This window comes from Oncorhynchus mykiss, chromosome 17, assembly GCF_013265735.2.
Source record: "Oncorhynchus mykiss isolate Arlee chromosome 17, USDA_OmykA_1.1, whole genome shotgun sequence".
Classification (NCBI taxonomy): Eukaryota; Metazoa; Chordata; class Actinopteri; order Salmoniformes; family Salmonidae; genus Oncorhynchus; species Oncorhynchus mykiss.
In genome coordinates, this window is record NC_048581.1 from 62469465 (window position 1) to 62575120 (window position 105656).

The window sequence follows — 105656 nt, forward strand, 5'->3', positions numbered from 1 at the left end:
CCGTACAAATCAGCTGGGCTTTGTCATGCCCAGACCTTAGAGAGACGTTTTATTTCTCTATTTGGTTAGGTCAGGGTGTGATTAGGGTGGGCATTCTACAAATCAGCTGGGCTTTGTCACGCCCAGACCTTAGAGAGACGTTTTATTTCTCTATTTGGTTAGGTCAGGGTGTGATTAGGGTGGGCATTCTATGTTTCCTATTTCTTTATTTTGGGCTGAGTGTGGTTCCCAATCAGAGGTAGCTGTCTATCGTTGTCTCTGATTGGGAATCATACTTAAGTAGCCTTTTCCCACCTGTGTTTTGTGGGTAGTTATTTTCTGTTTAGTCTCTGTTGCCTGACATAATTGTACGCTTTTGTTTTGTTACTTTGTTCGAGTGTTTTTTGATAAATAAAAACATTTTGAACACTTTTCACGTTGCGCTTTGGTCCACTCCTTCCGACGACAGGCTAGACAATCTGGACCCTCTCTTTCTAAAAATTATCCGCCGCCATTGTTGCAACCCCTATTACTAATCTGTTCAACCTCTCTTTCGTATCGTCCGAGATCCCTAAAGATTGGAAAGCTGCCGCGGTCATCCCCCTCTTCAAAGGAGGTGACACTCTAGACCCAACCTGTTATAGACCTATATCCGCCCTGCCTTTCTTAAGTCTTCGAAAGCCAAGTTAATTAACAGATCACTGACCATTTCGAATCCCACCGTACCTTCTCCGCTGTGCAATCCGGTTTCCGAGCTGGTCACGGGTGCACCTCAGCCACACTCAAGGTACTAAACGATATCATAACCGCCATCGATAAAAGATTGTACTGTGCAGCCATCTTTATCGACCTGGCCAAGGCTTTCGACTCTGTCAATCACCGTATTCTTATCGGCAGACTCATCAGCCTTGGTTTCTCAAATGACTGCATCGCCTGGTTCACCAACTACATTTCAGGCAGAGTTCAGTGTATCAAATTGGAGGGCCTGTTGACCGGACCTCTCGCAGTGTCTATGGGGGTACCACAGGCTTCAATTCTCAGGCCGAATCTTTTCTCTGTACATATCAACGAAGTCGCTCTTGCTGCGGGTGAATCCCTGATCCACCTCTACGCAGACGACACCATTCTGTATACATCTGGCCCTTCTTTGGACACTGTTAACAACACTCTCAACACTCTTTCCGTGGCCTCCAACTGCTCTTAAACGCTAGTAAAACCAAATGATGTATCAAATACTTATGTCATGCAATAAAATGCAAATTAATTACTTAAAAATCATACAATGTGATTTTCTGGATTTTTGTTTTTAGATTCCGTCTCTCACAGTTGAAGTGTACCTATAATAAAAATTACAGACCTCTACATGCTTTGTAAGCAGGAAAACCTGCAAAATCGGCAGTGTATCAAATATTTGTTCTCCCCACTGTATTACCCACCACTGCGACCTGTATGCTCTAGTCGGCTGGCCCTTGCTACATATTCGTCGCCAGACCCACTGGCTCCAGGTCATCTATAAAAGTCTTTGCTAGGTAAAGCTCCGCCTTATCTCAGCTCACTGGTCACAATAACAACACCAGCAGGTATATCTCAATGGTCATCACAAAGACAACACCTATTAGGTCGCCTTTCCTTCCAGTTCTCTGCTGCCAATGACTGGAACAAATTGCATAAATCGCTGAAGCTGGAGACTTATATTCCCTCACTAACTTTAAACATCAGCCATCTGAGCAGCTAACCGATCGCTGCAGCTGTACATAGCTCATCTGTAAATAGCCCATCCAATCTACCTACCTCATCCCCATATTGTTTTTATTTACTTTTCTGCTCTTTTGCAAACCAGTATTTCTACTTGCACATCATCATCTGCACATCTATCACTCCAGTGTTAATTTGCTAAATGGTAATTACTTCACTACTATGGCCTATTTATTGCCTTACCTCCTCACGCCGTTTTTTACACACTGCTTTGCTTTATCTTGGCCAGGTCACAGTTGTAAATGAGAACTTGTTCTCAACTAGCCTACCTGGTTAAATAAAGGTGAAAATAATAAAAATTAAGTAGGCCTAAATGGACAGTTCAGTTCTGTAACATGCAGGGAACACAATATATGCTATATACTTGGTATGTAACTTTTTCACTTATGGCTGGCACAAATTTGCGATATGGGGGAGGGGAATGGGCAGGGTACATGCAAATAAAATACTGTAGTTTTTACTCTAGTTAAAAAAGTGTTGTGTTTTTGCGGACATTACTGTAGTATTTACTACAGTGTTTTTTTTTGCAGATAATACTTTATAATTTACTATAGGATTCTACAGTATAATACACCATTATAGTAAGTACTACACATGATAGAGGGATACTACAGTGTGTAGTATAGTATTCTATAGCATTCTATTGTAAGTACTGTAGGCCTCTATAGTAAACTGCAGTATTTTTTCATGTGGGTATACGATATACAGTCATTGGTAGCAGATCATTTTTGGACACCGCACCGCGACAACTGCACGCCCATTGTGGCGCAGAGGGACAATCTGTTCACAAGAGCAGAGAGGCAGCGACACGACTCATTTGCATGAGGCAGCCTAGGAACGAGGACAAGCTGCGCTGCGGTTCTGGTCTGATGAGGCAGCAACAAGGACCAGAAAACATGTACATTTGAGCCACATAAAGGGCGAACAATCCGCGATATGGTTGTCGGAGCATGGAAGCTCCAGAAGACGTGTCGGTCCGGGAACAGCTTTTCCACGACCGAGTCAGAGAGACCATAGTAAGTACAGTCTGTTCTCGTCGACTGCGGTGAAATTGAGAGCTTGCCTGTTGATTGGAGTGCTCTCGCTGCACTGCCGTGATCATCAGCCAGCTGCAAATGCAATTGTATCTCATAACATTTACAATTTGCTGAATATGTCTGGCTGTAGGCTATTCCAGGAACTTGCTGTTAGAATTTGTGTATCTGTATCATATTTCTCAATTACCCTTTTGCCCTACCATTACTACTGTATACCTTCAGCGTCCCTCCTGTGTTTTTGATAAAGAGAAATGTGAGATCATGTTGCTGCTATTCAACCCCAAAATATGCCCCTACTCTAGACTACTTAAGAATATTGTGCAGCAGCATGCACTTTAATCTTACACCTGTCTACAATGTAACAACAAACCTCAGACAATAATTAGATAGTTCACCAAGTAGGCCTGATGCAGGATAGTTATTGCATTCTTGATTATATAAATTACATTTACTATAATTATTAACACCATTGTCTGTGTACTGGTAGATCCAGATGTTGAAGCATCAACATCTCAGCATCAATGAAGTGTACAATGTAGCCTAACTTTAATTGAACCTAATATTCAGCTCTAAAAACCGAGTCACAATGAGTACCTGGGTATTTGTGGTAAAGATTGGTTATTGCTGCACAAGTATGTGCTCAAATCACATTATGTTATGGGATGTCAAACCTGTTGCCATTTTTATGTAGTGTAAAATGTTGTTGGACCAGTATTTGTTACATTTGAAACGCATTAAATGTTGTGCTGTATGTGCTCATGTAATCCTGGCAGGATGGCTCTATCACCACAGCAGCACAGGGAAGTGACCTATGACCCTGCTTAGCACAGTAGATCTCTGTCTCTCTTCTGCCTGTCTGACTCACTGATACAGAGGACATTAAGTCATTCCAGACTCTCTCTCTATTTTCTAACGCCCATTCCTGTGAGTGCATTATAGGCTGCTAATAGCGTTTATCTTTGTGTTTATGTGGGCAATTGTGTTTCTATCCACATGCACGTGTGTCCTACGTGCCTTAGGCTGGAGAGAGTGTGCAGCCTTTTAATCAAGTAGTGGTAGTGCTAGTTAAATTTTTCATGACCTACATCTGCCCTTCGAAAGGCTGTTCAGTCTTAACAGGTACCGTGGCATGCATAGTTATCAATAATACCATTCCTCCACTTCTATTTTCCAGTAGGGCTGAATGGAAACAACATGGTCTCAATGACAGAGCCATGCATTAGTAGCACAACCTTTCATCACAGAGGTGTGCCTTTTCTCACAGAAATATTCAGCAAATACTTGTTGTGTAAAGCACTAACAAGCAAAATATTTGTATGATATGATGTTTTACCTTTACATCCAAACTTTTAACAACATGCCTGAGACCGTTATCTTTTGTTCTGTCTTTACGACACCAGTGTCCAGCTCACTGACTAATAGGAAATACTGGATAAATCCTTCAGCACACAGGACTTGAGTTTGTCTAGTGGGCTGGCAGCTTAGCCTAACCTGAAAGTGTTTACACAACTGCAGAGAGGAGGATAGAGACCGACTGAGAGAGGGAGGAAATATTCTGATGTGAAAGTCAGAAATAAAGAGAAATACCAGACAGAATGACAGACAGACAGGTGGGGACAGACAGACAGATAGGAGGTGTGCGTCAGAGCTAAGACAGGGAACACTGTTGTCCTCTGGACTAGAGCAGGTGAAGGTGCCCTCAGTGGGGCTCTGTCTATCTGTCCCTTCAGGAGGATAAAAAATATAACAGGCCTGTGGTGTTTTGTCCTTCACAAAGGACAGTCTTGCTGTGACCGAACATGATGGCTGTGTTTGTTGGGATTGGAGGCTCAACTTAATGTGCATCTATATACAGTATATGCTGCATGTATATGCTGTGAACCCTCAATGGTGCTCCGTATTCTCTGTCTGTCATTTATTGGCAGTTTGCTCTGATACAGTGGGGCTTTTGTTTGGGGCATTAGCAAGCTGGGCATTAGCTGTTGGGGCTGTTGGGTATAAGCTGGTTAGCCCATGTCACAATGCTATGTTTGCCCTCTCTCCCACATCTCTCTATCAAAAGGTGGATTTACATCAGTAAAATGTGTGTAGTAAGATCTAGCTCTCTTCAACATCAGATGTGCAACTTTTCTGTTTACACCTTACTTTAGTCTTGGATGTGGTGTGGCCAAAGCCACATTCCAGCTTAATGTGTGAGTGCAGCTATTATGTTTTCAAATGTATTTTATTTAACTAGGCAAGTAAGTTAAGAACAAATTCGTATTTGCAATGACGGCCTAAGGATAGCAAATCAAACTCTACAGGAGCTTCTCATCTAAACTATATTCTACATAATGTTGCACATTTGATTAATGAAACGATTCACAAATGTGTGGATCATTTATAATCCTTTTCATTTTCAATTTAGCTAACAGAGCAAGAATGCTGTCTACTGATATTAAGGTAATTCTTGCAGGGACAGGTGTTGTGGGAAAGCCATTGTCTTTACACTATAATACCCAGAGGTAGTGTGGGAGACATCTCTAAAAGGCAGATTTGAATCTAGATCTGTCTTTTTACACTACAATATAATCTTTCCTGGAACTAGTATCCATCGTCAAAGTATTGTAGTGTAAAGAGGCCCAAAGTTCAGCTTTGTGGTCTGTGGATTTAAAACCCCTGTCTCCCAAAATCCTCAAACTGCCCAGCATGGGCTCCATTCTCTTTGAGCTGTCTGAATGCCCAGGTTGTTTCAGTCCAGCCCAGTTTATTATTCTTCAGCCTGTATCTTAGTACTGGCCAAGGACTGGTTTTAGATGGCTTGCTTGATTACAGAGCAAGTCACACATAATGTACTTTAAGCATCTGAATGTCTCAGTTGGCTATTTGGAGCACCGTGTCACTCTGTAGCATTGTCTTTCAGTTTGGGAATGGGAAATTAATAGTTGTTATTAAGCATTTTCTGCAGTTGCATATTTATATTGTAGTACATTGCTCTAACAAAGCTTTTACTTGTATACAGCTTAGCCTGCAACTCAACTCTCCAAAAAAGACTGGCAAGGACATGAAGTCAATCCACACTTAATAAAGAGACAAACATTAGGTGAGAATAGTTTAGAAACTAAGAGTATATTGGATGTGTGAGGTATGGTAGTTCTTAATGCTAAACATGATCTGTCACAACTACTGAGCTCTGCCCTAGTTCATTGGATGTTGGTGTCACTGGGTAGGCTATGAGGTGGGGTATCCAATTCTGCCTTGTCGTTCATCCACTCACTAGGTAAGTCTGTGGTGGCTGCCATGTGTGGGTCAAGCTTATCAAATGTACATGATTATACAAGTCAGCAGGCACATCATGTCCAAGTATACATTAGGGGCATCATCACAGACACAGATTATCTCCCTGTAACAAGGATCACATTCAGATAGGAGTGCTCACATTGCTAACATTTACAGTTATAGGATGTAGCTCTGTTTTTATTTACCTTCACAACATGTTATATTGGAGTATTTTATTAGACCACCGGAATATTCTGGAACAGAACATTTACTTAGCTACCTCTGATCCCGCAGATATCTCCTTATGTCATATTTATGATATTATGTTTTTCTCTCTCTTGCGTCATCTTTATTCAGACCAGGGTGGGGATATGTTGCTTTGATTCTGGCACAGAACTGCTGCCATTCCTAGTTCCCTAAATTGGAAGTGTAGTGTCCTCCATTTTAGAAAATGTCTGGTCATTTCTGTTTTATAGGGGATGTGAGTATGTGAGTATTTAGTTTATGTTGTTGGCTTTTTTTGTAATCCCAGCCGGTCTCCTCTCCACTCTCTCGTTGCTTAATCTGGTAATCCTGATCATCTGACCCCCTCATCTATCTACTACATAACTAACCCCAATGACCCTGTTTATAAAACCAGGTGCTCAATCACAGTCACAGATTGCCAAAACCTTCATTTGGTAACTAGAAATCCACTCCAATTATGTAATTCAGCATCTGTAATACAGTTAGGCTACCTACAGACAATACAGTATCACTAACCTGGGGATCTTCCATTTTCCGATAATAAACGAGAACTTAATTTTGTTGTAAAGGGAGAGAATGCAGAGTTCAACTTGATTCTACTGATCAGTGATTGATTCACATACATTAGGATGTGCCTCCTGAAATGCAGGCTTGAGGGTAAACTATTGTTTTGAAGGTAGAACCACAAGTGATGATCTGCATTCATCTCGCCAAACATGCAACAATAAATCACTCTATTCTGAGTTATGTGGCTAAACGGGTTCATAGCATGCGTCTATTGGCTTTTGTTCAGAAGTCTTCAAACAAACAGCAAGATATACAGTTTGACGTGGATGAGAAAATTGACTTTCCACTCCCTAGAATGTGCATGTTCAGTCTTATCCTTGTTTTCTCTTTGAAAGTTTAAAGACGCCTAGCTTTGACAGAGGGCATGCATGGTGTTAATCGGGCAACCATAGCAGAAATAAACACAGTGCAGGTAACCGAGAGGGAGATGATTGACTCTCCTGTGTGTTTCTGGGCTCCGTCATCTCTAAGATCATTGGGGTGATGTCTTGATGAACCAGCTGGAGGTTGAAAAGCCTGCCTGTAAATGATCTGCATTAGTGTGACCGAGAGGACTTGAAGACTTTGTCTGGTGTTTGTTTGCCCTGTGCGAACCTGCTCACCTCTGTTATACAGCAACACTCGGGGTCGACAGCAGCGTTGTGTGGATTTTCTCCATACAGTGAATTCTTGCTTTATAAATGCAAATAGAGACGAGAAAAGAAACAACTAGCAACGCGCATGTTACGACCGCGGATATATTTGTAATGACCTGTCAAACACAACCCAGTATTGGCCTAAATGGACTCAATGGAATACATTGTCTTTCCATTGCATCTATAAGAACACAAAAGTTTTGTTGGGGATTTGACACATCATCTCGACACTTGCATCATAAGAGAGGAAAGATAACTTTATTTTGATTGGTGTACATTTTCTTTTGTGGAATTGAAAAAATTTAATAATTTGATACAGTTGAAATGTTAACCAATTAGATGCGCTGAAATGAAAGCATCTCCTGAAAATGAACAGTTGGATTCTAGTGATATTATGTCTGATTTCGCAAACAATGTAAAGCATGTATAGATAGGTGTAATCTAAAGCCAAGGATGTTGATTTCTAATCTGAGCGTATCCTGCTATTGACACTCTTGTTGAATTATTCAACAGAACTTGACAACATGAATTAATGAGTGCAGGGAGGCCTAGACTAGGGATGGCCAACTTGGATGGGGTTGGGGGCCACAACAAAATCTGAACTCATATGGGGGGGCGCAGTTGCTTGCGGGTCTGCGTACCCACATCCATACCCCCTCCCCCACATTGCGAGCAAAACATTTTTAGCGGGCCTCCCTCTTGACAGCAGAGAAAACCATCATTTCGTGCAATTCTACACATTTTTACCATTTTGCATTTATTAGAATTGTTTTTAAAACTTGAATCAATTTTGATGACCCGTTGCTACAATAACCGAATAATAAAAGATTGTTGACTTATTCCCACAATTAGCATGGATTAATCATAGGAAGTCTGATCCTAAATGTTGATCTCAGTGTTTTTATCTCCACAGATCTGTGTCCTGCTTTTCATATGTCTCTACATTGTCTCCTATCTGGTCATCACCCACTACAAGAGGAATGCTGAGTTTACCATAGGTATGTGTGAATCTGAGAGGTCAAAGGTCAGTGGAGTGGAGGCCAGGTCACAGTGGACTGCAAGGTCTGCTGGGTTTCTGCAGCTCAACACTACTGATTTAAGTCTAGAAGTAATTGATTGGACTCTTGATAGTTCTGTATGCCTCCCAATGTCCTCATTTGGTCCTGTACAAGTAGGTGTTGTATTACAGCCAGGACGGCCGTATATATGTATACAGTGCCTTCGGAAAGTATTCAGACCCCTTGACTTTTTTCACATTTTGTTACTTTACATCCTTATTCTTAAATGGATTACATAGTTTTTTCCCACTTCAATCTAGACACAATACCCCATAATGACACAGCAGAAACAGGTTTTTAGACATTTTTGCTAATTTATGAAAAATACAACACAAATATTATATTTATATAATTATTCAGACCCTTTACTCAATATTTTTTTGAAGCACCTTTGCCAGTGAGTCTTAATGAGTATGACGCTACAAGCTTGGTACACTTGTATTTGGGGAGTTTCTCCCATTCTTCTCTGCAGATCCTCTCAAGCTCTGTCAGGTTGTATAGGGAGCTTTGCTGCACAGTTATTTTCAGGTCTCTCCAGAAATGTTTGTTCTGGTTAAAGTCCGGGCTCTAGCTCGGCCACTCAAGGACATTGAGAGACTTGTCTCGAAGCCACTTCTGCGTTGTCTTGGCTGTGTGCTTAGGGTCGTTGTCCTGTTGGAAGGGGAACCGTTGCCCCAGTCTGAGGTCCTGAGCGCTCTGGAGTAGTTTTTCATCAAGGATCTCTCTTTACTTTGCTCTGTTCATCTTTCCCTCAATCCTGACTAGTCTTCCAGTCCCTGTCGCGGAAAAACAACCTCACAGCAGCATGATGCTGCCACCACCATGCTTCACCATAGGGATGGTGCCAGGTTTCCTCCAGACGTGATGCTTGGTATTTAGGCCAAAAAGTTCAATCTTGGTTTTATCAGACCAGAGAATCTTGTTTCTCATGGTCTGAGAGTCTTTAGGTAACGTTTGGCAAACTCCAAGCTGGCTGTCATGTGCCTTTTACTGAGGAGTGGCTTCCGTCTGGCCACTCTAAGATAAAGGCCTGATTGGTGGAGCGCTGCAGAGAGGGTTGTCCTTCTGGTTGTCCTTACCATCTCCACAGAGAAACTCTAGAACTCAGAGTGACCATCGGGTTCTCGGTCACCACCCTGACCAAGGCCATTCTCCCCCGATTGCTCAGTTTGACTAGGCGGCCAGCTTTAAGAAGAGTCTTGGTGGTTCCAAACTTCATCCATTTCAGATTGATGGAGGCCACTGTGTTCTTGGGGACCTTCAACGCTGCAGAAATATTTTCGTCCCCTTCCCCAGATCTGTGTCTGTCCTGTCTCAGCGCTCTACGGACACTTCCTTCAACCTCATGGCTTGGTTTTTGCTCCGACATGCACTGTCAACTGTGGGACCTTATATAGACAGGTGTGTGCCTTTCCAAATTATGTCCAATCTATTGAGTTTACCACTGGTGGACTCAAGGATGATCAATGGAAACAGGATACACCTGAGCTCAACTTCGAGTCTCAAAGCAAAGGGTCTGAATACCTACAGTGGGGCAAAAAAGTATTTAGTCAGCCACCAATTGTGCAAGTTCTCCCACTTTAAAAGATGAGAGAGGCCTGTAATTTTCATCATAGGTACACTTCAACTATGACAGACAAAATGAGAAGAAAAAAACAGAAAATCACATTGTAGGATTTTTTATGAATTTATCTGCAAATTATGGTGGAAAATAAGTATTTGGTCAATAACAAAAGTTTCTCAATACTTTGTTATATACCCTTTGTTGGCAATGACAGAGGTCAAATGTTTTCTGTAAGTCTTCACAAGGTTTTCACACACTGTTGCTGGTATTTTGGCCCATTCCTCCATGCAGATCTCCTCTAGAGCAGTGATGTTTTGGGGCTGTTGCTGGGCAACACGGACTTTCAACTCCCTCCAAAGATTTTCTATGGGGTTGAGATCTGGAGACTGTCTAGGCCACTCCAGGACCTTGAAATGCTTCTTACTTCTTCGTTGCCCGGGCGGTGTGTTTGGGATCATTGTCATGCTGAAAGACCCAGCCACGTTTCATCTTCAATGCCCTTGCTGATGGAAGGAGGTTTTCACTCAAAATCTCACGATACATGGCCCCATTCATTCTTTCCTTTACACGGATCAGTCGTCCTGGTCCCTTTGCAGAAAAACAGCCCCAAAGCATGATGTTTCCACCCCCATGCTTCACAGTAGGTATGGTGTTCTTTGGATGCAACTCAGCATTCTTTGTCCTCCAAACACGACGAGTTGAGTTTTTACCAAAAAGTTATATTTTGGTTTCATCTGACCATATGAAATTCTCCCAATCTTCTTCTGGATCATCCAAATGCTCTCTAGCAAACTTCAGATTGGGCCTGGACATGTACTGGCTTAAGCAGGGGGACACGTCTAGCACTGCAGGATTTGAATCCCTGGCGGCGTAGTGTGTTACTGATGGTAGGCTTTGTTACTTTGGTCCCAGCTCTCTGCAGGTCATTCACTAGGTCCCCCGTGTGGTTCTTGATTTTTGCTCACCGTTCTTGTGATCATTTTGACCCCACGGGGTGAGATCTTGCGTGGAGCCCCAGATCGAGGGAGATTATCAGTGGTCTTGTATGTCTCCCATTTTCTAATAATTGCTCCCACAGTCTTCCCAGTCTGGTGCAGGTCTACAATTTTGTTTCTGGTGTCCTTTGACAGCTCTTTGGTCTTGGCCATAGTGGAGTGTGACTGTTTGAGGTTGTGGACAGGTGTCTTTTATACTGATAACAAGTTCAAACAGGTGCCATTAATACATGTAATGAGTGTAGGACAGAGGAGCCTCTTAAAGAAGAAGTTACAGGTCTGTGAGAGCCAGAAATCTTGCTTGTTTGTAGGTGACCAAATACTTATTTTCCACCATAATTTGCAAATAAATTCATTAAAAATCCTACAATGTGATTTTCTGGATTTTTTTCTCATTTTGTCTGTCATAGTTGAAGTGTACCTATGATGAAAATTACAGGCCTCTCTCATCTTTTTAAGTGAGAGAACTTGCACAATTGGTGGCTGACTAAATACTTTTTTTGCCCCACTGTATGTAAATAAGCTCTTTCTGTTTTTTATATTTAATACATTTGCAAAAATGTCTAACTTGTTTTTGTTTTGCCATTATGGGGTATTGTGTGTAGATTGCAGAGGATTTTTAAATGTATTTAATCCATTTTAGAATAAGGCTGTAATGTAACAAAATACTTCACACTGCTGTGTATAGATTTTGTATGTCTATATAAACAAGTTGTTGTTTACTATGAAGGAGCCATAACTAATTTATGTGTGCAGGCATGAGCTAGGGTGTTTTTCACTGCAGCCGCCCCCACCTCACTTGTGAGTGCATGTTTCCATCAGGAATTTACACCAAGCGTTGGTATGGTGGACAGGATGCTTTCCAAAATACACTCTGGTACAAATTACAGCCAGAGCCTGTTATGCAACCTCCCTTGGTCTCCCGGATCCTCTGTCCTGTTAGACTGGGCGAGGGGCGCAAGGAATGTTCCCCTGGGATAATAATACGCTCCGTAGGGCATACACAGTGCACAACAACCCCCACACAACACACTTGGACACACACACACACACACACACACACACACACAGAACCAGCGCCTACCTAGTCAGGAATATACGGTTTGCGGCACACCTTGGACCGCCAATATGGGTGTGTGGACTGGGGGTTTTCACAAACCAGATGTTTCTGGCTATGGTTCCATTCTAGTAATGTCTCTTGTGTAGTGTGTAAACCATGTAGGACGCCAGAGAGAGAGAGAGAGAGAAGTAAGGGAGAAACGGAGAACCAACAAAGGACTCTGTACTTAGGTTGTCTATCCAGTCTTAATTTGCTGGTACAAAACAATCGGGTACGGAATAAGCCTCAACTTCGAAGCCTGTGCCAAATATGATAATTCCGTTTTCATGACAAAATTCTTAATCAAAAGGGGTCGGGTTAGCAAATTGTTCAATACCACCCCCACCCCTTTACCAACACTTGCACATGCGTACTAATTTGTGCACTGATTTGTTCAGTTGTTGGAAATAGCTGGCCAATCTGATCAATTCCATGATCAGTCACAGATCAGGGCCATACACATATGGGGCCCAGAGATCTTCAAACAATGTATTACTGTACTTTGATAAAGATTAGCGTTTTGCTTTTGGGCAATTTAATTTCCTGCTTTCAGAAAGAACTTATTATTACCGGTTCCTGGTTTGTAGCCTGCAGCATAAACACACACACAGCCATACACACACACACACACAGCCATACACACACACACAGCCATACACACACACAGCCATACACACAGACACACACTGTACGTAGGCCTACACAATAATTTGTTTTGCTTGATCACACACACTCTTCCACACATGTGCAAACATGTTTGTCGTTTATAATTGTTACTCCAAGAACAGTTTTAGCCTGCAGGTGTTTGTTAGAATCAGTGGTGTAGTGGTGCCTGGAGAAGTGGGTATTTTGCCAACATTTTTCCAAACGGCCTGAAGGAAACACACCGTGTGAAAACTTCTATGAGAAACAGTGACATACTCTTTGAAATGATGAATCCCACAGTCAGACCAACCCAAGCTGTACTGTGCAGTAGGCTAATAGTAGGCCTACTATTGAAACGGATCAACCGAGTCAGTAATTCACTGGTTTCAGATCTCCCCCCCCACCCCCCCCCCCCCCCCTAAAAAAAAGAATCAGGTATTCGTTCTCAAAGTCACACAATTTTGTTGATTTTCTATATAAAAAAGTATGTTCTAAGTCTAACAATGCTTACTTAAACCACTTGAGGTCTGGGAAAAATCTAAGAAATTTCGTTTTTTTAGAGTAGTTGACCTTTAATTCAAGTGTGCTGGCACCTAGCACTATTGTTTTATAAGCAGTGTTTCTGTAGCACATGAGATGGAGTTTGCATAAGAAATGGCACTAGATTGCTTGATTAAAATAATCATCATGATATCATTCTGACAGGTAGGCATGTGCTACTTTGTAGCTAGTTAACATTTAATAGAGCAGGTTTTTGGGAAAGGCTTTCCATCTACTAGAAGACAGTTATGCCTGTCTTTCGCATCACTATATTTTCCTGTTCCTTAATTTGTTTGAAACCTGGACATTCTGCTTCATATTATGAGGCGTGTCTTACCTTGCTTCAAAATAGCCTATGGCCAAAATCCCACCATATACATGTGGAGGCAATTATTCTTATGAAGACTTTTCCTGTTCTATTGGTTTTCTTTCAAAGTTCTTTCATTGTCTAGCAGCCAAAGGCATTATCCTAATCTTATTAGCAACCCATGATAGTTGTTGCATCTTTAAAGCCCCCCTCTTTCTAACAAATCTTTACATCTCTGTCCATGAAACCGCCTGCAAGTGCGGTGAGCATTTTGGATCAGTCACGCGTAGGCCTACTGCCCTGTGTCCATTGCTGGGCCTAAAAAGGTATACCTGCGTATACCCTCCACTACACCACTGGTGAGAATTGAGCAATGTGTGCTTGTCGCCCTTCAAGAATTTAGGGGAAGGAGGTCTTGTCTTTGATCAGGTTCTCAGCTTCTTGCCCAGCCTGTCTATCCCCTCAACCCCACACACGTTTTCCTCTGCTGTAAGCCATACTAACAATTGCATTGTGTTCTTTATATTGTAGATAACAGTGAAGATGCAACAGTCAACAAAATTGCGTGAGTAACTTTGAACAATAGAGGCTTTATTACCACCAATCATATCTATTCTGCCACAGAATGTCAGAAAACCAATATACTGAACCTACCTAAATATTTGATATTTCTATGTATCATATGGGACTGCTGCTTCTTTGGTAAAAAATCTATTTTTCTCTCTGTCTTTCTCTAGGCTGTGGCTCTGTACGTTCACTCTCTCTGTCTCTGTGGGCGCTGTTCTACTCCTACCACTCTCCATCTTGTCCAACGAGGTCCTGCTCTCCTTCCCACAGAGCTACTACATGCAGTGGCTTAACGGATCCCTTATACACGGTAAACACACACACAAGCAGCTACATTAACACACACACACACCTGACACACCTAATGCATACAGACATTTTGTTTGTGCGAAGGATGAATGACAGTTTAAAGTCATGTGCTAATGAAAGATCTTCTCAGCAGGTAGTTGGTTCAGTGCATATGCTTCACATATTTGCTTTCCCATTTCATTTGTTCAGAGATTTTGCAGTCCACCACAGGTTGCTACGGGTGTAGCTATTACCTTTACTCAGTGGTGATAAGACTACAGATACGAGCTCCTCAGAGCCTTGAACTTTTAAAACAAACGTTTATGAAACTCCACTAGAGACCTCACTCTTAGAACAATAGGTTCCATAAGGGTTCTTTGGCTGTCCCCATAGGAGAACCCTTTTTGGTTCCAGGTAGAACCCTTTTGGGTTCCATGTAGGACCCTATGTGGAAAGGGCTCTAGTTGGAACAAAAACAGTTTCTTCAAAGGGTTCTCCTATGGGGACAGCCTTTTAGGTTCTAGATAGAAGAAAAAAAAAGGCTCTAAGAGTGTATAGCATGTAGAGAGTGACCTCTCACTGTCTGTAACACTGTCTGTAACACTGTCTGTAACACTGTCTGTAACACTGTCTGTCTCCATCTCTCAATGCAGGACTGTGGAATATAGTCTTCCTCTTCTCCAACCTATCCCTGGTCTTCCTCCTGCCCTTTGCCTACTTCTTCACTGAGTCTGAGGGCTTCGCTGGATCCAAAAAGGTACCTGCTTCAGTGACAGAGTAGACTGGTAGCTGATGTGCTCGAGCCAAATCCACTGAGTGTTGTGATGACATGATGAGTTGGCTGAAGCACAAACAGACTTGGACCAGGCTAATGAAAGAGCATCATGTATATGTACACTGTGCTCTTTCCATGACACAGACTGACCAGGTGAATCCAGGTGAAAGCTAAAATCCCTTATTGATATTGTTAAATCCAGTTCAATCAGTGTAGATGAAGGGGAGGAGACAGATTCAAGAAGGATTTTTAAACCTCGAGTCAATTGACACATGGATAGGCAGTAGGTGCCAGTTGCACCGGTTTCAGTGTGTCAAGAACTGCAACGCTGCTGGGTTTTTCACACTCAACAGTTTGCTGTGTGTATGAAGAATGGTCCACCACTCAAAGGACATTCAGCCAACTTAACACAACTGTGGGGAAACATTGGAATCAACATGGGCCAGGATCCCTGTGGAACGCTTTCGACACCTTGTAGAGTCCATGCCCCGACGAATTGAGGCTGTTTTTAGGGAAAAGGGGGTCCAACTCAATATTAGGTGTTCCTAGTGTTTTTGTACACTCAGTGTATACAGCATGTGGTATAACGTTTGTATACCCTCTGTACACAGGGTGTGATGGCCCGTCTGTATGAGACAGCAGTAGTCCTATTCCTCCTGACCCTGCTCGTGTTGGGGATGGTGTGGGTGGCATCAGCCATCCTTGATGACAACATGGCCAGACAAAGTCTTTATGGTAAAACAACCCCTCTTCTTGTCCTCCCCTCTCTCTCTCTCTCGATCTCTCCCCCTTTTCTCTCACTTTCACATCCTTAAAACTGTTTTATGTGCTTTTTATCTTTTACCTGCCACCTCTTCTCATATTTAATCTGTTGCCGTTGTTAACTGCAAATGTGAAATGTAAGTTTAATTCCTAAATGTATCTGTAATGTGTTAAATCATTTGTCTCTCAGATCTGTGGGAGTATTACCTGCCTTATCTGTACTCCTGCATATCCTTGTTCGGAGTCCTGCTGCTGTTGTGTAAGTACAGTACATGTTTACCCAGCGCCGGGCCGGGGGCATTTCATAAATATGAGGATGACAGTGTATTTCTATATTATATGATTGCATCCCCTGTGTCTCCCACAGTATGCACTCCTCTAGGACTATCACGCATGTTCAGCGTCACAGGAAGGCTACTGGTCAAACCCAGGGTGAGTGTGTTTTTGTCCTTTAGTTTATGTGCTGTCTGTACAGCTCTGGAAAAGATTAAGAGACCACTGCAAAATGATCACTTCCTCTGGTTTTACTATTTATAGGTATGTGTTTGGGTAAAATGATTTTGTTTTGTTTTCTTCTATAAACTACTTACAACATTTCTCCCTAATTCCAAATAAAAATATTGTAATTTAGAGCATTTATTTGCAGAAAATGACAACTGGTCAAAATAACAAAAACGATGCAGTGTTGTCAGACCTCGAATAACACAAAGAAAACAAGTTCATATTCATTTTTAAACAACACGATACTAATGTTTTAACTTAGGAAGAGTTCAGAAATGAATATTTGATGGAATAACCCTGATTTTCAATCACAGATTTCATGCGTCTTGGCATGCTCTCCACCAGTCTTAATCATATTCCAGAGGTTTTCAACGGGGTTCAGGTCTGGGGATTGGGCTGGTCATGACAGGGTCTTGATCTGGTGGTCCTACATCCACACCTTGATTTACCTGGCTGTGTGGCATGGAGCATTGTCCTGCTGGAAAAACCAATCCTCTGAGTTGGGGAACATTGTCAGAGTAGAAGGAAGCAAGTTTTGGTAAAAGAAACTGCTAATTTTGCAGTTCAATTCTTTCCAGAGCTGTATATAGCTTTGTGTATAGGTGTACCCCATTGTATGTGTGTGGTGTTGGTATGTACTGTATGTGTGTGCTGGTCTGAGTCAATGTCTTCCATCATCAGTTGCTGGAGGACCTTGATGAGACAATGAGTTGTGCTGAGTTTGAAGAGGCCTCTCTATCCAGGAACCTCACTAGTAAGTCTCATGACATAACGTACTGTATATCCATGATATAACATATGCCAATTTTATGCCATCATTTGTCCCTTTCATGCATAATTAAAGTGATGCTATTTCTCTTTAAAGGGAATGAATGGAAGCTTATCACAAAATTACAACTCTTTCTTTCCTATGTAGGTGGGACCTCGTTATGGATTAATGTGAATGCAGAGGTTCTGAGGAACCGGTTCCTCAACATTCAGGCCCGGCGGATTGCTCTGGGTAAGAACTAGAGGTCGACTGACTATGATTTTTCAATTCCGATACCGGTTATTGGAGGACCAAAAAAAGCAGATACCCATTAATCGGACGTTTTTTAAATATTTGTTTTATATATATTTGTAATAATGACAATTACAACAATACTGAATACTGAAACACTTTTATTTTAACTTAATATAATACATAAATAAAATCTATTTAGTCGCAAATAAATAATGAAACATGTTCAATTTGGTTTAAATAATGCAAAAACCCAGTGTTGGAGAAGAAAGTAAAAGTGCAATATGAGCTATGTAAGAAAGCTAACGTTTAAGTTCCTTGCTCCTAACATATGAAAGCTCGTGGTTCCCTTTAACATGAGTCTTCAATATTCCCAGTTAAGAAGTTTTAGGTTGTAGTTATTATGGGACAATTTCTCTCTATAACATTTGTATTTCACAGACCTTTGACTATTGGATGTTCTTATAGGCGCCGTAGTATTGCCAGCCTAATCGCGGGTGTTGATGGGCTTGAAGTCATAAACAGCGCTGTGCTTCAAGCATAGCGAAAAGTTGCTGGCAAACGGAGGAAAGTTCGGTTTGAATAAATGCTTACGAGCCTGTTGCTGCCTACCACCGCTCAGTCAGACTGCTCTATCAAATCATAGACTTAATATAATAACACAGAGAAATATGAGCCTTAGGTCATTAATATGGTCATATCCGGAAACTATAATTTTGAAAACAAAACGTTTATTCTTTCAGTGAAATACGGAACCGTTCCGTATTTTATTGAACAGGTGGCAACCCTAAGTCTAAATATTGCTGCTACATTGCACAACCTTCAATGTTATGTCATAATTATGTAAAATTCTGGCAAATGAATTATGGTCTTTGTTAGGAAGAAATGGTCTTCACACAGTTCGCAACGAGTCAGGCAACCCAAACTGCTGCAAAAACCCTGATTCTGCTTACACTGAATGCAAGAGAAGTGACACAATTTCAGGCACCGCATTGATTATATTAGCAGGACAAGCTAGTTAAACTAGTAATATCATCAACCATGTGTAGTTAACTAGTGATTATGTTAAAATGTACCGATTGTTATGAAAACTTGAAATCGGCCCTAATTAATCGGCCATTCCGATTAATCGGTCGACCTCTAGTAAGAAGTCATTGACTTTCCTAGAAACACAGAACATGTCCTACGCTACGTGACCTGGCCAGGAAAACTGGCTATAATTAGGGCCTGGAGTTTGTCACCTGGTCAGGAAAAACTCCAAACGATAAAAAGACTGGGATTCTCAGACACTAACTCTGGATTTCTGTTTTTGCCTTCAGAGATACGGAAGAGAGCGTCACCATGGCAGCGCAACCTAGGATACCCATTGGCCATGCTGTTGCTGCTGGCTGTAACGGTGAGGAGAGGCAGACTCACCACTCATCTCGCCTCCTCATTCAAAATGTTGTGTGTATTTTCATGTGAGTGTTTGTTCTCTTTCCCAGGTGGTGTGTGTGCTCATTGTGTGTTACCATGTGGTGGAGTTGCTGTTTGACGATACAGCTATGCCTCGAGGGATGGAGGTGAGGGGATGCTTTCCTTTACAAGCAATAACTAATAATTCAGCAAATATCTAATTTAATTCAAACAAAGATATGTTGTTGCTACTAGTTCTTGCCTTGTAACTTTTTAAGGGACACTATAGCATAGTAGTCCTGTATACACTATGAAACAGAGTTTATATAATTAAACAGAGTTTATATAATGTGTGTACTATTGACATTTTAATTGTATTATCACAGGATGTAAATAGTATTACATTTCTTTCTCTCTCCTCTTGAAGGACCCTCTCCTGGGCGCTGCCTCATTCTCCATGTTTGGTTCGTTAGGGGCTGCAGTGCAGGTGATCCTCATCCTGTATCTCATGATCTCCTCAGTAGTGGGTTTCTACAGCTCCCCACTGTTCACTGGACTACGCCCCCGCGCACAGGACACCACACTGACACAGGTACACACATACACACTGGCACACACACACTGCTCACTCTCTCTTCTGTGGGGCATTCTCATAATAACCCAACTTTCTTCCTCTCTTTTCTCAGATTATTGGGAACTGTGTTTCTCTATTGGTTCTCAGCTCAGCTCTGCCTGTATTTTCTAGGACTTTGGGTAAGTCTGCAGAGGAGGATTTGGTGTCAGGTGCTCTTGTATGACAGACTGACATACATATAAAATACCAACAAATATATGCTTTTTCTAAACATTAATCATTGAATGGTTTGGTCCTTTGGCCTTGATGATTCAGGGATCACCCGGTTTGATCTGCTGGGAGACTTTGGTCGGTTTAACTGGCTGGGAAACTTCCACATCGTCTTCCTGTATAACATACTGTTTGCCGGGCTGACCTCTGCCTGTCTGATCAACACTCTCACATGGACTGTACAGAGGGAACTCATCAGAGCATTCGGTATGTTGGGGTCACACACAGATACACAACCCTGCATGCATGTACACATGCTCACACACGTTGTGATTGGCTGATTCCCTAATCTGGTCCTCTATCTCGTCACAGGGCTGCATAAACTGCCGTCGACTGTGTCCCGCTCCACCATCCCACTCAGGCTCCTATTGGCTAATGGACTCTCAAAGATTCAGTGACACTTGAACAAGCCAATGACCTTGGCTAACCAAAGTGAGTTTACCAAAAATCAGTGTCCCCAAATATTGAGCTGATGTAAACTCTCATTGAAAGAGAGAGATTGACCTGTTTGCTGATGGACGACTGGTGATCCTGTCACCACTGATATGAGAGGAGGAGGAAACCTGGTTAGATGAAACATATCGTCTGATCAGGAATGGACTTGGACCTCAGACATGATCATACATACAGAGAATAGGTACAGGTACTGCGCCAAAGGGGACCAATGCAATTTGTCTCCTTTTCTGTCAGGTCTATAACGGAGTAAGTGAGAAATAAAATAAAAAAGAAGAGGGAGACAATGGTGAAGAAAACAAAATGAATAGAAAGGGAGCAAGAATTTAGGTTTCTATGCGTAGAGTATGGAGATGGTCATCTTCGAGTCCCAAGGTCATTCCCAATATATGAACACTTCATAGACATCCAAAGTGACTTCTGCTGAAATGTCTGCCAATCTCAAAGCATCTGGATCCCTGACTCTTTGACTGGAAGGAACTCCACAAGAACTTCAGCGCTATGTACTTCTTTAGATCTGGCTTTTCCTCTCTAGCACTTATGACCTTATTTATTATTCAAATTATTTATTCTGCTGTGTCATCTTGTGAACATCATATCACTTCTTTCTGTTGTCCTTTAATGGAATGTTTTGGAAAGAAGAAGATGTCTGCATGGTGTCAAAGAATAACAGTAAATCGGTTAACAGTAATGAAAGTAAGTGACGGGTACTGTAACTCTACTTCTATGCATATGGACAATTCTACTATACTCATTTTTAGTATATCATTCTCATTTACACATTTGTATCACAACCTTGTGTAATAGGGACAGTTTATTGTTGGACTGAAAAGTTGGACAGCTGCCTTTTGTGACGAGAACAGCAACATACAATGCTTAGCACCATGGCGCTAAAGGAAATTTAAGGTAGAGACCGGAAACAATGGCCTGGAAGTTAAGACCAAGTTAAACTGTGATGTGTTTACAGTGTGTGTGTGTGTGTTTATGTGCCCGTGTTTGAGTAAAAGAGTGCCTGTGTTTGTGTCCGTCAGTGTACATTCATTTTTTTGTGCAATGTTGCATTAATGCATGGAGATTTTTCTCCAATATCTCAAGTTCCTTTCATTTTTTTTAAATCACGTTTTTGTTTTTTAATTATGAGTTTGTGTCAATAGATTTATTTTGACATCAAGTGAATGTTCATGTGTTTGTCTCACAGGGGTAAAAACATCTCCTGAATCGTCCAAATGTATTGTCATTAAAATGCCAGAACAGTAGGCTACTACATGTTAAATTGTCTATGTCTTGTAAAACTGTATGCTTTACTATGATGTATGATTGTTAGCTAGCTATACATTTGAACTCTGGTTAAAAGTATATGAAAATAGTTTTTGTAAGGACTCTTTACTGAAATAAATATTTTCAGTCTATTTCTTATACCATCGTTGCTATTTTTTGCATAGCATACTAAGAAAATGTATTGATTTGGAATCCCAGTTTCACTCCAATCTGGAAGATTGCCTGATGTTTTTAGAGCCTCAAATTGGCTAATCTTTATGTCGAGACAAATCCATGTCCCACACCATCTGTTATGTGTCTTAGTACCACATGGTATGGTAAAGATAAGTCTCATCATTTTTACCTTCTTCAATTTCGTCATTGCTGGATCTACACAAAGATGGCGTAAGTGCACTCAACCTAACATAAACATTTCATAGCTGCCTAAAGTGGTCTAACAGACATTTTGAAGTGATCACTTTCCAAATCATAACAGGGTCCACCATTCACATAGGCCTATATAAAACAGATTTTTAAAAAGCATGTTTCTATAAAGGTATGTATATGATAATCTTGTATTGTCATTGAGCATTTAATAATAAAAACAGATTAATGTGTTTTGCAATATGTGTTAAGGCCTAGCTTGTGTCTATCTGTCTCTCACATTTGTAGATAACTAATTCAGGTTCAGAGTGACATCTGCTGTACAAAATGGGGCACCCTCCTTATACCTCAATACCACTGTCGTCCCTAGCTACCACAGCCACAAAGTCATAAACCCCGCCCATTTCTACAATTTTTCTTCTTAAAATATGACTTTAAACCTAACCCTACGCTTAACCACACTGCTAAGTATATGCCTTCCCTAACCTTAAATTAAGACCAAAAGGCAAATTTTTGTTTTCATGAATGACGATATATTTACTTTGTGGCTGTTGTAACGAGTGGAAACCCAATGGCACCCTCATGTCAAGCTCTGACGTGTGTCTTTTTACGACGGTGTGCTTGTCCGGTTTCCGACAGTGTGACTCGCAAAGCGTAACCGCTGTGAATAAGCTGTTTTAGTTTCCTGTTTTACATTCTAAAAACTAATCTTTAGATAATTTCAAACTAATTATCAACAAACATAACTGTACCGATAACCGATATATTGCAATTATCAGTCGAAATACGTGTTCAACCAGCTTCAGTTCTGAAGTTGCAACTCGAGGCCCCTGCGGAGTGTTAGCTCTAGCGGCACTGTAAAGTTTGTTGTTATCACGTGACGTGATACGAATGTGGCGATAAAGTTTTTGTTTCGTTATTAAAACTGCCATACATTTCAACATTGGCTATCTATTGAAGTAACCATTTTAACACAATGCCTCAACCAAAATACAGGAAGATTGCTGTGATTGGGTACAGATCTGTAGGTGAGTCAAATAAGAAGCTAGCTAACTAACGCGTTAGCCAGCTTTTGTTTTTGTTTGCATAGCTACGCTATTGCTAGCTAAGCTAGCAAATGTTAGCTAGTTAATACCAAAACACAATACCATAGTTGTGTAACTTAATTGTGTACATGTTTGTATAGAAGTTGTCGACAAATACGAAACGTTGTCGTTGATATCATTATTTCTATTCACCATGCCAAAGTTGTGTGCTAACTTTGCCACAATGGCAGCCAAGTAACTAGTTCCTCGATGTGGCACTGTCTCGCGTCTGTCTACCTCACACTCTACTTACAGTTAGATATTTGCATTGTGAAATATCTCCTGTCACCGCAAACGTTAGGCAATTACAATTTATAACAGTTGTTCAGAGTCCGATAACTTTCAGTTTTTTACTTAACAAATGGTAATTTTCTATGATTTTGGAAATTGTTGCTCATCGGCCACCACAACAATACATTATTTCTTTACTTCTACAGGAAAGTCTTCTCTCACAATACAGTTCGTGGAAGGACAGTTCGTAGATTCATATGACCCTACCATTGAAAACAGTAAGTATTTTTTATTTATTTTATATAAATGTGTTGGATCAGTTTTGTTTATCTAATTGCACCCATTGTAAGGTGCCGTTGTGGATCAAATAATATGCATAGATGAAAATAAGTTATAGGTGGTTGTATCCAGAATGTATTCTCATTTCATGACCATGTTATATCCAGCAATTACCGTTTTCTCCTGTATGTTGCCTGTGATGTAGGACTATTCCGTTGCTAAACATTTAGCAACTGAAACCTTTTATTGTTTACCCTAGGGACCTACCACAATTTGCCCAATAGAAACTTGTTTTCGTTGCGGAACGTTGTACGTTTAGGATAAACGGCTTCTGTTACAAAACATTTTGCAACGGAATCTGACTAATGAATACACCACTGGCTTGGGCTTGACCACTGTCTCTTCATCTGTTTCCAGCCTTCAACAAAATGGTGTCTGTCAACGGTCAAGACTTCAATCTTCAATTGGTCGATACTGCGGGTCAGGTATGTATGCTTTACATTGTACTACATTACTCATTTATTTACCTCAGTTTCTGAAATAAAAACACTATATACATACTAAAATGTAACCACCTGCTGGGTTCCGGTGATCAGTGGCAGTTTGCGCCGATGAAATGTAGAATTGTTGGGGTATTGACAAAAAACAATGGTCAATATTTATTTCAGAAGCACTTGTCTGTTGTTTTTGTTTTCAATCTAACCGATTGCTCCCCTTATCGCTACAGGACGAGTACTCTATTTTCCCTCAGTCTCATTCAATGGACATCCATGGTTATGTCTTGGTCTACGCAGTGACTTCCATGAAAAGGTGAGTAGTCACAGGTACATTTCATTCTGGGTTTATCCATCAGAGATCGTGTTCAATAGTCACTTGTATAGGGTTGCAGGTGTGATTGCAGGGTACAGTGAAAATCTTATGGTCCAAGCTCCGACATGCAGGATGAAGTGAAAAAAATAATGAAAATGGTCGTAAAAAAATAACAATAGAAATAGCACAATATACATCATAACGGTAGTAGGGGGGAACATCTTTGCCCTTGTGACTACTGTGTGTATAGATGGTTGCATGTGCACACATGGACCCTAGTAACCTGTCTCTTTTTGTCTTTCACTTTTTGCAGTTTTGAAGTTGTTCAGGTTCTTCATGACAAGCTTCTAGATATGGTTGGGAAAATACAGTAAGTTAAGCAAAATTATGAAAGGTTTAATGCTGCTTTTGATGATTTTGTGTCTTAAAACTTTTGTTTTTCATGTAAGAAATATCAATGGATGTTTTCTTTTAGGGTGCCAACTGTTCTTGTTGGGAACAAAAAAGATCTCCACATGGAAAGGTAAACTTACTTGAGCTGAATAAAGGTGGAGAGCAATGTTGCTCCCACTCACATGCATGGCTGGTACAGTATGTGTAGAACCATGACACTATCTGATATATGGTTTCACCTTGGTTATCCAACCAAGGCCTTGGACCTTGTGACTATAGAGGTACATAAGTGCCCCCTGAAGATACTGTATGTGATTTCATTACATCATGCTCAGTGTGTCCTTTTTCCCCTCAGGGTGATCAAGCCAGAAGAAGGGAAGAAGCTGGCCGACTCATGGGGAGCAGCGTTCATGGAGTCTTCTGCCAAGGAGAACGAGGTAGACAAATATATATTTTCTGTAGACAGAGCTACTCACCAAAATTGTGTGTTTATTCAAAATAATTAAGGTATTTATTGATTTGTTTTCATCTCTGCATTGCAGACCGCTGTAGAGTTATTCAAGCGGATCATTCTGGAGATGGAAAGGGCGGATGGGAACGTTGCCTCAGAAGATAAGAAGTGTGCTGTGATGTAAGAGGGTCTAACCAGGACAGCAGTAAGCTCATTGGCCGAAACCAGGAGACACATCACCACCAGCCTGCCAATCATGACCTCCCCAGCACCAAGGAGCTGCAGTCGCAATGTGGCCATTTATAATTCAATAGTGTTTTGCAAAGGCAGCCAATCACACTCAAGACTGACAAAGGAGAACTCTGAGAGGTGTCACACAAGGGTTTCACTGTCAGTTTTACTGAATTCTGTCAAGTTTGGTTGGCTTAAACCAAACCCCATGAAAAACAAAACATATGAAAATGCCAAATGTAATGTATGAGCCACAAACTCAAACTTTACACACAAAAAACGTCTCCCTGATAATCTGATAATTGCAATCAACTAGCTAGCCATGCATCAACAGATGGAGCAGTGACTGGCCAGTGTCCCTGACTCTCACTGGCTAGCTTCACCTTGTACACCTCGACTCCTTTTCTCAGGTCATCTGTATACTTCAATGAATACACCGGCCATGGCAGAGAGCCACAGTTCACATTGCTGTTGTAGCAACATTGGAAAGTTGCTATGATTTACAACTGATTAATGTCTTAGTTACAGTATCTTGGAATGAGTTTTCTTTCACACAATACGTGTGTTGCGGAAATACATTTCCTCTTGCATTGGTCTTGGCTAACATTGTTTCACTGTAAAACTTTCAGCAAGTCAACTTCAGGTTACACTTCATCCTTGAACTGTAAATCATGTCATTTAGAAAACAACCATTTTTATTTTCTAGAATACATTTTGATGTTCTTCAGCACTTCTGGTTGGCAGATTGGTCCTCGCTCCCTTCCTCTCTGTGATTTATCTGTCATCTGACCTTAATAATTGAGCTGTAATTATCCAGTAGATGAGGCACCCTTGAATGAAGTTTCAGATTAGAAGAGTGGAAGGGATCAGTTATATTTAAAAGTTGTGGCCTTTTGATCCCAGAGAACTAGAATCCTTAACACAGGTTCGATAGTGTTGTTGGTTATATCCTGAGATAATACAAGTTTGTTTATTCAGCAGCATATTTAATAAAATGTCTGCATATAATTATACAATAATTAAGAATATTATGGACTTGCAGTTTTTGCATTCACTGATAATTCCTTACCACTGTGGACTGCAAACCAGTTCATGGGGACCACAGGATCTGCTGGTTTAGTTTTTGGGTTTTGATTCCAGAAGTGATGTTGGCTTGCTCAAGCTCAATAAGGACGCTGTATGACCCATTAAGACTTATACATTTAGTATTGAGTCAGGGAATAGCAGCGGTCACACAGTGCTCACCATAACCTGATTTGCGTGTCCACTTTAGCCTTACAAACAGAAGATAAATTAGAAGCCAATGGTTTTTACTGACATTACTTTCATTTATCCACCCTCTAGTATCTATTATTTGTTATTTTGATGTTTTTTGGGGATAGAGTGCTTCTCTTTGAGTAAGTAGTAGGTTGATTGATTGATAGGTGATTGATGGTCAAAGAGAAGCTGGTGATGCTGTGTCTTGTGCCTTACCTTACCCTTCAATACCCCCTTTATTCAACCCACCTGCTTCCCTACCTGACTCAAGGTGCTCTAGTTTTTTTTCCTGTTGCCTTGATCCAATGGGCAAAAACCAGGTGGTGTTGTGCAACCAATATCCCCACGGTCAATGTTAACTCAGAAATCTTGCTGTAAACAGTTTTGTATATATAAATAAATCCTTTACTCCATTAAAAGTCTATTTTATGATTGATTAGTTGTGCTGTAGATGCTCAATAACTATCTGTGGCTAAGAATAAGAATTCCACAAGTCTCTCAGGAAATTAGTAATTATTTGTTTGACAAAACCGAGCAAAGACTAATTATGATGCTAACAATTATGTAATTGTCCCTGTACTAAACCTAAACTATCATAAAGCGCAATAGTAATGGCGTCTTTTTGTAGGCACTAACTGTTACGGTGCGTGAATGAGGACCCAAAAGCGAATTAACTTAAACAGAGCTTCTTTAATTACCAAACATAGGTAGGCTCAGACGGACCGGCAGATTCCGACAGGACAAGACAAGGTTACAGCAAACATGACGACAGTCCGGTTCAGGCATGAAACACAACAAACAAGAATCCGACAAGGACAGGAACAAAAACAGAGAGAGATATAGGGGACTAATCAGAGGGAAAAGGGGAACAGGTGGGAGAAGGGGTGACGAGGTAGTCAAGAGGAGACAAGGAACAGCTGGGGGAAAGCGGGGGAGAAAAGGTAACCTAACAACGACCAGCAGAGGGAGACAGGGTGAAGGGAAAGGACAGAGACAAGACACAACATGACAGTACATGACAGTACCCCCCCACTCACCGAGCGCCTCCTGGCGCACTCGAGGAGGAAACCTGGCGGCAACGGAGGAAATCCTCGATCAGCGCACGGTCCAGCACGTCCCGAGAGGGAACCCAACTCCTCTCCTCAGGACCGTACCCCTCCCAATCTACGAGGTACTGGTGACCACGGCCCCGAGGACGCATGTCCAAAATTCTACGGACCCTGTAGATGGGTGCGCCCTCGACAAGGATGGGGGGGGGGGGGGGGGAAGACGAGCGGGGGCGCGAAGGACGGGCTTGATGCAGGAGACATGGAAGACCGGGTGGACGCGACGAAGGTATCGCGGAAGAAGAAGTCGAACTGCGACAGGATTAATGACCCGAGAAATACGGAACGGACCAATGAACCGCGGGGTCAACTTGCGAGAAGCCGTCTTAAGGGGAAGGTTCTGAGTGGAGAGCCAAACTCTCTGACCGCGACAATATCTAGGACTCTTAGTTCTACGCTTATTAGCAGCCCTCACAGTCTGCGTCCTATAACGGCAAAGTGCAGACCTGACCCTCTTCCAGGTGCGCTCGCAACGTTGGACAAAAGCCTGAGCGGAGGGGACGCTGGACTCGGCGAACTGAGATGAGAACAGCGGAGGCTGGTACCCGAGGCTACTCTGAAAAGGAGATAGCCCGGTCGCAGACGAAGGAAGCGAGTTGTGGGCGTATTCTGCCCAGGGGAGCTGTTCTGACCAAGACGCAGGGTTGCGAAAAGAAAGACTGCGTAAGATGCGACCAATAGTCTGATTGGCCCGTTCTGCTTGACCGTTAGACTGGGGGTGAAAGCCGGAAGAGAGACTGACGGAAGCCCCAATCAAACGGCAAAACTCCCTCCAAAATTGAGACGTGAATTGCGGACCTCTGTCCGAAACGACGTCTGATGGAAGGCCATGAATTCTGAAAACATTCTCGATGATGATTTGTGCCGTCTCTTTAGCAGAAGGAAGCTTAGCAAGGGGAATGAAATGAGCCGCCTTAGAGAACCTATCGACAACCGTAAGAATAACAGTCTTCCCCGCTGACGAAGGCAGTCCGGTGACAAAATCTAAGGCGATGTGAGACCACGGTCGAGAGGGAATAGGAAGCGGCCTGAGACGGCCGGCAGGAGGAGAGTTACCGGACTTAGTCTGCGCGCAGACCGAACAAGCAGCCACGAAACGACGCGTGTCATGCTCCCGGGTGGGCCACCAAAAAACGCTGGCGAATGGAAGCAAGCGTACCCCGAACGCCAGGGTGGCCGGCTAACTTGGCAGAGTGAGCCCACTGAAGAACGGCCAGACGAGTAGGAACGGGAACGAAAAGAAGGTTCCTAGGACAAGCGCGCGGCGACGGAGTGTGAGTGAGCGCTTGTTTTACCTGCCTCTCAATTCCCCAGACAGTCAACCCGACAACACGCCCCTCAGGGAGAATCCCCTCGGGGTCAGTGGAGGCTACTGAAGAACTGAAGAGACGAGACAAAGCATCAGGCTTGGTGTTCTTAGAGCCCGGACGATAAGAAATCACGAACTCGAAACGAGCGAAAAACAGCGCCCAACGCGCCTGACGCGCATTAAGTCGTTTGGCAGAACGGATGTACTCAAGGTTCCTATGGTCAGTCCAAACGACAAAAGGAACGGTCGCCCCCTCCAACCACTGTCGCCATTCGCCTAGGGCTAACCGGATGGCGAGCAGTTCGCGGTTACCCACATCATAGTTACGTTCCGACGGCGACAGGCGATGAGAAAAATACGCGCATGGGTGGACCTTGTCGTCAGAGAGGGAGCGCTGAGAAAGAATGGCTCCCACGCCCACCTCTGACGCGTCAACCTCGACAACGAACTGTCTAGAGACGTCAGGTGTAACAAGGATAGGAGCGGATGTAAAACGATTCTTGAGGAGATCAAAAGCTCCCTGGGCGGAAACGGACCACTTAAAGCACGTCTTGACAGAAGTAAGGGCTGTGAGAGGAGCTGCCACCTGACCGAAATTACGGATGAAACGACGATAGAAGTTTGCGAAGCCGAGAAAGCGCTGCAGCTCGACGCGTGACTTAGGGACGGGCCAATCAATGACAGCTTGGACCTTAGCGGGATCCATCGTAATGCCTTCAGCGGAAATAACAGAACCGAGAAATGTGACGGAGGAGGCATGAAAAGTGCACTTCTCAGCCTTCACAAAAAGACAATTCTCTAAAAGGCGCTGGAGGACACGTCGAACGTGCTGAACATGAATCTGGAGTGACGGTGAAAAAAATCAGGATATCGTCAAGGTAAACGAAAACAAAGATGTTCAGCATGTCTCTCAGGACATCATTGACTAATGCCTGAAAGACAGCTGGAGCGTTAGCGAGGCCGAAAGGAAGGACCCAGTATTCAAAGTGCCCTAACGGAGTGTTAAACGCCGTCTTCCACTCGTCCCCCTCCCTGATGCGCACGAGATGGTAAGCGTTACGAAGGTCCAACTTAGTGAAAAACCTGGCTCCCTGCAGGATCTCGAAGGCTGAAGACATAAGAGGAAGCGGATAACGATTCTTCACTGTTATGTCATTCAGCCCTCGATAATCTATGCAGGGGCGCAGAGACCCGTCCTTCTTCTTGACAAAAAAAACCCCCGCTCCGGCGGGAGAGGAGGAGGGGACTATGGTACCGGCGTCAAGAGCTACAGACAAATAATCTTCGAGAGCCTGACGTTCGGGAGCCGACAGAGAGTATAGTCTACCCCGGGGGGGGGTGGTTCCCGGAAGGAGATCAATACTACAATCATACGACCGGTGTGGAGGAAGAGAGGTGGCCCTGGACCGACTGAACACCGTGCGCAGATCGTGATATTCCTCCGGCACCCCTGTCAAATCACCAGGCTCCTCCTGTGAAGAAGAGACAGAGGAAACAGGAGGGATAGCAGACATTAAACATTTCACATGACAAGAGACGTTCCAGGAGAGGATAGAATTACTAGACCAATTAATGGAAGGATTATGACAAACTAGCCAGGGATGGCCCAAAACAACAGGTGTAAAAGGTGAACGAAAAATTAAAAAAGAAATGGTTTCACTATGATTACCAGAAACAGTGAGGGTTAAAGGTAGCGTCTCACGCTGAATCCTGGGGAGAGGACTACCATCCAGGGCGAACAAGGCTGTGGGCTCCTTTAACTGTCTGAGAGGAATGTCATGTTCCCGAGCCCAGGTCTCGTCCATAAAACAGCCCTCCGCCCCAGAGTCTATTAAGGCACTGCAGGAAGCTGACGAACCGGTCCAGCGTAGATGGACCGACAAGGTAGTGCAGGATCTTGAAGGAGAGACAGGAGTAGTAGCGCTCACCAGTAGCCCTCCGCTTACTGACGAGCTCTGGCCTTTTACTGGACATGAAGTGACAAAATGACCAGCGGAACTGCAATAGAGACAGAGGCGGTTGGTGATTCTCCGTTCCCTCTCCTTAGTCGAGATGCGGATACCTCCCAGCTGCATGGGCTCAGCACCCGAGCCGGCAGAGGAAGATGGTAGTGATGCGGAGAGGGGAGCGACGGAGAGCGCGAGCTCCTTTCCACGAGCTCGGTGACGAAGATCAACCCGTCGCTCAATGCGAATAGCGAGTTCAATCAAGGAATCCACGCTGGAAGGAACCTCCCGGGAGAGAATCTCATCCTTTACCTCTGCGCGGAGACCCTCCAGAAGACGAGCGAGCAAGGCCGGCTCGTTCCAGCCACTGGAGACAGCAAGAGTGCGAAACTCAATAGAGTAGTCTGTTATGGATCGATTGCCTTGACATAGGGAAGACAGGGCCCTGGAAGCCTCCTCCCCAAAAACAGATCGATCAAAAACCCGTATCATCTCCTCCTTAAAGTCCTGATACTGGTTAGTACACTCAGCCCTTGCCTCCCAGATTGCCGTGCCCCACTCACGAGCCCGTCCAATAAGGAGAGATATGACGTAGGCGACACGAGCAGTGCTCCTGGAGTAAGTGTTGGGCTGGAGAGAAAACACAATATCACACTGGGTGAGGAACGAGCGGCATTCAGTGGGCTCCCCAGAGTAACACGGCGGGTTATTGATTCTGGGCTCCGGAGATTCGAAAGCCCTGGAAGTGGCCGGTGGATCGAGGCGGAGATGGTGAACCTGTTCTGTGAGGTTGGAGACTTGGGTGGCCAGGGTCTCAACGGCATGTCGAGCAGCAGACACTTCCTGCTCGTGTCTGCCTAGCATCGCTCCCTGGATCCCGACGGCTGAGTGGAGAGGATCCGAAGTCGCTGGGTCCATTCTTGGTCGGATTCTTCTGTTACGGTGCGTGAATGAGGACCCAAAAGCGAATTAACTTAAACAGAGCTTCTTTAATTACCAAACATAGGTAGGCTCAGACGGACCGGCAGATTCCGACAGGACAAGACAAGGTTACAGCAAACATGACGACAGTCCGGTTCAGGCATGAAACACAACAAACAAGAATCCGACAAGGACAGGAACAAAAACAGAGAGAGATATAGGGGACTAATCAGAGGGAAAAGGGGAACAGGTGGGAGAAGGGGTGACGAGGTAGTCAAGAGGAGACAAGGAACAGCTGGGGGAAAGCGGGGGAGAAAAGGTAACCTAACAACGACCAGCAGAGGGAGACAGGGTGAAGGGAAAGGACAGAGACAAGACACAACATGACAGTACATGACACTAACTCCACCATGGCTTGTTGGCCAAAGCTTATGGCGAAATTAATGGAGATTTTGTTTTTTGGATCAACACTGAAAATAAGGTCTCTGCTAAACAGGCTTAGGAGATCTTATATGTTTTGTTCTATGAGATCATCTTCATCAGCAAATGTCACTTTTTGGAATTTTGAAGCATTTATATCAAAAAAGCACTTAAAGGCTTCATAATTCATAAAGGTCATGTTAACTGACATCATCTCAGAACAAAATGTAAAAGATCGCCTAAGCCTGTGTTAACCTCAGACCATATTTTTGGCTTTTATACCAAAACCCAATTCTTTCCCTATAAGAATGATGGCTGAAGGAACCAGAGGTAAATCACTTCCAGTTTTAGGACTACAAGTTGGCGCGCACCTTGATGGTCTTTATGGAGGATTGTCAACTATGGCACAAGGGGACGACGAGTGGATAAGAGGCAATCCGTAATTTTGATTAAGACATTCATGAGTGAGCTAGGACTGACGTAGTCAATATAACTCTATAGCACTTTTGAAATGTACAGGGACAGACTTCAGAACATTCTAGTAAAAATTCCCTGTCTTAGGTCAGTTAGGATCACCATTTTATTTTAAGAATGTGAAATGTCAGAGTTATTTATTTCAGCTTTTATTTCTTTCATCACATTCTCAGTGGCTCAGAAGTATTTGGTATTTGGTAGCATTGTCTTTAAATTGTTTAACTTGGGTCAAATGTTTCAGGTAGCCTTCCACAAGCTTCCCACAATAAGTTGGGTGAATTTTGGCCCATTCCTCCTGACGGAGCTGGTGTAACTGAATCAGGTTTGTAGGCCCCCTTGCTCGCACATATTTTTTCAGTTCTGCCCATACATTTTCTATAGGATTGAGGTCAGGGCTTTGTGGTGGCCACTCCAATACCTTGACTTGATTGTCCTTAAGCCATTTTCCCACAACTTTGGAAGTATGCTTGGGGTCATTGTCCTTTTGGAAGATCCATTTGCAACCAAACTTTAACTTCCTGACTGATGTCTTGAGATGTTGCTTCAATATATCCACATAATTTTCCATCCATATAAATGTTTCTACCTCATGATGCCATCCATTTTGTGATGTGTACCAGTCCCTCCTGCAGCAAGCACCCCCAGAACATGATGCTGCCACCCCCGTGCTTCACGGTTGGGATGGTGTTCTTCGGCTTGCAAGCTTCCCGCTTTTTCCACCAAACATAACGATGGCCATTATGGCCAAACAGTTCTATTTTTGTTTCATCAGACCAGAGGACATTTCTCAAAATAGCACAGTCTTTGTCCCAATGTGCAGTTGCAAACCATAGTTTGGCTTTAATATGCCGGTTTTGGAGTAGTGACTTCATCCTTGCTGAGCGGCCTTTCAGGTTATGTCAATATAGGAATTGTTTTACTGTGGATATAGATACTTTTGTACCTGTTTCCTCCAGCATCGTCACAAGGTCCTTTGCTGTTGTTATGGGATTGATTTGTACTTTTCGCACCAACGTACGTTCATCTCTAGGAGACAGAACATGTCTCCTTCCTGAACGGTATGACGGCTGCGTGCCAAGGTGTTTATTCTTGGGTACTATTGTTTGTACAGATGAACGTGGTACCTTCAGGCATTTGGAAATTGCTCCCAATGATGAACCAGACTTGTGGAGGTCGACAATTGAGGTTTTGGCTGATTTATTTTGATTTTCCCATGATGTCAAGCAAAGAGGCACTGAGTTTGAAGGTAGGCCTTGAAATATATCCACAGGTCCACCTCCAATTGACTCAAATGATGTCAATTAGCCTATCAGAAGCTTCTAAAGCTATGACATCTTTTTCTGGAATTTTCCAAGCTGTTTAAAGGCACAGTCAACTTAGTGTATGTAAATTTCTGACCCACTGGAATTGTGATACAGTGAATTTTAAGTGAAATAATCTGTCTGTAAACAATTGTTGGAAAAATTACTTGTGTAATGCACAAAGTAGATGTCCTAACCGACTTGCCAAAATTCTAGTTTGTTATTAACAAGAAATTTGTGGAGTGGTGAAAAACAAGTTTTAAGGACTCCACCTAACTGTATGTAAACTTCTGACTTCAACTGTAAGCAGACAACGAAAGCTCTTACAATATTCGATGATGACATTTCTCTAAAACAGGCTATAGGCTACATGTGCACCACCAAGTCAGAACAGGAGGCTAAATTATTAGAGTGAGGCACATGGGCTACTAACAGCTTACTACACAACATACACTTAGTATTACTTTCTTAGCTACAGTATACATATCTCCCTGGCATATTACATAATTTATGCAGCAGCATACAATACATTTGTGGACTCACATTGCTGTGCTGTGCTCACTTGAACAGGAAGTTAGCGCGGCGGTCCTTGGGCAAATTTTGTCATCAAACTTTGTCATCAAAGTTGGGCTTTCTCTGGATTTATGGTGCTTTCAAGACAACTGCGAGCTCCAAGAAAAAACAAGGTCAAATCATGATGATGTCAGTGATCTTCAGGTCGGAGCTCTAGAAAGAGGCCCGAGTTCCCGACTTGCAATTCTGAGATGGATGACCGTTCAAAATGTATTTTCCCAGTCGGAGCTCGTTCCTAACTCACTGAAGTCAGAGATTTCCCAGTTCCGAGTTTCCAGTTGTTTTGAGCGTGGCTGAAGTCATGCTGGATTGACAGCATGGCCAATGTTGAATGTTTATCCTTTTAAGCTTGGAAAAGAGACCCTTAATGCCAGAATTCGACCACACACCCACTACACTGAATAGCAGGCATTGTAATGCTTGCAGTTAGCCACTGATTCCTTCCAAACAACTTATTGTTGAATTTGCAATTTCCAACTTGTTGTGTCCAATGGCCGATGAGCACCGGTACGTTTTATCTATAATTTCTCTTCATCATTTCCCTTCATTTGAAAAGGATTTCCCAGTAGATTGTCAACTTGATTCATGATGATGACTGCTAGCTTGCTAGCTAAGATTTTGAAAGTATGATGTTGACATGATCAGTCCAATCAAAGCTACGGTAGATATAATGTGATTTGACGTCATTTTATCTATGGCCAATGATCTTGAGCCTTCACGGATGGGCACTTCTAATGTAACTATGGCAGCACCCAAGGGGCTTGAATTTTCTAGCTCTACCCGTAGATTTTGCGGTGACGTAGTGTCCCCGTGAGTGACAGAGCACAGAGCAAATCACAACGCAACTAGAGATCATTACCAACCCCTACACGCTGTATTTTCCGTTGGCTGCCCCACCACCACAGAAAGCACTGAGCTAGTCTGAAACACCTGCCTTTTGCAGCTGCCTTACTCAAAAAAGCAAAAATCAGACCATGTTTGTATGCCACTTCATTAACCCAATCATTTATTTTTGTTTTTACATTGTTTGCAAACTGATATGTGACATGTATAAATACCAAAATAACATTGCAAAACAGGTGGGGCTCAAAATGACGGGTCGCCATTCGCCACAGTTCCCTGCACATACGCCCAATCCCGCTCCTTACCCTAAACTCCCAACCTTACCATCTCCATACACTGATACGTCACACTCTTTCCCTTCTTTGAGCCCACCCCTCTCTTTACTCACGTTTTGTTTAGTTTGATGTTGTGTTTTGACTGCTGCTTTGTTGTTTTTCTTTTTCATTTCTATAATTGTAAAGCGACTTTGGGTCCTTGAAAAGCTCTATATAAATCCCATGTATTATTATTATTATATGCTGCTGATCAACATGACTTGACTTGACTACATTTTTACAACTCATTTCCATTATATTTATCCCTCCTCTCTTATTAGGAGATGGAGTCCAGACAGACTTTGTGAATGGACATAAGAGAGAATTAGCAAACTCACACACACCCTAAAACAGGAGTGGGCAAACTTTTTGGCTCGAGGGCCACATCGGGATTTTGGAATTCAATCGAGGGCCGCATTTGTTGGGGGACTAATTGTTTGTTAAAATCTATTTGCGGTAGCCTCCTGAGTGGCACAGTGGTCTAAGGCACTGCATCGTAGTGTTTGAGGCGTCACTACAGACCCGGGTTCGATCCCAGGCTGACTGTGACTGGGAGACACATGAGGCACACAATTGGCCCAGCATTGTCCCGGGTTAGGAGAGGGTTTGGCAGGCTTGTCTCATCGCGCTCTAGTGACTCCTGTGGCGGGCCAGGCGCATGCATGCTGACCTGGTCGCCAGGTGTACACATTGGTGCGGCTGGCTTCTGGATTAAGCATTGCGTTCGTGTTTCGGAGGACGCATAGCTTTTGACCTACGTCTCTCCCGAGTCCGTACAGGAGTTGGCCGAAAAGGTCCCATCAATCAAAGCACACCTCAGACACAGCAAATCATATTTCTCCTTTCCTAAAACCATAGGCTTATTAAAAACCTAGGCTGCAGTCTGGGGATTCCCTGCTTTGCGATCTGTTGCCCATTTCAACAGCCAGGGTTTCATTAAAGAGGCTTAGTCAGGATACTTTTTTTATCGCATATTTAATTATAGTGCATTGCATTGAACTATAACTTATAGTTACGCACTATAACTATAACAATGAACTTAAATTCATTGTCACAAAACGTGCGTCAGACAAAAAAATATGTATTTTGTTTCTGGCTGGCATATGTGGTGGTCGCCTAAAGTCACTGTATTAGGCAAGGCCTCATATATATATAGGATAGCAAACGAATGCTGGAATAATAGCCCAGCCTATGAATTAACCTTGCGCTTGCTTACAGCAAACTGGCGGGGATGTTTGAATGGGTGAGAGCTTTGGCTGGTGGTAAAAATGCAATAAATGTAAATCCCCTGTTCTCCCCACGCCCAATATGTTACAATGAAATGTATTCCATTAGAATGCCCAATGTTAGAATGTTTCAGATCAAATGTATGAATTCATTTAGAACGTTTTCTTATCAGTCTAATTTCCATAAACATTGTGATTGGATGAAAGCAGGGAGGGTTATCGAAACAGGATCAAATCCACTGCTCTCCTCGAGCTCATTAATTATATAATGTTCATATTTGAAGATTGCCAAAAGGCCAGTCTCATTGGCAATGACAAGGAGTGTCAAGGAATGGAATGTTAGCTAAATAGAATGGTACCCAGGCTACCCCTTTTACCCCGTATCACCCTTTCTTCACGGTCATGCGCAATCAGAAGGAAGTACTGTTAGAGGGGGCAATCGCAATCTCTCGCGTTTCCGGGGGAGTTCCAGTCATTCCAAGGCATCTTTCTCCTCGTTCATTTCACGCTATCAGTCCAGCTAAGTTTAATAAACAGATACCTTGGGAAAAAGTCCGGCGTGAGAAGAACATTTGGTTGTTTACTTCGCTACCATACAGGACCAAGCAAGGACGAGACAGTGAATGGAAAATGGAGTGTGTAAGTAGTTTACACCTCGAGCAACGTTCAAGCGGACACATATTAGTTAGCTACAGCTAGCAAGTTCAACTTCGTTATCTGTGGTAGTGTTTCGTAACTGGTCAGCGTACCAAGCTCATTAGTAGTGGCTAGCTAACGTTAATTTGTTGCATCCTTGTCGTTGTCACATTTCAGTCAGTAACGTTCACTTCTTAGCGCTAACTAGTTTACATCATGGATACTTTTAACATACCAAATTGGTGGCCATCGTTGGCTATTGACATTGTCAAGCCCTACTAGTTATGTCAGCGTCCAGAAGTTTTAATGTTACTCTACTTCGCTAGGTGAACTAACGTTGGGTAGCTATTGTGTTAACTGACGCTACATTGACAGCAGGAACTGAACTGTCTAGTAACGTTATCCTAGCTAGTGTTTATTTTATTTTATTTCACCTTTATTTAACCAGGTAGGCTAGTTGAGAACAAGTTCTCATTTAGTGTGATCCAGCTAAGCCTGTTGTTTGCTAACGCGTTACCTTTCTGTCCAAAGGTTCTTATATCTAAATGAGACAAGGACAGTTAGGCAATGACTCCCACGTGTTTGTTACATATTGGGTTAGGAATAGCAAACCAACATGATTGAACCACTTTCAGACAGCAGTATGTTCGCTAGTTCATATTCCTGATATAAAGAAGGCGATGATTAGCCACGACTAACACATTGGTGGTAATATAAAAAGCACTGGGTTCCTGTAGAGGAAACATAAGTGATTTCATTTCCTTGGCATTTCGCAGCAATTACAAGGAACAAAAATATAAACGCAACCTGCAACAATTGCAAAGATTTTACGGAGCTATAGTTCAAATAAGGAAATCAGTCAATTGAAGTAAATTCATTAGCCCCTGATCTATGGATTAAACATGACTGGGAATACAGATATGCATCTGTTGTTCAGAGATGCCCACAAAAAGGTAGGGGCCTGGATCAGAAAACAAGTCAGTATCTGGTGTGACCATCATTTGCCTCAGGCTGTTGATTGTAGCTTGTGTAATGTTGTCCCAGTTATCTTCAATGGCTGTGCTAAGTTCCTGGATATTGGCTTGAAATGGAACACGCTGTCGTACATGTCAATCCATAGCATCCCAAACATGCTCAATGGGTGACATGTCTGGTGAGTATGCAGACCATGGAAGAACTGGGCCGTTTTCAGCTTCCTGAAATTGTGATGATGGTGGCGGATGAGTGGCACGACAATGGGCCTCAGGATCTCATGACGGTATATCTATGTATTCAAATTGCCATCGATAAAATGCTATTGTATTCATTGTCCATAGCTTATGCATGCGCATACCATAACCCCACTGCCACCATGGGGGACTCTGTTCACAACATTGACATCAGCAAACCGCTGTCTGGGTGGCTGGTCTCAGATGGTCCTGCAGGTGAAGAAGCCGAATGTGGAGGTCCTGAGCTGGTGTGGTTAAACATGGTCTACGGTTGTGAGGCTGTTTGGACGTACTGCCAAATTCTCTAAAACAACGTTGGAGGCAGCCAATGGTAGAGAAATTAACATTAAATTCTCTGGCATCTGCACTGGTAGACATTCCTGCAGTCAAATGCCAATTGCACACTCCCTCAACATGAGACATCTGTGGCATTGCGTTGTGACAAAACAACATTTTAGAGTGGCCTTTTATTGTCCCCAACACAAGGTACACCTGTGTAATAATGCTGTTTAATCAGCTTCTTGATGGATGGATGGATTATTTCGGCTCACTAACAGTTGTAAATAAATTTGTGCACAAAATGAGAGAAATAAGCTTTTTGTGCATTTTTCTGGGATCTTTTATTTCAGCGTATGAAACATGGGACTGGCACTTTACATCTTGCATTTATAAATGTGTTAAGTGTAGTTAAAATTAATCAATTAACCTATACTCTGACCCTCTTTCAGATGCCACTTTCTGTTGATGATGTGGATTGTAAAAAGGAGCCACTTCTAGAAGGTAAAGAACCATATTTTACTTTTAATGCATAGCCTAGCTATTTATCCTTTCATTGCTGTCTGTAGCTATCATTTAGGATAAATAGCTAGGGTATGCATGCTGGTGCAATCTTAATCCTATGCATGGTGAGAAATTGTTAAATGGATAAATCACCCTAGAAATTAAATGTGACGTGCTATGTCATAAGGTTCCCGTCAATGGAGATTGTTTGTTATCCCCTATCACATTTCATAACGCTTTTTAAACAACTACCTGCACTCCAGATTGCCAAATCGGTTAAAAGATGGTATGGGCATATCTATCCGCCGATCAGCATTACAAAGTATATATTTGCTGACAACTAAACAGTGGAGCAAATTATTCAGCTCATTTATTCCTTCAAGTACCATCGTGCAATGTGTTTTTCCTCCTCCCAGCTCGTCCTCTAGTCTTGAAAACCCAACCCTAGGCAACACAGTGGCTATGGTCTGGTTTCAATGATGGACTCTTTTGGCATAGAGGAACTATGTCTATGGTCATGTTTTCAAGACTACTTGTCCTCTAGCCTGGTTACCTTTTCTGTTCAGCTATTACATTCCACTCTTGTCATTTGCCAAAGTTAATCTTGATGAGGTCAGAGGATTTGATCCGGATTTCAAAACCCCTCACTGCTATCATTTATCAATGTTTATGCAAATTAGTCTCATAGGAAAACGTTCTAACTTAATACATTTGATTGGAAACATTCTAACTAGTGATGCACCGATATAACATTTTTGTCAGATACCGATATCCAATATTTTCCTTGCCTAAAAAAACAGTACCGATAACCGATGTAAAAGTTCTGCTGCCTTTTTAAGCATTCTATTACAGTTAAATAGTTAACACACACCCATGGATGCCGCGGTCTAAGGCACTGCATCTCAGTGCTAGAGGCGTCACTACAGTCCCTGGTTTGATTCCAGGCTGTATCACACCCGGCCGTCATTGGGAGTTCTATGGCCCAGCGTTGTCCGGGGTAGGCCGTCATTGTAAATAAGAATTTGTTCATAACTGATTTGTCTAGTTAAAGGTTACACACACACACACCACACTGACCAAAAAGTTACTTTGTTGGCGTTTACATATGTCCCCATTACCAGTAAAACATAATCAAAACCTATTTATTTAACTTACTTGCTGTGCTGTTTTTTTTCATTTGTTCAGTCGTTTCATTCTCAACCAGGATTTCTATGGAACGCCTTTGCGTTTTTATCTAGTTATTACACATTGATTACACTCACTTGTATTTCATATGTCGCAACGATTCATCGATACGTATGACATGACGCTGGTAAAGTTGTCATTAAAAAAAGAGCTGGCGCCACCTCCCGGGTGGCGCAGTGGTTAAGGACGCTGTACTGCAGCGCCAGCTGTGCCATCAGAGTCCTGGGTTCGCGCCCAGGCTCTGTCGTAACCGGCCGCGACCGGGAGGTCCGTGGGGCGACGCACAATTGGCCTAGCGTCGCCCGGGTTAGGGAGGGCTTGGTCGGTAGGGGTGTCCTTGTCTCATCGCGCACCAGCGACTCCTGTGGCAGGCTGGGCGCAGTGTACGCTAGCCAAGGTGGCCAGGTGCACGGTGTTTCCTCCGGCGCATTGGTGCGGCTGGCTTCCGGGTTGGATGTGCACTGTGTTAAAGAAGCAGCGGCTTGGTTGGTTGTGTATCGGAGGACGCATGACTTTCAACCTTCGTCTCTCCCGAGCCCGTACGGGAGTTGTAGCGATGAGACAAGATAGTAGCTACTACAACAATTGGATACTACGAAATTGGGGAGAAAAAGGGGTAAAAATAAAAAATAAAAAAAAAAAAGAGCTGGCTAGATCATGGATGCAGGCAATGTTCTTCCCCAAAAACATAGCAAAACAACAATCTGTTTCAGTAGCTATAGTTAGCTAGCTTACTGTAGCTAGGTCTCATCATCTAAAATAACCCTAATTTATAAGACTGTTTGTTCTTATTTCATTAATGGTGGTCGGACCCATCTATGTGAAGCTAGCCACAATAACGATTAGCCACAATAGTGGACTTTGCGGTTAACATTCAAACATTCATTTATTCACTGTCAATGACATGCTTTTATTTAAGGCAAACTGCAAATTCCACTGTTGTGCCTAATCCCTATTGTGGCTAGCTTCACAACACATAACCCGGTCTGGTTGAGATGATGCAAGCTAGCTTTGGGCAACAGTGTTAAGTAGCTGGCTGGCTATTTATTTTCATGACATGAAGTTCAATTTCAATAGGTGAACAACACGTGGCAACCTAGCTAGTACTTACTCACAAAGATTCCTAAATCATTGCTAAGAATAATGAAAATGACTGCAGTTTCTACTGGTCATTGTTTTCAGGCTGGTTGTATTGGTGCTAGCTAGGTGCCAAAGCTAGCTACCCCAGAAGTTGCGGTCGAACAAATTATGCTTTATTACCAACGCGGTATTGTAAATACATCGTTCGTGACCAGTGTTTGCTTATTTGCAGACTTTTTTTGTACAGCTTTGACAGTCCCAAACGGTGTTCCATAGTATGTATGTTGTGAAGCTAATAGTAGTGACGCTATTACTGTGTAACTCCAGTAGGGCAACATCTGAAAAATAGCGCACTTGGTAGTAGAGGTCGACCGATTATGATTTTTCAACACCGATACCGATTATTGGAGACCAAAAAAAGCCGATACCGATTAATCGGACGATTTTATTTATTTATTTGTAATAATGACAATTACAACAATACTGAATAAACACTTATTTTAACTTCATATAATACATCAATAAAATCAATTTAGCCTTAAATAAATGAAACGTGTTCAATTTGGTTTAAATAATGCAAAAACAAAGTGTTGAAGAAAAAAGTAAAAGTGCAATATGTGCCATGTAAGAAAGCTAACGTTTAAGTTCCTTGCTCAGAACATGAGAACATACGAAAGCTGGTGGTTCCTTTTAACACGAGTCTTGAATATTCCCAGGTAAGATGTTTTAGGTTGTAGTTATTATAGGAATTATAGGACTATTTCTCTCCATACCATTTTGTATTTCATTAACCTTTGACTATTGGATGTTCTTATAGGCACTTTAGTATTGCCAGTGTAACAGTATAGCTTCCATCCCTCTCCTCACTCCTACCTGGGCTCGAACCAGGAACACATCGACAACAGCCACCCTCGAAGCAGCGTTACCCATGCAAAGCAAGGGGAACAACCACTCCAAGTCTCAGAGCGAGTGAAGTTTGAAACGCTATTAGCGCGCACCCCGCTATCTAGCTAGCCATTTCACATCGGTTACACCAGCCTAATCTCGGGAGTTGATAGGCTTGAAGTCATAAACAGCGCAAACCTTGAAGCACAGCGACGAGCTGCTGGCAAAACGCCCGAAAGTGCTGTTTGAATGAATGCTTACGAGCCTGCTGGTGCCTACCACCGCTCAGTCAGACTGCTCTATCAAATCATAAACTTAATTATAACATAACACACAGAAATACGAGCCTTCGGGCGTTAATATGGTCGAATCCGGAAACTATCATCTCGAAAACAAGACGTTTATTCTTTCAGTGAAATACGGAACCGTTCTGTATTTTATCTAACAGGTGGCATCCATAAGTCTAAATATTCCTGTTACATTGCACAACCTTCAATGTAATGTCATAATTACTTAAAATTCTGGCAAGTTAGGCAGCCCAAACTGTTGCATATACACTGACTCTGCGTGCAATGAACGCAAGAGAAGTGACGCAATTTCATCTGGTTAATATTGCCTGCTAACCTGGTTTTCTTTTAGCTAAATATGCAGGTTAAAAAAAATATATACTTCTGTGTATTGATTTTAAGAAAGGCATGGATGTTTATGGTTAGGTACACATTGGAGCAACGACAGTCCTTTTTCACGAATACGCACCGCATCGATTATATGCAACGCAGGACACGCTAGATAAACTAGTAATATCATTAACCATGTGTAGTTAACTAGTGATAATGATTGATTGATTGTTTTTATAATATAAGTTTAATGCTAGCTAGCAACTTACCTTGGCTTACAATGTAAAGCAATGTAATCAGGTGGTTAGTGTTGGACTAGTTAACTGTAAGGTTGCAAGATTGAATCCCCGAGCTGACAAGGTAAAAATCTGTCGTTCCCCTTGAACAAGGCAGTTAACCCACCGTTCCTAGGCCGTCATTGAAAATAAGAATGTGTTCTTACCTGACTTGCCTAGTTAAATAAACAGATTTCCGATTGTTATGAAAACTTGAAATCGCCCCTAATTAATCGGCAATTCCGATTAATCGGTCGACCTCTACTTGGTAGTGTGTACCAGAGCTCGACCAGTCGGTGAAAGCCAACATCACCCACGACAGAGAACTGTTGATTGTTAAGGACAATGAATTCCATTATTTTGGCATTATTAATGGATTTCGCCTTTTGAGTTGTCTCGCTGAAATGTTCTCACACTTTCAAATGACTGCTCGACTTGTTGACTGCTCGTTCCACACAGCAGACATTGGGCTAGGTTTGGAATGCTGTTTTGCACAACATTTTACATGGCATCATTACGTCATGTACCTACGCTGTGAACTTTCATGTGCCTTAATAACAAACTTAATAAGAAACTTGTATGCCACCTGTAAATACAAATACAATTGTTAAATTACGAGCCTAGAAGTGTGCCATATATCTATCTACTTCTGTCTATTTGAGCTGGTCAGTATTTGTAGGTAATCCCGTCTAACGCAGCTTTTAAATTTGTTTTATTGTGTAGTAAAGCTGCATAAGTGTTGCTCTCCACTTTCTGGAGGACCCAGTTTTGAAATCAGTGGAATTTGAGTATGATAGCTAAGGGGATGGAGAAAACACCTGTCTCCGGATTACAGCTTCAAACTAAGGGAAACCATGGCATCCGACAGGAGAAGCGTCCATCCGTGAATGATGTATATTGGTAAAATAGTCTAGCTAGCTACATTTTCAGATATTACATAGTTCTAGCTAATGTTACGTTTATGATCTTATTATCCGTATCTCAGACCCGTTTGCTTAGCTAGCTATAGCCTAATGTTAGCTATCTAACATTGAACCTGGTTGTTTAGCTGCCTGCAGGGTAGTAACGTCATGAGTTGGGATTATAGTTCATTGGCATCCGACAGGAGATGAGTCCATCCATGAATGACAGTCTTGCTAGCTACATTTTCAGATATTACATGTTTCTAATTTTGACAAAGCGTAATTACACTGTTGCCAGCAGCAGTTAGTCACCAACACTGGATAACATGAAAACAGACTAAAATTGTCAGTGGGGTGTTCTCTCATTTGTCTGGAAGTAGCTAGGAAACTAGCCAATGTTAGCCAGTTATCTTGGTCGCTTGACTGCCGTTCTGACTGCTCGGATCAACCCTACTCCTCGGCCAGAGCGTCCAGTGTGCGCTCTGAATGCTCCAGAGAGCGAAACGCTCTGAATTTACAAACGGACAATCTGATAGCACAGTTGCAGTCACCAACGTCTGGATAACATAACAGCCTAACCAGCTCGGCTAGGGCGAGTAATGTTCAGTGAGCTGTTCTCTGATTTGTATCTGGAAGTAGCTAGAAAGTTAGCTTGGGTGCTTGACTGCTGCTGTTTAGTACAGAATGCTTGGATCAACCCTTAAAGAGATTCTTCTTCGGTGGGCTTTATCGGCGGTTGGCATCCAACGTTATGGTGCATTACCGCCAGCTGGAGAGACGGGAAGAGATTATATAGACTATATCTAATGATCTTATACTCAATATACTATTTCTAATCTCATTTCCTTTATCCCCTTCTCCCTCATACTATATCTCAGCCTCTCTCTTTCCCTCTGATACTGCCCACACTGTAGCAATTCATGCTCCATGGTCTCTGTTTCCTGGCAATAATCACACTTTCCTGTTGGATGCTTTCCTATCAGATTTAAGGATTTATTCAACTGGCAGTGTCCCACCATTAATCTTGTAAAAATAGCTTCTTCTGTCCCTTCCTGCTGTCCTTTCCTTTGTACTTGAAATAAATGCCTGCCCTTAGTATCTCTATTCCCCCTTAAAGAGATGGGTGGGGCTAAACCTTAAGGGGGTGTGAACGTTGCCGAATGGGTGTAGGACAAAGAACGTCTCTCCAATAGTAGTACCAAAATATTAAAAGGCAATTTTTTCAAAAGTGAGTTTACAAGTTTATCAACTTTAAAATCAGAATTACTTTCCCATTGTCCCTCAACTGTAGTGAATGCTGTACCATTTTGTAGCAGAGTCTCTACTGTTATCCAACGTAAAGAACACAATTTCAAATTTTCCTACATAAGACCGATTTGAGCCAGTCTGTCACATTTTGGCTCCATTCATTGTTCCTTCTATCCTTACCAGTCTCCCAGTCCCTGCCTCTGGAAAGCATCCCCATAGCATTATGCTTCCACCACCATGCTTCACGATAGGGATGGTGTTAGATGGGTGATGAGCTGTGACTGTTTTTTTTCCAGACATAGTGCGTTGCATTCAGACTATACAGTTACATTTGTCATCAGACCACAGAATATTTTGCCTTATGCTCAGTCATCCATGTTCCTTTTTGCATACTCCAGGCGTGCTGTCGTGCCTTTTTTTCAGGAGTGGCTTCTGTCTGGCGACTTTCCCATAAAGCCCAGATTGGTGAAGTGCTGTAGAGACTGTTGAGGGTCTGTAGTGACGCCTCTAGCACTGAGATGCAGTACCTTAGACCGCTGCGCCATTCGGGAGCCCCTGTATATTGACATGCATTGTCAAAAATCAAATTTATTTATTTAGCCCTTCGTACATGAGCTGATATCTCAAAGTGCTGTACAGAAACCCAGCCTAAAACCCCAAACAGCAAGCAATGCAGTGTTGAAGCACGTTGGCTAGGAAAAACTCCCTAGAAAGGCCGAAACCTAGAGAGGAACCAGGCTATGAGGAGTGGCCAGTCCTCTTCTGGCTGCGCCGGGTGGAGATTATAACAGAACATGGCCAAGTGTTCATAAATGACCAGCATGGTCAAATAATAGGTCTGGGACAGGTAGCACGTCCGGTGAACAGGTCAGGATTCCATAGCCGCAGGCAGAACAGTTGAAACTGGAGCAGCAGCACGGCCAGGTGGACGGGGACAGCAAGGAGTCATCATGCCAGGTAGTCCTGAGACATGGTCCTAGGGCTCAGGTCCTCCGAGAGAGAGAAAGAGAGAATTAGAGAGAGCATACTTAAATTCACACAGGACACCGGATAAGACAGGAGAAGTACTCCAGATATAACAAACTGACCCTAGCCCCCCGACACAAACTACTGCAGCATAAATACTGGAGGCTGAGACTGGAGGGGTCAGGAGACACTGTGGCCCCATCCGATGATACCCCCGGACATGGCCAAACAGGAAGGATATAACCCCACCCACTTTTCCAAAGCACAGCCCCCACACCACTAGAGGGATATCTTCAACCACCAACTTACCATCCTGAGACAAGGCCGAGTATAGCCCACAAAGATCTCCGCCACGGCACAACCCACAGGGGGGGCGCCAACCCAGACAGGAAGATCACATCAGTGACTCAACCCACTCAAGTGACGCACCCCTCCTAGGGACGGCATGAAAGAGCACCAGTAAGCCAGTGACTCAGCCCCTGTAATAGGGTTAGAGGCAGAGAATCCCAGTGGAAAGAGGGGAACCGGCCAGGCAGAGACAGCAAGGGCGGTTCGTTGCTCCAGAGCCTTTCCGTTCACCTTCACACTCATGGGCCAGACTACACTCAATCATATGACTCACTGAAGAGATGAGTTTTCAGTAAAGGCTTAAAGGTTGCCTACATGGGTAAGCAGACCGTTCCATAAAAAATTGAGCTCTATAGGAGAAAGCCCTGCCTCCAGCTGTTTGCTTGGAAATTCTAGGGACAATTAGGAGGCCTGCATCTTGTGACCGTAGCGTACGTGTAGGTATGTGGGTATCAACTGTGGGACCTTAAATAGACAGTTTATTTATTTTTTTCTTAATGTAAATGACATATTTCTGTGTTTCATTTTTAATAAAATTTTAAAAATGTCATGTTTTCACTTTGTCATTATGGGGTATTGTGTGTAGATTGGGGTGAGAAGTATTTAGTCAGCATTTTTTTATTTCAGTCTAACACAACAATGTGCATAAGTCAAGGGTTATGAATTCTTGCTGAAGGCACTATATATTAGACCTAGCCTACTCCAGTGCATTTAGGCGACCGCTATAGTCCATGAGCCAGCCCCCCAAATTTGGGCCGTCGGGTTCACTTGGGCCAACGATGTCTGTTGTTTTTCAAGGTCTATGTCCCTAGAGTTGGAAAATGTCAGAGCAGTGCAGCAATGGTAGCTTTCTGTGTTATCACTGTTTTGTTCCTCCCGCCCATTTTTATTTGTAACAATTTTTTATCATAGTGTAAAGTCCCAATGTCAGTATACAACATGTTCTTGCTCACGTATAGTTGCAGCAAAGTAGTCAATGGAATGTTTCATTGACCAAATTGGTGCATATTCAAAAAAGTGGATATTCGCAAAATCCATCATGATTTATGTATTGTAACAGGCTCACAATGTGGTTACTTAAGTCCGATTTGGCTATTTTCACTGCTGAACATGTAGAAGTTGTCCCCTTTCAGGTTTAGAAGTAACTGCTAAATGCTAACTCCCGTTCGTATAAGCTGGTTAGCATAGCTAGCATACAGAAATCGGTGGTGCTAGTCAGTTTTTAAATTTAATGCAGTTGATTGGTAACAATGACATGAACATGTGTTAGGGTTGCAAAGGGTCGTAAACTTTCTGTTAAATTTCTGGAAATTTTCCATGGAAAGCTAAGAACGGGATGTTAACTTCTTGACGCTACCCATCCCTGTCGCCGGATCATTTTCATCAGCAACCGCTGAATAGCATAGCACCACAGTCAAATAATATTACTAAAAAAATATTCATATTCATGAAATCACAAGTGCAATATTGCAAAACACAGTTTAGCCTTTTGTTAATCCACCTGTTGTCTCAGATTTTGAAATTATGCTAAACAGCGAAAGAATGCAAGCCTTTGTGTAAGTTTATCGATAGCCTAGCATAGCATTATGTACACTTAGCATCAGGAAGCTTGGTCACAAATCAGAAAAGCAATCAAATTAACCGTTTACCTTTGATCTTTGGATGTTTTCACTCACGAGACTCCCAGTTACACAACAAATGTTCCTTTTGTTCCATAAAGATTATTTTTTATACCCAAAATACCTCTGTTTGTTTGTCGCGTTATGTTCAGAAATCCACAGGAAAGAGCGGTCACGACAACGCAGACGGAAATTCCAAATAGTCTCCATAATGTCCACAGAAACATGTAAAATGTTTTTTATAATCATTCCTCAAGTTGTTTTTTAAAATATATATTCGATAATATATCAACCGAGTGTGAGGGTTTTCCATAACACCGGGTGGAACAATGGCCGCTGTACTCTGTAGGGCAAAACTCATTCTGAGAGCCCCCACCGATCCACTTACGCAATGTGATCTTTCACGCTAATTTTTCAAAATAAAAGCCTGAAACTATGTCTAATGACTGTTGACACCTTAGGGAAGCCATAGAAAAAGGAATCTGGTTGATATCCCTTTAAATGGAGGATAGGCATGCATAGGAACAGAAGGGTTTCAAAATAAGAGGCACTTCCTGATTGGATTTTCCTCAGGTTTTCACCTGCAATATCAGTTCTGTTATACTCACAGACAATATTTTTACAGTTTTGGAAACTTTAGAGTGTTTTCTATCATAATCTGACAATTATATGCATATTCTAGTTTCTGGGGCTGAGAATTTTTTTTTTGTTGCCAAAAACGAAAATATTGCCCCCTACACGCAAAAGGTTAAGCACGGGAATTTTGCTTAAATTCATCAAAAAAGTTAGCATAACAGTGAACCTTTTTTTGTGGGATACACAAGGCAATTCTAGGTCTTGTGGCATATTTTAGTTTAGTTCAATAGAATCAACCCTCTGCATGCACTTCCATCACGTACAGCTGATTCTCAAGATCTTGCACACTAATGAGATGCTATTGAGCCCACACTACTACACTGTCTGAGCCTAGGACTACATGCTTTCAGGTACATTTTGATTACAATACTGGATGGGGTGAATATATTTAATGACATAAATTATTATTTTGTTAACTTGTAAATAGCCTACAGCAAAGTGTGTTTAAATAATTTCTAACTTGTTAACAATTTCTGCTAGTTAGTTTTTGCTACCATTTGGGTTTTTAGCTTGCTTGAGCCTGCTGAGTGTTAATTCACGTTTCTGTACATTTCATTTTAAAACATGTATCTTACAAATGAGTTGTTTAATCTAACTGCTTAACTATTTATCTGTACATGGAATTTTATTTCTTTTTTTAACTAATTTAAAAAAAATCTTTACAAGAAGATGTCACAGGCACTATTTGATGTGTGAAGACATTTCACTGCAGCTAATGTAGAAGGAAAAGCTGTGTACATTTGCAAATACAGTGCCAAATCGTATGTCAAAAAATCAACAAAGATGCAGAATCATCTGGCCAAGTGCATAAAGTTCCCTCACCGCTCACAACATGCAACCTCTGACAAAAGTCCCTTTACGTCTATTTGAGGTGGAAATGATGAATCAGACACCTTATCGATAGCAACAGCACATGGTCCTCCTGGAATCAGACATAGTCAGAGAAATGCTGATGAACGACTTGCTCGAGCTGTGTATGCAACTGGTTCACCTCTGATGCTCACAGGCAATGTATATTGGAAGAGATTTCTGAATGTTCTCCGCCCAGCATACACCCCTCCAATCACACATGCTTTATCTACTCATTTGCTGGATGCAGAGTTCAAGTGAAGGTCAAGCAAGACTGTATTGCAATCATCACTGATGGGTGGTCGAATGTTCGTGGCCAAGGAATAGTTAACTACATCTCCACCCCTCAACCAGTATTCTACAAGCGCACAGACACAAGGGACAACAGACACACCTGTCTCTACATTGCAGATGAGCTGAAGGCGGTCATCAATAACCTTGGACCACAGAAGGCCTATGGTGTCGTCACTACCGTGTCTCTTGGTAGTCTGGCCAAGTACACTTCCAAGCAAGGGCTTTGGGATGGAGATGCAATATGGCAGTCGTGCCAACATATCTCATCAGCCACCTGGTGGAAGGGACTTTGTGGATCTGAGGCTCTTTCCCTTGTTGCCTCATCATCCTCCAAATTCCACCAACATGAGCCACCTAAGAGCGCAACTGGTCCTTATTTGGGAACACACACACACACCAAAGCACGCAACAGGCTGACCAATACAAGGATTGAAAAATTGGTGACCATCCGGGCAAATATGAGGCTTTTTGAGCCTGACAACAAGCCATCCTTAACTAGATTAGAAAGTGACCGTGAAGATGAAGCCTCAGTCTGATGTTCAAGAGGTGGATATTGAGGAGGTCCAGGGAGAAGACATGGAAGACAACCAAAACTTTAGTTTCTAGACTATCATTTTACAGCTGTAAACTGAGCAAAAACACTGACATTCCTGTATTGCAGGAAATCACGCACAGAACGAGCAGTATGGCTGGTGGCATTATCATGCTGGAGGGTCATGTCAGGATGAGCCTGCAGGAAGGTTACCACATGAGGGAGGAGGATGTCTTCCCTGAAGCGCACAGCGTTGAGATTGCCTGCAATGACAACAAGCTGAGTCCGATGATGCTGTGACACACCGCCCCAGACCATGATGGGCCCTCCACCTCCAAATCGATCCCGCTCCAGAGTACAGGCCTGTAATTACTTCAACGATAAACTCGAATCCGACCGCCACCCCTGGTGAGACAACCGTGACTCGTCAGTGAAGATCACTTTTTGCCAGTCCTGTTTGGTCCAGCGACGGTGGGTTTGTGCCCATAGGCGACTTTGTTGCCAGTGATGTCTTGGGAGAATGTGCCTTACAACAGTCCGACAAGCTCTGTCCAGCCTCTCTCAGCCTTTTGCGGACAGTCTGAACACTGATGGAGGGATTGTGTGTTCCTGGTGTAACTCGGGCAGTTGTTGTTGCCGTCTTGTACCTGTCCCGCAGGTGTTGTTACATGTGGTCTGCCACTGCGAGGACAATCAGCTGTACGTCCTGTCTCCCTGTAGCGCTGTCTTAAGCGTCTCACAGTACAGACATTGCAATTTATTGCCCTGGCTACATCTGCAGTCCTCATGCCTCCTTGTGGCATGCCTAAGGCATGTTCACGCAGATGAGCAGGGACGCTGGGCGTCTTTCTTTTGATGTTTTTCAGAGTCTGTAGAAAGCCCTCTTTAGTGTCCTAAGCTTCCATAACTGTGACCTTAATTGCCTTCCGTCTGTAAGCTGTTAGTGTCTTAATGACTGTTCCACAGGTGCATGTTCATTAATTGTTTATGGTTCATTGAACAAGCATGGGAAACAGGGTTTAAACCCTTTACAATAAAGATCTGTGAAGTTATTTGGATTTTTACGAATTATATTTAAGACAGGGTCCTGAAAAAGGGACTTCTTTTTTTGTTGAGTTTATGTTGAAAATGCGATGGATCGTTGGGATCATTCCATATTCCCTTTTGTTGTTCCATGCAATCATCACATGTGAATAGTCAACTCATTTCATTAAAGTTCAATTCGTAACTAAATTGTTTTATTTCTATTGGAAGGATTTAATTATTTGCAATTGTCTATTCATCATAAGGTTAAAGGTTTGTTTCTGTCTCCATATGATATGGTAAATATATCCAATGCAAAAAAACATCTACATTTTAAATGGTATTAATTTGCATATTTCCGTTAATTCCCTTATATTCCCACGCAAAGTTTCCACCTCTGAATAATCCCCAAAATGTGCAACCCTATTTGTGCTTGACATCCATACAAGTATTTTACTCCGATTTCTAGCCTTAAGGTAGGCACATTTTTCTTTGAGGCAATGAAGAGACTCGGGGTCATTCCCCCACGTGCTGACTTCTTTACCGCATCTATACTCTTTTAATAATATATCAATGGAAAACTTAGATTCACATCTGTCCATCAGACACATTTTTGGAATGTTCAGGTCAACATAACCTTGATATTTGATCTCTAGGGTACAAATCAAAATTTTTGACAAGTGGTTCTGAAAGGTCATGAAATTACTTTAAAAAAAAGTATAATTTAACTAACTTTTTGAAAGCACCTGCTACAACTATTGTTTAAACACAGCCCATATTGTGCCATTGACATTAGAATGTGGAAGCTTAGCTTACACCTCAATCACACCTACAGCGCCATTGCTCAAAATGGTACACAGCATCATCTGGATGTGTTACAGAAGTTCATCATTCACCATATGCCACCATTTCTGTCAAGCCGTGTACACATACCATTTGAATAGGTTCGATAAATCCAGCGTATGCGCCACACAGAACACTGCAACTGCCTCTGCAATGCAATGCTGCAAGGCAAACGCATGGTTCCATTGGAAATTAATGTATTTCTGGTGTACCAAAACGCAATGACCCTGTAGGTGTTAGTGAGGCTATAGAATTCTATTTAGTGGTTCAGCTATGTTTTTGGATTGTGACTTTGTTGATAGAGGCACCACATTGCACACACAGCTAGAACAGGGTTTTAAAATGGTTTGTAGATAAAGGGCCATCACAGGATTCACAAATTAACCCCACAGAATACTTTTTCCAATATGGCCTTCAAACAACTCAATGGGGAATTGAAAATTAGATCAATTTTGGCATAACCATAGCTGAATGAAATACAATTGTAGTTTGCCCAATAATATCTTAAAATGTTCATAGTGATGTTGAATATTCAACTAAATGTGCCAGATATAAAGATGTTACATTATCCACAAAATTGTGGTAAGAATATGCCCAAGAGGTTGTCTGAATCGCTGATTTTCTAAAGATGTCCTGATCAATAGGTGCAATATTTCAACTTCAAACATGTAGAATGGATATGGTCATGGGATGTCAGCTGGAAGGAACAGCGTCCATTTTACGGGCTCCTGACCAATTGTGCTGTTTTTGTGTATTTTTAGCGATGATCTTAGTTTTTTTGTACCTAATGTTTCCGCCACCGAAAAGAGCTTCTTAACATCAGAACAGCCATCATTACTTCAATTTCTAATTCACTGAGTCGGGAGGCAAAAGGCATTCAGGCCCAAACAGTACCGATGAACCAACAGGACCCTGAACAGCCCCCTCCCCAGCCTTAAACTGCTAAATAGTTAGTACTGTAATCACAGCCAAAGGTGCTTCAACAAAGTACTGAGTAAAGGGTCTGATTACTTATGTAAAGTTTTTTTTTTTTTTTTAAATAACCAAAATATCATCTAAAATTTCTAAACCTGTTTTCGCTTCGTCATTATGGGGTATTGTGTGTATTGATGGGGGTGGGGGGGAAACGTTATCAAATTTAGAATAAGGCTATAACGTAACAGTGTGGAAAAAGTCGAGGGGGAGGGTTCTTAAATACTTTATGAAGGCACTGTATGTAGGCAATTTTGTGACCTTTCAGAAGAACCACGTGTCAAACAAAGATTAAAATGTATCAGGGTTTTCTTTTTAAAATAATCTATACAGGCAATTCTGATATGTACCCTAGAGGTCAAAGGTCAGGGTTCTGTTGACCTGAATATCCTAAAAAGGTGACTGACCTCTGTCCAAAGATATATGATTTAAAGGATTTAATTCTACCCTATGACATTATTTGTCATAGGGTAGAATCTCATATGGGGAAATCATTTCTGGGATGGAGGGATGAGAGTAATACACACAGTTACCATTGCTGCACTGCATTTTCCAACTCTCCAACTACCAATCAGCAACTGCGCCGGACATCCGGCTGCATATTGAACGTTGAAATTGCTTAAAGGCAGTCTCTCTGGCAAATGACAGGAGTGGAATGTTAGCTAAAAAAGACTGGTACCCAGACTAGTCCTCCTTGTACTATGTGTTTGTGAGTGTCGTTGCCAAGGCAACACCCACTCACGAGGGAAACGTGGTCTAAACCAGGGGCTCCAAAAACATTTTCATGTGTGTAGCTGTTAGCTTTCCAGCTTGACCAGAGAGAGAGCACTGCATTGTGTGTTTAGTAGTAGATTTAGCTGCAATAGATATCCACAACGATTCTCAAGTTGCCCTCAATTGTATTATAACGACAAAATAAAACCTATGTTCACCAAAAATGTTGTTCTCATATATTAGTTATTCAGGAATGTAAATGATAGCAATTATTGGTTTTGAGTGGATTGCTCTTTTTTTATGATTTAAAAAAAATATATATTTACTTGAGTTTGTAAAAAGTATTATGTTGCCTGTGTAGGAAGGAAGCCTCAAAGTGTAATATTGTGACAAATGTTGGAATCTATTGAGGCAGCTCTAAAAAAAAATATGACAATTGAAATGTATATAATGAATGCACAGTAAATTGAACCCGTTTCCCTCTTGTCCTCATTCTCCTCAGACTCGGATTATAATGTCTACACCCGGTTTATGAAGTCTCATCGGTGCTATGACTTGGTCCCTACCAGCTCCAAGTTGGTGGTGTTCGATACTTCACTGCAGGCAAGACCACATCCTGATTTGAACTCTTTCCTGTCAAATTAATCTAGACCCAAGACGCTGCTTTGTGTTTGTGTATAACTTGGTTCATCTCTCCGTAGGTAAAGAAGGCATTTTTCGCTCTGGTGTCCAATGGGGTGAGAGCAGCACCACTCTGGGACTGTAAGAAGCAGTGTTTTGTAGGTGAGAAAGACAGTCCATTGTTGCCTGGGTGTTTTTTATTTTTTGTATTTTATTTTTAATAATGCACAACGAGTGGAGTTGACTCTGTTCTCCTGCTGATCTCTCACTGCAGGCATGCTGACCATCACAGACTTCATCAACATCCTCCATCGCTACTACAAGTCTCCTTTGGTAAGGCCTAGCTTTCAGGCTGCCCTCGTCTTCCACTGTTTCTATGTTTTAATGTTTATAGCGTTCCCTATCTCAATTTCACATTTGAATCATATCAGTGGTGGTGGAGGTTGGAAAGGTGCGACAAGTGATTTGCAGCACTTACATCATATCTAATGAACAGTTGACCTTCATGCCTCTCACTACCCTTGCTCTGTTAGTCAGCATTTTCACCTGTTTTAATGTTTCAGGTACAGATATATGAGCTGGAGGAGCACAAGATAGAGACGTGGAGAGGTAAGGGCATTTAGTAACTGTAATAATTAATGACTGATCATCTACTGGCATAAGGCTAACTAGTGCCTATTCTGTTCTCCTTCATCATAGAAGTCTACCTTCAAGACTCCTTCAAGCCCCTAGTCAGCATATCCCCCAATGAAAGGTAGGTCTACTGCCATGGTGAGGGTTGTCACTGGACAGTTGGTCCAAGTAGCCAGAGCTCAATTCAGTTACTGACTGGCACTGTTTGTCTGAAAGGGCCCTGATATGGTCACAAAGGTATTTTAATTTCCCCTTTCTCCTTCCCTGTTTCAGTCTGTATGACGCCGTGTCGTCTCTGCTGAAGAATAAGATCCACAGACTGCCTGTGATCGACCCTCTGACAGGGAACACCCTCTACATCCTCACTCACAAGAGGATCCTCAAGTTCCTCAAGCTCTTTGTGAGTCTCTTTTGTGATCCTCTTTCTCACGCTCTCCCCGTTCATCTCTCTCACCACGTTTTATCACCCGCTGTTCTTTGACATCTCAAGGTTGCTTTCTCGGCAGGAGAGAAGTTAAGACGAGCAGTTCTAGGTCTGTAGGCCTTGTTAATGAAATCCACACCCCAATGTTTATTGATTGTGGTGAGGTAATATACTGTGTTTTAATTTGTGTGATTTTTTTTCAAGCCACTTACATTAGTGTAACCTTGTGTTATTCCCAGATATCGGAGATGCCGAAACCTGCTTTCTTAGGCCAGACTCTAGAGGAACTGGGCATCGGAACATTCCATAAGATTGCAGTGGTGCGTTCTGACACACCTCTTTACACAGCACTGGGCATCTTCGTGGAGCAGAGAGTGTCTGCCCTGCCTGTCGTCGATGACAATGGTAAGTAAGGGGGGGACAGTTTGTTGAATGAAGGGTTAAATATGACTTCTGACCCTGATATGGTATGTAGTACTCATGTGCTCATGTCTTTCTCTCTCAACACACAGGACGAGTGGTGGACATTTACTCCAAATTTGATGTCATTGTAAGTACTGGACAGCTGTATTTAAACAGTATAGTCACTGATCAGCATAAAATATAGTTTTAGCTCATTGTGGGTGTTTGAGAGACAGGCAAAGAGTACTGAAAACAAGCAGCATATAGAAGTAATAATGTCCCCCACACAGAACCTAGCTGCAGAGAAGACGTACAACAACCTGGATGTGACTGTGACCAAAGCCCTGCAGCACCGCTCTCAGTATTTTGAGGGAGTGCTCACCTGCAACACACACGACACACTGGAGTCCATCATAAACAGACTGGTAGAGGCAGAGGTGAGAGAGACAGAGACGCCTGTGTATACACATTCTATTACTGTTTGGGTCCACAATTTAAACAGTTTCTTGGGAGTTTGTCAAGGTCAATACAAGTAGTACACACAATCATAATGTAATATATACACCGGTGCCGAGATCTAACCTTGCCATTGCTAAGTCAACATCACCTTACTTGAAGGTGGAACAACTGCTAAAGCCTTTAGTTTGTGTAACCTATGATTTGTCTCCGCTCTCTCAGGTGCACAGGCTGGTGGTGGTTGATGAGCAGGAGGTGGTGAAGGGTATTGTCTCTCTCTCAGACATCCTCCAGGCACTGGTGCTCACTAATGGAGACGGAGACAAGGGTAAACACAAACCTGCGCTATGCACTGACCTTGATGAATCAAATGAAAACGATGTGAATGTCATTAAGTTTCAACTCAGTCCCTGGGAAGCAATGTTTTAAAATTGTTTTGTGGTTTTAAAGGAATGAAATAGTTTAAGGTGAAATAAAGTGATTTATCTGGTGTTTGTATTTCAGGAACTGCTTGAAGGAGTGATGAAGGGAAGCCTCCTCCAAAAAGATGAGGATAAATAGAGAGGAGGATGATCCTGAAGGAGAGGAAGAAATAGGAGTGCCGTGGGAGAGGGAAAGATAGGAATCTGTCAACAACCCCTCCTGTACAAATGTACGTCTTGAACATGAGGATCTCTCTCTCTGCACAAAAATGTGAATCCCATTGACTTTCTCAATTCAGCAATATAGACACATAGGGACACTTTAAACCAAGCCAAAAACAAACAAGAAGCGGCCAATGGAGTGGAGCTGTATGTCCATTGTCCACTCTGAGCGGCCCAACACAACCTAGTGTCCCTCCTCTATTGGCGCAGGTGATGGACCGATACAGTGAAGGAATGATGTCTAGTTATGTGAAGGGGATCAATTATCCATTTCTCAGACAGATCCATTCCCTACCCGTTCTCTCCCATTTGGTCTGTAGACACTGGAGAGAGGAGTCAGAAACTTTCCACCCTGTCCCTTAACTGAGCAGCATTCCTTTTCCCCCATCATCCTTTTGGGCTGGAGTCTATAAAGCACAACAAGCCAATCATGGATCAAAAGATCATGCATGTCACAGTGGAACAATATATATTAGTACTGGAAGCTACCACAGCAACTCGGCTGTTTTGGTTACAGTAGGTGAAGTCTGGAATGTCCGAGTTGGCACTGCTGTAGCTGTAATTAATTTTATTTCTAATATCGATGCACAACCACTGACTTATGTAGTAAACGAGTTGTTTCTGATTTGCTATTTGGCATAGCGTACATTTCACAATTTTTTTCTTATTCTCTCTTCAGTTTGTAAAGTGTCATGTGAATTGGAGTGTTATGATTTTGCTCAGTGTGTCCTTGTTTGATTTGACACACACATTGTCAAACCCAGAAGACTGGAGACATTTTTATGGCAGTACAACGAGTCTGTTTTTAGGGTTTGTTTAGCGGTGTTCCTCAATCCTTCTAGCGCTAGATGAAATTATTTTTTGAAAGTTTTCAACAACATGCAGTGAGTGTGTGGATTGATCATGGACTCAGTCACTTGTGAACAATTGCCTGTCTTCTGATTGGATGTATCCGAGTGCTCCTGAGATATTCATCCTGATTGTGTTAGGGGTAATTCGGTGAAGCAGTTGACATTTTGGACAGTCCCTTTTTTGCCGTGACTTTATTCCATTACCTTATAGGATTCCATTTTAGTCTTTCATTACTACCTGTACTTTCCTTTTCACGTTCCCAGAGGGCAAACCATGTATGAAAGGGACTTTCTTGGGCCATTGAATCAGTACATTTCCAACTTTTCAAAATTGACTTTTGCTCACAGGTTTTAAGGTATGAATAAGATGTGTACATGTATGTAAATGATTTTTTTCTTCCTAATGTGAATTGTAATTTAATGCATGAGCAATAAATATTGTTTTTCTGCAGTTTCCTGTAATTAGTTTTATATATGTACTTTTTAATGTGATTTGGTGGAGCAGTAGGGTTGTAGGTCAGCTGGAGGTTGTGGGAAGAGCAGGATGTGATAACACTAACTTAGGGCAATGGGATGACCATGGATCAGGGGATAGACCTTTGTTTTGATTTGAATGAGGGGTAGAAAGGTTGCATTGGAAGACTCATTAAAAGGCACTAATGGAAATAGTTTTTGCATTAGATGTACACACTGGTATGTGTGAGTAAAATAAACACAAAACTTAGGAAAACGGTTGTATTATTACTCTAGGCTATATGCATGATTGGAAACCAGTCCTGAAAAGGCTCATGGTTTTAGTCCAGATGTCTGGATAGAGACCTGGGTGTTCATAATTCAGTGCTTCATTAAACACAATACAACATGTCATACCACCCCTTAACAGTGTGTGCTCAAAACAAGGCCATAGACACATCCCAACCATGGCCTATGACATTTGCATAGGATCACTCCCTGACCAAAGACAGGCGGATGTGTGGTGAGATTGTCTAACAGTATGCAGACAAACACCCAGGTCCTGCCTCCCACTCACAGCCATAAACAACCACATTTTCAGGAAGAACATGTACACATGTTCTTGGACATCTCCCAAGAACTATATAAAAATACAGTACAGGTGAGCATGACATGGTCATTAACTAACACAAATAAATACATACAGGGCATACATACAGTATTTCCTGTGGAACAGCAGTCATAAGTATCAGTAGTATTTCATTTTTCAAAGGTTCAACCCCTGCCTGTATGTGCTATAGCCATACTGAATAAGCACCCTTTACAGAGGGTCTGATGAATCCTCACTCTTACTTAGCTTTCTGAAATCTGGGAGAGGTATTTACCTATCACTGAGGAACTGTGATTAAAATGCTTACTGAACATATTAAACACCCTCTGCTTTCACTGGTATAATCTGCATTAAAACCGTGATGGGTGTTGAACTTGAACGGTTTGGTTGCGATGCTGTGGAGTTAGTGCACACATGGGCCCTGCAGAGCATTTTCTAGGAACTCACAGCAAACTGGCAGGATTAAGAACACAAGGAAAGATGCTTTAAGTCCGCAGTACCTTTTGAGTAAGTGGTCAACAAAAAGCAAACATTAACAGTACATCATTTTCCTGAAAATAACATTTGGTAATATGATTTGACATGAGGTAAATCATTATACAAACTATTTACAATTTGCATATCAAGGATGTAAAATAGGTTGAGTAGAATTGAAGAATATGGAGTATTGACTCAAAATCAAATACTGTTCTATAGTAATGTGAGACATCAAATTGGAGGGACTCAGTATGCGCTTTCAATGACAGTGTACAGTAGTGTTGCTTTGGAGATATTCCATTGGTTCATCAGTGGATGATTGACAACACAAATAAGCCCCTCCCATTGTCTCCCATCCAAGAACAGTTACCAGTGTTAAACTGTTGTCAAGTCAAAAAGGGTAATATATACAGAACCACACTAACCATTTAAGGTGAGACTGTGGTTAAGCTTGGCCCGGGAGAATATAACCTGAGGGGAAACGTACATGGAGGTATTGTGAGGAAATAAAATCGAATTCATAACAGCAACCCGCCATTAGAGCGCCTGTGTGTGCGCGTGCACACACACGAAATGGCTATACAGTCCGTCGTCATGAAATACCATAGAGCCAGGTGTTTGTATGGACCATTCCTGCCTCTAAGTAGGCAATAGGAGTTACAAAACAACATTGGTTGCTGTAAACCTATGTTCTGGTAACCTGATCTCTGTGACTCACAGACCACTGCTGCCATAAATGATACATAACATGCCCACATAAATGAGGAAGACTTGGTCTTCATGGATTTTAAAATCAATTTCTCAGTGTGTATGTACATACAACGGAGAGATCAGTATACAGTATTCAAAGACGGACCTCATCTTCCCCCTATATACACACACTCCCTGACAAAAGAAAACAATTGAAAAACAGACCTCTGCCATCAGTGATTCAACATAGCATCAATTCAATATAAAGGCAAACAAATACAAATGTATAGGTACTTGTGAATCGAATAAAAAATATTGTATAAAATTAAATTACACACATCCTCTAACTACAGTTTTATACAGTGTACACTGAGTGTACAAAACATTGTCTTTCCATGACAGACTGACCAGCTGAATCCAGGTGAAAGATATGATCCCTTATTGATGTCACTTAAAGAAGGATTTTTAAGCCTTGAGCCATGGATTGTGTATGTGTGCCATTCAACGGGTGAATGGGCAAGACAAAGGATTTAAGTGCCTTTGAATGGGGTATGATAGTAGGTGCTAGGTGCACCGGTTTGAGTGTGTCAAGAACTGCAACGCTGCTGGGTTTATCCCGTGTGTATCAATACTGGTCAACCACCCAAAGGACATCCAGCCAACTTGACACAGCTGTGGGAAGCATTGGAGTCAACATGAATTGAGGCTGTTCTTAGGGAAAGGGGTGGGGGGGTTCCACCCCAATATTAGGAAGGTGTTCTTAATGGTTTTGTACACTCAGTGTTTATCCTGCCATTGAGATTAACATGGGCATTATCGGGAGTAGTAGTAATATCAGTAATTGCAGTCATTTTAGTAGGAACAGAACAGAGAAGGGGGCTGCAGGAACAGGTTTGTGGGTCAGAATGGTGGGATAGGTTGGGGGCAAGGGATGGACAGGGGTTGCCAGTAGTTTTGGCTGAATAGACGAGGTAGGGTTTGTCACAACTCAGGCGGTGGTGGCTTTAAAAACAAAAACTGGCAGGAGAGTCATGTAATGTTTTTTTGTTTGTTTACATTTGTGCGTTCTTTGAAAAGACACTGTCCCTCTATCTCTCTCAGTATTTTTTAGTGCAGGACAGAGTCCCCAGTGCTCTCCTCAGATCTTTGGGATAGGGCCCTCTCAGACTTTGATGTCCTCCTGGACACTCAGCTGGGACAGGGTCTTCTTGATGCGCAGGGCGGTGAGGCGGGCAGCTCCGTTGGCGTACCAACACTCCCTCATGATCTTCCCCATCACACGCAGGGTCTTGGGGGACGGGGAGGGAGAGAGAAAAGAGGAAGATAGATAAAGTACAGTGTTATATAAAGCTCAGGAAAATTGGACCAACAGTTGAGCGAACATGAGGAAAATGAGGTTAGAGGAAGTCATATGCACAAGGATAAAAATAAGCTTATCGTAATACTGATAAGAAACCAGTGACACTTTCATATTAGTGAGTGACTGCTGTGTTTTCATAATAGGATTGTTTGATTGACCTCAAATGAACATGCATATCCATGTGTCCCTACCTCGTAGCTCTGCCACCAGTTGGGCACGTTGGGCCGTAGCTTCTGGTCACACACCAGCTTCCTCATCTCCTCTATGGAGGGGTCAGAGGGCACCAGGTCAAAGTACGGTAGCTGGTACTCCTCATGGATACCTCGGGGCAGAGGTCAAAGGTCAGGTTTCTAATCAATTGTGAATTCAACTTTTAACTATAGTGAGATAGAGAGATGCATCCCAAATGACACCATTCTCCTTATATAGTGCACTACCACTTGGAGACCTATGGGCCCTCGTCAAAAATAGTGCACTATACAGGGAGCCCTATGGGCCCTGGTCAAAAGTAGTTGACTATATAGGGAATAGGGTGCCATTTGGGACCAGCCAGAGTGTGCTGAGGGGGAGCCTGTCTGACCTCCAGCGCTGCAGCGGCGTGTGATCTCCCAGTAAACCAGGCCCAGAGCGTAGATGTCTGCACACTTAAACGAATCAAAATGCCTCATGTTGATGCTCTCATCCAGAACCTCAGGGGCCATGTACCTGACACAGAGAATGTGTGTTTTATTAAGCTGGGGTGGCATGAGGGTTGTAAGTTGAGAAACAAAGTATTTCTTACGGTTGAGGACATGTGTGTGTTTGCACCTCTTTGTGCCCACTCTCTGGTTGGGGGCGATGTCTATGGTGTCGGTGGTGGACTCATGGCGCACGGCCAGCCCCAGGTCAGCAATGGCACAGGTACTGTTTTTCTTCACCAGGATGTTCTTAGACTTGAGGTCCCGGTGGGCAATACCAGGCTTACCTAGAGGAGGGCCGAGACAGTGAGCCTACCTGACAATTACTACATTCCTGGCAATCAATGGAAGTCATGTAACTGAGCATTAACATGTTCGTGTGAAACGTGTGTTTTATGTTGTCCAATTCATTTGAATCAAACAATCATAGATATCTGCAATATACCATTGTATACTACAGTAGACAAAAATGTAAATGTTCTTCCAGAATGACATCAATAATTGACCTATCAAGGAACATCTCTGTTGGTCCGAGTCAGTGCACTCAGAGATGCTTAAGTTTAGAGGGGCTGCTGTATAAGTCATACAGATCCATAACCCAGACTCTGACCAGGCTGAATGGGAGAGCTGGCGTTTCCTACCAGCTATGAAGCATGGCCTATATTTACAGAGGCACACCCTCACCCTGTGTGCCCAGGATCTCCATGTGCAGGTGTGCCAGGCCGCTGGCAGCAGACAGTGCCAGTTTGATCATTCCCTCGATGGTGATGGAGTAACGGTTCAGGTAGTCAAACAGAGAGCCGTATTCGTGGTAGTCTGACACCAGCCACAGCTGGGTCCATGTGCCATTATCTATGACAGAAAGATTGTTGGACAATACGTTCAGAGACCAATGTTCAGACCCTACACCTAATATAACAAAACTGACCTGAACACCAGAAATCTACAAGCAGTGCTCTTCGAAGGGGAATATTTGTTGTGATGTCATAGAACGACGGCCAGTATTTTGTTACCTTTGTTGTCGGCGGCGATGAATCCCAGGATGTTTTCGTGGCGCAGCATAATGGTCTGGTAGATCTCAGCCTCGCGGAACCAGGAGCGTTCCTCTCTGGACGAAAAGATCTTCACCGCCACGTCTCCTCCTCTCCAGCGGCCGCGCCACACTTCCCCGAAACGCCCTTTCCCTATAATCTCCTGCAGCACGATGGTCCTGGCCACTGTTCGCTGGACAAACAGAGGGAGGCCTGCACAGAGACACATGATCAAATCAAATCAAATTTATTTATATAGCCCTTCGTACATCAGCTGATATCTCAAAGTGCTGTACATAAACCCAGCCTAAAACCCCAAACAGCAAGCAATGCAGGTGTAGAAGCACGGTGGAGCATAATGGAGAGGACCAAGGCATATGGGACACAGAGACAAGGCAAAAAGAAAGAGGACTATACAGTTAGACAATCACATTGTGACACATGTCTAATATCAACCACATTTCCCCCTATGCATTTTGTTTTCTTCTATGGAAGACATTATTAAAGCTACAGTCACTAATCTCTTTTTTTCCTGTTTTGTGACTGCTTGAATTGATCAGAGCCCTAGTGTGGCTGTACTGACCGGAGCCTGATCCAGAGGTGGACATGTCGTAAATGAGGTCCTGCAGGGTCTTGTCCTTGGCCATGTAGAGATGGTCACAGGAGGGGTCCTCCACCTCCAGCCTCTGCCTGTGGCTGTAGGCTTGCTGGTGGTACTGGAACAGGAACACACCCATGATTAGCAGCACACACAGCAGGCAGACGGGCCCTGCGACCACTGCTACCAGCTCCACTGGACCCCATTTAGCATCAGGGCCAAAAACACCCCCCAGGCCTGGCCGAGACGTCACTGAGAGAGGGAAGAGAAAGAATCAGACTAAATACATATTTCACATTTCATGAGTGAACATAACACAATTCCCTGAACTGTGTTTTGAGACCCTTGTCCTCTATTGTAGCAGACATCCTAGCCCTGTGGTTCGTAACGTGAGGGTGTGCAACCTGGGACATGTGCTTGTGTGTGGCGGTATACAGCTTATATTCCATGGTCGAGGTCGAGACACTCACCAGAGGTTACTTTGAGGTCGAGGCTGTTGCAGTAGTTAGTGTAGCAGCAGTGTGTGTAGAGGAGGCCCTCAGCGCTCAGGCAGTAGAAGGGCTGGCCCGGAGGTACCAGCTTGTCCCGGGTGATGCAGATACGGATGTGCTGCTCCAGCCCATTGATGAAAGACGTGGAGGCCATGCAGGCCCCGTCTGTCTCACACTGGGAGCCAGTCTTCTCACACTGGGCTGTGGTGCAGTTACACCACAAAGCTGTACAGAGAGAGAGAGAGATTATTTCAATATTTTAGAATAATGGTTTGGATAAACTCAAAACATGCTCAAAGCTGTAATGTCATAAGAAGTTGTGCTGGCACTGCCACATAAAAAACATTTCATGTCAACTTCACTCCACTGTATGAGATGCAAGTTTATATACAGCAGAGGGCGCTCATCGACAGCAGCAGTACCACACAGGGGCCCTTTGACAATTACATTTCCCTGGCACCAACTTAGTCCAGCGTGATCAAACGCACATCCTTTAGCGGGGTGCAGGGCCAAAGAAAGTTGGTATAAAATGAACAGAGGCAGTACAATCAGCAGCTCCAGCAGGTATCTTTGTTCACAAAACAACGTTTCGATCCTGCAAGGATGACCTGATGAAGATCCTTGCTGGATCAAAATGTTGTTTGTGGTGGAGCTTCTGAGTGTGCTGGCTCTATTTATTTTATACTGACACCAACTTTCCCTATAATCATGTCAGATAAAGATTGGACTACAGGACTACAGAAATTGGACTTCCTCCAACTGAACAACACCATTTCCCAGAGAATAACCAAACTATTTCAGCTTTTCTCTTGGAGAAAAATCAGACAGACGTCAACACTACTTTTTGTAAGGACACGTTGAAATAATAGCCAGTGAGTTTATTCGAAAATAGCCCGAGATTTTAAAGAGAAATATATCTCCTTTTGATAAAGCTGGTAGCATGCTCCATCAGGATAGAGAAGGCTCCAGAGAGCGATACATCTTCAGTATTTTAGGTCGCAGGGACTAGGACTAAGTTGACATTGTACAAATCTCTAGTCGTTGAAGAGGTAAACAACCCTTTAGTTTGATGATCCTTTAACAATCTTTTGAACTATACCTCTCAGAAATGTTTCAATTATTTACCATGCCCCAAATGGCATAATTTCACAAAACTAAGCAGAAGCGGAAAAGTGTGTTGTTTGAAACCATTCCAGATGGGGACAAACATGTTTTTAACCCAAACGGTCACAAAATTGACCCTATTAGCTAATGGTGTTTTTAACATCACAAGAGTACAACGAGACAGCACAACACCCCTACCCTACAGAGGTGGTTCATCCTGGAAATAGAGTATCAAAGGTAAATCAAACTGCGTGCCAAAGCTGTCCGTTTCAAAAAGACTCGTTCAGCGGCAGGCCGGGAAACAATTATAGCCATTCCAGAGATGGATTGAGATCTCTACTTGGAAATAACTCCATTTTGCATGGACATTGGCAGTGTGGTGAAAGGGCAACAACCTCTCCCTCAATGTGACCAAGACAAAGGAGCTGATCGTGGACTACAGGAAAAGGAGGGCCAAACAGGCCCCCATTCACATCAATGGGGCTGTAGTGGAGCGAGTCGAGAGTCTAAGTTCCTTGCTGTCCACATCACCAAATAACTATCATGGTCCAAACACACCAAGACAGTCCTGAAGAAGGCACAACTTCCCCCTCAGGAGACTGAAAAGATTTGGCATGGGTCCCCAGATCCTCAAAACGTTCTACATTGGCACCTGATGCCGAGCGGTATGGCAACTGCTCGGCATTTGACCGTAAGGCGCTACAGAGGGTAGTGCGTACGACCCAGTGGGCCAAGCTTCCTGTAATCCAGGACCTATATAATAGCCGGTGTCAGAGGAAAGCCCATAGAAATGTCAGAGAGTCAGACTGTTTTCTCTGCTACCGCATGGCAAGTGGTAACGGAGCGCCAAGTCTAGGTCCAAAAGGCTCCTTAACAGCTTCTACTCCCAAGCCATAAGACTGTTGAACAATTAATCAGATAGCCACCGGACTATTAGCTTGACCTCCCCCCCCTCCATTTGTTTTGTACACTGCTGCTCCTCGCTGTTTATCTATGCATAGTCACTTCACCCCTACCTACATGTACAAATTACCTAAACTAACCTGACTCGGTACCGGTACCCCCTGTATATAGCCTCCACATTGACTCGGTACTGGTACCCCCTGTATATAGCATCCACATTGACTCGGTACCGGTACCCCCTGTATATAGCCTCGTTATTGTGTTAGTTTATTATTTTATTGTATTTTTTACTTTAGTTTATTTGGTAAATATTTTCATAACTCTTCTTGAAATGCACTGTTGGTTAAGGGCTTGTAAATAAGCATTTCACAGTAAGGCCTACACTTGTTGTATTCGGCACATGTGACAAATAAAGTTTGATTTGATTTCACATTGAGGGCTTCCACTATTTTAAAGTAGTAAACTAGGTGGGGATTCCAAACTTGTGAGTGATCAGCCAATGATAAGAGAATTGTATTTTTCTTTAAAATTGGTTTGCCTAGTTTGTAAATGGCTTTAAGCTATATCACCGCCAACTGGTGACACACAAGATTTGGTTTAAGACTCCAGTATTGCAAGTAGCGGTAAATCACAAATATTAGCTTTACAATTTTTTCTTTAAAAATGGAGATAGCTCTAATGGCGTTGCCCATGATATTACAGATGCCATAATGGCACAGATACAAAGTTGAGTACCTCTTTCCCTCTCTAAGATTCTAATCTCTCACAAGAATACAGTTCTGTTTTAAAAGGCAAGCTTGCTACCAATTTTCATGATTCCTCTCCTCCTAATTCGCCTATTGTCCACAAGTTCCATAACTAGCTAGCTAGAGCAAGTAACGTTAGCTAGTTCAAGCCAATGTTCTAAATAGGACAGAGCCTTCATTTAATTTAGCTAGCTAAGGAGAAAATATAAAGATTTGAGTGATGAGCAGTAAAAATGTAGGTTAGTTACCATTTTCTAGCTTACTTTTGTGACTGACTTTCCTTTACTGCCATAAACTGTTGTTAATAACCTGCACCTCACGTAACTATTTCACCTTGAACGCCTAGCCTGAAACAGGTTTTTGGATAAAAATCACACAATATCAACCCAGTTCAGTAGACTTTGTATGGGGAGTATGAGAGATTTTCACAGGTCTGTCAGACAGCAAGGTCAGCACAGCAGGCAGTGAGGTCTCTTTGGGTGAACCAGATCACAGAAATGGCACACACATACACAGAATGAGAAGCAATTTTTCAAGTTATTGCACATTGCAGACATCACAAGAAAGCTCAAAGACATCTGGGTAATTTGATACTCTCAACATACAGGCTCTATAATGGTAGACCTACATGATGGAAGAGAGGTTCAAAGACAAAAGGTCTCTGTTTAGTGCAGACAGCTTGCTTTTAAATAGTGGTGTTCTACTGACAGTGTTACTATAATCAGAAGTGGACTTTGCCCATACAATTTCATAATCCTTAATCAACATCACATTGGCCCTTTGTGTGGCGATTACAGGGAATTTGACCAACCCAGACTGAGCTGAGATCAGTGGGGGTATCGGAGTGAACCCAGAATGTAGTTGTTGGGATAAGCCATCCTCCGGGTCAGCTTCCCGTGTACAGGGAGGGGTGATAAGACGAAAGGGGGAAACCCTAAAGTTTTTTGGAGTTTGTGGTCTGTACTGGAGGTTTGGGATTAGTCCCAGGCAGCCTAGTCCTGAAAACGAGAACAGGGGAAGTAAAATAAAAAATAAAGGCAGGGAAGGGGCGTTCAATGTGTTTTAAACCCCTGCGGCGAGGGCTTTTTTTTGTGGTAGTGGTTTGTACAGAGGAGGGGGTTGACTTGTTTGAGCAGCTGCAGCTGTCATTAACCCAGTCTAGACAGTGACTGCCTCGGTGAAATTTTGGATAATTGAATTTCATTTGGGCACAGAGGCTGACATGGTGTGAAATTCCGATATATTTTTTTTCTTCCATCATAGTCTGTAAATGACTTCAATGTTAACACCAGACATTCTGTTGCATTTCCCACACAACACACATTCCCAGGAATGAAGGAAACATGAGCTTTTTGGTTTCCAGAAGGTTCATCCTTTTGTAAATAGATTGATTAATAGGCTTAATGTTGATAGGAGCCTAATTAAAAGTGCAACCAGAACCCGGTGAAGATAAGAGTTCAAAAACATGGATAGCTACAGTAAAGTCGTGAGAAATGATAGGTGATTATTACTTGCTGACATGCTGTAAACTGGGGTTGAGGTTGGAGGTGTCACTCGAGATGAGGGTGGAGGAAAGAGCTCTGCACGAAGCAGGCAGCACTCAGACAGGGAATAACTGATTAAGATACCCAGACGCCACCAGGCAGAAGAAGAAAAAGAAAACAAACACACTGCTGTACTCACCCCATCCCCTACCTCCCCGACTATCCCACTCCGATCGATACACAGGAAGTGTGTGTGTGTGTGTGCGCGCTTCTGTTATTGTATCTGGGCTCCCAGTCTTCTGATTATATAGCAAAAGCTAGTTGGCTTTCTAGACACAGGTTCAGTGATCTTAAGCAGGCAGTGTGTTTCTCAAACAGTACTTAATCAGTGAGAATGCTTGGGAGGCATGTTTACGTTCACATGTTGGATTGACCATTGAGGCAAGACTACAATCTGGAGAAACTCTAGTATTAGAAAACATGCTAAATCAGACCGGTGAGAACATGTAGTGCTATGCTGGAACAAAATATGTTTCCATGTCGATCAATTCAAGGCCATAGCGAGGTCTGTTTTTAAACAGACAGTAAAACCTGATAGTTAATAGCTAGGAGGCCCAAACTTGTATCTGGTTATAATAATAAATTATGATAATTATTCTGATAATTATTATTATTAGGTGAGTGTTTATATTTGTCCTATTTCAAGGGCACATTGGTGGATTTTTCACCTTGTCAGCTCGGGGATTCTAACTAATTATAGTGCCTAATGGAGTCTGGCCTCAGATACTCCAAGGACTCCCTAACACAGGTGTCCTTGGAATTCAGACAGGATGCATAGTCTCAATTTGAGGAGGGGAAAAAAACATTGAAAAATCAATGAGTGACTACAGAAGATTCGATAATACAGTTATAGATAATACTAATAGAAATGAGATAAGGAAAAACAGACCTCTTTCAATGACTGAATGACTCATGTAGTAGAAGATAATGCTGCAAGCATTTTACGAATACACGCCTCTCAATGTAATTACATGGCTGTTTCCCAAATCCCATGACTTACATTTTCTTATCTCACTACCTCGCCCAGCTCCCTTGTTGTCCAGCTCCTCCCTTCCCATCCTCTATCTAAATCCCTCTCCCTTTCCAAATATCACAAACCCAGGGAACATGAGTTGGTCACTCACTGTAACCTCTCTTCATCAAACATCTCAATCATACTGTTTCACACACACACACACACACACAATATCCTGTTTGCCTTTAAGACTCCGTACTCTGATGCGGTTTATCAACATGCAAAATTAAAGGCCATGGATTTTTAAAAATTTTCTTGAAAAAAAGTAAACCCTTTCACCTCCCAACCTTGGCACAAGAACAGCTGTGGTTTAAAGCTTCCCCTGGGCTTGAGCGAGGTAATCATTTATTGGGGGCTTTTATTTGGTGTGGTTTAGAAATTAACACACGCACACCCTCCTGCCCGTTTGTGTCTGAGGGGTCTTTCAGTTTCAGCTACTATGCTGTGGGAGTATTCCCACGTCAGAAGGGAAAAAACCTTTCTTAATGACATCTGTGGCCTTGACTCATACAGACAACACACACACACACACACTGTAAAATGATATCACTAGATTAATGCTTAGGGGTGGAGCCTATTATATATACATATATTTTGTTGTCTTATACATGAGAGCATTTCAAATCGACCCCAATGTGTACATTTCAAAAGGCAAAAATATGAGTTACTAAATATTACCTAAATATTACTTAAAATAGACCCATAAGAAAGGCAATCTATGTACAGTACCAGTCAAAAGTTGACACACCTACACATTCAAGGGTTTTTCTTTATTGTTAGTGTTTTCTACAATGTAGAATAAGATTGAAGACATCAAAACCATGAAATACATCTAGTAACCAAAAAGTGTTAAATAAATCAAAATATATTTTATATGTGAGATTCTTCAAAGTAGCCACCCTTTGCCTTGATGACAGCTTTGCACACTCATTACATTCTCTCAACCAGCTTCACCTGGTATGCTTTTCCAACAGTCTTAAACGGTGTTCCCACATATGCTGAGCACTTGTTGTCCAACTCATCCCAAACAATCTCATTTGGGTTGAGGTCGGGTGATTGTGGAGGCCAGGTCATCTGATGCAGCCCTCCATCACTCTCCTTCTTGGTCAAATAGCCCTTACACAGCCTGGAGGTGTGTTGGGTCATTGTCCTATTGAAAAACAAATGATAGTTCCACTAAAACAAACCAGATGGGAGGGTATATCGCTGCAAAATGCTGTGGTAGCCATGCTGGTTAAGTGTGCCTTGAATTCTAAATAAATCAGTGTCATCAGAAAAGCACCCCCACACAGTCACACCTCCTCCTCCATACTTCACGATGGGAACCACACATGCGAAAGACATCCATCCGTTCATCAACTCTGCATCTCACAAAGACATGGTGGTTGGAAGCAAAAATATCACATTTGGACTCATCAGACCAAAGGACAGATTTCCACCGGTCTAATGTCAATTGTTCCTGTTTCTTCTTATTGGTATCCTTTAGTAGTGGTTTCTTTGCAGGAATTCGACTATGAAGGCCTGATTCACGCAGTCTCTTCTGAACAGTTGATGTTGAGATGTGTCTGTTAGTTAAACTCTGTGAAGAATTTATTTAGGCTGCAATGTCTGAGGTGCAGTTAACTCTAATGAACTTATCCTCTGCAGCAGAGGTAACTCTGGGTCTTCCTTTCCTGTGGCAGTCCTCATGAGAGACAGTTTCATCATAGCGTTTGATGGTTTTGCGACTGCACTTGACAAAACTTTCCGAATTGACTGACCTTCATGTCTTAAAATAATGATGGACTGTTGTTTCTCTTTGCTTATTTGAGTTGTTCTTGCCATAATATGGACTTGGTCTTTTACCAAATAGGGCCATCTTCTGTATACCACCCCTACCTTGTCACAACAACTGATTGTCTCAAACACATTACGAAGGAAGGAAATTCCACAAATTCACTTTTAACAAGGCACACCTGTTAATGGAAATGCATTCCAGGTGACTACCTCATGAAGCTGGTTGAGAGAATGCCAAGAGTGTGCAGAGCAGTCATCTCAAGTATATTTGGATTTGTTCAGCACTTTTTCAGTTACTACATGATTCCATGTGTTATTTCATAGTTTTGATGTCTTCACTATTATTCTACAATGCAGAAAATAGTAAAGCGAATGAAAAAGCCTGTAATGAGTAGGTGTGTCTGAACTTTTGACTGGTACTGTCAATTATTTTACCATTGGGGTGATTACAATGCTGGACAGTGCCATGGCACCTTCTGGACATTTGATATCCAGTCACACCTCAGACCTTTTTTTGCGCACACACACACACGAACTCAAGAAGGTTGTTATTTTATGTTGTTATTGAATTTTTGATGAAAGTTTCATAACATCTATTTTTGCCATTAAGTTAAAAGCACTTTTAAAAAGGAAATATGGCTTATATAAATCTAGATGCAAGTCTTTTAGATAAAATGGGAGGACCTTGATGAGATTTCAAATACACACCACAAACTGCATCTGTGTTATTGTACCGGATCTGAGCGCAGATCTGAGTACACACAGACACACCGCACAAGTACACACGTCAAGTGGCCCTGTGCTGAATGTGTGGCAAGGTTATTCACTGGCACTATAGAAAAGCATATACAATAAATAGGCTACACAAAATACAATTTCTACACAGACAGGCTAGGCCTTACTTGGGAGAAAGGAGGTGGTGTAGAAGTAAAGTGAGAGGAAATGTTTTCAACAGCAACGTGTTTTTAGAGAATGCTGTGATGCGTCAAGACTGTCGAAGAAATAGTGTGGCAGAGCAAACACATGAGGACCATGGTTGTGTTAAAAGCGGGGGTTTGGCGTGTTACTAAAGTCAAGCACAGTACAGGTATTGTTTGGCGACAGGGCTGTGTGAAGGGAGTGGGGGAGGGAGAGAGGAGAAAAAGGGTACAGTAGAGAGAAGGAGAAAAAAGGCTACATGTGCACATTGTATTGCTTTGTACATTTTGATGTAGCCTAAGGACACTTCACTTTAAATGTATGGCAAACAAAAAAATACAACTCTGTTGACTACTTTAAACAATTTACACTGAACATTTTACAACACTTTTACTGCAAGAACTGTGCAGATGCAAAGTTTGGTAACATAATTTCAGTAAAATTGGCCTCTGTTTTTTTATGCGACCACATTAAAACTGTTAAATAGGCCTATCTGCTCCGAATTAAGATTCAAAGATGTCTTCAGAAAGAATGGGGTGTCAGCTACAGATGTAGGATCTTCATTTCAGCCAGTTTGTTACACCTGGAAAATGATCATGCAGGAACAGAACATTTTTTTGTAGTGGATACATTGTTCATTACAGCAAATCAAGTCTGACATTTAAAAGTGGAAATTATAAACTTTAGTATTTTTAAACCTTGAATACACTACAAGTTTGCATTTCTTGCTGGGCAGGAACATTCTCAGAAACAAAAGAGTGATCAACATCCTACATCTGAATGACAAGACACCTTGAGTTTGAAAAAAAAAAATATTTTGGTTTATTGAACTACACGCTAAGTGAAGTGGATTTAGACCCGGTAACAGAATTGCAGTAACAAATTCCATCATGGGTCTCTGATCTATAATACACAGAAATTAATAATTATGGATATGAAAGCAAGGCTCTGAATGCAGGGCTCTACAGTGTGACCATTTTACGCAAATATGCACCTGAATATTTAGAAGCACCAGTGCACCAGCGACTCCTGTGGCGGGCCGGGTGCAGTGCATGCTAACCAAGGTCGCTAGGTGCACGGTGTTTCCTCCGACACATTGGTGCGGCTGGCTTCCGGGTTGGATGTGCACTGTTTTAAGAAGCTGTGCAGCTTGGTTGGGCTGTGTTTCGGAGGACGCATGGCTTTCAACCTTCGTCTCTCCCGAGCCCGTACGGGAGTTGTAGCGAAGAGACAAGATAGTAATTACTAACAATTGGATAACGTGAAATTGGGGAGAAAAGGGGGTAAAAAATAATTTTAAAAAGCCCAAGATAGATAGACACCCACCACTTCAGATGTTTTTTTAAAAATTATAATTTGTTTTACCCCTTTTCTCCACAATTTTGTGATATCCAATTTGTAGTTACAGTCTTGTCCCATCACTGCAACTCCCCTACGGACTCGGGAGGGACCAAGGACGAAAGCCACGCGTTAATTTGTCGGAGGAAACATCGTCCAGCTCCCCTAACCCAGACGACGCAGGGCCAATTGTGAGCCGCCTCACGGGTCTTCTGGTCACGGCCGGCAGTGACATAGCCAGGGATCGAACGCGGGTCTGTAGTGACACCTCAAGCGCTGCGCTGCAGTGCCTTAAACACCATAGTACCCTCCAAACGCTTCATCAAGCTCGAGACCCTGGGTCTCGACCCCGCCCTGTGCAACTGGGTACTGGACTTCCTGACGGGCCGCCCCCAGGTGGTGAGGGTAGGTAACAACATCTCCACCCCGCTGATCCTCAACACTGGGGCCACACAAGGGTGCGTTCTGAGCCCTCTCCTGTACTCCCTGTTCACCCACGACTGCTTGGCCATGCACGCCTCCAACTCAATCATCAAGTTTGCGGATGACACTACAGTGGTAGGCTTGATTACCAACAACGACGAGACGGCCTACAGGGAGGTGGTGAGGGCCCTCGGAGTGTGGTGTCAGGAAAATAACCTCACACTCAACGTCAACAAAACTAAAGGAGATGATTGTGGACTTCAGGAAACAGCAGAGGGAGCACCCCCCTATCCACATTGATGGGACAGTAGTGGAGAGGGTAGTAAGTTTTAAGTTCCTCGGCGTACACATCACAGACAAACTGAATTGGTCCACCCACACAGACAGCATCGTGAAGAAAGCGCAGCAGCGCCTCTTCAACCTCCGGTCGGCTGAAGAAATTCGGCCAAAAGCACTCACAAACTTCTACAGATGCACAATCGAGAGCATCCTGTCGGGCTGTATCACTACCTGGTACGGCAACTGCTCCGCCCACAACCTTAAGGCTCTCCAGAGGGTAGTGAGGTCTGCACAACGCATCACCGGGGGCAAACTACCTGCCCTCCAGGACACCTACACCACCCGATGTCACAGGAAGGCCATAAAGATCATCAAGGACAACAACCACCCAAGCCACTGCCTGTTCACCCCGCTATCATCCAGAAGGCGAGGTCAGTACAGGTGCATCAAAGCAGGGACCGAGAGACTGAAAAACAGCTTCTATCTCAAGGCCACCAGACTGTTAAACAGCCCCCACTAACATTGAGTGGCTGCTGCCAACACACCGACTCAACTCCAGCCACTTTAATAATGGGAATTGATGGAAATTGATGTAAAATATATCACTAGCCACTTTAAACAATGCTACTTAATGTTTACATACCCTACATTACTCATCTCATATGTATATGTATATACTGTACTCTATATCATCTACTGCATCTTTATGTAATACATGTATCACTAGCCACTTTGTTTACATGCCCTACATTACTCATCTCATATGTATATACTGTACTCGATACCATCTACTGCATCTTGCCTATGTCGTTCTGTACCATCACTCATTCATATATCTTTATGTACATATTCTTTATCCCTTTACACTTGTGTGTATATGGTAGTCGTTTTGGAATTGTTAGATTAGATTACTCGTTGGTTATTACTGCATTTTCGGAACTAGAAGCACAAGCATTTCGCTACACTCGCATTAACATCTGCTAACCATGTGTATGTTACAAATACATTTGATTTGATAAACCACTGCGCAACTCGGGAGGCCCCTCCATTTCAGATGGTTCTGAAATTGTTTCTGTAGTTAGAAACAGATAAGATTAGCATTCCTGCAACATTATTTTGTTGAAATATAACTTGATCTGAGGAAGTAAGATAATTGATTGGACCCAAATTGGTAATTTGAAATTATAGGACTCATAACATTCAATAAATATTGTACATAATATCTGACTTGGACCCAAAGCATTTTTAACAATAGCTAGGTTTCCATCAAATTGGTGACAGATTTTCATGTGAAAATTTCCCACCGGAAATGCGTTTCCATCAAATTGACTTGAGGATAAAAGGCTTTGCGTGATGACCCAGTGCACATAAATACCTTTTGCGGGTAAATGGGTTTCTATCGCATTTTCATGGTTTTCTCACCAAAAAATGTTTTGTTATAAAGTGAGTGTGCCCACTCTGGTATTGGCACATGTGCTCTAGCCCAGAGTTTCATCTGCAGCCTAATAAACTGCATCCATTTCCAACAAGTTGTAGTGGTAGGTCCACACATTTTTTGCATGCCTCCAATTTTATTTCGATATGATTGTTATTATTTCAATATTTGAGTATAAAAGCTTTTTCACCAACATTTCTCTCATAATTAATTTTATTGACACAAAAATACCTCATCTTGTCTACTGTATTTTGTTTTGTCGACATTTGGAAAGTTTACCATTAGGCCAATCATACATTTTTTTTTATCCGACATGTACTTTACTGGCTAAAGAAATGTTGGTTGGAAACCTGGTTAATGGATAAGACACGGGGATTCCAAATATATGGTCAAAAGCCAACCACACCAATCAGTATGAAGCTGCGGCTTGGAGTATTGTTTCTAGTATTTATTCCTAGTGAATTTTTCCCCTTGTTCAGAGGAATTAGTAATTGACATCGTTAGGTTTATATCCAATCCTACATTCTGAAATTACCAGGTTCTGACCACTGTTCCTGCTAGATGGTGATTTAAAAAAAAAGATTCTTGGAGTGGTATCACAGCTCCCCCTTGCAGTGTAAGGCTCCGTGGCGAAACGGATGCCATATACTTAAAATGTTTCCAAACTTTGCATCGTATTTAGTGTCACCAGAGTCTGTCAATAGAACAGGAAGTTACCAAACCACAGAACAAGATGAAAATGTGGTTTTAGGCAATGAATTTAAACAATTAGTACTCACTTATAGGAATGGATAGGCCTATTGGAATAGTAAAGTTAAATAATACACATTATATGACTGTTGCCTCACGTTTTAATTTGTGATGGTAATTACATTTGTTTTTGATGATGATTATTAGGTTGAGGTCGCTAGCGACAGTATCTTCAACCTAGGGTTCGTAAATTCACTCTGGCTATCTACTCGGATTTCAGAGCACTCTCGTCTGAGTGTGCCAGAGCGCAGAATAACTGATGAATTTACGAACGCTCAACACCCATTGAATATGGCCGGTGTCAGTAAACATCTGAAAAAAAAGCTTAATTAAAATTGTTTCCAGCAGCACAGTTACAACCACCAATGCTCTGGATAACATGAAAACAGCCTAACCAGCTCTGCTAGCAAGCTAGGGTGCGTTCATAAATTCACTTTGGAGCGACAAAGAGTGCGCTCTGGTCGTTCGTAAATTCAGAGCGTTGCCAGATTGACTATTTACAAACTGACAACATTAGCTTGGGTGCTTTAATGCCGTTGTGAGGTCAGAACGCGGATCAAACCTACTTCTCGGCCAGAGCGTCCAGTGTGCACTCTGAACGCTCCAACAGCGAAATGTTCTGAATTTACGAACTGTCAACCTCTGAATTTACAAACGCCCTGTGCGCACTCTGGCACTCCAGATTGAATTTACGAACACACCTCTAGTCTTGCAGCTCATTAGCTAGCTAGCTAGCTAGCTAGCTAGCTACTCTGTAAACTAGCTTGACTTGCTAGAAAATTAGATAAACAAGTTGAGAAAAAACAAACTAAACAAAACATGTTTTATTATCACCTGAAACAATGTTTCTTCTGTCTTGAATTTAAAGGTCATATTTTGCAATGTCCCAAAATAAATGCGATCTCTGACAAGAAACTAGGCTCTCCTCCATCTTGTCTTGTTGTGAAACCCTATGCTCTCTGTCCAGTAGTAGCGGAATGAGATTGCGTGAAGATGACATATAGCATAATGAAATACATCACGATGTGTATGGGGCATAACCTTCCAAAGAGTTAAATTATTTTCCAGAGAAGGCATAGAGAAAAATATGCCTAATGTCATTGATCACATCAACAATGGGTTTATCCAACTCATAATGGTAAACTAGATCATCCTAAAGTTAGTTACTTAACTTTGCAGACTCAACAGATAAAGCGTATAGAAAAGGACATGTTTAAATGGGTATATTAGGCTAAGTGACAAAAGTTGAGAAGAGCAATCAAATAGGCCCACAGAAAGAAACAGGATTTAAAAAAAGTTGAAATAGGCTGAGACTTTCACAATAAATCACAGTTGTAAAGAGAAGCTGTGATAATTTAGTCCAGGCTTTTATCACCATTCATTCCAGTAGATTAGATAACAAACTGGAAAATCTCCATTACTCCATTGTTTGGACATTTTTAATCTCCACACATGGATACAACCAAGCCCCCTGCCCTGCCCAGAGAAAAAGGTCCATATACATGCAATCTGTATTTACACTGTTGGAAACTCTTTTGAAGCCACAAGCGCCCAACCATATCATCCATGTTATTCAAACATTAGGAGTTCACGATCAAGGGCTCTTTTAAAGAGACTAGGACTGAGTGTCTATAGACCTTGAAGCCTCTTCTCTCTACATGTACGAAACACGCTAAAGGCCATGGAGAGGGAGAACTGAGGCCGAGTTCTGTTTACTCATTTATGCTTTTTCATAAATTTATATTTTATCCAGTAATGATAAACTAACTCAGGCTGATTGGTAGAACAACACACAATGGCCCGTTTCGCAATATACTCCAGCTCTTCGAAGCTAAATAGGTCAGCCTCAGACACCAGCTTGCTAAAGCATTGTGTTGTAGTCTCAGCAAAAGCGTTTAGATCTGCACTTTAAAACCACGACACTAGCTATCTTGTTTGCAGAGTTTACAGTTCACACACCAAAATAAACTGCTAAAAAACAGATTTTCACAGGAAATGACGACAAAAACATAAGGTCAAATTTAGGAATAAGGAACTCATACCTTACTTGATGAGGAATCTGAGTGAGCACATTTAAATGCTTTGATATTGAATATTATGAGGTAGTTTATGATAAATAAATAAACTAATATTTCCATATTCGTTTTTGAGAATACAGCAAATGAATTAAACTTTGATTAGATGACTCAAGGCAATTTGTTAAACCACTGCTTTTGGATTCTTGTGAATTGTATCAAGGAATGGTGGAAGGTCCTTGGTAGACAACCTTGGCTGTTCATCCCAAATCCTAAAAACTGTGCTATGTCTGAGATGTTTACTAACGCGATCCAAGTATCCATCCAATTAGCTTCTAGCTGGCCAGAGAACTAACGTTATGCTATTCTCAAGCAGTTAGTTAGCTAGCTATAAAGCATATGTATACATAACGTCAAACAGTGTAGGTAGCTAGCTAGCTGATTCTCTTATTTTCATCTCTATTGCAATACTATTAGCCGTAAACAATCAGGTTCAATTAGCTAACTCGACTTGCTTTATACCAAATCCGTGCGCCATGTTGTGCTATTACTAAGCAATGTAAATTCCATTCACAAACAGAGCAAGTAAAATACACACAGGCGGGAATATAAACTTAATCGGAAAAACATTACACTTACCATCATAAATTCCAAATATGCAAACCAGGACAAGAATAATTAACAAAATTAGATTATTAGCCATGATCGCTATATTCCCATTGCATTGCATTAATATTTGGGCTAGTAGTGTGGTATTGACAGCGGAGCGGACAAAAACACACAGCTCCAGTCAGACAACAGACAGACAGACAGACACGTTGAAGGGGGTGGGTGGAGGATTTAATTAAAGGGGAGTAACGGCTAACTAGTTCTTATTATGAAGTATGTCGATAAAATAAAGTTGGTAGGCCCTCTAGAAAGCACAATGTAAGGTTTGTATTATCTGTTCAAGGCTTAAAACGTAAACTTTTAAAATCAGGTGGTTTACATATTGAATATGCCTTTAACCTTGTAGCTAGCTATACACCATGTACCACACACATAATATAACCTTACATGATCTCTATGATACCCATGGGGGACGGTGGGCGCAACTTTCACTGGGGACGGGGACGGGAACGGGGGACATGGCCCCCCCACATGAAATTGCATTTTTGTGTGCCCTATCATTGCACTTGTGATACAAACCTGGGGGGTACTTTAGGACCATGCGGACGCCTCAGAGCGGTCTGGTAGGTTTGTGTGCAGAATGGATTTAGGACCGCGCAGACACCACCTGTGTGAAGGCAAAGCTTCTGAAAGGCTGGTGTATAGGACCAGCACAGGAGAGATTAACAGTGGCAGCTGTTGTCTGTGTTGTGCTTTTTCTCCGAGTTGAAAAAGCAATGAGATCAGAAACTGCCTACTCTTTAGTTGACTGATCTAGCAGGCAAGGTAAATGCAATTTGACAGAAAAAAATATTTATTCCCAGTGATGAGCTAGTAGTGTAACTGACGTTTTAATTCAGCTAACGTTTCATTTCGACTGAAGTGAATGAACTACTAGCAATTCATTAAATTGTATAATATAATTAAATTATATAAATATTTATCTTCTATGTGTCAAATAGAAATCATAGAGATCGTGTGTTTATAGATTGTGTATAGGCCTGTCTCCCAAATGAATCTTCTCTTTGTGCCAGACTGGGTTCAAATGCCTTCTGTTTAATATTTCTGTATTTATTTATCAGTCTGGTTGAAGGTGCTACACAATATTGATTATTGAATTGTCATTGATCTAGTTCAGTCTTATCAATAACTTAAACATATTTAATAATGATCTCTTACCTAGAAGGGCCATGGGTAATAATAGATTGTGTAGAAATGCAGACAATTAGCTTTAGATGTCAGACAGATACCACATCCCTTAGCAGACTATGCTACTGAACTTCTGAAAAATAAGCAGTGTGAGTGTATTGACATTGACACTATACATTTAGAAAAGAGGACACAGAAACCAAATCCATCCTTCCTCCTAGACATCCCTTCCTCCTAGACACCGAAACGTGCCTTTAGGCTGGATGCAGTACAGTAATTAGTCCGTTCTCATTGTATTGTGTTACATTGTACAGGCATCAGAGTTACCTCATACTGTCCTTCCACTCAGCCCCACCTTGGGTTGATGTATGTGTTGACAGTAGAAGAGGGTGTGGCCCTGCACACGTATGTCACCCATGCTAGTTTTATCCAGTTTATTCTATCATCTATCTATCTATCTATCTATCTATCTATCTATCTATCTATCTATCTATCTATCTATCTATCTATCTATCTATCTATCTCACACAGAAACAAACAGACAGACAGACACACACACACACACACACACACACACACACACACACTTGCTGCACACATTCAAAAATAGTTTTTCACTTCATAGAAAGTATCCAGTATTAGGCTATTTAATGCAGTCATAAAGAACAGTATAGTGTTCATTGCAATGCAACTCTGTCTTGCTGTATGTTTCCTCCCAACATTCCTCTCGGAACCCAAAATACGATTACCATCTAGATGACAAACACAGTGAAGCACTCGTGATCTTTATCGCTCTCTCGTTTTTTTTTTAAATAGAAGGAAGCTCTTTTTTACTCTGTAACTCTCCATGTGTCCAGCAGTCAAAGAATGAAAAGTGCAGCAATTTACTGAAAATAAAGTTTGTAATCTCTTTACTTAATTAAATCAGTCATCCATGATTATTGACCCTACTATAGACTAATTACATTTGCAAGTATTTGCTTATAGGTTGAACTCTTTTGAATTAGCTCTAGACCATAATATAGTGTGTCCTACAACTTGATAGGGTTATTGGTCTGCACATCATGGCGGCGCATGCCCCTGGCCCCCCGTCAACTCCCAGTTGCCAGACTGACCAGACAGGCGGAGTCTTTGAAGGGGTATTATCTCTCTGAAATTCACTGAATCCCACACACTGTACAGATATATACAGCCATACCCCAGACAAAATACTGTAGTATACTATGCTCTAAATACTGTAGTATTTCTATAATTATATACTATAGTATTCACTATAGTGTTTTTGCGGAAGTATGCTATAGTATTCACTGTAGTGTTTTTGCGGTAGTCTACTGTAGTATTCATTATAGTGTTTTTGTGGACTTTACTGGAGTAAAATGCTATAGTATGCACTACATGATCTAGGGATACTACAATGTGGAGAATAGTATTCTCCAGTATACTACAACATTCTAAAGTAAGCAATACATGATCAAGGGATACTACAGTGTGTAGTATAGTATTCTGTAGTATACTACAAAATTATATTGTAAGCACTACAGAATCGAGGGATACTACAGTGTGCAGAATAGTATTCTACTGTATACTACAACATTCTATATAGCAAGTACTACATATAATCAAGGGATATTACAGAGTGTAGTATAGTATTCTACAGTATACTAAAGTTTACTACAGAATACTATAGAATTCTATAGTAAGTACTATAGTATTCTATAGGAAACTGTACTATGTTTTAATGTGGGAGGCCTACACATAGCCTACACAGAGCGAAGAGTAGAGAGCAAACACTGCCTTCAACCCCATACTGACCAACTGTAAGACACACTATGGCTGATGAACAGGAGTGTGAGACTGAAATGCAAGACTTTAAAAATAGAAATGTAAGGGTTTTAGTTCTTAGTAGAGAACTATGAATCCAAAGAGCCAATGTGATTGATGTATACTTTTTTCATTAGTGTTGTGTATTACAGTCTGATCTTCAAAGTATTTTGTATTCACTTATTGTACTTAGGGCCTCTTACCCTGATCATATTTACAGACGAAGTAAGAGAAAGTCTCAAGTAAAGCAATGAGGAATGTAAAAAGCGAAACAAGGTCGCTCTCTGCTGGCAGGCTTGAGGTAATGCGTAGGCTAAGTGAAATCTGTTTTTTTACCTAGACATGCTTATGTCTGGCTCATCCATCAGATTTGTTTTTAGATACTTATTAATGATGGTATGGCCAGAACTAACTTCCCATTACCTTTGACTTCGTTCCCCATCTCAGACTGAGATTTTGTAGTTTGGAAGTTACATATCTTGAAAACTTGATTGCTGACATGCAAAACATTTTGGGAATATATCAACAATGGACTAATGAAACAATTACCAAAGGGTAGTTTTTGGTTGGAGTTTTCCTTTAAGTTATCCCAAGTTGTCTTAAAAATATCTTCAGCACCACAGTAAACAGCACATAATCAAATCTCTTCATAAAATCACATCATCTCACTATGGTTTATTTACAATATTTACAAAATAAAAGGACCAACACATTTATAAACTAAATCAATTCATTATATCAGTAGTAAGAAAGCTATTGTTTGAAAATGGCATCCAAATTTGGAAAAATACAGACAGCAGAAATGTCCAACTGCACCAACCAAAGTGCCTTTGTTTCTATAATAAGCATTCAACAAAACGCACTATTTTTGCACACTTGCATAAGCCTTTAAACATTTGCAAAAAGGATCATTTTAGCACTGTGATTTGATTTAAGTTATCCCCGAGGTGTAGGCCTAGTATACGTGTGTTTTTGTGAGTCTTGAATTTCTGAGAATTTACAGAAAGGGACTAAGCCTATCCTTTTCCGCAATACACTTGTACATACAGTAGGTCTATGTGTAAAGAGAAATTACCATCTAGGATGATGGTTTAGGAAGACTGTCTCTTTCACTGTTGAAAGAGACCAAAGGCAATTAAAAGTTCCTTGTGATAGTAAATCAGTAAACCCTGAGTAGTAAATTTGTTTTAGATACAGCAAAATCGTATTTCTCCATTAAGACAAAAAGACAGCATTGTATTATCGTTATACCCTGGATAATAGTTTAATCCATCCCCTAAAAGTCAAAGAAAGTTTCTAAAACAGTTTTTACAAAACTAAATATTTACAAAGCAGTATGAATGATATGACCTTAAGAAAAACTTTTACTGCGTTGGCCAAATGATCTGGAGTTCAGCCCTTCTAGCACTGAGCAGTACTTCAGAATTCAGATACAGTCAAGCTCACAGTGTGAACGTGGCATAACGTTTTAAGTGTAACTCTAGGAAAAAAATATTGGAAGTGGGCGGAATTAAAATAAGTTGGCATTGTTAGACACCTCACTTCTTCTGTTTCTTCTGTTTCTTTTCCTTCTTGGTCTTCTCTTTTTCTTTCTCTGCCTTCTTCTTCTCCTGTTTCTCTGCCTTGTACTTCCATATGGGCGGCTCCAGATGACCCTTGTGCCTCTTCCTCTTCTTCTCCTTCTTAGGCGTGGGCTCTCCAGACTTGACTATCTGGATCTTTGGGATGCAGCCAGAGGGGAACACACTGTTCCTGTGGGCCATGTGCCTGGGGATGAAGGTGCGCACCCCGGTGGAAGCTATAGAGATTATGCTGCCCCTGCGCTCTGTGTCCACACAGCAGGACGTGGCGATGGTCTCGGCTGAGTGGATGTGGGGAATGATGGAGGATACGGAGCCATTGCTGTGGCACACAGAGCTCTCCCCCAGCTCCTTCTCTGAATGCTTCTTCGCCAGCTCTGGCACGGCCAGGCGCCTCTTCCCCACTTCAGGGGGGCTGGTGGGGCAGAGGGGCCGGCAGCCGGTGGCCACTAGAGGGCTGTGGATGCTGGTGGTGATACGCACCATGTGGTCCAAGACCCCGTTTTCCTGGGGATCTCGGGGAAAGTTGAAGCCGAAGGTGGACTTGATGCGCTGGGTGATCTTCTGGCTGGCGCTTTTGTTGGCCATGGCCTTGGCCACCAGCACCTTCAGCTCTGGCCATTCGGGGACGTAGCTCTCAGCGAACTGCTCAGCTCTAGGACGCAGGTTGAGGCGGCGGAGGCGGTTCAACGTCTCGTAGCGACCCGTCTTTAGTGCCCAGTCCCGCGCACACTTCTGCTTCGTAGAGTCTACAGCATTTAGGTCTGCACCTGGGAGAGAAATAGCAGAGAAGGAAAACAATTGCTTTCAGGCCACAATATTTATCCATTGAAACACTTTCATTGATGTTACATTGCATATAACCCTGACCTGTTCATTGGACGTGCTACCTGTCCCAGACCTGCTGTTTTCAACTCTCTAGAGACAGCAGGAGTGGTAGAGATACTCTCAATGATCGGCTATGAAAAGCCAACTGACATTTACATCTGAGGTGCTGACCTGTTGCCCCCTCGACAACTACTGTGATTATTATTATTTAACCATGCTGGTCATTCATGAACATTTGAACATCTTGGCCATATTCTGTTATAATCTCCACCCGGCACAGCCAGAAGAGGATTGGACACCCCTCATAGCCTGGTTCCTCTCTAGGTTTCTTCCTAGGTTTTGGCCTTTCTAGGGAGTTTTCCTAGCCACCGTGCTTCTACACCTGCATTGCTTGCTGTTTGGGGTTTTATTGTGGATTTCTGTACAGCACTTTGAGATATCAGCTGATGTAAGATGGGCTATATAAATACAGTGCCTTGCGAAAGTATTTGGCCCCCTTGAACTTTGCGACCTTTTGCCACATTTCAGGCTTCAAACATAAAGATATAAAACTGTATTTTTTTGTGAAGAATCAACAACAAGTGGGACACAATCATGAAGTGGAACAACATTTATTGGATATTTCAAACTTTTTTAACAAATCAAAAACTGAAAAATTGGGTGTGCAAAATTATTCAGCCCCCTTAAGTTAATACTTTGTAGCGCCACCTTTTGCTGTGATTACAGCTGTAAGTCGCTTGGGGTATGTCTCTATCAGTTTTGCACATCGAGAGACTGAAATGTTTTCCCATTTCTCCTTGCAAAACAGCTCGAGCTCAGTGAGGTTGGATGGAGAGCATTTGTGAACAGCAGTTTTCAGTTCTTTCCACAGATTCTCGATTGGATTCAGGTCTGGACTTTGACTTGGCCATTCTAACACCTGGATATGTTTATTTTTGAACCATTCGATTGTAGATTTTGCTTTATGTTTTGGATCATTGTCTTGTTGGAAGACAAATCTCCGTCCCAGTCTCAGGTCTTTTGCAGACTCCATCAGGTTTTCTTCCAGAATGGTCCTGTATTTGGCTCCATCCATCTTCCCATCAAATTTAACCATCTTCCCTGTCCCTGCTGAAGAAAAGCAGGCCCAAACCATGATGCTGCCACCACCATGTTTGACAGTGGGGATGGTGTTCAGGGTGATGAGCTGTGTTGCTTTTACGCCTAACATAACGTTTTGCATTGTTGCCAAAAAGTTCAATTTTGGTTTCATCTGACCAGAGCACCTTCTTCCACATGTTTGGTGTGTCTCCCAGGTGGCTTGTGGCAAACTTTAAACGACACTTTTTATGGATATCTTTAAGAAATGGCTTTCTTCTTGCCACTCTTCCATAAAGGCCAGATTTGTGCAATATACGACTGATTGTTGTCCTATGGACAGAGTCTCCCACCTCAGCTGTAGATCTCTGCAGTTCATCCAGAGTGATCATGGGCTGCATCTCTTGGCTGCATCTCTGATCAGTCTTCTCCTTGTATGAGCTGAAAGTTTAGAGGGACGGCCAGGTCTTGGTAGATTTGCAGTGGTCTGATACTCCTTCCATTTCAATATTATCGCTTGCACAATGCTCCTTGGGATGTTTAAAGCTTGGGAAATCTTTTTGTATCCAAATCCGGCTTTAAACGTCTTCACAACAGTATCGCGGACCTGCCTGGTGTGTTCCTTGTTCTTCGTGATGCTCTCTGCGCTTTTAACGGACCTCTGAGACTATCACAGTGCAGGTGCATTTATACGGAGACTTGATTACACACAGGTGGATTGTATTTATCATCATTAGTCATTTAGGTCAACATTGGATCATTCAGAGATCCTCACTGAACTTCTGGAGAGAGTTTGCTGCACTGAAAGTAAAGGGGCTGAATAATTTTGCACGCCCAATTTTTCAGTTTTTGATTTGTTAAAAGAGTTTGAAATATCCAATAAATGTCGTTCCACTTCATGATTGTGTCCCACTTGTTGTTGATTCTTCACAAAAAAATACAGTTTTATATCTTTATGTTTGAAGCCTGAAATGTGGCAAAAGGTCGCAAAGTTCAAGGGGGCCGAATACTTTCGCAAGGCACTGTACATTTGATTTGAAGGCTACAGCTAGCTGAACATGTTTTCCTCAACTCTTTCAGAGTATTGATAAATGTGAACTGGCATTGAGAGACTGTGACTCCGTTGGATACTACAGATCTTCCGCAGAGGCCAAAATAGCTAAATAACCCTGGATAATCCCCTGGCAACCAAGACGAAGGAATCAAAGATTATGGCAGAGTGAATTAAGGTAGGTTGGTGTCCCCAAATTGATCCCTTAAACCTGGCAGCCATCAATAACACATTCAATCAACCAGGGAAAGCTGACCTCAAACATGGGTAGACACACCACAGGTACATCAGGTACATCCATCCATCCCAACCCTACCCCATTACTACATACTTCCTATAACCTTAGGCCTTCAATCAGTATGTTCATGCCAAGCCCCAAATGGAACAGAAATGAATTAAGACCATAATTGCAAATTTGCTGACTGGGAAGCAAAGCATTGGGTAATCCCATTATTCTATGTGTACTACTATGTCTTTCTCCTCTCTCCTTCTCTGGTCCTTTTTTCCAAATCTGCTTAGAGGTATGCCCTTTGGAATCTGGAGTAATTGAATTACTTCACCTAGTGGGACCTAATAGATGGCAGTGGACACAATCAACTGTAGTGTGTCACTACCAGGGGCGGACTGGGACCAGAAATCGTCCCCGGCATCTATAACACACCAGCCCATTTTTTCCTTGATGCCCCCACCGGCCCATCTTTTTCTTCGAGGCCCACCACATCGGCTCATTTTTTTCCTTGAGGCACCCATATTAGAATGATAATTATAATTTTGAGCAAAAGACCCAAGTTAGACAGGCCTACTTGGCTAAAAATGGACCAACCCATCTGGCATTGGCCAGAAATGCCAGATGGCCAGTCTGCCCCTATTTACTACGAACACTGAGGTGCCTCTGATAATACACACATGTGAGCTATTTGCCATTGTGAATGATGCACAAACATATAATGTAGGCTTATACCCAGTAAACACAGGTAGGTAGATTACATTTTTGTACTTCTAACATCTATTTGTTTGGTTGTCTAAACACTTCTAAGATATTCCCTCATGTATACAGTAGGGTGTATAGTAGTGTTGAAGTGGAGGAGGCCTCTCACACACCGGCCATGATGAGGGAAGACACCACATCGTCTCGGCCCTGCATGGCAGCTTTAATGAGTGCAGTGAAGCCACGGCAGTCCCGGATCTCTGTGTCTGCTCCGGGGTAGTAGTTGAGGATGTAGGTCACTGTAATGGTGTGACCTGGAGAAGGACACAAGGTGATAATGGGTTTAGGAGATCATGAGATGCCATTGAAAAGATTAAAGGCCTGTGACAACTGAACAAAAATATAAATGCAAATATGCAACAATTTCAAATATTTTACTGAGTTTCAGTTCATATAAGGAAATCAGTCAAATAAATCTAATCTAATCCTAATCTATGGATTTCACATGACTGGGATTACAGATATGCATCTGTTGCTCACAGATATCTTTTAAAAGAAGATAGGGACGTGGATCAGAAAACCAGTCAGTATCTGAGTATTTGCCCACTGAAGTTGGTTACAATACTGTCAGGTCAAGACTCTGGGGAGGACAATGAGCATGCAGATGAGCTTCCCTGAGACGCTTTCTGACATTTTGTGCAGAAATTCTTTGGTTGTGCAAACCCACAGTTTCATCAGCTGTCAGAGTGGCTGGTCTCAGACGGTACCGCAGGTGAAGAAGCCGAATGTGGAGGTCCTGGGCTGGCATTGTTACATGAGGTCTGTGGTTGTGAGGCCGGTAGGACGTACTGCCAAACTCTCTAAAACGACGTTGGTAGAGAAATGTATATTCAATTCTCTGGCAACAACTCTTGTGTACATTCCTGCAGTCAACATGCCAATTGCAGGCTCCCTCAAAACTTGAGACATCTGTGGCATTGTGTTGCGTGACAAAATTGCACATTTTAGAGTGACCTTTTTATTGTCCCTACCACAAGGTGCACCTGTGTAATGATCATGCCGTCAGGTGGATGGATTATGCTTCTACACCTGCATTGCTTGCTGTTTGGGGTTTTAGGCTGGGTTTCTGTACAGCACTTTGAGATATCAGCTGATGTACGAAGGGCTATATAAATACATTTGATTTGATTTGATTTGATTATCTTGGCAAAGGAGAAATGCTCACTAACAGGGATGTAAACACATTTGTGCAAAACATTTGAGAGAAATAAGCTTTTTGTGTGTATAGAACATTTCTATGATCTTTTATTTCAGCTCATGAAACATGGGCCCAACACTTTACATGTTGCGTTCATATTTTTGCTCAGTATAGTACTCTAGAAAGGGTGGTGACATTTGGGACACAACCTAGAAATCTTGCTAGTGAGGCTTGTTTTACTGTGTAGTATTTAGTAATAGGTCTGGTGAGAGTGGCTAACCTGCTTGTGAAGCGATCATCAGTGCAGTGTTGCCATCGTTGTCCTGGTGATTTATGTCCAGGTAGGGACAGTGGTGAAGATGTTGCACAATTTCCAAAAAACCCTTATAGCACGCCACCATCAGACCGGTCTATTGGGTGAATAATTAGAATTAGAATGATATTAAAAAAATTTCAACGCAACGGATTCAAGTCTGCAATTAAATCCAAAACCAATTCTGCATGGCTTTAATGAAAGCATTCAGTGTCTATATACAGGGCATGGTGCTCCTGGTATTTTAACTAGTAACCCTCACGACACGCTGGATCATACACCACCAAAAGGCATCCCAAATGTGAAATAACAAGAGACCCATACCCAACCATTGTGGTCCACCTTCATGACCTCCTCTTTGGTAACCCCTCTCTCCAGAACCTTCCGGAGTGCCAGGGTGTTGTTCCGAGCACACGCCTCATACAGCGTGTTGGCGGTGCCCCGTGAACCACCTTCCTGCTGGTAGTCTGGAAGCACTGAGTCATCTGAGAGGACACTCCCAGAATCCGACTCACTTTCTGACAAAGACACCTCTGAGGCGTCTTCGTCAGGCCCTTTGCCTAGGAGGGGGTCCTCGGACACAGAATTCTTCACGGTGGCCATCTGTTGGCTTCGAGAGACCCGAAAGCAGAGTGGAAGAGACGGAACTGGACCCTCAGTCTACATCCCAACTGGAGCTCTGAGGAATAGAACCAGAGAGGTCAAAGGTCAAAGACTGAAACACAGTCTGGCATGGGCCCACACCTAGAGATCTAGGGAACTAAACCAGTGGTCAGACCAGTTTGTTCATTGTGTTAGCATTGAAGTTGAGGCACACCCATAAAGATAGATAGAGGACGCAACATTGAATCTGTCCCATTATGGCGTCTGTGAGACACCATTTTGAAGTAGTCAATTTTCTTCTTCTACTACTTCTATGAGTTGGTTAATAAACTGAAAGAGTGCATATTGCCACCTGGAGTGTGTTTGAACAGGTATAAAGCCAAGGTTGTCAATTTACTGCCACCTGCAGTTATGGAATGTTTCCTCAGGAGTATAATTCATTGGCTGATCCCTCCTGATGACCTGGATGGAATTATTTGATCCTTCCTTAACACATAAGAAGTCCCATTGAGTTGATTACTTCAAAATGGTGAAAGTGCTCGATGTCACTGCCCATGCTAAAACACTAGAGTGCACTAGAGTCCTCGATCTATCTCTATGGGCACACCCACACAGCCATTCAAGGAGCTCTTAGAGGGATATGTAGATCAACAACACATATCTGATATGATTGACAGTTTGACTGAAGATAATGTAACGTAAGGCTCCGTCAGGGATGATGATAGCTAATCTCTTTGAGAGTGGTTACATTTCTCTATCCCCATCGCTCAGCTGTTAACCAAAAAAGTGTTGGGATGTCCGGTTTGTTGTTGTCTGAATCCCAGATTGCCTGTTTAATCTCTGTGTATGGCAACGGAACGGTCGTGGCTGAGCATGCTCAACGTGCCTTCAGTGTTGAATAACTGGATCAGCATCTGAAATCCCTTCTGAACACAATGCTAAATCAGGCAACATCACATTAAGAATAACCTGAGTCACACGTGGGACTTCAGCCGCTCGTGTTTGGGCTTTAAATCCAGCCACACCTGTATGAGGCATTTCTGTCATCCTGGCCACTGAAACTACTCCTGTTGTTTTTCCCTTAAGAGGATAAGCCTCAGAGATGTTGAGTTTTTGTATATACCTATTACTGATGCATAAAGCGTTACAGATGCCTCACATAAACAGCATCCTCCCGGACACCCTAGACCCACTCTAATTCTAATACCGCCCCAACAGACCAACAGACGACGCAATCTCAATCGCACTCCACACTTCCCTTTCTCACCTGGACAAAACAAACACCTATGTGAGAATGCTGTTCATCGACTACAGCTCAGCGTTCAACACCATAGTGCCCACGAAGCTCATCACTAAGCTAAGGACTCTGGGACTAAACACCTAAATTAAACACGTCTGCCACGCTGATCCTTAACACTGGGGTCCCTCAGGGGTGTGTACTTAGTTCCCTCCTTTATTCCCTGTTCACCTATGACTGCGTGGCCAAACACGACTCCAACACCATCATTGAGTTTGCTGACGACACAACAGTGGTAGGCCTGATCACCGACGACGATGAGACGTTGTCGGTGATCAGGGAGGAGGTCAGAGAACTGGCAGTGTGGTGCCAGGACAACAACCTCTCCCTCAATGTGAGCAAGACAAAGGAGTTGATCGTGGACTACAGGAAAAGGCAGGCCGAACAGGCCCCCATTAACATCGACGGGGCTGTAGTGGAGCGGGTCGAGAATTCCTTGGTGTCCACATCACCAACGAACTATCATGGTCCAAACATACAAAGACAGTTGTGAAAAGGGCATGACAAAACCTTTTCCCCCTCAGGAGACTGAAAAGATTTGGCATGGGCCCCCAGATCCTCAAAGGTTCTACAGCTGCACCATTGAGAGCATCCTGACCGGTTGAATCACTGCCTGGTATGGCAACTGTTCAGCATCTGACCGTATGGCGCTACAGAGGGTAGTGCGAACGGCCCAGTACATCACTGGGGCCAAGCTTCCTGCCATCCAGGATCTATATAATAGGGGGTGTCAGAGGAAAGCCCATAAAATTGTCATAGACTCCAGTCACCCAAGTTATAGACTGTTTTCTCTGCTACTGCACGACAAGTGGTACCAGAGTGCCAAGTCTAGGACCAAAAGGCTCCTCAACAGCTTCTACCCCCAAGCCATTAGACTGCTGTACAATTCATAAAAATCGCCACGCACAATTTACATTGACACCCCCCCCCCTCTCTTGTACACTGCTGCTACTTGCTGTTTGTTTGCTACCTATGCATAGTCACTTCGCCCCCACCTACATGTACAGATTACCTCAACTAGCCTGTACCCCTGCACACTGACTCAGTACCGGTGCCACCTGTATATAGCCTCGTTATTGTTATTCTTGTTGTTTTACTTTTTATTATCACTTTTTTATTTTAGCCTACTTGGTAAATAATTTCTTCTTCTTGAACGGCACTGTTGGTTAAGGGCTTGTAAGTAAGCATTTCACGGTAAAGTCTACACTTGCCACCGCATGTGCCAAATAAAGTTTGAGTTGATTTGATACATGTATCCTCACACTAGAGGTTCAGTTGAGCGTGTTTCAAGTGTTTCAGCGACCCCAGTGACCCCATATCATGCCAAACTGTTAAAGAACAAATGGAGGGTTGAGAAACCAACAGATTGATAGAGGTCCACTGAGGACATAGTGTCACCCAGGGAGACAGGTGTTTCAGAGTCCCTGGGGTTCCAAATCCTTTTATGCAAGATTAAAGACACTCTATTTGCAACAAAAAAATATCATATCAGATTTGTTTTGCATTGACTTTGATGTCCGCAGCAGAGACTGAAATGCAGTCGTGTGTCTTGAAGCATTGCCACTCAATGACAGCAAACAGTCAACAACTTCTTGTGGTCTGTTCAATTATCGTTAACTAGAGAATGTACATTTCTAGGAGGCCATATCATTATAAATAACATATCATCTACAATTAAATCTTCAAAACTGTCTCTAGTAGAAACTGTTTCTACTCGAAATCTTTAAAAACACACCCCTGAGGAATGCACTTACCTACAAAATCCAACAGGTTTCTTCACACTGCCTCTTTTGAGAAGATAATGTTCAAAACGCTCAAAAAATGTATTCTCTGTATTTTCTGTCTTAAGGTATCCAGGTGTATATATATGATACGCCACCAAACAACCGTGTGAAGTTACAGCAGCCACTTCCTCGTCCACCTCTTCCCCTGTGTCCTTACAGTGAGTGACAGGTGCATCCAGGTCTCCCACACAGGCCTGTCTACGCCGGTGCATTTCCCTTGACCATCCCACAGTTTGCCTGATGATATGAGGATCAGAGGAGGAGTCTTAACATAGACATCATGTGTCTTGAGTCAGCCACATGCTCTCTCACCTCATCCTAATTACTGAGGATTTCAGGAGGGGATTATTGACTGTGGCCATTTCCATCTCTCTGCAAACCACAAATGCATTGAGACCTATGTGTTAAAACTAACTGACTATCCCTTTTCCCATTATATTGTCCTCTCTGAGCTACTGTAACACAGTGTTAGCAAATGATGTAGTGTACTCACAAGTGTCATGTAAGGTTTTCCCCAATTGTTTATATTCAGTTAATCCGTTCCCTTATTGGACATCATTTTTGAAGGAGTCAGGTATGACTGTGGTGCCAAAGTTCCCCTCAAACCAACACACCCTTGTGTTGTCCTCCTGACCAGTGAGAGTTATTTATCTTACAGTCATACTTACCTCACCATCCCGTGGCTCCCTAGTTTGGACACTGTTCTGATGTATCATTCATAGTTTGTGAAGCTTAAAATCTGCACAAATGTGTTTACAGAGGAGTGTGTAAAGGTTGCAGTCAGAACAGACTGACCAGTCCAGTGGAGTTGAAGACAGGACTGTAAGGGAAGGTAAATATGAATATCAAAGTCTGATCAACAGCCTTTCCCATGATGCCTCAGTCATAATATTTTTTGGTCTGTTCTTTATTTTCTCTGACGTCTGGTAGATTGACTCGCTCCACCTTCTCATTCCATCCAACTACACATGGTCCTGTCTGGTCAGAGTGTACTGTGGGACAAAGCCTTGTTACCAAACACACTGCAGTTTGTTAAACCCCACCAATGGGATGGTCTTGACTGGGATAAGGCTTGACTAAAGTACTAGTATAGGGACACATGGCATGGATACAAAATGTGAAGTAGCCCGGTTTTTGTATTTTTATTTTAAAGAACCAAATACATTTTCCCCATTCACTCACAACACCTCTTTCACTCGAACAGACAGAGAGCAACAATGGTGCTTCACTAAAAGCAGTTTATGCCAGTGGAGCCAAATTGTTTTCTAGGACTAACTATCAAATTCCATAACATTTTTTACCAGTACTGACAGGGGGAGTCCAAGTTTATGTACAGAGAACCTTCAGAGGCTAGTGGCTTGTATATGATTTGTTATTCGTATTGCTTACTTTTTTGTTGTTGTTGGTATTTTCTTAAAACTGCATTGTTGGTTAAGGGCTTGTAAGTAAGCATTTCACTGTAAGGTCTACTACACCTGTTGTATTTGGGGCATGTGGCAAATATATATAATTTGATTTGATATATTACATGTGTAAAATATTTCAATTTATGGCACTCTCATCCACCGAACACTTTTCCCATGATCGTTTAATTTCCACCAGGATCTTCAGGTCTGTCGGTTTGATTTTGCAGACAAGTGGAACAGATTAGAGTTACCACAGAGTGGCGCTACTGCTGAGCTAAAAACAATACAGCACTCTGGTCCCTTTTACAGCAGTGTTTCCCAGACAGTTAGAAACAGCAGCTAATTCTCTCTCTCAGTCTAGTTGTGTACTGTAAAGCAGTGTTTCCCAAACAGTTAGAAACAGCAGCTAATTCTCTCTCTCAGTCTAGTTGTGTACTGTAAAGCGGTGTTTCCCAAACAGTTAGAAACAGCAGCTAATTCTCTCTCTCAGTCTAGTTGTGTACTGTAAAGCGGTGTTTCCCAAACAGTTAGAAACAGCAGCTAATTCTCTCTCTCAGTCTAGTTGTGTACTGTAAAGCGGTGTTTCCCAAACAGTTTGAAACAGCAGCTAATTCTCTCTCTCAGTCTAGTTGTGTACTGTAAAGCAGTGTTTCCCAAACTCGGTCCTGGTGCCCCCACTGGGTGCACATTTTGGTTTTTGCCATAGCGTCTGAATCAGCACTACACAGCTGATTCAAATAATCAAAGCTTGATGATGAGTTGGTTATTTGAATCAGCTGTGTCTGTGGTACTCAGTGACGTGTTGTGTTGGATTTGCCCCTATTGATACACCCTCCAAAGCTGAATTAATAACTTCGCCATGCTCTAAGGGATATTCAGTGTCATTTTTTTTTTTTTTTTACACATCTACCAATCTGTGCACTTCTTTGCGAGGCGTTGAAAAACCTCTGTGCTCTTTGTTGTTGAATCTGTGCTTGAAATTCACTAGTCGATTTAGGGACCTTACAGATATGTGTGGGGTATAGATATGGGGTAGTCAATCAAAAATCATGTTAACCACTATTATTGAACACGGAATGCAACTTAGTCCAACTTATTATGTGACTTGTTATGCACATTTTTACGACTGAGCGTATTTAGGCTTTCCATAACAAAGGGGTTGAATACTTATTGACTCAAGACCTTTCAGCTTTAAATGTTTTATTATTTTCTAAAATGTTCTACAAACAAAATTCCACTTTGACATTATGGGGTATTTTGTAAGGATCGGTGACACAACATCTCAATCAAATACATTTTTACTTCAAGCTTTAACACAACAAATGTGGAAAAAGTAAAGGATTGTGAATACTTTCTGAATGACTGTATGTGCAACTGGCTCGGGCAGACAAAACAGCCAAATACTCCATGTAAACATGAATCACTTCTCAATTGCGATACTGTTCTAGAAACATAAAGCCCTTTACTTTCATATCACATATAAATAATTTAACAAATGCAAAATACACACTTACTGTACACCAGTGGCAGTCGGTGTCATTTAGGATGAGGGAGGATGATTTTTATTTTTTATGAGTGTGGAATTATTTCTATTGCAGCCTATTGGATGACTCTCATTCATATTCCATTCACCCAGCTCAATGTAACATCGATAATTTGGGCTACTACGTGATACAAACATCTTCCCTGTACCCATAATGAGGTTGCTACAACCTAGCCTATGAATGAAAGTTGACAATGTGGAGAATTTTAAGGAGTCAAGGTGACAGACAGTGACACACACATTCAATATCTCCTTGCACACTCTTGCCTGCATCTAGCTGATCTAGGGAGTAATCATTAGTCCAACAGTTGCAAAAGTGAATTTCTATCCCCCCTTTCGTTCCGTTTGCTTCCGTTTAAGAAACTTTTTTCAACAGAATCGGCAGAATTTCTCATTTTTTATTTATTTCACCTTTATTTAACCAGATAATATGCCAATATGAAGGATAAAGGTCCTTCTGCTTCCAAAACCATACCTCAATTCATGGCCAAGGTTGTCAACTGTACCGCAGGAATGGAACGTAAACAAAAGAGGATATATGTTGTGGTGGCAGTTGTAGAGAAGTATTTGGGTGTTCGAGATTTACTGCAGAAGAGTTACAAGGTGTTTTGAACGATAGTGTCCCGTCCTCCCAGGCTGCTGGCCTGGTGGAGGATGCGATATGGCCAAAGTAGTGGAAGAGTGTTGAGGTTTTAATGGGATTAGGGTAAGTTGGTTGGGCAATTTTTTCACAATGTGTAATGAATTCATACTAAAGAATCATAGGCTGATACACAGCCAGTACAGTAGGTGCACCTTCTAAGTCATATTTTTTAAACATATTTTCAAATTCCTTATATTAAGCAAACCAGACAGCACAATTGTCTTGTTTTTATTTATCCAACACTCAGACATAATTTACAAATGAAGAATTTGTGTTTAGTGAGTCTAACCAGATCAGAAGTAGTAGGGATGACCAGGGATGTCCTCTTGATAAGTGTGTGATTTGGACCATTTTCTTGTCCTGCTAAGCATTCAAAATGTAACAAGTACTTTTGGGTGTCAGGTAAAATGTGTGTAGTAAGATGTACATTATTTTCTTTAGGAAATATTGAAGTAAAAGTAAAAGTTGTCAAAAATACAAATTCTGAAGTAAAGTACAGATACTCCAAAAAACTACTTAATAGTACTTTCAAGTATTTTTACTTTAAGTACTTTTCACCACTGGCCTTTGATAAAAAATGAATCCATGCTTTTGTTACTTCTAGGTTAGACTACTGCAATGCTCTACTTTCCGGCTACCCGGATAAAGCACTAAATAAACTTCAGTTTGTGCTAAATACGGCTGCGAGAATCCTGACAAGAACCAAAAAATGTGATCATATTACTCCAGTGCTAGCCTCCCTACACTGGCTTCCTGTCAAGGCAAGGGCTGATTTCAAGGTTTTACTGCTAACCTACAAAGCATTACATGGGCTTGCTCCTACCTATCTCTCTGATTTGGTCCTGCCGTACATACCTACACATACACTGCGGTCACAAGACACAGTCCTCCTAATTGTCCCTAGAATTTCTAAGCAAACAGCTGGAGGCAGGGCTTTCTCCTATAGAGCTCCATTTTTATGGAATGGTCTGCCTACCCATGTGAGAGACGCAAACTTGATCTCAACCTTTAAGTCTTTACTGAAGACTCCTCTCTTCAGTGGGTCATATGATTGAGTGTAGTCCGACCCAGGAGTGTGAAGGTGAACGGAAAGGCTCTGGAGCAACGAACCGCCCTTGCTGTCTCTGCCTGGCCGGTTCCCCTCTTTCCACTGGGATTCTCTGCCTCTAACCCTATTACAGGGGCTGAGTCACTGGCTTACTGGTGCTCTTTCATGCCGTCCCTAGGAGGGGTGCATCACTTGAGTGGGTTGAGTCACTGATGTGATCTTCCTGTCTGGGTTGGCGACCCCCTTGGGTTGTGCCCTGGCGGAGATCTTTGTGGGCTATACTCGGCCTTGTCTCAGGATGGTAAGTTGGTGGTTGAAGATATCCCTCTCGTGGTGTGGGGGCTGTGCTTTGGCAAAGTGGGTGGGGTTATATCCTTCCTGTTTGGCCCTGTCCGGGGGTATCATCAGATGGGGCCACAGTGTCTCCTGACAGTGTCTCCTGTCTCCTTGGCCACTTTATAAACTGAACAAAAATATAAACACAACATGTAAAGAGTTGGTCCCATGTTTCATGAGCTGAAATAAAAGATCCTAGAAATGTTCTATACACACAAAAAGCTTATTTCCCTCAAATGTTTTGCACAAATTTGTTTACATCCCTGTTAGTGAGCATTTTATCCTTTGGCAAGATAATACATCCACCTGACAGGAGTGGCATATCAAGAAGCTGATTAAACAGTATGATCATTACACAGGTGCACCTTATGCTGGGGACAATAAAAGGTCACTCTAAAATGAGTAGTTTTTACAAACAAGACAATACCACAAATGTTTCAAGTTTTGAGGGAGCGTGCAAATTGCATGCTGACGGCAGGAATGTCCTCCAGAGCTGTTGCCAGAAAATGTAATGTTCATTTTCGACCATAAGCCGCCTCCAACGCCGTTTTAGAGAATTTGGCAGTACGTCCTACCGGCCTAACAGTTGCAGACCACATATGTGGCATCGTTTGGGTGAGTGGTTTGTTGATGTCAACTTTGCAAACAGTGCCCCATGGTAGTGGTGAGGTTATGGTATGCTAAGGACAACAAACACAATTGCATTTTATCGATGGTAATTTGAATGCACAGAGATACCTTGATGAGATCCTGAGGCCCATTGTTGTGCCATTTATCCTCCACTATCACCTCGTTTCAGTATGATTAAGCACGGCCCCATGTCGCAAGGATCTGTACACAATTGCTGGAAGCTGAAAATGTCCCCAGTTCTTTCATGGCCTGCATACTTCCATGGCCATGTCACCCATTGTGCATGTTTGGGATGCTCTGGATCAACGTGTACGACAGTGTGTTCCAGTTCCCGCCTATATCCAGCAACTTCGCACAGCCATTGAAGAGGAGTGGGACAACATTCCACATTCCACAATCAACAGCCTGATCAACTCTATGCGAAGGAGATGTGTCGCGCTGCATGAGGCAAATGGTGGTCTCATCAGATACTGACTGGATTTCTGATCCACACCCTACTTTTTTAAAGGTATCTGTGACCAACAGATACTGAATATCTGTATTTCCAGTCATGTGAAATCTATAGATTAGGGCCTAATTCATTTATAATTGACTGATTTCCTTATAAATCAAATCAAACTTTATTTGCCACATGCGCTGAATACAACAAGTGTAGACTTTACCGTGAAATGCTTACTTACAAGCCCTTAACCAACAGTGCCGTTCAAGAAGAAGAAAATATTTATCAAGTAGACTAAAATAAAAAGTAATAATGAAAAGTAACACAATAAGAATAACAATAACGAGGCTATATACAGGGGGCACCGGTACTGAGTCAGTGTGCAGGGGTACAGGCTAGTTGAGGTAATCTGTACATGTAGGTAGGGGCGAAGTGACTATGCATAGGTAACAAAGAAACAGCGAGTAGCAGCAGTGTACAAGGGAGGGTCAATGTAAATTGTCCGGTGGTGATTTTTATGAATTGTTCAGCAGTCTAATGGATTGGGGGTAGAAGCTGTTGAGGTGCCTTTTGGTCCTAGACTTGGCGCTCCGGTACCACTTGCATTGCGGTAGCAGAGAAAACAGTCTATGGCTTGGGTGCCTGGAGCATCTGACAATTGTATGGGCATTCCTCTGACACCGCCTATTATATAGGTCCTAGATGGCAGGTAGCTTGGCCCCAGTGATGTACTGGGCCGTTCGCACCACCCTCTGTAGCGCCTTACGGTCAGATGCTGAACAGTTGCCATACCAGGCAGTGATTCAACCGGTCAGGATGCTCTCGATGGTGCAGCTGTAGAATCTTTTGAGGATCTGGGGTCCCATGCCAAATCTTTTCAGTCTTCTGAGGGGGAAAAGGTTTTGTTGTGCCCTCTTCACGACTGTCTTGGTATGTTTGGACCATGATAGTTTGTTGGTGATGTGGACACCAAGGAACTCTCGACCCGCTCCACTACAGCCCTGTCGATGTTAATGGGGGCCTGTTCGGCCCGCCTTTTCCTGTAGTCCACGATCAGCTCCTTTGTCTTGCTCACGTTGATGGAGAGGTTGTTGTCCTGGCACCACACTACCAGTTCTCTGACCTCCTCCCTATAGTCCGTCTCATCGTTGTCGGTGATCAGGCCTACCACTGTTGTACCGTTAGCAAACTTAATGATGGCGTTGGAGTCGTGTTTGGCCACACAATCGTGGGTGAACAGGGAATACAGGAGGGGACTAAGTACACACCCCTGTGGGGCCCCAGTGTTAAGGATCAGTGTGGCAGATGTGTTGTTGCCTACTCTTACCACCTGGGGGCGGCCCGTCAGGAAGTCCAGGATCCAGTTGCAGATGGAGGTGTTTAGTCCCAGAGTCCGTAGCTTAGTGATGAGCTTCATGTGCACTATGGTGTTGAACGCTGCGCTGTAGTCGATGAACAACATTCTCACACAGGTGTTCCTTTTGTCCAGGTGAGAAAGGGTAGTGTGGAGTGCGATTGAGATTGCGTCATTTGTGGATCTGTTTGGGCGGTATGCAAATTGGAGTGGATCTAGGGTGTCTGGGAGGATGCTGTTGATGTGAGCCATGACCAGCCTTTCAAAGCACTTCATGGCTACCAATGTGAGTGCCAGGGGGCGGTAGTCATTTAGGCAGGTTACCTTCGCTTTCTTGGGCACAGGGACTAGGATGGTCTGCTATATGAACTGTAACTCAGTAAAATCTTTTAAATTGTTGCATGCTGCGTTCATATTTCTGTTCAGTATAAATCATTTTCATACTCATCAAACCATTCAGTGACAACCCGTACCCTGTGGATGGGGTCATTGTCATCCTATGGTAGCCAAAATAATGGCCCACCCTTTTTATACATGAACCTAAGCATGTTGGGCCCATTGTTTAATTAACTCAGGAACCACACCTGTGTGGAAGCACTTGCTTTCAAAGTGTTTCCATTATTTTGGCAGGTAGTTGTATCTTCTTCCATGGACGCTTCAGTACGGTAGCATTACTGTAGGCTTAAGAGCCATATCATAGCACTGCAAGGCAATAGGTAAACATCTATGCAGAATTACTGTTCAAAGTAGAATATAGAGCGCTACATGAAACTTTGGAGGACTGGATGGCTCCATATACTTAACATAAGATCCAGCCCCTGGCTGACATGCCCTCTGAGATAAGCAGGTTAACATTACATAGTTCCAGACAACATTGTGCTGCTGCCCTGACAGTGTATTTTCACAAAGGCATTCCACAGATGAGATGAGACCACTTATTCCAGGGCTGAGATATAAACTGGCTTGAGGCTTAAACGTTTCTAAAAGATTCCTTGGTTAAATGTAATCTTTCCAGGCACAATTAACATAAATCACCAAATCCAGCTTGAGTCTGATTTAATTTTGTCTAATTTAATTTTGTTGTGTGCATTATCCAGTCTGTTGGCTTAATGCATTCAGTAGGCTTGACTCTGTCCTGAATCTCTCTTGGATTGAAGACTTCTGAGACCAATGAGGACTGACTACTGCCGGGTGAGGAGAAGTGGAGAGCAGAGAGGGGATTCAGATGGACACAGAGACCTAGTGAGATAGGGAGATCCTGAGACTTGGAGGCCGGGTCGATGTAAGGAAGTGGGGATTGAGGATGGCAAGGGGTGTGCTGTCAAATCTAGTAGCCCTCTATCAAGGGTCAGTTTGACCTGTCAATCAGAATCAAATCAACCATCAACTCTAGTGGGTCACACAAAAGTATTTCAGGTGGACTGCATGGATCCAAATGGATTATATGGTGCAGTGATTTGCTTCACCACTAAGTGGCAGCATCAGACCCAGTCTCTGTGCCATCTGTTGAGTCCCTCGGCTCCTTGCTGCAGACAGGGCAGGTAAGCACATAGAAGGGTGCCTGCCTGTCGGCAGCTGGAGGGCTCCAGGCCAGAGGTCCCTCTGTGGAAAGGGTTATACCTGAACCAAAAGGGTTATACCTGAACCAAAAGGGTTATACCTGGAACCAAAAAGGTTATACCTGGAACCAAAAGGGTTATACCTGAACCAAAAGGGTTATACCTGAACCAAAAAGGTTATACCTGGAACCAAAAGGGTTATACCTGAACCAAAAGGGTTATACCTGAACCAAAAAGGTTATACCTGGAACCAAAAGGGTTATACCTAAACAAAAAGGGTTATACCTGAACCAAAAAGGTTATACCTGGAACCAAAAAGGTTATACCTGAACCAAAAGGGTTATACCTGAACCAAAAGGGTTATACCTGAACCAAAAGGGTTATACCTGAACCAAAAAGGTTATACCTGGAACCAAAAGGGTTATACCTGAACCAAAAGGGTTATACCTGAACCAAAAGGGTTATACCTGAACCAAAAAGGTTATACCTGGAACCAAAAGGGTTATACCTGAACCAAAAAGGTTATACCTGGAACCAAAAGGGTTATACCTGAACCAAAAGGGTTATACCTGAACCAAAAAGGTTATACCTGGAACCAAAAGGGTTATACCTGAACCAAAAAGGTTATACCTGGAACCAAAAGGGTTATACCTGAACCAAAAGGGTTATACCTGAACCAAAAAGGTTATACCTGGAACCAAAAGGGTTATACCTGAACAAAAAGGGTTATACCTGAACAAAAAGGGTTATACCTGAACCAAAAGGGTTATACCTGAACCAAAAAGGTTATACCTGGAACCAAAAAGGTTATACCTGGAACCAAAAGGGTTATACCTGAACCAAAAGGGTTATACCTGAACCAAAAAGGTTATACCTGGAACCAAAAGGGTTATACCTGAACCAAAAAGGTTATACCTGGAACCAAAAGGGTTATACCTGAACAAAAAGGGTTATACCTGAACCAAAAGGGTTATACCTGAAGCAAAAGGGTTATACCTGAACCAAATGGAGTCCTTCAAAGGGTTCTCTTATGGGGACAGCCAAATAATAATTGTTGGTTCTAAAAAGCACCTTTTTCTCTAAGAGTGTAGGGAGAGAAATCAAGACACTTTTCCTTTGCCAGGAGTCGAATGTGGTTTCAGGAGAGTGCAGGAAATAAGAAGTGCGACAGGGGCTGGGGTTGGGTCAGGGGGCAGATGTTTATACAGTTTCGAATGGGAAGGAAAGGCTAATATGGCAGTGTTTGGATTTCAGAAGCATGGTTATTGGAAAAAGGTCAAAGCTTTTCAGGTCACTTGGTTTGTCATTTAGGCAGGGCTTTTAAAGGGGCTTTGGTAGATTGCCATGGGACCAAGCACATTGCGATATTTTTATAGCCTTAATCTCCTGGGGGGGGGATTGTGATTGTCCACCCATGAACGAGACAGTCAAAAGAGAGAGTAAGTGAGATAGAAAGAGAATGGATATATACTGAGCAAAAATATAAAAGCAAAATGTAATGTGTTGGTCCCATTTGGGTTGGCAGGTAGCCTAGTGGTTAGAGCATTGGACTAGTAACTGAAAAGTTGCAAGATCAAATCCCTGAGCTGACAAGGTGAAAATATGTTCTTCTCCTCCTGAACAAGGCAGTTAACCCACTGTTCCTAGGCTGTCATTGAAAATAAGAATTTGTTCTAAACTGACTTGCCTAGCTAAATAAAGGTAAAATAAAAATGTTTCATGAGCTGAAATAAAAGATCCCAAAAATGTCCCACATGTACAAAAATATTATTTCCCTCACATTTTTTGCACAAATTTGTTAACATTCCTGCTAGGGAGCATTTCTCCTTTGCCAAGATAATCCATCCACCTGACAGGTGTGGCATATCAAGAAGCTGATTAAACAGGTGCACCTTGTGCTGGGGAAAATAACAGGCCACTCTAAAATGTGCAGTTTTGTCACACAACACAATACCACAGATGTCTCATGTTTTGAGGGAGCCTGCAATTGGCATGCTGGCTGCATGAATGTCCACCAGAGCTGTTGCCAGAGAAGTTGTTGCCTCACAGCTGCAGACCACATGTAACCATACCAGCCCAGGACCTCCACATCCGGCTTCTTCACCTGCGGGATCGTCTGAGACCAGCCACCCAGACAGCTGATGAAACTGTGGGTTTGCACAACCAATGAATTTCTGCACAAATTGTCAAAAACCATCTCAGTGAAGCTCCTCTGCGTGCTCATCGTCCTCACCAGGGTCTTGAACTGACACATATAATTGCTCTGTAAATACAAAACATGTATCTAAAAGGCATGATAGAATAGTGGAAAATGAGTGAGAGAACTATATACAAAATGGACTGAAAAGAAATGAGAGTAGAAAATGGATTGCAGGAGATGAGAGAGAGATGTGAAAGAGATGAGAGAGAGATGTGAAAGAGATGAGAGAGAGATGTGAAAGAGATGAGAGAGAGTGATGTGAGTGGTACAGTGTGAGTGAATGGGCTGGTTGGTATGCAGTGCAGTCAGTTATGGTGGTTGGTGGTAATCAGGCTGAGCATCCCAAATGGCACCCTATTCCATCCGTATAGAACATTTCATTTGACCAGTGCTCTATGGGCCCTGGTTAAACGTAGTGTTCTATAAAGGGAGTAGGGTGCATTTGGGACACGCCTGAGCATTGGCAAGGTTGGCACAGGCTGGGTAATCAGCATTATTTCTGCTCCACTTTAATGTAACCGTGTCACCCCATACATTGCTCTCTTCTGTCCTCTCTCTTTCACTTTTTCCCTCCCTATCTTCTCTTATTTTATCTGTTTAACTGTTTCATGGGTTCTATGTTGAGGACTTCTTTGAGGCCTGACTTGGTCTGATACTATGTTGCTGTTGTCTGATTTTGTCAGTACCATGTTTCCCTCTTGTCATTGTCCTTTCTTAGGATCTCAGAAAAAAAGCGCAAAAAAAATGTCACTGAAAGCCCAAGTCGTTCCCATCCTTTTTTAGTTGCCCTCCCACTCAAGTCAAGTATGTGTTAGTGTGTCTGTGAGTGTGTGAACTATGTGGTTATCTTTGTTTGTGTGTATT

General features: G+C 42.4%; 5 protein-coding genes across 6 annotated transcripts; 3 read left to right on the top strand and 2 right to left on the bottom strand.

Annotated features, from left to right (window-relative positions):
• The first annotated feature begins 2466 nt into the window (after positions 1–2466).
• Positions 2467–21686, top strand: LOC110494314 (limb region 1 homolog-like protein). Its single transcript, XM_021569271.2, has 16 exons — positions 2467–2750; positions 8391–8475; positions 14217–14250; positions 14423–14562; positions 15194–15297; positions 15927–16050; positions 16268–16336; positions 16445–16509; positions 17260–17332; positions 17495–17578; positions 18898–18974; positions 19063–19140; positions 19401–19565; positions 19660–19726; positions 19863–20024; positions 20130–21686. The coding sequence occupies exons 1-16, from the start codon at positions 2685–2687 to the stop codon at positions 20213–20215; spliced, it is 1479 nt and encodes a 492-aa protein (XP_021424946.1). The 5' UTR covers positions 2467–2684; the 3' UTR covers positions 20216–21686.
• An 820-nt stretch (positions 21687–22506) lies between these two features.
• Positions 22507–27067, top strand: LOC110494318 (GTP-binding protein Rheb). Its single transcript, XM_021569274.2, has 8 exons — positions 22507–22939; positions 23434–23505; positions 23924–23991; positions 24234–24316; positions 24630–24686; positions 24792–24839; positions 25065–25146; positions 25252–27067. Exons 1-8 carry the CDS (start codon positions 22888–22890, stop codon positions 25342–25344), a joined length of 555 nt encoding a protein of 184 aa, XP_021424949.1. The 5' UTR covers positions 22507–22887; the 3' UTR covers positions 25345–27067.
• A 10324-nt stretch (positions 27068–37391) lies between these two features.
• Positions 37392–59175, top strand: LOC100136666 (5'-AMP-activated protein kinase gamma-1 subunit). Of its 2 annotated transcripts, NM_001124637.1 has the most exon segments (14): positions 37569–37720; positions 39130–39256; positions 39654–39705; positions 55196–55296; positions 55395–55476; positions 55589–55647; positions 55878–55923; positions 56014–56068; positions 56221–56347; positions 56611–56776; positions 56884–56921; positions 57064–57210; positions 57452–57557; positions 57734–58580. In NM_001124637.1, coding segments are annotated over 13 exon segments (993 nt in total). In that variant the 5' UTR covers positions 37569–37720; positions 39130–39253; the 3' UTR covers positions 57745–58580.
• Positions 59176–61614: 2439 nt separating this feature from the next.
• LOC110494313 (activin receptor type-1B) lies at positions 61615–80175 on the bottom strand. Its single transcript, XM_021569270.2, has 9 exons — positions 79997–80175; positions 65091–65336; positions 64606–64872; positions 64005–64235; positions 63676–63843; positions 63122–63278; positions 62895–63019; positions 62506–62636; positions 61615–62242 (listed from the first exon to the last, which is right to left on the bottom strand). Exons 1-9 carry the CDS (start codon positions 80085–80087, stop codon positions 62117–62119), a joined length of 1542 nt encoding a protein of 513 aa, XP_021424945.2. The 5' UTR covers positions 80088–80175; the 3' UTR covers positions 61615–62116.
• Positions 80176–84513: 4338 nt separating this feature from the next.
• Positions 84514–90553, bottom strand: LOC110493235 (photoreceptor ankyrin repeat protein-like). Its single transcript, XM_021567502.2, has 4 exons — positions 90275–90553; positions 89918–90047; positions 88613–88753; positions 84514–85364 (listed from the first exon to the last, which is right to left on the bottom strand). Exons 1-4 carry the CDS (start codon positions 90551–90553, stop codon positions 84514–84516), a joined length of 1401 nt encoding a protein of 466 aa, XP_021423177.1.
• Positions 90554–105656: the final 15103 nt, after the last annotated feature.

What these genes read in the sequence shown, in the direction of transcription:
- LOC110494313 (XM_021569270.2), bottom strand. Translation starts at nt 80,087, where the DNA reads ATGCAATGCAATGGGAATATAGCGATCATGGCTAATAATCTAATTTTG. An exon ending in CATCGCCGCCGACAACAAAG is followed by an intron (nt 63,844 to 64,004) that starts GTAACAAAATAC and finishes TTTCTGTCATAG; the next exon opens with ATAATGGCACATGGACCCAG. An exon ending in ACTGGTGGCAGAGCTACGAG is followed by an intron (nt 62,243 to 62,505) that starts GTAGGGACACAT and finishes CCGTCCCCCAAG; the next exon opens with ACCCTGCGTGTGATGGGGAA.
- LOC110494314 (XM_021569271.2), top strand. Translation starts at nt 2,685, where the DNA reads ATGGAAGCTCCAGAAGACGTGTCGGTCCGGGAACAGCTTTTCCACGAC. An exon ending in GGCTACTGGTCAAACCCAGG is followed by an intron (nt 16,510 to 17,259) that starts GTGAGTGTGTTT and finishes TTCCATCATCAG; the next exon opens with TTGCTGGAGGACCTTGATGA. An exon ending in AGGACACCACACTGACACAG is followed by an intron (nt 19,566 to 19,659) that starts GTACACACATAC and finishes CTCTTTTCTCAG; the next exon opens with ATTATTGGGAACTGTGTTTC.
- LOC110493235 (XM_021567502.2), bottom strand. Translation starts at nt 90,553, where the DNA reads ATGGCCACCGTGAAGAATTCTGTGTCCGAGGACCCCCTCCTAGGCAAA. An exon ending in AGGTGGACCACAATGGTTGG is followed by an intron (nt 90,048 to 90,274) that starts GTATGGGTCTCT and finishes TTCACCCAATAG; the next exon opens with ACCGGTCTGATGGTGGCGTG. An exon ending in GATGATCGCTTCACAAGCAG is followed by an intron (nt 88,754 to 89,917) that starts GTTAGCCACTCT and finishes GTCCTTCTCCAG; the next exon opens with GTCACACCATTACAGTGACC.
- LOC100136666 (XM_021567414.2), top strand. Translation starts at nt 37,484, where the DNA reads ATGCGCAATCAGAAGGAAGTACTGTTAGAGGGGGCAATCGCAATCTCT. An exon ending in GTGAATGGAAAATGGAGTGT is followed by an intron (nt 37,721 to 39,653) that starts GTAAGTAGTTTA and finishes ACCCTCTTTCAG; the next exon opens with ATGCCACTTTCTGTTGATGA. An exon ending in TGTTCGATACTTCACTGCAG is followed by an intron (nt 55,297 to 55,394) that starts GCAAGACCACAT and finishes ATCTCTCCGTAG; the next exon opens with GTAAAGAAGGCATTTTTCGC.
- LOC110494318 (XM_021569274.2), top strand. Translation starts at nt 22,888, where the DNA reads ATGCCTCAACCAAAATACAGGAAGATTGCTGTGATTGGGTACAGATCT. An exon ending in GCAGTGACTTCCATGAAAAG is followed by an intron (nt 24,317 to 24,629) that starts GTGAGTAGTCAC and finishes CACTTTTTGCAG; the next exon opens with TTTTGAAGTTGTTCAGGTTC. An exon ending in CTTCTGCCAAGGAGAACGAG is followed by an intron (nt 25,147 to 25,251) that starts GTAGACAAATAT and finishes TCTGCATTGCAG; the next exon opens with ACCGCTGTAGAGTTATTCAA.